This window comes from Syzygium oleosum, unplaced genomic scaffold (genome assembly GCF_021117445.2).
Source record: "Syzygium oleosum isolate NSW1041296 unplaced genomic scaffold, Sole_v2.1 Sole_v2.21, whole genome shotgun sequence".
In the NCBI taxonomy this organism is placed as follows: domain Eukaryota; kingdom Viridiplantae; phylum Streptophyta; class Magnoliopsida; order Myrtales; family Myrtaceae; genus Syzygium; species Syzygium oleosum.
Window position 1 is genome coordinate 52,053 of NW_026607505.1, and position 121,896 is coordinate 173,948.

General features: G+C 39.9%; 7 protein-coding genes and 1 pseudogene across 17 annotated transcripts; 3 read left to right on the plus strand and 5 right to left on the minus strand.

The window, feature by feature from the left end:
- The first annotated feature begins 50,101 nt into the window (after positions 1-50,101).
- Positions 50,102-52,840, plus strand: LOC115677297 (leucine-rich repeat extensin-like protein 4; annotated as a pseudogene).
- A 1,882-nt stretch (positions 52,841-54,722) lies between these two features.
- On the plus strand, positions 54,723-62,920 carry LOC115677260 (zinc finger CCCH domain-containing protein 16-like). 6 transcript variants are annotated; one of them, XM_056320994.1, is made up of 11 exons: positions 54,723-54,885; positions 55,072-55,125; positions 55,222-55,411; positions 55,582-55,679; positions 55,785-55,880; positions 57,099-57,192; positions 59,568-59,782; positions 59,961-60,064; positions 61,912-61,990; positions 62,461-62,536; positions 62,649-62,920. In XM_056320994.1, exons 1-11 carry the CDS (start codon positions 54,842-54,844, stop codon positions 62,682-62,684), a joined length of 1,086 nt encoding a protein of 361 aa, XP_056176969.1. In that variant the 5' UTR covers positions 54,723-54,841; the 3' UTR covers positions 62,685-62,920. The 6 variants fall into 6 exon arrangements, 4 of the variants coding, with proteins under 4 accessions (XP_056176969.1, XP_056176970.1, XP_030456248.2 ...); XM_056320995.1 differs by having other exon boundaries at positions 59,961-60,058; XM_030600388.2 differs by lacking the exon at positions 55,072-55,125 and having other exon boundaries at positions 54,725-54,885; positions 62,649-62,919.
- A 2,232-nt stretch (positions 62,921-65,152) lies between these two features.
- LOC115677258 (serine/threonine-protein kinase STY13-like) lies at positions 65,153-69,039 on the minus strand. Its single transcript, XM_030600385.2, has 3 exons — positions 68,854-69,039; positions 67,425-68,432; positions 65,153-65,755 (listed from the first exon to the last, which is right to left on the minus strand). The coding sequence occupies exons 2-3, from the start codon at positions 68,333-68,335 to the stop codon at positions 65,416-65,418; spliced, it is 1,251 nt and encodes a 416-aa protein (XP_030456245.1). The 5' UTR covers positions 68,336-68,432; positions 68,854-69,039; the 3' UTR covers positions 65,153-65,415.
- A 670-nt stretch (positions 69,040-69,709) lies between these two features.
- Positions 69,710-73,723, minus strand: LOC115677259 (serine/threonine-protein kinase STY13-like). The gene is made up of 3 exons (XM_030600387.2): positions 73,420-73,723; positions 72,004-73,009; positions 69,710-70,323 (listed from the first exon to the last, which is right to left on the minus strand). Exons 2-3 carry the CDS (start codon positions 72,909-72,911, stop codon positions 69,984-69,986), a joined length of 1,248 nt encoding a protein of 415 aa, XP_030456247.2. The 5' UTR covers positions 72,912-73,009; positions 73,420-73,723; the 3' UTR covers positions 69,710-69,983.
- Positions 73,724-81,388: 7,665 nt separating this feature from the next.
- On the minus strand, positions 81,389-83,409 carry LOC115677333 (beta-amyrin 28-monooxygenase-like). The gene is made up of 3 exons (XM_030600478.2): positions 82,257-83,409; positions 81,962-82,149; positions 81,389-81,883 (listed from the first exon to the last, which is right to left on the minus strand). The coding sequence occupies exons 1-3, from the start codon at positions 83,392-83,394 to the stop codon at positions 81,584-81,586; spliced, it is 1,626 nt and encodes a 541-aa protein (XP_030456338.2). The 5' UTR covers positions 83,395-83,409; the 3' UTR covers positions 81,389-81,583.
- An 8,352-nt stretch (positions 83,410-91,761) lies between these two features.
- LOC115677332 (probable serine/threonine-protein kinase PBL17) lies at positions 91,762-98,246 on the plus strand. Of its 2 annotated transcripts, XM_030600476.2 has the most exons (7): positions 91,762-91,864; positions 91,959-92,093; positions 92,401-92,732; positions 93,312-93,447; positions 94,951-95,087; positions 95,384-95,507; positions 97,596-98,246. In XM_030600476.2, the coding sequence occupies exons 2-7, from the start codon at positions 92,030-92,032 to the stop codon at positions 98,129-98,131; spliced, it is 1,329 nt and encodes a 442-aa protein (XP_030456336.2). In that variant the 5' UTR covers positions 91,762-91,864; positions 91,959-92,029; the 3' UTR covers positions 98,132-98,246. The 2 variants fall into 2 exon arrangements, with proteins under 2 accessions (XP_030456336.2, XP_056176971.1); XM_056320996.1 differs by having other exon boundaries at positions 91,798-92,093.
- Positions 98,247-102,079: 3,833 nt separating this feature from the next.
- LOC115677489 (TORTIFOLIA1-like protein 2) lies at positions 102,080-111,177 on the minus strand. Of its 4 annotated transcripts, none has more exons than XM_056320728.1 (8): positions 111,087-111,177; positions 110,010-110,838; positions 109,186-109,380; positions 109,002-109,104; positions 106,810-107,465; positions 105,731-106,420; positions 105,183-105,348; positions 102,080-102,343 (listed from the first exon to the last, which is right to left on the minus strand). In XM_056320728.1, the coding sequence occupies exons 2-8, from the start codon at positions 110,658-110,660 to the stop codon at positions 102,330-102,332; spliced, it is 2,475 nt and encodes an 824-aa protein (XP_056176703.1). In that variant the 5' UTR covers positions 110,661-110,838; positions 111,087-111,177; the 3' UTR covers positions 102,080-102,329. The 4 variants fall into 4 exon arrangements, with proteins under 4 accessions (XP_056176703.1, XP_056176702.1, XP_056176704.1 ...); XM_056320727.1 differs by having other exon boundaries at positions 111,091-111,144; XM_056320729.1 differs by lacking the exon at positions 111,087-111,177 and adding an exon at positions 110,874-110,948 and having other exon boundaries at positions 110,010-110,661.
- A 2,768-nt stretch (positions 111,178-113,945) lies between these two features.
- LOC115677322 (26S proteasome regulatory subunit RPN13) lies at positions 113,946-121,180 on the minus strand. Of its 2 annotated transcripts, none has more exons than XM_030600462.2 (13): positions 121,020-121,180; positions 120,826-120,913; positions 120,612-120,671; positions 118,870-118,908; positions 118,467-118,541; positions 118,309-118,375; positions 116,347-116,428; positions 116,105-116,223; positions 115,983-116,009; positions 115,341-115,435; positions 115,185-115,262; positions 115,043-115,097; positions 113,946-114,335 (listed from the first exon to the last, which is right to left on the minus strand). In XM_030600462.2, the coding sequence occupies exons 2-13, from the start codon at positions 120,910-120,912 to the stop codon at positions 114,193-114,195; spliced, it is 927 nt and encodes a 308-aa protein (XP_030456322.2). In that variant the 5' UTR covers position 120,913; positions 121,020-121,180; the 3' UTR covers positions 113,946-114,192. The 2 variants fall into 2 exon arrangements, with proteins under 2 accessions (XP_030456322.2, XP_030456323.2); XM_030600463.2 differs by having other exon boundaries at positions 120,826-120,916; positions 121,020-121,179.
- Between the last annotated feature and the right edge of the window lie 716 nt (positions 121,181-121,896).

Sequence of the window (121,896 nt, forward strand, 5' to 3'; positions counted from 1 at the left end):
AACTTAGTCGTCTGGCGCCCTTTTGGGGTGATCTTTTTTTCACTTTTCAAATTTTTCCACATGGAATGTCTCCAAAACCTGTAATTTACGAAAAGCGGTGCGAAACGGTCATTGCAACACCTTTTCCGTTTTTTACTCTTTTTCGAAGGTGTTAGATTTGGTTAAATTTCGGGATAGTGTAACTTAGTCGTTTGGCGCCCTTTTGGGGTGATATTTTTTTTCACTCTTCAAATTTTTCCACGGGGAATGTCTCCAAAACCTGTAATTTACGAAAAGCGGTGCGAAACGGTCATTGCAACACCTCTTCCGTTTTTTTACTCTTTTTCGAAGGTGTTAGTTTTGGTTAAATTTCGGGATAGTGTAACTTAGTCGTCTGGCGCCCTTTTGGGGTGATCTTTTTTTGCACTCTTCAAATTTTTCCACTGGGAATGTCTCTAAAATCTGTAATTTACGAAAAGCGGTGCGAAACGGTCATTGCAACACCTCTTCCGTTTTTTACTCTTTTTCGAAGGTGTTAGATTTGGTTAAATTTCGGGATAGTGTAACTTAGTCGTTTGGCGCCCTTTTGGGGTGATCTTTTTTTTCACTCTTCAAATTTTTCCGTGGGGAATGTCTCCAAGACCTGTAATTTACGAAAAGCGGTGCGAAACGGTCATTGCAACACCTCTTCCGTTTTTTACTCTTTTTTCGAAGGTGTTAGATTTGGTTAAATTTCGGGATAGTGTAACTTAGTCGTCCGGCGCCCTTTTGGGGTGATCTTTTTTTCACTCTTCAAATTTTTCCATGGGGAATGTCTCCAAAATCTGTAATTTACGAAAATCGGTGCGAAATGGTTGTTGCAACACCTCTTCCGTTTTTTACTCTTTTTCGAAGGTGTTAGATTTGGTTAAATTTCGGGATAGTGTAACTTAGTCGTTTGGCGCCCTTTTGGGGTGATCTTTTTTTTCACTCTTCAAATTTTTCCATGGGGAATGTCTCCAAAATCTGTAATTTACGAAAAGCGGTGCGAAACGGTCATTGCAACACCTCTTCCGTTTTTTACTCTTTTTCGAAGGTGTTAGATTTGGTTAAATTTCGGGATAGTGTAACTTAGTCGTTTGGCGCCCTTTTGGGGTGATCTTTTTTTCACTCTTCAAATTTTTCCATGGGGAATGTCTCCAAAATATGTAATTTACGAAAAGCGGTGCGAAACGGTCACTGCAACACCTCTTCCTTTTTTTACTCTTTTTCGAAGGTGTTAGATTTTGTGAAATTTCGGGATAGTGTAACTTAGTCGTCCGGCGCCCTTTTGGGGTGATCTTTTTTTTCACTCTTCAAATTTTTCCGTGGGGAATGTCTCCAAAACCTGTAATTTACGAAAAGCGGTGCGAAACGGTCATTGCAACACCTCTTCCGTTTTTTGCTCTTTTTCGAAGGTGTTAGTTTTGGTTAAATTTCGGGATAGTGTAACTTAGTCGTCTGGCGCCCTTTTGGGGTGATCTTTTTTTCACTTTTCAAATTTTTCCACATGGAATGTCTCCAAAACCTGTAATTTACGAAAAGCGGTGCGAAACGGTCATTGCAACACCTCTTCCGTTTTTTACTCTTTTTCGAAGGTGTTAGATTTGGTTAAATTTCGGGATAACGTAACTTATTCGTCCGGCGCCATATTGGGGTGATCTTTTTTTTCACTATTCAAATTTTTCCAAATGGAATGTCTCCAAGACCTGTAATTTATGAAAAGCGGTGCGAAACGGTCATTGCAACACCTCTTCCGTTTTTTACTCTTTTTCGAAGGTGTTAGATTTGGTTAAATTTCGGGATAGTGTAACTTAGTCGTTTGGCGCCCTTTTGGGGTGATCTTTTTTTTCACTCTTCAAATTTTTCCATGGGGAATGTCTCCAAAACCTGTAATTTACGAAAAGCGGTGCGAAACGGTCATTGCAACACCTCTTCCGTTTTTTGCTCTTTTTCGAAGGTGTTAGATTTGGTTAAATTTCGGGATAGTGTAACTTAGTCGTCTGGCGCCCTTTTGGGGTGATCTTTTTTTTCACTCTTCAAATTTTTCCATGGGGAATGTCTCCAAAACCTGTAATTTACGAAAAGCGGTGCGAAACGGTCATTGCAACACCTCTTCCGTTTTTTGCTCTTTTTCGAAGGTGTTAGTTTTGGTTAAATTTCGGGATAGTGTAACTTAGTCGTTTGGCGCCCTTTTGGGGTGATCTTTTTTTTCACTCTTCAAATTTTTCCACGGGGAATGTCTCCAAAATCTGTAATTTACGAAAAGCGGTGCGAAACGGTCATTGCAACACCTCTTCCGTTTTTTACTCTTTTTCGAAGGTGTTAGATTTGGTTAAATTTCGGGATAGTGTAACTTAGTCGTCCGGCGCCCTTTTGGGGTGATTTTTTTTTCACTCTTCAAATTTTTCCATGGGGAATGTCTCCAAAATCTGTAATTTACGAAAAGCGGTGCGAAACGGTCATTGCAACACCTCTTCCGTTTTTTACTCTTTTTCGAAGGTGTTAGATTTGGTTAAATTTCGGGATAGTGTAACTTAGTCGTCTGGCGCCCTTTTGGGGTGATCTTTTTTTTTCACTCTTCAAATTTTTCCACTGGGAATGTCTCCAAAATCTGTAATTTACGAAAAGCGGTGCGAAACGGTCATTGCAACACCTCTTCCGTTTTTTACTCTTTTTCGAAGGTGTTAGATTTGGTTAAATTTCGGGATAGTGTAACTTAGTCGTCCGGCGCCCTTTTGGGGTGATCTTTTTTTTCACTCTTCAAATTTTTCCATGGGGAATGTCTCCAAAACCTGTAATTTATGAAAAGCGGTGCGAAACGGTCATTGCAACACCTCTTCCGTTTTTTGCTCTTTTTCGAAGGTGTTAGTTTTGGTTAAATTTCGGGAAAGTGTAACTTAGTCATCTGGCGCCCTTTTGGGGTGATATTTTCCCGCACTCTTCAAATTTTTCCACTGGGAATGTCTCTAAAATCTGTAATTTACGAAAAGCGGTGCGAAACGGTCATTGCAACACCTCTTCCGTTTTTTACTCTTTTTCGAAGGTGTTAGATTTGGTTAAATTTCGGGATAGTGTAACTTAGTCGTCCGGCGCCCTTTTGGGGTGATCTTTTTCACTCTTCAAATTTTTCCATCGGAAATGTCTCCAAAACTGTAATTTACTGAAAGCGGTGCGAAACGGTCATTGCAACACCTCTTCCGTTTTTCTCTTTTTCGAAGGTGTTAGATTTGGTTAAATTTCGGGATAGTGTAACTTAGTCGTCTGGCGCCCTTTTGGGGTGATCTTTTTTTTCACTCTTCAAATTTTTCCATGGGGAATGTCTCCAAAACCTGTAATTTACGAAAAGCGGTGCGAAACGGTCATTGCAACACCTCTTCCGTTTTTTTGCTCTTTTTCGAAGGTGTTAGTTTTGGTTAAATTTCGGGATAGTGTAACTTAGTCGTCCGGCGCCCTTTTGGGGTGATCTTTTTTTTCACTCTTCAAATTTTTCCATGGGGAATGTCTCCAAAATCTGTAATTTACGAAAAGCGGTGCGAAACGGTCATTGCAACACCTCTTCCGTTTTTTACTCTTTTTCGAAGGTGTTAGATTTGGTTAAATTTCGGGATAGTGTAACTTAGTCGTCCGGCGCCCTTTTGGGGTGATCTTTTTTTCACTCTTCAAATTTTTCCATGGGGAATGTCTCCAAAATCTGTAATTTACGAAAAGCGGTGCGAAACGGTCATTGCAACACCTCTTCCGTTTTTTACTCTTTTTCGAAGGTGTTAGATTTGGTTAAATTTCGGGATAGTGTAACTTAGTCGTCTGGCGCCCTTTTGGGGTGATCTTTTTTTTCACTCTTCAAATTTTTCCATAGGGAAAGTCTCCAGAACCTGTAATTTCTAAAAAGCGGTGCGAAACGGTCATTGCAACACCTCTTCCGTTTTTTGCTCTTTTTCGAAGGTGTTAGTTTTGGTTAAATTTCGGGATAGTGTAACTTAGTCGTCTGGCGCCCTTTTGGGGTGATCTTTTTTTCACTTTTCAAATTTTTCCATGGGGAATGTCTCCAAAACCTGTAATTTACGAAAAGCGGTGCGAAACGGTCATTGCAACACCTCTTCCGTTTTTTACTCTTTTTCGAAGGTGTTAGTTTTGGTTAAATTTCGGGATAGTGTAACTTAGTCGTCTGGCGCCCTTTTGGGGTGATCTTTTTTTTCACTCTTCAAATTTTTCCATGGGGAATGTCTCCAAAACCTGTAATTTACGAAAAGCGGTGCGAAACGGTCATTGCAACACCTCTTCCGTTTTTTGCTCTTTTTCGAAGGTGTTAGTTTTGGTTAAATTTCGGGATAGTGTAACTTAGTCGTCTGGCGCCCTTTTGGGGTGATTTTTTTTTCACTCTTCAAATTTTTCCGTGGGGAATGTCTCCAAAGCCTGTAATTTACGAAAAGCGGTGCGAAACGGTCATTGCAACACCTCTTCCGTTTTTTGCTCTTTTTCGAAGGTGTTAGTTTTGGTTAAATTTCGGGATAGTGTAACTTAGTCGTCTGGCGCCCTTTTGGGGTGATCTTTTTTTGCACTCTTCAAATTTTTCCACTGGGAATGTCTCTAAAATCTGTAATTTACGAAAAGCGGTGCGAAACGGTCATTGCAACACCTCTTCCGTTTTTTTACTCTTTTTCGAAGGTGTTAGATTTGGTTAAATTTCGGGATAGTGTAACTTAGTCGTTTGGCGCCCTTTTGGGGTGATCTTTTTTTTCACTCTTCAAATTTTTCCATGGGGAATGTCTCCAAAATCTGTAATTTACGAAAAGCGGTGCGAAACGGTCATTGCAACACCTCTTCCGTTTTTTACTCTTTTTCGAAGGTGTTAGATTTGGTTAAATTTCGGGATAGTGTAACTTAGTCGTCCGGCGCCCTTTTGGGGTGATCTTTTTTTCACTCTTCAAATTTTTCCATGGGGAATGTCTCCAAAATCTGTAATTTACGAAAAGCGGTGCGAAACGGTCATTGCAACACCTCTTCCGTTTTTTACTCTTTTTCGAAGGTGTTAGATTTGGTTAAATTTCGGGATAGTGTAACTTAGTCGTCTGGCGCCCTTTTGGGGTGATCTTTTTTTTTTCACTCTTCAAATTTTTCCATGGGGAATGTCTCCAAAATCTGTAATTTACGAAAAGCGGTGCGAAACTGTCATTGCAACACCTCTTCCGTTTTTTACTCTTTTTCGAAGGTGTTAGATTTGGTTAAATTTCGGGATAGTGTAACTTAGTCGTCTGGCGCCCTTTTGGGGTGATCTTTTTTTCACTCTTCAAATTTTTCCATGGGGAATGTCTCCAAAACCTGTAATTTACGAAAAGCGGTGCGAAACGGTCATTGCAACACCTCTTCCGTTTTTTGCTCTTTTTCGAAGGTGTTAGTTTTGGTTAAATTTCGGGATAGTGTAACTTAGTCGTTTGGCGCCCTTTTGGGGTGATCTTTTTTTTCACTCTTCAAATTTTTCCATGGGGAATGTCTCCAAAATCTGTAATTTACGAAAAGCGGTGCGAAACGGTCATTGCAACACCTCTTCCGTTTTTTACTCTTTTTCGAAGGTGTTAGATTTGGTTAAATTTCGGGATAGTGTAACTTAGTCGTGGCGCCCTTTTGGGGTGATGTTTTTTTTTCACTCTTCAAATTTTTCCACGGGGAATGTCTCCAAAATCTGTAATTTACGAAAAGCGGTGCGAAATGGTCATTGCAACACCTCTTCCGTTTTTTACTCTTTTTCGAAGGTGTTAGATTTGGTTAAATTTCGGGATAGTGTAACTTAGTCGTCTGGCGCCCTTTTGGGGTGATCTTTTTTTTCACTCTTCAAATTTTTCCATGGGGAATGTCTCCAAAACCTGTAATTTACGAAAAGCGGTGCGAAACGGTCATTGCAACACCTCTTCCGTTTTTTACTCTTTTTCGAAGGTGTTAGATTTGGTTAAATTTCGGGATAGTGTAACTTAGTCGTCCGGCGCCCTTTTGGGGTGATCTTTTTTTTCACTCTTCAAATTTTTCCATGGGGAATGTCTCCAAAATCTGTAATTTACGAAAAGCGGTGCGAAACGGTCATTGCAACACCTCTTCCGTTTTTTACTCTTTTTCGAAGGTGTTAGATTTGGTTAAATTTCGGGATAGTGTAACTTAGTCGTCTGGCGCCCTTTTGGGGTGATCTTTTTTTTTCACTCTTCAAATTTTTCCACTGGGAATGTCTCTAAAATATGTAATTTATGAAAAGCGGTGCGAAACGGTCATTGCAACACCTCTTCCTGTTTTTACTCTTTTTCGAAGGTGTTAGATTTGGTTAAATTTCGGGATAGTGTAACTTAGTCGTCGGGCGCCCTTTTGGGGTGATCTTTTTTTTCACTCTTCAAATTTTTCCCATGGGGAATGTCTCCAAAATCTGTAATTTACGAAAAGCGGTGCGAAACGGTCATTGCAACACCTCTTCCGTTTTTTACTCTTTTTCGAAGGTGTTAGATTTGGTTAAATTTCGGGATAGTGTAACTTAGTCGTCTGACGCCCTTTTGGGGTGATCTCTTTTTTCACTCTTCAAATTTTTCCATGGGGAATGTCTCCAAAATCTGTAATTTACGAAAAGCGGTGCGAAACGGTCATTGCAACACCTCTTCCGTTTTTTACTCTTTTTCGAAGGTGTTAGATTTGGTTAAATTTCGGGATAGTGTAACTTAGTCGTCTGGCGCCCTTTTGGGGTGATCTTTTTTTCACTCTTCAAATTTTTCCACATGGAATGTCTCCAAAACCTGTAATTTACGAAAAGCGGGGCGTAACGGTCATTGCAACACATCTTCCGTTTTTTACTCTTTTTTCGAAGGTGTTAGATTTGGTTAAATTTCAGGATAGTGTAACTTAGTCGTCCGGCGCCCTTTTGGGGTGATTTTTTTTTCAATCTTCAAATTTTTCCATGGGGAATGTCTCCAAAATCTGTAATTTACGAAAAGCGGTGCGAAACGGTCATTGCAACACCTCTTCCGTTTTTTGCTCTTTTTCGAAGGTGTTAGATTTGGTTAAATTTCGGGATAGTGTAACTTAGTCGTCCGGCGCCCTTTTGGGGTGATCTTTTTTTGCACTCTTCAAATTTTTCCATGGGGAATGTCTCCAAAATCTGTAATTTACGAAAAGCGGTGCGAAACGGTCATTGCAACACCTCTTCCGTTTTTTACTCTTTTTCGAAGGTGTTAGATTTGGTTAAATTTCGGGATAGTGTAACTTAGTCGTCCGGCGCCCTTTTGGGGTGATCTTTTTTTTCACTCTTCAAATTTTTCCATGGGGAATGTCTCCAAAATCTGTAATTTACGAAAAGCGGTGCGAAACGGTCATTGCAACACCTCTTCCGTTTTTTACTCTTTTTCGAAGGTGTTAGATTTGGTTAAATTTCGGGATAGTGTAACTTAGTCGTCTGGCGCCCTTTTGGGGTGATCTTTTTTTTCACTCTTCAAATTTTTCCATGGGGAATGTCTCCAAAACCTGTAATTTACTAAAAAGCGGTGCGAAACGGTCATTGCAACACCTCTTCCGTTTTTTTGCTCTTTTTCGAAGGTGTTAGATTTGGTTAAATTTCGGGATAGTGTAACTTAGTCGTCTGGCGCCCTTTTGGGGTGATCTTTTTTTCACTCTTCAAATTTTTCCACATGGAATGTCTCCAAAATCTGTAATTTACGAAAAGCGGTGCGAAACGGTCATTGCAACACCTCTTCCGTTTTTTACTCTTTTTCGAAGGTGTTAGATTTGGTTAAATTTCGGGATAGTGTAACTTAGTCGTCCGGCGCCCTTTTGGGGTGATCTTTTTTTTCACTCTTCAAATTTTTCCACGGGGAATGTCTCTAAAATCTGTAATTTACGAAAAGCGGTGCGAAACGGTCATTGCAACACCTCTTCCGTTTTTACTCTTTTTCGAAGGTGTTAGATTTGGTTAAATTTCGGGATAGTGTAACTTAGTCGTTTGGCGCCCTTTTGGGGTGATCTTTTTTTTCACTCTTCAAATTTTTCCATGGGGAATGTCTCCAAAATCTGTAATTTACGAAAAGCGGTGCGAAACGGTCATTGCAACACCTCTTCCGTTTTTTACTCTTTTTCGAAGGTGTTAGATTTGGTTAAATTTCGGGATAGTGTAACTTAGTCGTCTGGCGCCCTTTTGGGGTGATCTTTTTTTGCACTCTTCAAATTTTTCCACTGGGAATGTCTCCAAAATCTGTAATTTACGAAAAGCGGTGCGAAACGGTCATTGCAACACCTCTTCCGTTTTTTACTCTTTTTCGAAGGTGTTAGATTTGGTTAAATTTCGGGATAGTGTAACTTAGTCGTCCGGCGCCCTTTTGGGGTGATCTTTTTTTCACTCTTCAAATTTTTCCACGGGAATGTCTCCAAAACCTGTAATTTACGAAAAGCGGTGCGAAACGGTCATTGCAACACCTCTTCCGTTTTTTACTCTTTTTCGAAGGTGTTAGATTTGGTTAAATTTCGGGATAGTGTAACTTAGTCGTCTGGCGCCCTTTTGGGGTGATCTTTTTTTCACTCTTCAAATTTTTCCATGGGGAATGTCTCCAAAACCTGTAATTTACGAAAAGCGGTGCGAAACGGTCATTGCAACACCTCTTCCGTTTTTTACTCTTTTTCGAAGGTGTTAGATTTGGTTAAATTTCGGGATAGTGTAACTTAGTCGTCTGGCGCCCTTTTGGGGTGATCTTTTTTTTCACTCTTCAAATTTTTCCATGGGGAATGTCTCCAAAACCTGTAATTTACGAAAAGCGGTGCGAAACGGTCATTGCAACACCTCTTCCGTTTTTTACTCTTTTTCGAAGGTGTTAGATTTGGTTAAATTTCGGGATAGTGTAACTTAGTCGTCCGGCGCCCTTTTGGGGTGATCTTTTTTTTCACTCTTCAAATTTTTCCACGGGGAATGTCTCCAAAATCTGTAATTTACGAAAAGCGGTGCGAAATGGTCATTGCAACACCTCTTCCGTTTTTTTACTCTTTTTCGAAGGTGTTAGATTTGGTTAAATTTCGGGATAGTGTAACTTAGTCGTCCGGCGCCCTTTTGGGGTGATCTTTTTTTTCACTCTTCAAATTTTTCCACGGGGAATGTCTCCAAAATCTGTAATTTACGAAAAGCGGTGCGAAACGGTCATTGCAACACCTCTTCCGTTTTTTACTCTTTTTCGAAGGTGTTAGATTTGGTTAAATTTCGGGATAGTGTAACTTATTCGACCGGCGCCCTTTTGGGGTGATTTTTTTTTCACTCTTCAAATTTTTCCATGGGGAAAGTCTTCAAAATCTGTAATTTACGAAAAGCGGTGCGAAACGGTCATTGCAACACCTCTTCCGTTTTTTACTCTTTTTCGAAGGTGTTAGATTTGGTTAAATTTCGGGATAGTGTAACTTAGTCGTCCGGCGCCCTTTTGGGGTGATCTTTTTTTCACTCTTCAAATTTTTCCATGGGGAATGTCTCCAAAATCTGTAATTTACGAAAAGCGGTGCGAAATGGTCATTGCAACACCTCTTCCGTTTTTTACTCTTTTTCGAAGGTGTTAGATTTGGTTAAATTTCGGGATAGTGTAACTTAGTCGTCCGGCGCCCTTTTGGGGTGATCTTTTTTTCACTCTTCAAATTTTTCCATGGGGAATGTCTCCAAAATCTGTAATTTACGAAAAGCGGTGCGAAACGGTCATTGCAACACCTCTTCCGTTTTTTACTCTTTTTCGAAGGTGTTAGATTTGGTTAAATTTCGGGATAGTGTAACTTAGTCGTTTGGCGCCCTTTTGGGGTGATCTTTTTTTTTCACTCTTCAAATTTTTCCATGGGGAATGTCTCCAAAATCTGTAATTTACGAAAAGCGGTGCGAAACGGTCATTGCAACACCTCTTCCGTTTTTTACTCTTTTTCGAAGGTGTTAGATTTGGTTAAATTTCGGGATAGTGTAACTTAGTCGTCTGGCGCCCTTTTGGGGTGATCTTTTTTTTCACTCTTCAAATTTTTCCATGGGGAATGTCTCCAAAATCTGTAATTTACGAAAAGCGGTGCGAAACGGTCATTGCAACACCTCTTCCGTTTTTTACTCTTTTTTCGAAGGTGTTAGATTTGGTTTTTGGTTAAATTTCGGGATAGTGTAACTTAGTGTCAGCGCCCTTTTGGGGTGATTTTTTCACTCTTCAAATTTTTCCATAGGGGAATGTCTCCAAAATCTGTAATTTACGAAAAGCGGTGGAAGGTCATTGCAACACCTCTTCCGTTTTTTACTCTTTTTCGAAGGTGTTAGAGTTTTGGTTAAATTTCGGGATAGTGTAACTTAGTCGTCGGCGCCCTTTTGGGGTGAATCTTTTTTCACTCTTCAAATTTTTCCATGGGGAATGTCTCCAAAATCTGTAATTTACTAAAAACGGTGCGAAACGGTCATTGCAACACCTCTTCCGTTTTTACTCTTTTTCGAAGGTGTTAGATTTGGTTAAATTTCGGGATAGTGTAACTTAGTCGTCCGGCGCCCTTTTGGGGTGATCTTTTTTTCAATCTTCAAATTTTTCCATGGGGAATGTCTCCAAAATCTGTAATTTACGAAAAGCGGTGCGAAACGGTCATTGCAACACCTCTTCCGTTTTTTACTCTTTTTCGAAGGTGTTAGATTTGGTTAAATTTCGGGATAGTGTAACTTAGTCGTTTGGCGCCCTTTTGGGGTGATCTTTTTTTTCACTCTTCAAATTTTTCCGTGGGGAATGTCTCCAAATCCTGTAATTTACGAAAAGCGGTGCGAAACGGTCATTGCAACACCTCTTCCGTTTTTTACTCTTTTTCGAAGGTGTTAGATTTGGTTAAATTTCGGGATAGTGTAACTTAGTCGTCCGGCGCCCTTTTGGGGTGATCTTTTTTTTCACTCTTCAAATTTTTCCATAGGGAATGTCTCCAAAACCTGTAATTTACAAAAAAGCGGTGCGAAACGGTCATTGCAACACCTCTTCCGTTTTTTACTCTTTTTCGAAGGTGTTAGATTTGGTTAAATTTCGGGATAGTGTAACTTAGTCGTCTGGCGCCCTTTTGGGGTGATCTTTTCTTGCACTCTTCAAATTTTTCCACTGGGAATGTCTCTAAAATCTGTAATTTACGAAAAGCGGTGCGAAACGGTCATTGCAACACCTCTTCCGTTTTTTACTCTTTTTCGAAGGTGTTAGATTTGGTTAAATTTCGGGATAGTGTAACTTAGTCGTCCGGCGCCCTTTTGGGGTGATCTTTTTTTCCACTCTTCAAATTTTTCCATGGGGAATGTCTCCAAAATCTGTAATTTACGAAAAGCGGTGCGAAACGGTCATTGCAACACCTCTTCCGTTTTTTACTCTTTTTCGAAGGTGTTAGATTTGGTTAAATTTCGGGATAGTGTAACTTAGTCGTCTGGCGCCCTTTTGGGGTGATCTTTTTTTTCACTCTTCAAATTTTTCCACGGGGAATGTCTCCAAAACCTGTAATTTACAAAAAAAAGGTGCGAAATGGTCATTGCAACACCTCTTCCGTTTTTTACTCTTTTTCGAAGGTGTTAGATTTGGTTAAATTTCGGGATAGTGTAACTTTGTCGTCCGGTGCCCTTTTGGGGTGATCTTTTTTTTCATTCTTCAAATTTTTCCATGGGGAATGTCTCCAAAATCTGTAATTTACGAAAAGCGGTGCGAAACGGTCATTGCAACACCTCTTCCGTTTTTTACTCTTTTTCGAAGGTGTTAGATTTGGTTAAATTTCGGGATAGTGTAACTTAGTCGTCCGGCGCCCTTTTGGGGTGATCTTTTTTTCACTCTTCAAATTTTTCCATGGGGAATGTCTCTAAAATCTGTAATTTACGAAAAGCGGTGCGAAACGGTCATTGCAACACCTCTTCCGTTTTTTACTCTTTTTCGAAGGTGTTAGATTTGGTTAAATTTCGGGATAGTGTAACTTAGTCGTCTGGCGCCCTTTTGGGGTGATCTTTTTTTTCACTCTTCAAATTTTTCCATGGGGAATGTCTCCAAAACCTGTAATTTACGAAAAGCGGTGCGAAACGGTCATTGCAACACCTCTTCCGTTTTTTACTCTTTTTCGAAGGTGTTAGATTTGGTTAAATTTCGGGATAGTGTAACTTAGTCGTCCGGCGCCCTTTTGGGGTGATCCCTTTTTTCACTCTTCAAATTTTTCCACGGGGAATGTCTCCAAAATCTGTAATTTCTGAAAAGCGGTGCGAAACGGTCATTGCAACACCTCTTCCGTTTTTTACCTTTTTTCGAAGGTGTTAGATTTGGTTAAATTTCGGGATAGTGTAACTTAGTCGTCTGGCGCTCTTTTAGGGTGATCTTTTTTTCACTCTTCAAATTTTTCCATAGGGAAAGTCTCCAGAACCTGTAATTTTTAAAAAGCGGTGCGAAACGGTCATTGCAACACCTCTTCCGTTTTTTTGCTCTTTTTCGAAGGTGTTAGATTTGGTTAAATTTCGGGATAGTGTAACTTAGTCGTCCGGCGCCCTTTTGGGGTGATCATTTTTTTTCACTCTTCAAATTTTTCCGTGGGGAATGTCTCCAAATCCTGTAATTTACGAAAAGCGGTGCGAAATGGTCATTGCAACACCTCTTCCCTTTTTTACTCTTTTTCGAAGGTGTTAGATTTGGTTAAATTTCGGGATAGTGTAACTTAGTCGTCCGGCGCCCTTTTGGGGTGATCTTTTTTTTCACTCTTCAAATTTTTCCGTGGGGAATGTCTCCAAAACCTGTAATTTACGAAAAGCGGTGCGAAATGGTCATTGCAACACCTCTTCCGTTTTTTACTCTTTTTCGAAGGTGTTAGATTTGGTTAAATTTCGGGATAGTGTAACTTAGTCGTCCGGCGCCCTTTTGGGGTGATCTTTTTTTTCACTCTTCAAATTTTTCCACGGGGAATGTCTCCAAAATCTGTAATTTACGAAAAGCGGTGCGAAACGGTCATTGCAACACCTCTTCCGTTTTTTTACTCTTTTTCGAAGGTGTTAGATTTGGTTAAATTTCGGGATAGTGTAACTTAGTCGTCTGGCGCCCTTTTGGGGTGATCTTTTTTTTCACTCTTCAAATTTTTCCATGGGGAATGTCTCCAAAACCTGTAATTTACGAAAAGCGGTGCGAAACGGTCATTGCAACACCTCTTCCGTTTTTTACTCTTTTTCGAAGGTGTTAGATTTGGTTAAATTTCGGGATAGTGTAACTTAGTCGTCCGGCGCCCTTTTGGGGTGATCTTTTTTTTTCACTCTTCAAATTTTTCCATGGGGAATGTCTCCAAAATCTGTAATTTACGAAAAGCGGTGCGAAACGGTCATTGCAACACCTCTTCCGTTTTTTACTCTTTTTCGAAGGTGTTAGATTTGGTTAAATTTCGGGATAGTGTAACTTAGTCGTTTGGCGCCCTTTTGGGGTGATCTTTTTTTTCACTCTTCAAATTTTTCCATGGGGAATGTCTCCAAAATCTGTAATTTACGAAAAGCGGTGCGAAACGGTCATTGCAACACCTCTTCCGTTTTTTACTCTTTTTCGAAGGTGTTAGATTTGGTTAAATTTCGGGATAGTGTAACTTAGTCGTTTGGCGCCCTTTTGGGGTGATCTTTTTTTCACTCTTCAAATTTTTCCATGGGGAATGTCTCCAAAATCTGTAATTTACGAAAAGCGGTGCGAAATGGTCATTGCAACACCTCTTCCGTTTTTTACTCTTTTTCGAAGGTGTTAGATTTGGTTAAATTTCGGGATAGTGTAACTTAGTCGTCTGGCGCCCTTTTGGGGTGATCTTTTTTTTCACTCTTCAAATTTTTCCATGGGGAATGTCTCCAAAACCTGTAATTTACGAAAAGCGGTGCGAAATGGTCATTGCAACACCTCTTCCGTTTTTTACTCTTTTTCGAAGGTGTTAGATTTGGTTAAATTTCGGGATAGTGTAACTTAGTCGTCTGGCGCCCTTTTGGGGTGATTTTTTTTCACTTTTCAAATTTTTCCACATGGAATGTCTCCAAAACCTGTAATTTACGAAAAGCGGGGCGTAACGGTCATTGCAACACATCTTCCGTTTTTTACTCTTTTTTCGAAGGTGTTAGATTTGGTTAAATTTCAGGATAGTGTAACTTAGTCGTCCGGCGCCCTTTTGGGGTGATTTTTTTTTCACTCTTCAAATTTTTCCATGGGGAATGTCTCCAAAATCTGTAATTTACGAAAAGCGGTGCGAAACGGTCATTGCAACACCTCTTCCGTTTTTTACTCTTTTTCGAAGGTGTTAGATTTGGTTAAATTTCGGGATAGTGTAACTTAGTCGTCTGGCGCCCTTTTGGGGTGATCTTTTTTTTTCACTCTTCAAATTTTTCCACGGGGAATGTCTCCAAAACCTGTAATTTACGAAAAGCGGTGCGAAACGGTCATTGCAACACCTCTTCCGTTTTTTACTCTTTTTCGAAGGTGTTAGATTTGGTTAAATTTCGGGATAGTGTAACTTAGTCGTCCGGCGCCCTTTTGGGGTGATCTTTTTTTTCACTCTTCAAATTTTTCCATGGGGAATGTCTCCAAAATCTGTAATTTACGAAAAGCGGTGCGAAACGGTCATTGGAACACCTTTTCCGTTTTTTACTCTTTTTCGAAGGTGTTAGATTTGGTTAAATTTCGGGATAGTGTAACTTAGTCGTGGCGCCCTTTTGGGGTGATCTTTTTTTTCACTCTTCAAATTTTTCCGTGGGGAATGTCTCCAAATCCTGTAATTTACGAAAAGCGGTGCGAAATGGTCATTGCAACACCTCTTCCGTTTTTTACTCTTTTTCGAAGGTGTTAGATTTGGTTAAATTTCGGGATAGTGTAACTTAGTCGTCCGGCGCCCTTTTGGGGTGATCTTTTTTTTCACTCTTCAAATTTTTCCACGGGAATGTCTCCAAAATCTGTAATTTACGAAAAGCGGTGCGAAACGGTCATTGCAACACCTCTTCCGTTTTTTACTCTTTTTCGAAGGTGTTAGATTTGGTTAAATTTCGGGATAGTGTAACTTAGTCGTCCGGCGCCCTTTTGGGGTGATCTTTTTTTCACTCTTCAAATTTTTCCATGGGGAATGTCTCCAAAATCTGTAATTTACGAAAAGCGGTGCGAAACGGTCATTGCAACACCTCTTCCGTTTTTTACTCTTTTTCGAAGGTGTTAGATTTGGTTAAATTTCGGGATAGTGTAACTTAGTCGTCCGGCGCCCTTTTGGGGTGATCTTTTTTTCACTCTTCAAATTTTTCCACGGGGAATGTCTCCAAAATCTGTAATTTGATGAAAAGCGGTGCGAAACGGTTATTGCAACACCTCTTCCGTTTTTACTCTTTTTCGAAGGTGTTAGATTTGGTTAAATTTCAGTATAGTGTAACTTAGTCGTCCGGCGCCCTTTTGGGGTGATCTTTTTTTTCACTCTTCAAATTTTTCCATGGGGAATGTCTCCAAAACCTGTAATTTACGAAAAGCGGTGCGAAACGGTCATTGCAACACCTCTTCCGTTTTTTACTCTTTTTCGAAGGTGTTAGATTTGGTTAAATTTCGGGATAGTGTAACTTAGTCGTCTGGCGCCCTTTTGGGGTGATCTCTTTTTTCACTCTTCAAATTTTTCAGTGGGGAATGTCTCCAAAACCTGTAATTTACGAAAAGCGGTGCGAAACGGTCATTGCAACACCTCTTCCGTTTTTTACTCTTTTTCGAAGGTGTTAGATTTGGTTAAATTTCGGGATAGTGTAACTTAGTCGTCCGGCGCCCTTTTGGGGTGATCTTTTTTTTCACTCTTCAAATTTTTCCATGGGGAATGTCTCCAAAATCTGTAATTTACGAAAAGCGGTGCGAAACGGTCATTGCAACACCTCTTCCGTTTTTTACTCTTTTTCGAAGGTGTTAGATTTGGTTAAATTTCGGGATAGTGTATCTTAGTCGTCTGGCTCCCTTTTGGGGTGATCTTTTTGTTCCCTCTTCAACCTTTTCCATGGGGAATGTCTCCAAAATCTGTAATTTTCGAAAAGCGGTGCGAAATGGTCATTGCAACACCTCTTCCGTTTTTTACTCTTTTTCGAAGGTGTTAGATTTGGTTAAATTTCGGGATAGTGTAACATAGTCGTCCAGCGCCCTTTTGAGGTGATCTTTTTTTTTCACACTTCAAATTTTTCCATGGGGAATGTCTCCAAAATCTGTAATTTACGAAAAGCGGTGCGAAACGGTCATTGCAACACCTCTTCCGTTTTTTACTCTTTTTCGAAGGTGTTAGATTTGGTTAAATTTCGGGATAGTGTAACTTAGTCGTCTGGCGCCCTTTTGGGGTGATCTTTTTTTTCACTCTTCAAATTTTTCCACTGGGGAATGTCTCCAAAATCTGTAATTTACGAAAAGCGGTGCGAAACGGTCATTGCAACACCTCTTCCGTTTTTTACTCTTTTTCGAAGGTGTTAGATTTGGTTAAATTTCGGTATAGTGTAACTTAGTCGTCCGGCGCCCTTTTGGGGTGATCTTTTTTTCACTCTTCAAATTTTTCCATGGGGAATGTCTCCAAACTCTGTAATTTACGAAAAGCGGTGCGAAACGGTCATTGCAACACCTCTTCCGTTTTTTACTCTTTTTCGAAGGTGTTAGATTTGGTTAAATTTCGGGATAGTGTAACTTAGTCGTCCGGCGCCCTTTTGGGGTGATCTTTTTTTTCACTCTTCAAATTTTTCCATGGGGAATGTCTCCAAAATCTGTAATTTACGAAAAGCGGTGCGAAACGGTCATTGCAACACCTCTTCCGTTTTTTACTCTTTTTCGAAGGTGTTAGATTTGGTTAAATTTCGGGATAGTGTAACTTAGTCGTCTGGCGCCCTTTTGGGGTGATCTTTTTTTCACTCTTCAAATTTTTCCGTGGGGAATGTCTCCAAAACCTGTAATTTACGAAAAGCGGTGCGAAATGGTCATTGCAACACCTCTTCCGTTTTTTACTCTTTTTCGAAGGTGTTAGATTTGGTTAAATTTCGGGATAGTGTAACTTAGTCGTCCGGCGCCCTTTTGGGGTGATCTTTTTTTCAATCTTCAAATTTTTCCACGGGAATGTCTCCAAAATCTGTAATTTACGAAAAGCGGTGCGAAACGGTCATTGCAACACCTCTTCCGTTTTTTACTCTTTTTCGAAGGTGTTAGATTTGGTTAAATTTCGGGATAGTGTAACTTAGTCGTCCGGCGCCCTTTTGGGGTGATCTTTTTTTTCAATCTTCAAATTTTTCCACGGGGAATGTCTCCAAAATCTGTAATTTACGAAAAGCGGTGCGAAACGGTCATTGCAACACCTCTTCCGTTTTTTACTCTTTTTCGAAGGTGTTAGATTTGGTTAAATTTCGGGATAGTGTAACTTAGTCGTTTGGCGCCCTTTTGGGGTGATCTTTTTTTTCACTCTTCAAATTTTTCCGTGGGGAATGTCTCCAAATCCTGTAATTTACGAAAAGCGGTGCGAAATGGTCATTGCAACACCTCTTCCGTTTTTTTACTCTTTTTCGAAGGTGTTAGATTTGGTTAAATTTCGGGATAGTGTAACTTAGTCGTCCGGCGCCCTTTTGGGGTGATTTTTTTTTCACTCTTCAAATTTTTCCATGGGGAATGTCTCCAAAACCTGTAATTTACGAAAAGCGGTGCGAAACGGTCATTGCAACACCTCTTCCCGTTTTTGCTCTTTTTCGAAGGTGTTAGTTTTGCTTAAATTTCGGGATAGTGTAACTTAGTCGTTTGGCGCCCTTTTGGGGTGATCTTTTTTTCACTCTTCAAATTTTTCCATGGGGAATGTCTCCAAAATCTGTAATTTACGAAAAGCGGTGCGAAACGGTCATTGCAACACCTCTTCCGTTTTTTACTCTTTTTCGAAGGTGTTAGATTTGGTTAAATTTCGGGATAGTGTAACTTAGTCGTCCGGCGCCCTTTTGGGGTGATCTTTTTTTCCACTCTTCAAATTTTTCCATGGGGAATGTCTCCAAAATCTGTAATTTACGAAAAAGCGGTGCGAAACGGTCATTGCAACACCTCTTCCGTTTTTTACTCTTTTTCGAAGGTGTTAGATTTGGTTAAATTTCGGGATAGTGTAACTTAGTCGTTCGGCGCCCTTTTGGGGTGATCATTTTTTTCATACTTCAAATTTTTCCACGGGGAATGTCTCCAAAATCTGTAATTTACGAAAAGCGGTGCGAAACGGTCATTGCAACACCTCTTCCGTTTTTTACTCTTTTTCGAAGGTGTTAGATTTGGTTAAATTTCGGGATAGTGTAACTTAGTCGTCCGGCGCCCTTTTGGGGTGATCTTTTTTTGCACTCTTCAAATTTTTCCACTGGGAATGTCTCCAAAATCTGTAATTTACGAAAAGCGGTGCGAAACGGTCATTGCAACACCTCTTCCGTTTTTTACTCTTTTTCGAAGGTGTTAGATTTGGTTAAATTTCGGGATAGTGTAACTTAGTCGTCTGGCGCCCTTTTGGGGTGATCTTTTTTTCACTCTTCAAATTTTTCCATGGGGAATGTCTCCAAAATCTGTAATTTACGAAAAGCGGTGCGAAACGGTCATTGCAACACCTCTTCCGTTTTTTACTCTTTTTCGAAGGTGTTAGATTTGGTTAAATTTCGGGATAGTGTAACTTAGTCGTCTGGCGCCCTTTTGGGGTGATCTTTTTTTTCACTCTTCAAATTTTTCCATGGGGAATGTCTCCAAAATCTGTAATTTACGAAAAGCGGTGCGAAACGGTCATTGCAACACCTCTTCCGTTTTTACTCTTTTTCGAAGGTGTTAGATTTGGTTAAATTTCGGGATAGTGTAACTTAGTCGTCTGGCGCCCTTTTAGGGTGATCTTTTTTTCACTCTTCAAATCTTTCCATAGGGAAAGTCTCCAGAACCTGTAATTTTCAAAAAGCGGTGCGAAACGGTCATTGCAACACCTCTTCCGTTTTTTGCTCTTTTTCGAAGGTGTTAGTTTTTGTTAAATTTCGGGATAGTGTAACTTAGTTGTCTGGCGCCCTTTTGGGGTGATCTTTTTTTTCACTCTTCAAATTTTTCCATGGGGAATGTCTCCAAAATCTGTAATTTACGAAAAGCGGTGCGAAACGGTCATTGCAACACCTCTTCCGTTTTTTACTCTTTTTCGAAGGTGTTAGATTTGGTTAAATTTCGGGATAGTGTAACTTAGTCGTCCGGCGCCCTTTTGGGGTGATCTTTTTTTCACTCTTCAAATTTTTCCATGGGGAATGTCTCCAAAATCTGTAATTTACGAAAAGCGGGGCGAAACGGTCATTGCAACACATCTTCCGTTTTTTACTCTTTTTTCGAAGGTGTTAGATTTGGTTAAATTTCAGGATAGTGTAACTTAGTCGTCCGGCGCCCTTTTGGGGTGATCTTTTTTTTCACTCTTCAAATTTTTCCACTGGGAATGTCTCCAAAATCTGTAATTTACGAAAAGCGGTGCGAAATGGTCATTGCAACACCTCTTCCGTTTTTTACTCTTTTTCGAAGGTGTTAGATTTGGTTAAATTTCGGGATAGTGTAACTTAGTCGTCCGGCGCCCTTTTGGGGTGATCTTTTTTTTCACTCTTCAAATTTTTCCATGGGGAATGTCTCCAAAATCTGTAATTTACGAAAAGCGGTGCGAAACGGTCATTGCAACACCTCTTCCGTTTTTTACTCTTTTTCGAAGGTGTTAGATTTGGTTAAATTTCGGGATAGTGTAACTTAGTCGTCCGGCGCCCTTTTGGGGTGATCTTTTTTTTCAATCTTCAAATTTTTCCACGGGGAATGTCTCCAAAATCTGTAATTTACGAAAATCGGTGCGAAATGGTCATTGCAACACCTCTTCCGTTTTTTACTCTTTTTCGAAGGTGTTAGATTTGGTTAAATTTCGGGATAGTGTAACTTAGTCGTCTGGCGCCCTTTTGGGGTGATCTTTTTTTTCACTCTTCAAATTTTTCCGTGGGGAATGTCTCCAAAACCTGTAATTTACGAAAAGCGGTGCGAAATGGTCATTGCAACACCTCTTCCCGTTTTTGCTCTTTTTCGAAGGTGTTAGTTTTGCTTAAATTTCGGGATAGTGTAACTTAGTCGTCCGGCGCCCTTTTGGGGTGATCTTTTTTTTCACTCTTCAAATTTTTCCATGGGGAATGTCTCCAAAATCTGTAATTTACGAAAAGCGGTGCGAAACGGTCATTGCAACACCTCTTCCGTTTTTTACTCTTTTTCGAAGGTGTTAGATTTGGTTAAATTTCGGGATAGTGTAACTTAGTCGTCGTGCGCCCTTTTGGGGTGATCTTTTTTTTCACTCTTCAAATTTTTCCATGGGGAATGTCTCCAAAATCTGTAATTTACGAAAAGCGGTGCGAAATGGTCATTGCAACACCTCTTCCGTTTTTTACTCTTTTTCGAAGGTGTTAGATTTGGTTAAATTTCGGGATAGTGTAACTTAGTCGTCCGGCGCCCTTTTGGGGTGATCTTTTTTTTCAATCTTCAAATTTTTCCACGGGGAATGTCTCCAAAATCTGTAATTTACGAAAATCGGTGCGAAATGGTTGTTGCAACACCTCTTCCGTTTTTTACTCTTTTTCGAAGGTGTTAGATTTGGTTAAATTTCGGGATAGTGTAACTTAGTCGTTTGGCGCCCTTTTGGGGTGATCTTTTTTTTCACTCTTCAAATTTTTCCACGGGGAATGTCTCCAAAATCTGTAATTTACGAAAAGCGGTGCGAAATGGTCATTGCAACACCTCTTCCGTTTTTTACTCTTTTTCGAAGGTGTTAGATTTGGTTAAATTTCGGGATAGTGTAACTTAGTCGTCCGGCGCCCTTTTGGGGTGATCTTTTTTTTCACTCTTCAAATTTTTCCATGGGGAATGTCTCCAAAATCTGTAATTTACGAAAAGCGGTGCGAAACGGTCATTGCAACACCTCTTCCGTTTTTTACTCTTTTTCGAAGGTGTTAGATTTGGTTAAATTTCGGGATAGTGTAACTTAGTCGTCTGGCGCCCTTTTGGGGTGATCTTTTTTTCACTCTTCAAATTTTTCCATGGGGAATGTCTCCAAAATCTGTAATTTACGAAAAGCGGTGCGAAACGGTCATTGCAACACCTCTTCCGTTTTTTACTCTTTTTCGAAGGTGTTAGATTTGGTTAAATTTCGGGATAGTGTAACTTAGTCGTCCGGCGCCCTTTTGGGGTGATCTTTTTTTCACTCTTCAAATTTTTCCACGGGGAATGTCTCCAAAACCTGTAATTTACGAAAAGCGGTGCGAAACGGTCATTGCAACACCTCTTCCGTTTTTTACTCTTTTTCGAAGGTGTTAGATTTGGTTAAATTTCGGGATAGTGTAACTTAGTCGTCCGGCGCCCTTTTGGGGTGATCTTTTTTTCACTCTTCAAATTTTTCCATGGGGAATGTCTCCAAAATCTGTAATTTACGAAAAGCGGTGCGAAACGGTCATTGCAACACCTCTTCCGTTTTTTACTCTTTTTCGAAGGTGTTAGATTTGGTTAAATTTCGGGATAGTGTAACTTAGTCGTCCGGCGCCCTTTTGGGGTGATCTTTTTTTTCAATCTTCAAATTTTTCCACGGGGAATGTCTCCAAAATCTGTAATTTACGAAAAGCGGTGCGAAATGGTCATTGCAACACCTCTTCCGTTTTTTACTCTTTTTCGAAGGTGTTAGATTTGGTTAAATTTCGGGATAGTGTAACTTAGTCGTCTGGCGCCCTTTTGGGGTGATTTTTTTTTCACTCTTCAAATTTTTCCAAGGGGAATGTCTCCAAAATCTGTAATTTACTAAAATCGGTGCGAAATGGTTGTTGCAACACCTCTTCCGTTTTTTACTCTTTTTCGAAGGTGTTAGATTTGGTTAAATTTCGGGATAGTGTAACTTAGTCGTTTGGCGCCCTTTTGGGGTGATCTTTTTTTTCACTCTTCAAATTTTTCCATGGGGAATGTCTCCAAAACCTGTAATTTCTAAAAAGCGGTGCGAAACGGTCATTGCAACACCTCTTCCGTTTTTTGCTCTTTTTCGAAGGTGTTAGTTTTGGTTAAATTTCGGGATAGTGTAACTTAGTCGTCCGGCGCCCTTTTGGGGTGATTTTTTTTTCACTCTTCAAATTTTTCCATAGGGAATGTCTCCAAAATCTGTAATTTACGAAAAGCGGTGCGAAATGGTCATTGCAACACCTCTTCCGTTTTTTACTCTTTTTCGAAGGTGTTAGATTTGGTTAAATTTCGGGATAGTGTAACTTAGTCGTCTGGCGCCCTTTTGGGGTGATCTTTTTTTTCACTCTTCAAATTTTTCCATGGGGAATGTCTCCAAAATCTGTAATTTACGAAAAGCGGTGCGAAACGGTCATTGCAACACCTCTTCCGTTTTTTACTCTTTTTCGAAGGTGTTAGATTTGGTTAAATTTCGGGATAGTGTAACTTAGTCGTCCGGCGCCCTTTTGGGGTGATCTTTTTTTTCACTCTTCAAATTTTTCCATGGGGAATGTCTCCAAAATCTGTAATTTACGAAAAGCGGTGCGAAATGGTCATTGCAACACCTCTTCCGTTTTTTACTCTTTTTCGAAGGTGTTAGATTTGGTTAAATTTCGGGATAGTGTAACTTAGTCGTCCGGCGCCCTTTTGGGGTGATCTTTTTTTCACTCTTCAAATTTTTCCACGGGGAATGTCTCCAAAATCTGTAATTTACGAAAAGCGGTGCGAAATGGTCATTGCAACACCTCTTCCGTTTTTTACTCTTTTTCGAAGGTGTTAGATTTGGTTAAATTTCGGGATAGTGTAACTTAGTCGTCCGGCGCCCTTTTGGGGTGATCTTTTTTTCACTCTTCAAATTTTTCCACGGGGAATGTCTCCAAAACCTGTAATTTACGAAAAGCGGTGCGAAACGGTCATTGCAACACCTCTTCCGTTTTTTACTCTTTTTCGAAGGTGTTAGATTTGGTTAAATTTCGGGATAGTGTAACTTAGTCGTCCGGCGCCCTTTTGGGGTGATCTTTTTTTTCACTCTTCAAATTTTTCCATGGGGAATGTCTCCAAAATCTGTAATTTACGAAAAGCGGTGCGAAACGGTCATTGCAACACCTCTTCCGTTTTTTACTCTTTTTCGAAGGTGTTAGATTTGGTTAAATTTCGGGATAGTGTAACTTAGTCGTCCGGCGCCCTTTTGGGGTGACCTTTTTTTTCACTCTTCAAATTTTTCCACGGGGAATGTCTCCAAAACCTGTAATTTACGAAAAGCGGTGCGAAACGGTCATTGCAACACCTCTTCCGTTTTTTACTCTTTTTCGAAGGTGTTAGATTTGGTTAAATTTCGGGATAGTGTAACTTAGTCGTCCGGCGCCCTTTTCGGGTGATCTTTTTTTTCACTCTTCAAATTTTTCCACGGGGAATGTCTCCAAAATCTGTAATTTACGAAAAGCGGTGCGAAACAGTCATTGCAACACCTCTTCCGTTTTTTACTTTTTTTCGAAGGTGTTAGATTTGGTTAAATTTCGGGATAGTGTAACTTAGTCGTCCGGCGCCCTTTTGGGGTGATCTTTTTTTTCACTCTTCAAATTTTTCCACATGGAATGTCTCCAAAATCTGTAATTTACGAAAAGCGGTGCGAAATGGTCATTGCAACACCTCTTCCGTTTTTTACTCTTTTTCGAAGGTGTTAGATTTGGTTAAATTTCGGGATAGTGTAACTTAGTCGTCGGGCGCCCTTTTGGGGTGATCTTTTTTTTCACTCTTCAAATTTTTCCACGGGGAATGTCTCCAAAACCTGTAATTTACGAAAAGCGGTGCGAAACGGTCATTGCAACACCTCTTCCGTTTTTACTCTTTTTCGAAGGTGTTAGATTTGGTTAAATTTCGGGATAGTGTAACTTAGTCGTCCGGCGCCCTTTTGGGGTGATCTTTTTTTTCACTCTTCAAATTTTTCCATGGGGAATGTCTCCAAAATCTGTAATTTACGAAAAGCGGTGCGAAACGGTCATTGCAACACCTCTTCCGTTTTTTACTCTTTTTCGAAGGTGTTAGATTTGGTTAAATTTCGGGATAGTGTAACTTAGTCGTTTGGCGCCCTTTTGGGGTGATCTTTTTTTCACTCTTCAAATTTTTCCATGGGGAATGTCTCCAAAATCTGTAATTTACGAAAAGCGGTGCGAAATGGCCATTGCAACACCTCTTCCGTTTTTACTCTTTTTCGAAGGTGTTAGATTTGGTTAAATTTCGGGATAGTGTAACTTAGTCGTCCGGCGCCCTTTTGGGGTGATCTTTTTTTTCACTCTTCAAATTTTTCCACGGGGAATGTCTCCAAAATCTGTAATTTACGAAAAGCGGTGCGAAACGGTCATTGCAACACCTCTTCCGTTTTTTACTCTTTTTCGAAGGTGTTAGATTTGGTTAAATTTCGGGATAGTGTAACTTAGTCGTTCGGCGCCCTTTTGGGGTGATCTTTTTTTTCACTCTTCAAATTTTTCCACGGGGAATGTCTCCAAAATCTGTAATTTACGAAAAAGCGGTGCGAAATGGTCATTGCAACACCTCTTCCGTTTTTTACTCTTTTTTCGAAGGTGTTAGATTTGGTTAAATTTCGGGATAGTGTAACTTAGTCGTTTGGCGCCCTTTTGGGGTGATCTTTTTTTTCACTCTTCAAATTTTTCCGTGGGGAATGTCTCCAAAACCTGTAATTTACGAAAAGCGGTGCGAAACGGTCATTGCAACACCTCTTCCGTTTTTTACTCTTTTTCGAAGGTGTTAGATTTGGTTAAATTTCGGGATAGTGTAACTTAGTCGTCTGGCGCCCTTTTGGGGTGATCTTTTTTTTCACTCTTCAAATTTTTCCACGGGGAATGTCTCCAAAATCTGTAATTTACGAAAAGCGGGGCGAAACGGTCATTGCAACACATCTTCCGTTCGTTACTCTTTTTTCGAAGGTGTTAGATTTGGTTAAATTTCAGGATAGTGTAACTTAGTCGTCCGGCGCCCTTTTGGGGTGATCTTTTTTTTCACTCTTCAAATTTTTCCACGGGGAATGTCTCCAAAATCTGTAATTTACGAAAAGCGGGGCGAAACGGTCATTGCAACACATCTTCCGTTTTTTACTCTTTTTTCGAAGGTGTTAGTTTTGGTTAAATTTCGGGATAGTGTAACTTAGTCGTCTGGCGCCCTTTTGGGGTGATCTTTTTTTTCACTCTTCAAATTTTTCCATGGGGAATGTCTCCAAAACCTGTAATTTACAAAAAGCGGTGCGAAACGGTCATTGCAACACCTCTTCCGTTTTTTACTCTTTTTCGAAGGTGTTAGATTTGGTTAAATTTCGGGATAGTGTAACTTAGTCGTTTGGCGCCTTTTTGGGGTGATATTCTTTTTTCACTCTTCAAATTTTTCCGCGAGGAATGTCTCTAAAATCTGTAATTTACGAAAAGCGGTGCGAAACGGTCATTGCAACACCTCTTCCGTTTTTTACTCTTTTTCGAAGGTGTTAGATTTGGTTAAATTTCGGGATAGTGTAACTTAGTCGTCCGGCGCCCTTTTGGGGTGATCTTTTTTTTCAATCTTCAAATTTTTCCACGGGGAATGTCTCCAAAATCTGTAATTTACGAAAATCGGTGCGAAATGGTTGTTGCAACACCTCTTCCGTTTTTTACTCTTTTTCGAAGGTGTTAGATTTGGTTAAATTTCGGGATAGTGTAACTTAGTTTTCTGGCGCCCTTTTGGGGTGATCTTTTTTTTCACTCTTCAAATTTTTCCATGGGGAATGTCTCCAAAACCTGTAATTTACGAAAAGCGGTGCGAAATGGTCATTGCAACACCTCTTCCGTTTTTTACTCTTTTTCGAAGGTGTTAGATTTGGTTAAATTTCGGGATAGTGTAACTTAGTCGTCCTGGCGCCCTTTTGGGGTGATCTTTTTTTTCACTCTTCAAATTTTTCCATGGGGAATGTCTCCAAAACCTGTAATTTACGAAAAGCGGTGCGAAACGGTCATTGCAACACCTCTTCCGTTTTTTACTCTTTTTCGAAGGTGTTAGATTTGGTTAAATTTCGGGATAGTGTAACTTAGTCGTCCGGCGCCCTTTTGGGGTGATCTTTTTTTTCACTCTTCAAATTTTTCCATGGGGAATGTCTCCAAAATCTGTAATTTACGAAAAGCGGTGCGAAACGGTCATTGCAACACCTCTTCCGTTTTTTACTCTTTTTCGAAGGTGTTAGATTTGGTTAAATTTCGGGATAGTGTAACTTAGTCGTCCGGCGCCCTTTTGGGGTGATCTTTTTTTCACTCTTCAAATTTTTCCATGGGGAATGTCTCCAAAATCTGTAATTTACGAAAAGCGGTGCGAAACGGTCATTGCAACACCTCTTCCGTTTTTTACTCTTTTTCGAAGGTGTTAGATTTGGTTAAATTTCGGGATAGTGTAACTTAGTCGTCCGGCGCCCTTTTGGGGTGATCTTTTTTTTCACTCTTCAAATTTTTCCACGGGAATGTCTCCAAAACCTGTAATTTACGAAAAGCGGTGCGAAATGGTCATTGCAACACCTCTTCCGTTTTTTACTCTTTTTCGAAGGTGTTAGATTTGGTTAAATTTCGGGATAGTGTAACTTAGTCGTCCGGCGCCCTTTTGGGGTGATCCTTTTTTTCACTCTTCAAATTTTTCCACGGGGAATGTCTCCAAAACCTGTAATTTACGAAAAGCGGTGCGAAATGGTCATTGCAACACCTCTTCCGTTTTTTACTCTTTTTCGAAGGTGTTAGATTTGGTTAAATTTCGGGATAGTGTAACTTAGTCGTCTGGCGCCCTTTTGGGGTGATCTTTTTTTTCACTCTTCAAATTTTTCCATGGGGAATGTCTCCAAAATCTGTAATTTACGAAAAGCGGTGCGAAACGGTCATTGCAACACCTCTTTCGTTTTTTACTCTTTTTCGAAGGTGTTAGATTTGGTTAAATTTCGGGATAGTGTAACTTAGTCGTCCGGCGCCCTTTTGGGGTGATCTTTTTTTTCACTCTTCAAATTTTTCCATGGGGAATGTCTCCAAAATCTGTAATTTACGAAAAGCGGTGCGAAACGGTCATTGCAACACCTTTTCCGTTTTTTACTCTTTTTCGAAGGTGTTAGATTTGGTTAAATTTCGGGATAGTGTAACTTAGTCGTCCGGCGCCCTTTTGGGGTGATCTTTTTTTTCACTCTTCAAATTTTTCCATGGGGAATGTCTCCAAAACCTGTAATTTACGAAAAGCGGTGGAAAATGGTCATTGCAACACCTCTTCCGTTTTTTACTCTTTTTCGAAGGTGTTAGATTTGGTTAAATTTCGGGATAGTGTAACTTAGTCGTCTGGCGCCCTTTTGGGGTGATCTTTTTTTTCACTCTTCAAATTTTTCCATGGGGAATGTCTCCAAAACCTGTAATTTACGAAAAGCGGTGCGAAACGGTCATTGCAACACCTCTTCCCGTTTTTGCTCTTTTTCGAAGGTGTTAGTTTTGCTTAAATTTCGGGATAGTGTAACTTAGTCGTCTGGCGCCCTTTTGGGGTGATCTTTTTTTTCACTCTTCAAATTTTTCCACGGGGAATGTCTCCAAAACCTGTAATTTACGAAAAGCGGTGCGAAACGGTCATTGCAACACCTCTTCCGTTTTTTACTCTTTTTCGAAGGTGTTAGATTTGGTTAAATTTCGGGATAGTGTAACTTAGTCGTCCGGCGCCCTTTTGGGGTGATCTTTTTTTTCACTCTTCAAATTTTTCCACGGGGAATGTCTCCAAAATCTGTAATTTACGAAAAGCGGTGCGAAATGGTCATTGCAACACCTCTTCCGTTTTTTACTCTTTTTCGAAGGTGTTAGATTTGGTTAAATTTCGGGATAGTGTAACTTAGTCGTCTGGCACCCTTTTGGGGTGATCCTTTTTTTCACTCTTCAAATTTTTCCACGGGGAATGTCTCCAAAACCTGTAATTTTCGAAAAGCGGTGCGTAAAATGGTCATTGCAACACCTCTTCCCTTTTTTACTCTTTTTCGAAGGTGTTAGATTTGGTTAAATTTCGGGATAGTGTAACTTAGTCGTCTGGCGCCCTTTTGGGGTGATCTTTTTTTTCACTCTTCAAATTTTTCCACGGGGAATGTCTCCAAAATCTGTAATTTACGAAAAGCGGTGCGAAATGGTCATTGCAACACCTCTTCCGTTTTTTACTCTTTTTCGAAGGTGTTAGATTTGGTTAAATTTCGGGATAGTGTAACTTAGTCGTCCTGCGCCCTTTTGGGGTGATCTTTTTTTCACTCTTCAAATTTTTCCATGGGAATGTCTCCAAAATCTGTAATTTACGAAAAGCGGTGCGAAACGGTCATTGCAACACCTCTTCCGTTTTTTACTCTTTTTCGAAGGTGTTAGATTTGGTTAAATTTCGGGATAGTGTAACTTAGTCGTCTGGCGCCTTTTTGGGGTGATCTTTTTTTTTCACTCTTCAAATTTTTCCGCGAGGAATGTCTCTAAAATCTGTAATTTACGAAAAGCGGTGCGAAACGGTCATTGCAACACCTCTTCCGTTTTTTACTCTTTTTCGAAGGTGTTAGATTTGGTTAAATTTCGGGATAGTGTAACTTAGTCGTCCGGCGCCCTTTTGGGGTGATTTTTTTTTCACTCTTCAAATTTTTCCATGGGGAATGTCTCCAAAATCTGTAATTTACGAAAAAGCGGTGCGAAACGGTCATTGCAACACCTCTTCCGTTTTTTAATCTTTTTCGAAGGTGTTAGATTTGGTTAAATTTCGGGACTCTTTTTCGAATGTGTTAGATTTGGTTAAATTTCGGGATAGTGTAACTTAGTCGTCTGTCGCCCTTTTGGGGTGATCTTTTTTTTCACTCTTCAAATTTTTCCACGGGGAATGTCTCCAAAATCTGTAATTTACGAAAAGCCGTGCGAAACGGTCATTGCACCACTTCTTCCGTTTTTTACTCTTTTTCGATGGTGTTAGAGTTGGTTAAATTTCAGGATAATGTAACTTTGTCGTCCGGCACCCTTTTGGAGTGATCTTTTTTTTCAATCTTCAAATTTTTTCCACGGGGAATGTCTCTCAAATCTGTAATTCAAGAAAAGCGGTGCGAAATGGCCATTGCAACACCTCTTTCGTTTTTTACTCTTTTTCGAAGGTGTTAGATTCGGTTAAATTTCGGGATAGTGTAACTTAGTCATCTAGACCCTTTTTAGGGTCATCTTTTTTTTCACTCGTCAAATTTTTTCACGGGCAATGTCTCCAAAACATGTAATTTTCGAAAAGCGGTGCGAAATGGTCAACGCAACACCTCTTCCGTTTTTTACTATTTTTCGAAGTTGTTAGATTTGGTTAAATTTCGTGATAGTGTAACTTAGTCGTCGGTCAGCTTTTTGGGGTGATGTTTTTTTTCACTCGTCAAATTTTTTCACGGGGAATGTCTCTAAAACCTGTAATTTACGAAAAGCGGTGCGAAATGGTCATTGCAACACCACTTCTGTTTTTTGCTCTTCTTCGAAGGTGTTTGATTTGGTTAAATTTGGGATAGTGTAACTTTGTCGTCCTGCGCCCTTTTAGGGTGATCTTTTTTTTTCACTCTTCAAATTTTTCAACTGGGAAAGTATCCAAAACCTGTAATTAACGAAAAGCGGTGCGAAACGGTCATTGCAACACCTCTTCCGTGTTTTACTCTTTTTCGAAGGTGTTATATTTGGTTAAATTTCGGAATAGAGTAACTTAGTCGTCTGGCGCTGTTTTGGGGTAATCTTTTTTTTCACTCTTCAAATTTTTCCATGGGGAATGAATCCAAAATCTGTAATTTACGAAAACGGGGCGAAACGGTCAATGCAATACCTTTTCAGTTTTTTACTCTTTTTCGAAGGTGTTAGATTTGGTTAAATTTCGGGACAGTGTAACTTAGTCGCCCGGCGCCCTTTTGGAGTGATCTTTTTTTCACTCTTCAAATTTTTCCACGGGGAATGTCTACAAAATCCGTAATTTAAGAAAAGCGGTGCGAAATGGCCAGTGCAACACCTCTTCCGTTTTTTACTCTTTTTCGAAGTTGTTAGATTTTGTTAAATTTCGGGATAGTGTAACTTATTCGTCCGGCGCCCTTTTGGGGTGATCTTTTCTTTCACTCTTCAAATTTTTCCACAGGGAACGTCTCCAAAATCCGTAATTTCCGAAAAGCGGTGCGAAATGATCATTGCAACACCTCTTCCGTTTTTTAATCTTTTTCGAAGGTGTTAGATTTGGTTAAATTTCGGAATAGTGTAACTTAGTCGTCTAGCACCCTTTTGAGGTGATCTTTTTTTTCACTCGTCAAATTTTTCCACGGGGAATGTCTTCAAAACTTGTAATTTACGAGAAGCGGTGCGAAATGGTCATTGCAACACCTCTACCATTTTTCATTCTTTTTCGAAGGGGTTTGATTTGCTTAAATTTCGGGACAGTGTAACTTTGTCGTCCCGCGCCTTTTTGGGGTGATCTTTTTTTTTCACTCTTCAAATTTTTCCACGGGGAATGTCTCGAAAACCTGTAATTTACGAAAAGCGATGCGAAATGGTTATTGCAACACCTCTTCCGTGTTTTACTCTTTTTCGAAGGTGTTAGATTTGGTTAAATTTCGGAATAATGTAACTTAGTCGGCTGGTGTCCTTTTGGGGTGATCTTTTTTTTCACTCTTCAAATTTTTCCATGGGGAATGAATCCAAAATCTGTAATTTACGAAAAGCGGGGCGAAACGGTCAATGCAATACCTTTTCCGTTTTTTACTCTTTTTCGAAGGTGTTAGATTTGGTTAAATTTCGGGATAGTGTAACTTAGGTGCTGCATGAAAACCATTCAGTTACGTCGGTAAGCTGGTTTTTCTTTCCGGAATCGGTTTTGGACCGAAACCCGTTTGGTAACGATTTCATTTTTCTATTTAGGGACAAGTTTGCTTCCAAAACGATACAAACCGAAATGAGAACCAAAAAAAGTTGGTTTTTTCATTTTGGAACAAAAGTGAGAACCATTTATGAGAATTCATTTTCTTCATCACACATATTCTTATGGAAGTCACGATATTTGAGGTGAGAAAAAAAGCAAAGAATCAAAAATTTCAAAACTTAACAGAATGGTTTAGAATCTGTGACTACCCACTTTCAAGTGAAATTTAAATTTTTTAAGTACCGAAAAAATAAATAAAATAAAAAATTTCAAAATTTCACAAAATGGCTTAGAAAACCTTTGGCCACCCACTTTGAGCAAAATTTAATTTTTTTAGTTGCCAAAAAAAATAAAAAATTCCAAAATTTAAAAACTTCACGAATATCTTAGAATACCCGTGGTCACCCAATTTGAGCGAAATTTTATTTTTTTAGGTGCCAAAAAAATAAAAAAAAGCAAAAATAAAAAATTTCTAAACTTCAGAATGGCTTAGAATACTTGTGGCCATACACTTTGAGTGAAATTTAAATTTTATTAGGTGCCGAAAAAATTAAAAAAATTAAAAAATTTCAAAACTTCACAGAATAGCTTAAAATACCTGTGGCCACCCACTTTGAGTAAAATTTTAATTTTTTTATATGCCAAAAAAAATAAAAATAAGCAAAAAAGTAAAAATTTCAAAACTTTACATAATGGCTTAAAATACCATGGGGCCACCCACTTTGAGCGAAATTTTATTTTTAGGTGCCGAAAAAATAAAAAAAAATAAAAAAAAATAAAAAATTTCAAAACTTCGAAAATGGCTTAGAATACCAAGAGGCGTCCACTTTAAGCGAAATTTAAATTGTTTTAGGTGCCGAAAAAAAAAAAAATAAAATAAAAAACTGCTCACATAATTCTTTAGAATCACTGTGTACATACATGTAGCTTTGAGTGAAATTTAATTTTTTTTAGGTGTCGAAAAAAATAAAATAAGCAAGAAAGAAAAATTTTCAAAACTTTAAAGAGTGGCTTAGAATACATGTGGCCAACAACTTTGAGTGAAATTTAATTTTCTTTAGGAACCAAAAAAAAATCAAAAAAAATCAAAAATACCATTTGGGCATCTAAAAAAAATTAAATTTTATTCAAAGTGGGTGGCTAAAAAGGTATTGTAAGTCATGCTATGAAGTTTTGAAATTTTTGATTTTTATGTTTTTTTCACCTAAAAAAATTTAAATTTCACTCAAAGTGGATGGCCACATGTATTCTAAGTCGTTCGTGTGAAGTTTTGAAATTTTTGATTTTTGTTTTTTTCACCTCCAAAAATTAAAATTTCACTCAAAGTGGGTGGTCATAGGTATTCTAAGCCATTCTGTAAAGTTTTGAAATTTTTGAGTTTTTGAATTGTTTTGGGCACCTTAAAAAATTAAAATTTCACTCAAAGTGGGTGGCCACATGAATTCTAAACTATTATGTGAAGTTTTGAAATTTTTGATTTTTTGATTTTTTTTTGTCACCTAAAAAAGTTTAAATTTCACTAAAAGTGGGTGGCCACAGGTATTCTAAGCAATTCTGTGAAGTTTTGAAATTTTTGATTTCTTGATTTTTTTTGAAAAAATTCAACAAATTTCCTATTTTCCCGAATTCTAAATTTTTTTTATTTTCTCGACATTTTGATGATTTTTTTTGGAATTTTTCAATTTTTTGGGATTTTCTGAATTTTTTTAAAGATTTTTATGAATTTTTCGGATTTTTTATTATTTTTATTCCATTTCTAAAAAAAATGGATTTTTATTCATGGAAATAGAATTTTCTGTTGTTTATCAAACGGGTTTTTATTTCGGAAATAGAAATTTTGTCTTGTCATCAAACGGGTTTACGTTCTAGAAATAGAAATTTTTTGTCATTATCAAACGGGTTTTTTTTTCGGAAACTCATCCGAGGAACAGAAATAGAAAAATCTATTTACGGTTTAGAACTCATTCCGGAACAGAATGGTTATCATTCGCTACCTTAGTCGCCCGACGCCCTTTTGGGGTGATCTTTTTTTTCATTCTTCAAATTTTTGCACGGGGAATGTCTACAAAATCCGTAATTTACGAAAAGCGGTGCGTAATGGCCATTGCAACACCTCTTCCGTTTTTTACTCTTTTTCGAAGCTGTTGGATTTTGTAAAATTTCGGGATAGTGTAACTTAGTCGTCCGGCGCCCTTTTATGGTGATCTTTTTTTTCACTCTTCAAATTTTTCCACGGGGAATGTCTCCAAAATCTATAATTTACGAAAAACGGTGCGAATCGGTCATTCCAACACCTCTTCCGTTTTTTACTCTTTTGTCGAAAATGTTAGATTTGGTTAAATTTCGGGATAGTGTAACTTAGTCGTCCGGCGCCTTTTTGGGGTAATCTTTTTTTTCACTCTTCAAATTTTTCAACGGAGAATGTCTCCAAAATCTGTAATTCCTGAAAAACGGTGCGAAACGGTCATTGCAACACCTCTTCCGTTTTTTACTCATTTTCGAAGGTGTTAGAGAGGGTTAAATTTCGGGATAGTGTAACTTATTCGTTCGGCGCCCTTTTGGGGTGATCTTTTCTTTCACTCTTCAAATTTTTCCACGGGGAACGTCTCCAAAATCCGTAATTTCCGAAAAACGGTGCGAAACGATTATTGCAACACCTCTTCCCTTTTTTACTCTTTTTCGAATGTGTTAGATTTGGTTAAATTTCGGGATAGTGTAACTTAGTCGTCTGGCGCCCTTTTGGGGTGATCTTTTTTTTCACTCGTCAAATTTTTCCACGGGGAATGTCTTCAAAACCTGTAATTTACAAAAAGCAGTGCGAAATGGTCATTGCAACACCTCTCCCATTTTTTACTCTTTGTCGAAGGTGCTAGATTTGGTTAAATTTCGGGATAGTGTAACTTAATCGTCCGGCGCCCTTTTGGGGTAATCTTTCTTTTCACACTTCAAATTTTTCAACGGAGAATGTCTCCAAAATTTGTAATTTCCGAAAAACGGGGCGAAACGGTTATTGCAACACCTCTTCTGTTTTTTACTCATTTTCGAAGGTGTAAAAGAGGGTTAAATTTCGAGATAGTGTAACTTAGTCGCACGGCGTCCTTTTAGGGTGATCTTTTTTTTCACTCTTCAAATTTTTCCACGGGAAATTTCTACATAATCGGTAATTTACGAAAAGCGGTGCGAAATGGCCATTGCAACATCTCTTCCGTTTTTTACTCTTTTTCGAAGTTGTTAGATTTTGTAAAATTTCGGGATAATGTAACTTAGTCGTCCGGAGCCTTTTTGTGGTGATCTTTTTTTTCACTCCTCAAATTTTTCCATGGGGAATGTCTCTAAAATCTATAATTTACGAAAAACGGTGTGAAACGGTCATTCCTACACCTGTTACTTTTTTTACTCTTTTTCGAAGATGTTAGATTTTGTTAAATTTCGGGATAGTGTAACTTAGTCGTCTGGCGCCTTTTTGGGGTGATCTTTTTTTCACTCGTAAAATTTTTCCACGGGGAATGTCTCCAAAGGCTGTAATTTGCAAAAAGTGGTGCGAAATGGTCATTGTAACACCTCTTCCGTTTTTTACTCTTTTTTGAAGGTGTTAGATTTGGTTAAACATCGGGATAATGTAACTTTTTCGTCTGGCGCCCTTTTGGGTGATATTTTTTTTCACTCTCCAAATTTTTTCACGGAAAACGTCTCCAAAATCTGTAATTTACGAAACGGTCATTGCAACACATCTTCCGTTTCTTACTATTTTTCGAAGGTCTTAGAGTTTGTTCAATTTTGGGATGGTGTAAGTTAGTCGTCGAGCGCCGTTTTGGGGTGATGTTTTTTTTCACTCTTCAAATTTTTCCACTGGGAATGTCTCTCAAATGTATAATTTACGAAAAGCGGTGAGAAATGGCCATTGCCACACCACTTTCGTTTTTTACTCTTCTTCGAAGGTGTTAGATTTGGTTAAATTTCGGGATAGTGGAACTTAATCGTCTGGCGCCCTTTTGGGGTGATCTTTTTTTTCACTCTTCAAATTTTTCCACGGGGAATGTCTCCAAAATCTGTAATTTTTGAAAAACGGTGCAAAACGGTCATTACAACACCTCTTCCGTTTTTTACCCTTTTTCGAAGGTGTTAGATTTGGTTAAATATCGGGATAGTGTAACTTTGTCGGCTGGCGCCCTTTTGGGATGATCTTTTTTTTCACTCTTCAAATTTTTCCACGGGGAATGTCTCCAAGATCTGTGATTTATGAAAAGCCGTGCGAAACGGTCATTGCACCACTTCTTCCGTTTTTTACTCTTTTTCGAAGGTGTTAGAGTTGGTTAAATTTCAGGATAATGTAACTTAGTCGTCCGGCACCCTTTTGGAGTGATCTTTTTTTTCAATCATTAAATTTTTTCCGCGGGGAATATCTCTAAAATCTGTAATTCACGAAACGCGGTGCGAAATGGCCATTGCAACACCTCTTTCGTTTTTTACTCTTTTTCGAAGGTGTTAGATTTGGTTAAATTTCGGGATAGTGGAACTTAGTCGTCTGGCGCCCTTTTGGGGTGATCTTTTTTTTACTCTTCAAATTTTTCAACGGGTAATGTCTCCAAAATCTGTAATTTCTGAAAAACGGTGTGAAACGGTCATTGTAACACCTCTTCCGTTTTTTGCTCTTTTTCGAAGGTGTTAGATTTGGTTAAATTTCGGGATAGTGTAACTTAGTCATCTGGCGCCTTTTTGGGGTGATCATTTTTTTCACTCGTCAAATTTTTCCAAGGGGAATGTCTCCAAAACCTGTAATTTGCTAAAAGCGGTGCGAAATGGTCATTGCAGCACCTCTTCCGTTTTTTACTCTTTTTCGAAGGTGTTAGATTTGTTTAAATTTCGGGATAGTGGTACTTAGTCGTCTGGCGCCCTTTTGGAGTGATCTTTTTTTTCACTCTTCAAATTTTTCAACAAGTAATGTCTCCAAAATCTGTAATTTCTGAAAAACGGTGCGAAACGGTCATTGCAACACCTCTTCCGTTTTTTGCTCTTTTTCGAAGGTGTTAGATTTGGTTAAATTTCGGGATAGTGTAACTTAGTCATCTGGCGCCTTTTTGGGGTGATCATTTTTTTAACTCGTCAAATTTTTCCAAAGGGAATGTCTCCAAAACCTGTAATTTGCGAAAAGCGGTGCGAAATGGTCATTGCAACACCTCTTCCATTTTTTACTCTTTTTCGAAGGTGTTAAATTTGGTTAAATATCGGGATAGTGTAACTTTGTCGTCCGACTCCCTTTTGGGGTGATCTTTTTTTTTCATTATTGAAATTTTTCCACGAAGAATGTCTCGACAACTTGTAATTTACGAAAAGAGGTGTGAAATGGCCATTGCAACACCTCTTCCGTTTTTTACTCTTTTTCGAAAGTGTTGGATTTGGTTAAATTTCGAGACAGTGTAACTTTATCGTCCGGCGCCCTTTTGGGGTGATCCTTTTTTTCACTCTTCAAATTTTTCCACGGGAAATGTCTCCAAAATCTGTAATTTACGAAAAGTGGTGCGAAATGGCCATTGCAACACCTCTTCCGTATTTTACACTTTTTCGAAGGTGTTAGATTTGGTTAAATTTCGGGATAGTGTAACTTAGTCGTCTGGACCCTTTTTGGGGTCTTCTTTTTTTTCACTCGTCAAATTTTTGCACGGGCAATGTCTCCAAAATCTGTAATTTACGAAAAGTGGTGCGAAATGGCCATTGCAATACCTCTTCCGTGTTTTACTCTTTTTCGAAGGTGTTAGATTTGGTTAAATTTCGGGGTAGTGTGACTTAGTCGTCTAGCCACTTTTTCGGGTGATCTTTTTTTTCACTCGTCAAATTTTTTCACGGGGAATGTCTCCAAAACCTGTAATTTACGAAAAGCGGTGCGAAATGGTCATTGGAACACCTCTTCCATTTTTTACTCTTTTTCGAAAGTGTTAGATTTGGTTAAATTTCGTGATAGTGTAACTTAGTCGTCGGGCGCCTTTTTGGAGTGATATTTTTTTTCAGTTGTCAGATTTTTTCACGGGAAATGTCTCCAAAACCTGTAATTTAAGAAAAGCGGTGCGAAATAGTCTTTGCAATACCTCTTCCGTTTTTTACTCTTTTTCGAAGGTGTTAGATTTGGTTAAATTTCGGGATAGTGTAACTTTGTCATCCCGCGTCCTTTTAGGGAGATCTTTTTTGTTCACTCTTCAAATTTTTCCACAGGGAATTTCGCGAAAACCTGTAATTTACGAAAAGCGATGCGAAACGGTCATTGCAACACCTCTTCCGTATTTAAATCTTTTTCGAAGGTGTTTGATTTGGTTAAATTTCGGGATAGTGTAACTTAGTCGTCCGGTGCCGTTTTTGGGTGATCTTTTTTTTCACTCTTCAAATTTTTTCCACGGTGAATGTCTCCAAAATCTGTAATTTACGAAAAGCGGGGCGAAACAGTCATTGCAATATCTTTTCCGTTTTTTTACTCTTTTTCGAAGGTGTTAGATTTGGTTAAATTTCGGGATAGTGTAACTTAGTCGCCCGGCGCCCTTTTGAAGTGATCTTTTTTTTCACTCTTCAAATTTTTCCGCGGGGAATGTCTCCATAATCCGTAATTTACGAAAAGCGGTGGGAAATGGTCATTGCAACGCGTCTTCTATTTTTTACTCTTTTTCGAAGATGTTAGAATTGGTTAAATTTCGGGATAGTGTAACTTAGTCGTCTGGCGCCTTTTTGGGGTGATCCTTTTTTTCACTCGTCAAATTTTTCCACGGGGAATGTCTCCAAAAGCTGTAATTTGCGAAAAGCGGTGCGAAATGGTCATTGTAACACCTCTTCCGTTTTTTACTCTTTTTTGAAGGTGTTAGATTTGGTTAAATATCGGGATAATGTAACTTTGTCATCTGGCGCCCTTTTGGGGTGATCTTTTTTTTTCACTGTTCAAATTTTTTCACAGGAAATGTCTGCAAAATCTGTAATTTACGAAACGGTCATTGCAACACCTCTTCCGTTTGTTACTCTTTTTCGAAGGTGTTAGAGTTGGTTAAATTTCGGGATGGTGTAAGTTAGTCGTCGAGCGCCCTTTTGGGGTGATCTTTTTTTTCACTCTTCAAATTTTTCCTCCGGGAATGTCTCTCAAATGTGTAATTTACGAAAAGCGGTGAGAAATGGCCATTGCCACACCTCTTTCGTTTTTTACTCTTCTTCGAAGGTGTTAGATTTGGTTAAATTTCGGGATAGTGGAACTTAATCGTCTGGCGCCCTTTTGGGGTGATCTTTTTTTTTCACTCTTTAAATTTTTCCACGGGGAATGTCTCCAAAATCTGTAATTTCTGAAAAACGGTGCAAAACGGTCATTGGAACACGTCTTCCGTTTTTTACTCTTTTTTGAAGGTATTAGATTTGGTTAAATATTGGGATAGTATAACTTTGTCGTCTGGCGCCCTTTTGGGGTGATCTTTTTTTTCACTCTTCAAATTTTTCCACGGGGAATGTCTCCAAAATCTGTAATTTACGAAAAGTCGTGCGAAACGGTCATTGCACCACTTCTTCCGTTTTTTACTTTTTTTCGAAGGTGTTAGAGTTGGTTAAATTTCAGGATAATGTAACTTAGTCGGCCGGCACCCTTTTGGAGTGATCTTTTTTTTCAATCTTCAATTTTTTTCCACAAGGAATGTCTCTCAAATCTGTAATTCAAGAAAATCGGTGCGAAATGGCCATTGCAACACCTCTTTCGTTTTTTACTCTTTTTCGAATGTGTTAGATTTGGTTAAATTTCGGGATAGTGGAACTTAGTCGTCTGGCGCCCTTTTGGGGTGATGTTTTTTTTCACTCTTCAAATTTTTCAACGAGTAATGTCTCCAAAATCTGTATTTTTTGAAAAACAGTGCGAAACGGTCATTGTAACAAGTCTTCCGTTTTTTACTTTTTTTTCGAAGGTGTTAGATTTGGTTAAATTTCGGGATAGTGTAACTTAGTCGTCTAGCGCCTTTTTGGGGTGATCATTTTTTTCACTCGTCAAATTTTTCCAAGGGAATGTCTCCGAAATCTGTAATTTACAGTCTGGCTATCATTGCAACACCTCTTCCGTTTTTTACTCTTTTTCGAAGGTGTTAGATTTGGTTAAATATCGGGATAGTGTTACTTTGTCGTCCGGCGCCCTTTTGCGGTGATCTTTTTTTTTCATTCTTGAAATTTTTCCACGAGGAATGTCTCGACAACTTGTAATTTACGAAAAGCGGTGCGAAACGGTCATTGGAACACCTCTTCCGTGTTTTACTCTTTTTCGAAGGTGTTAGAGTTGATTAAATTTCCTTCCTTTTATTTTCGTTTGGACCCAGCCCATACCCCTACCACAGTTTTCAAAGCCCACAAACTCATGACTCTGGACTTTCATTTTAGACATTTCAATTTAAAGGCCCATGAAACAGCTTGAGGACTCAACAAGCCCAGCCCGGCCTTTCACTCTTTCCTCTCCCTCACGCTCACTTCTCTCTCGCGTCGTTTGTGAAGAGGACAGAGCACGCAAGCCCGAATGCAGAAAAAACAAGGGGAAGAAAGGACAAAATACCAAAACGGCCGAGGACAGGAAGGACAGATTCGAACGTCGAGGGGAATTGTGCGGAGAGGTACAGTCCATTGGGAGAGAGTGAGCCGAGAAAGACAAAAAAGAGGGACCGAGAGAGCTCGAGGAAAAATCCGAAAAAAGGGAGGGACCGAGAGAGCTCGAGGGTAAATCCGAAAGTGGAGAGCTTTGCTCTTTCGCCGGTGGCCCGTCTGTGTCGCCGTTGGTCCTGTCCAGCCCCCAGCCGCCGCGCTTCGTCCCAGTCAGTCACGAACCAGGTGAGTCATTGTCGTATCTTACTCTGTTTTTGGCTCGCCTGCCTCTCGGGTGCCAGGCACACCGAGCCCATTCGGTGATCGCCTGGCGTCGTCAATGGAGCATAACACTCGTTTGACGATCAAAGAAGCTTTTTTAAATGTTGCATATCGAAAATAGGCCACGAGCCGTGTCAAAATCGGACCTGTGACTCTACTTCTTGGTCGCACCTTACATGTTTGATAAAATGCCTCAATGAAACAGTTTAAGCTTAGAGCGTCCAAACCTGGCCGTGTCAATTTTTGGAGTTCTATTGTAAACCGAAGCAGCTTAATGGTATAAGTCGGCCATGTGTGCACCTCCCACCGGCCAGAAAGCTTTTCGTCAACGGCATGCCTGTAGTTAGAGGCCACCGTGGTCAGTTTCCCATCCTTGTTTCGTGTGGTTTTTGTGTGTATAGATTCAGAGTCTTAGATTTGGTTGAGAATTGGAGATATAAAAAACGGAAGTCGATATCGGTGTTTGGCCGCCGGTGTCGTTTTTCGTGGCCGGAGTTAGCCGACGGTCCGGTGGTTGTGATTGGCCGGCAGTGAGAGTGTAAAGCCGGCGGTGGTCGTTGGCGGTGGTGACACGCGCCGACGGTCGGAGGCGAAGAGAGGTCGGGGGCGTGGGCTCGTCCAAAGACGCTTACGGTGAAGAAGCAAGGAAGAAGACGATCCAGAAAAGAAAAAAAGAAAAGCCAAAGAAAAAATTAGAAAAGAAAATAAATAAAGAAAATAAATAAAGAAGAAAAGGAAAATAGAAAAAGAAATAAAAAAATTTAGAAAAGAAATAGAGAAAGGGGGGCTTACCAGGCGGGTCGGAGCGCTGAATCGTACCGGGTCTCCTGACCCGGTCTGGAGTCTTTTATTATTATTATCAATTCAAAAATATTAAATAATAAAAAATTTATTTTAAAAAATTAAAAAATTTAGAAAAATTCAGAAAAATTATGAAAGGTTTAGAGATTAGTTCTTGTGTTAATTTCATTAGATCTTAGTGCTAATTTTATTCTAGACTTAGTATAAAAATAGAAAAAATGTGAAAACCTTTGAAAATTGCTCCAAAAAATTGAACAAGCCATTAGGGCTTTACTATAGGGCTTTTGATTGCCTTTTCTTTTTTTTAGAGACGATGATAAGTCGATAGTTGCTTATTTTCTTAATGATTATTTGATTGCGCATTTTTAATATATGGTTATTATTATCCACTTTTAGTATGGTTAGGATGAACTTTAATGCCTTTGATAGGTTGCCCTGACGCGTTGGTTAACAAATGGTCAAGTGTAGGTACGAAAGGGCACTAGTTAGATGACTAGTGTAATCAAGTTTCCGATCCTTAGAATCTTTGATTACACACATATCGAGACGATACTCCCGTGTCTCGATTAGATTTGTAGCCAACCCTTGATTATGGCTAGTGGCTACTCCAATTGAATACATAGATTAGAAAAACCATGTCGCGCGATGTATGAAGCTTGGGAGCACCTCCATCCTTGGATAGATGAGCCTTTTGGTTTGTCTTTCGAACGAACCAACCGATGTTCACATCTATTAACAAATACCTGTCGACCTATGTTATATATTATTTTCTCCCTCAATCGGGACAGGTAGGTCGCAACAGATACCTTTAGGTATGTGTACAACCAAGACACAGCAGTCTGCAATTTTGTTTTGTGAAGTTCTATAGTAGCATTAATCTTAGCAAGCGATTAACGTGTGAACAATTGAGTATGTATAAATTCTTTCTCATGCTTGTAGTGGACACATTACCAATTGGCCAATCGGAATTCCATCTTTTTGATACCAAAGAAACACTTCAGGTATGTCACTATGTTTTACAAAAAATCAGTATAATTTTACAAGACTTTGTCGATGTAGATCTTAGTAGTGACTTGGACAATACGATAAGCACCTGGGGTTATATTTTTACCTTAGGTGACACTATAATCAATTAAATGCCTCGACTTCAAACTTGTATGTCTCTCTCAATCACTAATGCGGAGTATGTTGTTATATCTGAAATTGGCAATGAGATGATTTAGTTAGAGAATTTTCTAAAGGAAATAGGTGAGGAGCAGGATAGCAGTGTCCATTTCAGTAATAGTTAGAGTGTTATTTGTGTTGCAAAGAATCTAGTATTTCATTCAAGGACAAAGCACATTGAGTTCAAGTATCAACATATTCGTTAGCTGCTAAATGATGGGACATTGTCATTCAAAAAGATTCTTGATGCAAAAAATCCAACAAATATGCTAACCAAAATAGTCACCATTGAGAAACTGAGGGTGTGCATTCCCTCAGTTGGCCTTCATGTTTAGGCTGCGCATGACAATTTGCCAAACAGTGTTTGATTCTGTTCTTTTGTTCTCAAAATCAGTTTGGGAACAGAAATGCATTTGTTTAATTTTTTTATTCTGGGCACAATTTTGTCAAAAATTGTTCCCTGAATCGATTTTAAGAATAAAAAAGTAGCTTCTTGATTCTGGGAACAATTTTGAGAATCAATTTTTTTTACTCTTCCTTTTCTTGATTTTTAATGTAGCTTCTAATATCCGGCCCGAGGACTGCCCTCGCCGGATCTAAAGAGAATAAAATATTTTAATAAAAAATATTATTAAAATAAAAAATATTTTACCGGCCATGGCCAAAAAAAAGACAAAATATATTATTAATAAAAAAATTATTAATAAAAAAATATTTTACCTGCCATGGCAAAAAAATAAAAAGGTATATTTTTAATAAAAATATTATTAATAAAAAAATATTTTACAGGCCATGGCGCGATCGGCCATGGCCAAAAAAAAGAAATATATATTTTTAATAAAAATATTTTAATAAAAAATTATTTTACTAGCCATGACCGGTGACCAGGCCATGGTAAAAAAAATAAAAATATATTTTTTTAATAAAATATTTTAATAAAAAATATTATTAATAAAAAAATATTTTACCGGCCATGGCCAAAAAAAATAAAAATATATATTTTTAATAAAAATATTTTAATAAAAAAATTATTAATAAAAAAAAATATTTTACCGGTCACGGCGCCAAGAGGCCATGGCCAAAAAAAGAAAAATACTTTTAATAAAAATATTATTAATAAAAAAATATTTTACCGGTCATGGCCGCGAGCAAGCCATGACCAAGAAGGAGGAAAAGAAAAAAAGAAAGAAATATTTAAATATTTAAAAATATTATTAATAAAAAGAAATTTTGTGGCGTTAACAAACGCATTTCTATTCTTTTTCTATTCCAGGGATGGAATTTTGGGCCATTAACAAACGCCTTAAAATGCTCAGAATTAATTCCGGGCACAGAATCAAAAGGAATCATTTTTTGCGGGCCGGAATCGTTGTCATGCGCAGCCTTAGTGATGAGGAGGTTGCCGTACAAGGATAATTTGGGCTACAAAGACGAGTGAAGACTTTGAAAGACTATTGCCATTTGAAAGATCAGCTTCCAAGTGGAAGATTGATGGAGTTGTGGATTTTGAAAGAGCAAAGTAATATTAAAGCTGAGAGCTTTTACTGCTAATAGCGTACATGTAATGTTCACGTTAAAGTAGAGAATAGAGCTTTTTAATGCTGCTAATGGCATAGATGTAACTTCCATCTTAATTGTGTATGTCCTAGACTATTATTGTATATTGGGGCAATATCTTTTGTAGTTGTAATCCTAAAGCTTGTAACTCTATTAGTGCAATTCATAATGAAGAGAATGTCTAGTGCGGCACCATGGTTTTTTCCTTTTTGATTTGGAAAGGTTTTCCAAGTAAAACTTCGTGTGTCTTCTTCTCTTCAACGATTTGCATTACTAAGAGTTTTGTCATCACAAACTTCTTGAGATAGGACAAGTATGAGGAGACGTGCTCTTATAGCTTGATTCCACCTATTTTCTAGTAAATTCAAGATTTACATTAGATTCCTCTCAAAAAGTTACGCAAAACGAAACAAAAGATCGTTCAAAAAAGTTGCCTAAATGATGAGATATGTACTCCTGAAGTTCTATTCTCGCAAATTTCTTGCGATTGGACATGTATGAGCAGACATACTCTAATAGCTTGATTCCTCTTATCAGGAGTACCAATCTAAAAACTGAGGCAATTTTTCTTGCGATAGGAGACGTAAGAGGAGACATGCCCCAATAGCTTAATTCTTCCTATTTTCTAGTAAGTTCATGTTTTTCATGAAATTCCTCTCAAAAAGTTATGCGTAATAGAAAAAATTGTCCAAAAAAATTGCCTCAACGATGAGGTGGGTACTCTTGAAATTTTGCGGTTGCAAACTTCTTGCGATAGGAGAATTATAAGGATACGTGCTCTAATAGTTTGATTCCTCCTATGTTCTAATAACATCATGTTTTCTAATAATTTCATGTTTTCCATGAGATTTCTCTCGAAAAGTTATACGTAATAAAAAATTGACTTGGCAACGAGATAGATATGCCAAAGATTTGCCCTTACAAACTTATTGTAATATGACAAGTAGTAGAAGACGTGCTCTAAAATCTTGATTCCTCCTATTTTCTAGTAACTTTAAGTTTTCCTTTAGATTTCTCTCGAAAAGTTATGTGAAATCAAAACATTTATCATCCAAAAAAGATGCCATAGCGATAAGATAGGTACGGCTGAAGTTTTTCCTTCACAAACTTCTTGTGATAGGACAAGTATGAGAAGACGTGCTCTAATAGCTTGATTATCTCGAAAAGTTATGCGTAATCAAAAAACAGATCGTCCAAAGAAGTTGCGTCAGCGATGCCATAGGTACTCCCGAAGTTTTGCCCTCAAAAACTTCCTGCGATAGAGTAAGTATGAAGAGACGTGCTCTAATAGTTTGATCCTATCTTCTAGCATCTTTTATTTTCCATTAGATTCCTCTTGAAAATTTATGGGTAATCAAGAAAAAGATCGTCCAAAAAAGTTGCCTCAGCGATGAGATATGTATTCCCAAAGTTTTGCTCTTTCAAACTTCTTGCAATAGGAGAAGTAAGAGAAGACGTGCTCTAATAGCTTGATTCCTCCTATTTTCTAGTAACTTCAAGTTTTCCATGAGATTCATCTCAAAATTTTATGTGTAATAAAAAAAAGTTCATCCAAAAAAGTTGCCTAAGCAATAAGATTGGTACTCCTTTCTTTTTCACCAAACAAACTTCTTACAATAGGAGAAGCAAGCAGAGACGTGCTCCAATAGCTTGTTTCCTCCTATTTTCTAGTGACTTCATTTTAATGAGATTCCTTCACAAAAGTCATGCGTAATTAAAAAAAAAAGATTGTCCACAAAAGTTTTCTCAATGATGAGATAGGTACTACCGAAGTTTTTACCCTAACAAACTTCTTGCAATAGGAGAACTATGAGGAGACATACTTTAGTAGCTTGATTCTTCCTATTTTCTTGTAATTCATGTCTTCCATTTTATTCCTTTAAAAAAATTATGCGTAATTAAATAGACATCGACCAAAAAAGCTGTCTCACTGATGAGATAGGTACTCCTGAAATTTTACCCTCACAAACTTCTTGCGATAGGATAAGTATGAGGTGACATGCTCTAATAGCTTGATTCCTCATATTTTTGAGTAACTTCATGTTTTCCATGAAATACTCTTGAAAATTCTGCATAATAAAACAGAAGACTGTCTAAAAAAGTTTCCTCAACGATGAGATAGGTATTCTAAAAGTTTTTCCCTTTCAAACTTCTTGCTAGAGCTCAAGGTGGCGTCGGGACAGCGGCGAGCCGCGTCATCAATGTCAGTGAGGTAGTCTAGTGTGGCAAAGGTGGTGGCCAGTGGGTAGTGCTTGGATGTGCGGGTGGTTTAGAGATAGGGTTTTGTTTATTTTTCAATTTTTTTATGTTGTTGAATTGGTAAATATTAAAACCACATAAAAATTACGAGCAAATCATAACACGACATGGGTATCCGACATCTAGCTCAACAATTTGATTGTCCATGTTGGAAAAATATCTATCAGCAAAAGAAAAAAAATGACAGATCGACTAACATGGAACATTTTAAAACGCTTTTGAACTAAAAAAAAAGTAGAAAGACGACTTTATTCTTTTGAAAGAAACAGAGTGTTCACTTCTAACATTATTTCAAAAGAAAATGTGACATTCTGAATTTCAACCTTTTTCGGGATTTACGAAATGAATATTTCATCGATGCACTTTTAGTTAAATCTCGCTCAGAATTAATCACTCATGAGAGGACTAACCTTTAGGAAAAGGCTACTTAGAAATTAAGTACGCACGACCTAAGGACTCATCATGGTTTGACACTTCGACCATAAGAATTGACGAGGGATAATTTTGGGCCATTATAGACCGATCAAGAGATGGTTATGGAACGATTTGCCAATGTTATACAATTGGATCGCGGGTGATTCCGTTTGACCATTGAATAGATTGCAAATGACCCTAGGCCAATTCCTACTGATCGTGTCTTTCGGAACTAGTGATTTACCCTCTCAATTACATGACAACCGAAGTCACCATGACTTGAGTAAACTTAAACGTGGCTTGATATCGAATCAATCACGGGTTGAATACACGTAACTCCTAAAAGCTGCCCAGTAGTTTGCAATACATTAAAGTCGCAATTGATCGATTTTGGCCATGAATTAGAATCCGAACTTGGGTATCGAACTTTCAAGGATATCAAGACTAATCTATTAGACGTCGCCTCATTAAGCCCACCTAGTTATCGGTTCACTTGGAAATTATTAGAAAAGTGAAAATCGGACCGGAAATTGAAAAATGTCCTTTTACCCTTAAGTGTTATAGGATCTCTTTGTTGTGTGGAAGGGCATTTTGGTCTTTGTACCTCTCCCTTGTGTGGCTGACCAGCATAGACAGAATTGCCCCTCCTTACTTTTCTTTTTACTTGTTTGCCCTTGATTGTCTTGCTTTTGAAGATTGAATTGTGGCCTTTGAATCTTGACTTGAGGACCAAGGGATGGTCTTAACCCTTTATTTTGGATAAAGCTATCAGCCCATTCTCTTTCTCTCTCTCCTCCATTATTGTTCAGACTAGCCATCACTCTCACTCTCTCTCTCTCTCTCACTCTCTTGGCCGAACACCACCAGCCCTAACCACCACCGACCAGACCCCCTGAACCATCATGAACCTCTACCTCCAATCGCCGTGAACCGCCATCGTCGCCACCATTCACCACCAACCATCACCGACCGTTCACCACCAGCCGTCACCACCCTCACCGCCACCACTACACCGACCAGCCACCACCACCAACATCATCTCGCCACCACCAACACCACCACACGTGAGCCACCATCATCGCCGCCGTTGCACGCCACTTCACCGTTCGCCGTTCGCCGGAGCTAATACATGCCGGGACTGACTAGCTGCTGATTTAGTTGGCTTTTGGCTTAGGTTATTTGGTAAGTAACTTCCTAAACCTTGATTAGGTTGATAGGTGACTAATGGATATGGTTTAAGGGTTGTTTAGTGGCTGATCTTGGTGGTAAATGGCTGATCATGTTAGATTAGTGGCTGATTAGGTAGATAAATGGTTGATCTTGTTGGTTTAGTGGCTAAGCATGTTAATCAAGGGCTGATCGTGTGGTAGTGGCTGACCTTGATTGATTGATTGTTGATCATGTGGCTTGAATTGGCTAATAGTGTGCTTAATGTTAATCATGTGGTATGATTATTGATCATGTGGTGTGATTGTCAATCATGTGGCTGATTAGTTAGATCAATGGTTGATCATGTGGCTTGATTGTTGATCATGTGGCTGATCTTGATTGATCATAGTTGATCTTGTTGACTTGTGGCTGATCTTGATTGATCATGGTTGATCTTGTTGACTTAGTGGTTGATCATGTGGTTAAATGGCTAATCTTGTTAATCAATGTTGATCAAGTGGCTCAAATGTTGATCAGGTGGTTTATTATTGGCTAATTGTGATTAGCCTTGGTGTTTGATCCAAAAATGAATGTGTTTCATGACATATTTGTTCGTAGAGAATTGCACGTCATAAACACTCGATATTAGCTAAATCGCAAAGATAAGAATTGGCATTGAGTGAATGATGTGTATGCATGGTCATGATAATTCCGTCTAGGCGGGAGTTCTAGACAATGTCGTGTCGCTATGGAGGCCGGACCGATGCTCCTAAGTGGAATGTTGTCTGGCACCCAGCTTGCCGGTGGTGTTCGATCCCAAACGTTGTCGTGCCCGAAGTAGCGGGCCGACGCCCGACTAGATTGGAAGACCGGTGGGGGTTCGGTGTAGCCCGAAGGGTCGTTAATAATCTGGACAACTACGCGTGTATTATGCATTGGGGAATGCTATGTGCCCGAGCTCGATGTTGAATATGTCTGGCTTATTAATTGTGTCACACATATTTATACCATGGATTGTATTGTATGTGCTCAAGGAGCAATTGCCATATTGTGGCGGCTTCTAATGTGCAGGGCTTGCGTATGTGCTAAGGCTAGGTAAGGGTGCTTGTGGTTGTCCATGGTCTGTTGGATGTTAGAATTGCATGTTTAGGATTGTCCGGAGGTACGCGTTAATCTAAGCGAGGCTTAGGGAGTTTACTTATTGAGTTTTATCTCATTGTTGTTGTTATTAACCATTTCAAACCCCCGAACATGACTAACCCTCCAAGACGTTTTGGGATACCGATGGATATGGATCATACGTTAACCAAGTACGCAGTAGGAGAGGATAAGGTTTATATAAAGCATGCGTCAACAATTTTGGTGGACGAGGGCTTTACGTTGTGGAAGTCACATACCTTTTTGGCTTGGTTCTATCGAGAGGGGGGCCTTTTGTTCGGTCCTCTTCGAGGATTCGATGGCCCCCATGCTAGCGGAGAAGGAGTTGAGGAGTGGGATCCTATGGAGATAGATCCTCCTGACAGGGCCGTTACTGATCCTGATACCGGTCCCGAGAGTTCAGATTTCAAGCCGGATTATTTAGAGTTTGATCCGGGGACGCCTCAGGGGTACCACGGGAACTAATGATAGGCTTAGTTCCCCTGTCTTTTGAGCACTCTCTTGTGTGTAGAGAAGCTAAGATAACCGACCACCCGATCCTTTTTGCTTGTGAGTAGTCTGATGAAGTGGCCTCTAGTAAGGCTTGTATATTGTATCTTGTGTGATTAACTATATATTTATAAAAGTGGCTTTGTTGGTTTGTGTATATAGTGTTTCCTTTATTATCCCTTGGTATGACTGTTGTTTGGGTGTTTCAAGTTCGCTTCCACATGTGTTCTCTCGATAGAAAATGGTTCGGGTCGGCGACGAGTCTTGGGACGTCGCATTCGAAAGACCGAGGTGGGATGTTGCGTGTTCGTAGGGTTCGGGGGCGTGATAGAAAATAAGTTATTCAAATTTATCAGTGACTCACTCAATTTCAATAAAAAAATTTCTTGTATTAGGTCCCGTTTGTTTCGCGGAAATGAATGATCTAAAAAATATTTTCCTAAAAATGATCGTTTATATCATTTACAAAAATGAATGAAAAAAAAAATCCATTGCTCACGAAAATATTATGAGATAAATTGTTGTTGATAATAAAAATATTTTTCATTGCCTAATTATTTTAAGTGATACAAGCGTTTATTTTTTAGAAATTTTTTTCCAAATCATTCATTTCCTGTGAAAGAAATGGAACCTTAGTGATCAATAACTAAGTGAGTTTCAAAGATTAAAAGTAACTTAGAGAATAGTGAATTTTTTAAGAAAATGACTCCACAAGTGTCATAATTTTGGTACAATATCCATTTCGGTGCCTTAACTTTTTAATCGATTACTAAAGTGACATAATTTTATACGGCGTTTGTTTGAATGACATAACTTTTCAATTAATTACTTGAGTGTCATATTTTTTAAAAACGTGCGGTACAAGTATCGAAAATCCGATGTGACGTGTCATTTGTGGTGAATATTTTTGAAAATTTTCCATTTAGGTGATCGATGAGAGTTTTAGTACTCGAATGAAAAAATTTCATAACTCGTGACACTCATTATATTGGTCAATGCCAATAGCAACTCTTTAACTATCAGGGATTCGCAATTTTTTCATGCGAAATGGTAAAGGGGGATCAGCTAAAAAAAGACACCAGATTTGAGGATGTGAGAGAGAGAGAGAGAGAGAGGGAGAGGAGGGAAGAAAGAAAGAGGGAGACACGTCGTCAGTACGAAGCTGCACGTCTTGCATAGCGTCGTGAATTAGAGAAGCATAGCAGAGAGGTGACGTGCTAACATGTCAGAATTGAGAGAGCAAAAGCGATGATCACTGGCCAACCAAATTCAATCCAACGGTGCAATTTAGTTTGACCAGAGGACAGATACCGCCCAGGGTGAGTGGCCTGCCATGTTTGTAATTTGGTTATTTTATTGAATCCAATGCACGGATTAAATAGAGAGCTTAGAGAACCGCTTCCAGGATCCAGCGCAGTCTATGCCCAATGCCACGCTCCACATTTCCTTTTTCTTGAAATTTGACTCTCACATTCATGCTCCTAGCTTTCCGATCCTCCTGTCCAATGTCTCTCCCTCGTTCCCTCCTCTTGATTGTATGGCTTCTTCTTGCTTTCAGCAGTACTTCCCGAGCTCAAGTTGAACGTGGCGATGATTTGGCCGGCATCAAATTGGATCCAAGCCTCAAGTTCGAGAACGGGAGGCTCAGGAAAGCCTACATTGCCCTGCAAGCATGGAAACTGGCCATCTTGTCCGACCCATTCAACTTCACCGCCAACTGGCACGGCCCCGATGTCTGCTCCTACAAGGGTATCTTCTGCGCTCCCTCTCCATCTAATTCTTCCCTCCGAGTGGTAGCCGGCATCGATCTTAACCATGCCGACATCGCTGGATACTTGCCTCCGGAGCTTGGCCAGTTGAAATATCTTGCTCTATTCCACCTCAACTCCAACCGCTTCTGCGGTAGCGTGCCCTCCACCTTCCGCCACATGAAGCTGCTGCGAGAGCTTGACCTCAGCAACAACCGCTTCGTCGGCAAGTTCCCAGAGGTGGTTCTGAGGTTGCCGTCCCTCAAGTACTTGGATCTCCGATACAATGAGTTTGAGGGCGCCGTGCCCTCCAAGCTCTTTGACAAAGATCTGGACGCCATCTTCCTCAATGACAACAGGTTCAGATTCGGCATCCCACAGAACCTGGGCAAGTCGCCAGTGTCGGTGCTTGTGTTGGCGAACAACGACCTTGGGGGATGCATTCCCAGTAGCATTGGGGAGATGGGCAAGACCCTGAACGAGATCATCCTGCTAAATGACAACCTCACGGGGTGCCTTCCTCCACGGGTGGGATTGCTCAAGCAACTCACCGTCTTCGACGTGAGCTTCAACCGCCTCCAAGGACCACTCCCCTCTGGCACTGGGGCTATGAAGAAGCTGGAGCAGCTCAATGTCGCCCACAATGGCTTCACTGGGATCATTCCAAGCAGCGTGTGCCGGCTGCCCATGCTGCAAAACTTCACCTACTCTTTCAACTATTTCACTGGGGAAGCCCCAACTTGTTCTAATGCTCAAATTAGAACACTAGATGGACGTCAAAATTGCATTCCTAGAAAGCCAGACCAGAGATCTTCAAGAGAGTGCTCCTCTGCAGCTGCAAGCCCAGTGAAGTGCAGCCAGCTGAAATGCTCTGATCGATCCGCTTCATCTCCAGAGTCGAGAATTAGAAGTCCTCCCCTACCGCCACCTGCTCGATCCCGCTCGCCTCGCTCTTTCATTGGCCCTTCACCCCCACCACCATCCTCAAAGTCTTCTCCTTCCACGAGATCCCACCAGCCTCCACCACCCCCCACAGAGAAAGTTTCAGCTGTTACCCGTCTTCCCCCACCACCACCGTTGCCACTCATTGTTCCTTCAAGTCCACCTCATGCTCAGGCTCAGGTTCCACCATCCTTCACACCACTGCCTCCACCTCCAGCAGAAAAGGTGTCACCGAACGAACATCTTGTGCCGCCCCCACCCACATCAGAGTATGCACCTCCTGAAGAGTACTCTCCTCCTCCTCCTCCTCCTCCTCCTCCCCCTCCTCCCTACAAGCACTTAACAACTCCCCCGCCTAGCACACCTCTCCTTGCCCCCTCGCCAATTCGTGTTCCTTATCCCCCACCCCCACCCCCCACAAAACAATACTCCACCACCCCCCACACAACACCAGTACGCAACGCCACTGCCGCCACCGCCGCCGCAGCACGAGTATTCAACAGCACCCCTGCCTCCACCTTCACCAAGACAACATGAGCATTTGACACCGCCACCACTTGCTGCAGCAGCTCCTCCGCCCAAACCGTCAGAGCAAGATACTCCATCTCCTTCATCTGGTTGCATCGATATTCCAGGATCAATGCCCCCTGCACAATCACCTAGCCCTGCGGCTGTTGCACCATCAGCAACCTTCACACCATCGCCTCCACCTCCAGCAGAAAAGGTTTCACCCAGCAAACATCCTGTGCCGCCTCCACCAACATCAGAGTATGCACCTCCTGAAGAGTTCTCTCCTCCTCCTCCTCCTCCACCCTACAAGGACTTAACGACTCCCCCTCCTAACACACCTCTCCTTGCCCCCTCGCCAATTATTGTTGCTTATCCCCCACCACCACCCCCCACAAAACACCAATACTCAACACCGCCACCACCGCCGCCGCCACCACCACCCACACAACACCAGTACTCAACGCTGCTGCCGCCGCCGCTTCCGCAGCACGAGTATTCAACAGCACCCGTGCCTCCACCCTCACCAAGAAAACATGAGCATTCGGCACCACCACCACTTGCTGCATCAGTTCCTCCGTCCAAACTGTCAGAGCAAGATGCTCCATCTCCTTCCTCTAGTTGCATCGATATTCCAGGATTAATGCCCCCTGTACAATCACGTAGCCCCATGGCTGCTGCACCGTCAGCAACCCCTACAGATCATTACTATGCACCTCCAAGTCAGACTCAGCAAGGCCAAGCTCCTCCACCCCCCACGCCCTCATTTGACCTCAGTGCACCTCTTGCACCAATCCGAGGAGTTTCATATGCATCTCCCCCACCGCCTATGATCCCTTACTACTGATCCCAAAGAGTCATTGTCCTCTTGCTATTATAGACAGTAGTCAGTGAGGGAACCATCCGGGCTGAAGGACTTCTTGTATTTAATTAATTGATTTACTTTTTATATCTCTTATTATTCTATCCAAGACATTTCTATGTGTGTTGTTTTGGCTGCTGACTGTTGCCCTATTTTCCCTGTATTTCTTCTCTGCTTAGTTCTCACGGCTCAAGGTACACTTGCGTTCGGCAAATTGGCAGTGGATGAGTTATGCAGCTTGGCTAGAAATTGTTTCAGATTCAATAGAGTATAGGGTTTATTGAGCACGGGAACTGGACCGAACCGGACCAAATCGGCCGGTTCTGGACGGTTCCCGGTTCCTAAAATTTGAAACCAGTGATAATCAGTCTAGTTGCCAGTTTCAAGTATGGAAATAGTTCTTTTTTTCTTTTTATTGCCAAAAGACTGGAGAGAGAACAAAAACAAAGTTCGTAGACACACTTGCACTCTTCAAAAGTGTTCCATTCCCCGCAAGAGTTTAAAAGTAACGTTCTCTTCAATCTCTTGTCCAGCTCCAATGTTTTAGTCCCTGCCAAGGAATTGGAAAAAAAAAAAAATGACGCCGGCTCCTGAACCCATCCGGGGTCTGGTCCGGTTCTGAGTCTAGGTGGCCCTGTTCCCAGTTCCACAACTGGAAACCGACCCTTCTAGTCCACTTCTTGATTTTAAGGTGAGAACCAGCCCAGCTTGAAACACATCACGCCTAATAGAGTATGGAATATGTCGAGTTAACCAGTGTTTCACAAATCTTTTAATTTGTTGTCGGGCTAAAGTAATATAATATGTTGACTTAACCAGTCTTTCACAAATCACAGTAAAAGTTCATGAAATCAATTTAATTTCTGTCATAAGAAATTTAGAGAAAGAAATGTGGGTGATTTAAAATACTGGGGAAAATAAAATATGAGATGACTACTGTACTATAAAAAAAAAAGAGGAAAAAGGCATAAAAAATTTCAAAATATGCCCACTATGATATATTTTCTTAATTTTTTTTGTGACACTAAAAATCCCAAACTTATATATATGTGACATATTTATCTTCCGTCAAAGTTTCGCAAATACACGCCATTAAAAATCTGCTTATATGGACAATGGAAATTAAATAGTGTTAATGTGACGCCCACGTGCTTTAAGTGAAATAAAAACACTATCGTTTTAGTTGGAAAATCATATGACGGAATCCTGACAAAGGCTAAATATGTCGGACGACTACAAGTTTGGGATTTTTATGTCACAAGAAAATATTTAGGATAAATGTGTCACAGTTGATATAATTTGAGATTTAAAAAATTCAAGGTAAAGAAGACATAATTTAGGGATTTTTGACAGCTTTTTCCAAAAGAAATCCATACCACGATACCCCTTATCTTGAAATAACCTCTAAATCTGAAGGAGTACCTAAATAAACTCAAGATGAATCCAAATAACGCCATTATAACCCCAAAACCATCAATAACAGCTCAACACCCAAACAATCCAAAAAATCAATTCCGAAATCATCTATTTCAACCGTTAAAGGGAATCAAGTCGCTGAGTCATCTTACCAAGAGTTTAACCCCCACAAGACATCCCACGAGAAATCTTAATACATATCACCACTAATCAACCACAATCTTGGCATACCACAAAACAGCTCTCTTGATTATAAAAAGTGCAATCGAATCCTAAAATTTATCAAATCAATTCATTCGAGCCTTTTCGTTAATTCCGTCCAATTTAACTAACAGAAAATACTGACGTAACCTTTTTTATTATTTTTTCTGTCGTCAGTGGGGATGACGTGATTTTTTTAATTTTTTCATATAAATTTTATTTAAATTAAATTTTAAAAATAAGCTTAAAACTTCTCCTCCTTTAATTTTTTTGGTAATATTTAGCCTTTTTTTTTTAAATACTTCGCTTGCTTCCCCTCAGGTGGAATATGAGGGCAGCGGGGCGGACAAAGCCAGACCTGCATAAATCCCCACGGTTTGACCAGAGCGAATATCAGGAAATTGCTGATTGATTCGGGGGAAAAGATGCCTCTGAAGAAAGAACTGTGCAGGAATTTTCAGCGCGGAAGGTTTGTTACTTTACCGATCGATCCATCGATTGATTCATTGATGATTTTTGTCACTCGGTTGTGTTGACTGTTCGGTTGAGTTGAGTTGAGTTGAGCACCATGTCTCTCTCTCTCTCTCTCTCTCTCTCTCTCTCTCTCTCTCTCTCGGGTTCTATCTCCTTGACAACGGAATGTCAATGTACGCAGTAGCATCAAAAACTTTATCGCTTCTCCGTACTTCGATTTAAGATGGTTTTCCAGGCAAGTGTCGTAGCATGAAGAACTAATCGATTTATGATTTAGATTGAGTTGGACGTACCTTCTCTTCATCTCTGATGTCAATTTGGATTCTTGCAGCTGTCAGTATGGTGAAAGGTGTAAATTTCTCCATCCAACTCAGCAGCAGTCCCGGCCTAATGCCTTTGGATTTGGCATGCATAGTGGCTCAAACCAACAGCAGAAGGCCAATCCTTTTGGATTTGGTGTTCAGAGTAGCTCTCAGCCAAGACCAGCTGCTGATTTTGCGTCGCAGCATAACCAGTTCAAGGTCCTTTCCCTTTGTATGATTGAAAATTGAGTTGGTTGTGATATCTCTGGCCAGTTAACGATGAAGATTTCATTTATATTACAAGTGGTGATAATTTCACCCCGCTATGCTGACAAATTTGGTTTCGTGATTCTGGTATCATTCTGACATCTATCTCGTATCTGGATCAGCCTTTCGAAAATAAGTGGACTCGCTTCTCTCCTATTTCTAATGCTTCGGCCACTTCATCTCATCACCCTGATAATCAAATTCAATCGGGAAATCACAAGTAAGTGCTTTGCTAATCATACTCCCTCCAAGTAGCTTGACAACTACGTCCAACTTTTTCCTGATTTGAGAAGTCGTGCCTAATTATGTATTCCTTGTTGAAAAGATGCACAGATCCGGAGTCCTGCAAACAATTAATTGTTGAAGATTTTGAGCATGAAAGACCGTCATGGACGCTCACATGTTATGGTCATTGCAAATAGTATGTTTATCTGTAACACCCTCAGATAAATTCTAATATACGCTTATTTTATCTACAAATATATGTGTGTGCTGCGTGAGCTTGCGCTTAATGCAGAATAGCGGTGTCTTGGCTGATTTAGTTTTGGTGTCATCGAGTCCTAATTTTCACAATTTCAATCATGGTTGGCAATTTTGCTGTCAAGAAGTGGCTTCAAGTGTCAATACTATGTGCTTTAAGCTGGCGAGAGCAAGGTGAAGTTTCTGTCTATACGGGATCACATCTTTGTCAAAGAGTTTCATTCTAGCACAACAGGGTAGTGTGCTAGGGAGTGGTAAAGCTAGATTAATGGGATCTATGCAATTTTGTGAAGAAAGAGTCTGAATGATGCAGTGTTAAGTATGCCTGGAAGTACTAAGCAGCGAGTGATTGCAGGCTTCCAGCATCATAGATCCATTTCGTAAAGAGATGGAAATATTAATTGATTATGTCCCCCCCATGGTACAAGCGGGAGGGATGTTAATGAAGCCTATGACTAGCACAACTTAGGACAGTTCCAAAGCTCAAGGGTCGTTCTTTTGAACTGTCATGGTATGATTTATACCTAGTATTGCTTGTGTTAAGTACCACAGAGTGCAGGCAGTCGAGGTTATCAACATGCATGTACTCAGGAAAAGAAAAAGAGAAAAAGCTTCGCTGGAATAATATATGTTTGAGAAAACTTTTTTATGGCTAATTGAGAATAAGATAAGAGAAAAGTTGTTTAAGGTGGTTTAGGTATCCAATAAGAAGATGCATTGTCTAGAGATGCAGTGTCCGGTTCTATCATCTGATGATATCACATTAGCGACAGGTCAATATCCACGTATGCATTAAATGTCTAGGTTGACAAACGGGTAACGGTAGGGTAGGATTCTACACACATTTATAAGATAAAAGTAGGATTCCACACACTTTTAAGCATTAAAAGTATATTGCATGTATGTATTTTTGTTGGAAGGAAAATTGGAAAAAGCATCTAGAGTCAAGGTTATCCGGTTAATGGCCAAATTAAAGATGTAATCTTGAGATCAAAAGCTATTTATTTTCATTTACTTTGATTTCTGCATATTGCAAGCAATGTGGCTGCTCTTATGGACTTGCTTTGTGGAATGTAATCTGGTGAACAGACGTGTTAATGCATAAAATTCAAAAGGACAGTTGCTTTAATTCACAGTTCTGGATAATTGTTACCTGCAGTGCTCCATGCGATATTAGTGGCGACATTAGCTATGAAGAATTGCAGTCTGCAGCATATGATGATGCTAAGCGCGGGTTGAGCTTGCAGTCAATTGTAAGAAGTTAACTGCCTCGTTTTATCATTGTACTACAGAATTTTAGTGTTTCATAGCCTAAATCACAGGCTGAATGTTTGTGATTAGGTAAATATGTGTTAGTAATTTTTGAAACTGCATTAGTGGAAATGAGGTGACCAACATGCTGTTTGGCCTATTACTTGTTAGTAAGGTACCAATAGACTTATGAAGTAACCAGTGTCAAGTTCATGAGTAGGTTATCAACTATTAAATTTTCTTAGTGACCAATCAATATTTCACTAGTCAAATTCAGTGACTTATTTGTATAAACAGATAACCTTCAAAAGAGACGAAAAGTGTTGGTAAATAGATTTCTTTTGTCAGAATAGTGGAAAGAGTGGCCCATCGTCTGCTGTTAGATTATAGATGAGTCAGACAGATTTGGACTACAGTTTGCACACTTTTAGGAGTGAAGTGGTTGCAGTGAGAACAGTACAAGAGGAACTTATTGATGGTCAAGGAAGAAGAAAATTGTCAAGATGATTACTGTCCTCGTTGTTAGGCTCATTTCAGCAGAAAACAACATGAGAGCTTTTCAAGAAGAAGTATTGTCTTGGGATTCTTTCAGCTTTAAGTCAGTTATGTGGCAATTATAAAATTAGTCTTTTGTTCTTAAGTTTTGGCTTCCCATCTGACTTTATTTTGTATAGTGCCGGTACCCACTTAATACCTTTATTAATCAAATTTTGCTTTACCTTCAAAATAAGATCATTTATTTATTATGAATGGCAACCACTGAACGCTACACAGCACAACTATTTATCTTTCTGATACTGTCTTTGCATCAGTAATAGTGTTACGAGGACCAGAAAAGCTACTTTTCCAAATTTAATAATACAATGTTGTGGTATTTAAATTTTAACAATATATGCAACCTTTTACTATGTTGCAGATATTGAAGTAAGTATCTAATTAGGTTGCTTAAAATGTATCCTTGTTGTGAACTCATTTCTTTCTTGCTTTCTGTTCTTGTGTATTCTTGATGTCCTGAAGCAGTTCTCTTTCTCATAAACTTCGCTTTTACTTATGCAAATAAAGAGATATAATTATGATCAATTTGAGGTCATTAGTCTTTAACATTGAAGAATTGAAAATTTGGTTGCTGGCATGGGCGAAAGGCAAAATTAAACATTTGAAGGCATCTCTTTGTGAAGGAAATGCTGTGATAGCTATGTATGATAGCTTCGTGGTTGGCCAATTGATATGACTGCTCTCCGCGTTTACTGAAATTCGGTGGTTATAACTTTAATAGTACATATATGTATTCTTGTGTGTGTGTATTGTAATGTATTTCTACTTTCTATGGTATTTGTTAGAGCATGACCTTTTTCCAATTCCAACAAGGATGAATTTGCCTTTCGAAGTGCTGAATTTTTGTTTAAATTTTCTCAGTAGATGTTTGATGGATGAACCTAACTTTTGACTTTTCAATTTCAAAAGGTGGCCGCTTTCTGCTTTTCCCCCCCTTCATTGCCATCCAAAGAAATGAAGCTTGCTTTCTTTGAGTGAATCATTTTGTTGGAAGGATACACAATGTTCTATTAAAAATTATGAACAAAAGACTGTTTTTTTTATCATTTCCGGAAGCTATAAGAATGAGATTAAAATTTCCCCCTACATTTATAGTGCAGAGTGTATGAAATTGAATCTCAGTAGGTAATCATGAAATTGCTAAAGCAGTAGATTCAATTGACAAGCTAAGCTAGCACTGATGCTAGAAGCTGTTACAGTTTCTTGTAGATGGGTGAGATGGTGTTGCCGTGGTGGGAAGCAAGTATTGCTATTTTACCTTAAAATTTAAGATGTGCTATTTTCATTTACATATATCTTTATGCCTGGGATAGAACGGCGATTATGGGAAGTTGCAGACATTACTTGCGAGCGTGTCCATCTGCTGGACACAGTTAACCTGTTGGGACTTTGAGGGTTCGATTTTAATTTATTAATTTATTTTTTAGTGGCAAGAGAAATAAGTAAACAGAAGTATCTATTCTGTTCAATACTTCTGAAGCCTACGTATAAATAAATTTAAACTTCACAGAGGCTCTGGAAGACTTGCCAAACTACTCAACTTTGATGACTTGCTGTGTGGACTGACTTGACAAAAGCAGCTACTTGGCATCCATGACCTTTTTCAAGCTACAACCTCTGACTTAACTAACTTGCACATGCTTTAAGAAATGGATTATGACATTCACGAGAGGGCTGAAACTGGAGTGCTGCTGTGGCTTTGTTCAATTTGTCAATTTTGAGGGTGTAAAAGAAAACCATCATAAGAAATTTACTGATTTGTTCTAGAAATAGGCTATTTCCATTCCATTGCAGCCATGACTGAGCAAATCTCTCTCTACAGGTTGAGAGGGAGAGGAATGCACTTAACTTCAAATTGACTGAGTTTGAGAATTTGCTCCGCGGCCCATACGTGGCTCCACTGTCCTCGACTGCTAGCCAAAGTGCACGCCTTGGTTTTGGGGCAAATACATCCTCATTATCAGCTCAAAATACTGGCCAATCTGTGGCCTCAAGTTTTGGTGTGCTCCATGCATCATCTAATGCTGGGGGATCAAGGCAAGAATCTTCCTGCTCCACTTTGTTAGGTAGTCATGGGAGGCAATATCTGAATTCCTCTTTAAAGTATTGAATTAATATTAGTTGCAAAAAGATGAGTGGATTATACTAGTTCTTTTAAATCCTGTGTCAATGCTCGTCTTGAGTTCTTGTACTGACCTTGTTGCTCCCCTTCCAGTCCCTATGTGCCTTCAAACACTGCTTCGGGGAGTCTAAGTTCTTCAACTTTGCAGCAGACTGCAAGTGCATTTGGACCAAGTTATTTGCCCTCTGGAGGTGCAGGTTCGTTTATGAGAAATTATTCTTCTATGTTCCTAACGCAGATAGAGAATTGGTTTTTTCTTCTGTGATTTGTTGTGTCAAACAATGGCAACTCATTTCAAATCAAAGCCTGAGTAATCTGGGGTCGAGTCAGTTCTTGATTGTAGTTGGTCCCGGAGATAATAAGATGTATGTTGTCCTCAGATCTTGAGCATCGAGGGGCATTTGGTGATACTTCACTTTAAAGGTTTTCTAGATTTTTAAGAATCTTAGATGACACTTTGAGGACTTGAAGGTGACGCAATATTCGATTATTTAGTAATTTCATTGGAATTTGTAATTCCATCTAGAAAAATATGACTTGGCAAAATTGAACCCTTGAAAGGAATTCTGTGGGCTTGCTAAGCTTATTCTATCTGCAAATCCAGGGCCATCTATCTCTCTCTCTCTCTCTCTTCCATCGATAAAAATATGACTTAGCAAAATTGATCCCTTGAAAGGAATTCTGTGAGCATGCTATGCTTATTCTATCTGCAAATCTAGGCCGTGTCTTCTCTCTCTCTCTCTCTCTCTTCCATTGAGAAAAATACGACTTGGCAAAATTGATCCCTTGAAAGGAATTCTGTGGGCATGCTAAGCTTATTCTATCTGCAAATCTAGGCTGTCTTCTCTCTCTCTCTCTCTCTTCCATCGAGAAAAATATGACTTGGCAAAATTGATGCCTTGAAAGGAATTCTGTGGGCATGCTAAGCTTATTCTATCTGCAAATCTAAGCCATGTCTTCTCTCTCTCTCTCTCTCTCTCTCTCTCTCTCTCTCTCTCTCTCTCTCTCTCTCTCTCTCTCTCTCTCTCTCTCTCTCATCGAGAAAAATATGACTTGGCAAAATTGATCCCTTGAAAGGAATTCTGTGAGCATGCTAAGCTTATTCTATCTGCAAATCTAGGCCGTGTCTTCTCTCTCTCTCTTCCATCGGGGAAAAATATGACTTGGCAAAATTGATTCCTTGAAAGGAATTCTGTGGGCATGCTAAGCTTATTCTATCTGCAAATCTAGGCTGTGTCTTCTCTCTCTCTCTCTCTCCGAGACTGTGCATTGTAGATCTGTTGACATTCTCAGATTTGGGGAATTTTGTCAAGGTTGTGCTGTTTATCTAGCCAGTGAAGCATAGAACCTACCATTGTTAGCTTGTCACTCTTCTTAAGGCATAATCACCAGCCTAAAGAGACACTACCGATCAAATTTGCTTTCCAGCTCTCTAGCAATTCTTTGCGTAAGATAAAATCTGTAAAGCAAGGTCAATAAAGATGTCCTTCAGCACGATCAATTAGTTCCATCATCCTGAGATATCAGAGATTCAGAAGCAATTCCTCTGGTGATCAACCTAGTCATGATCAGTCTAGTCGGGCCCTCCCAATTTGGTCTGTGCAAGAAAATTGGATTCTGATCAAGGTCCTTTCTTTGAATTATTCAATATTTGATGTGTAGAAGCTTGTTTTAGTCAAAACTATCTTATCATCACTCTGCTGCAGAATCAGCTCTTATAGTTCACAGAATCACTTGAATTCTTAGCCACTTTCTTCCCAACCCACACACCCTTCCAGCCGAGAAAAAAAGATAGTTGGATCTCTGATACCTCCTCGTGAACATCTTCCAAATAGCCTTTGTAATAAAGAACTGGCTAATCTAACTCGCATGTGATCTAGTTATTCGTATAATGAACTTGCATGAATTAGTAGCATTGCATAGGTTTGAATTTTTGCCATAGTCCAGCCAACTTGAACATTTTATGGAAGTTATTATCAGAATATGTAGCTTTAACTATAGTGGCTGTTTATTGCTGGAACTAACTCCTTGTGTGCATTAACAGTCTCACAACAAATGCTGAATCCAACAAACAACAACTTTAACATTGTTGTTGGACAAAAAGCCTTTGATGATCAACAAAAGTAAGTATCCCAAGAATCTTGTTTCATATGTTTTGTACTAACTCCATCTAATGTATCAGTACTATACCATAATCTTTTTACACTCCGATTATAGCCTCTGCTGGAATCGATCTCACTAGTAAACAAGTTCAGTTGACTTTGGCCAAACGAGAAAAAGTTAAGTTGATAAGCTGTAAAAGTTGTATAATATTCCTGGTGTGCGACAGTTTTGACTCAGTCAGGATATGTTGATCTCTTTATTCATTTAGCTCGCAGGTGGTGTTAAATGATGCATAAGCTCTGCTTAATTGTTTGTAAATTCGACATATAATTTACATATATAAGATCTTTGACACGATTCACATTGGTAATCTACATTTGTTTTGTTCACTAAAAAAGACTACTTAAAAGAAAGTGACTTCTGATGATTGCCTACTTTACATTGCGGATTTGTGAAATTTTCTTATAAGTCTCTGGTCCTTCTCCTTCAGAAATAATGTGTGTCAGAGCGGGCATGAATCAAGAGATGCCAGTGTTTGGCTGAAAGAGAAATGGAGCCCTGGAGAGGTAAAAGATTAGCGTCACATGGTGGCCACATAAAACGGCTAAATACTTTCATCATGTGTAGATGGTTGGTTATAGTCTTATTTTAATCCTTTTCTCTTTCTCTATCAAACAGATTCCTGAAGAGGCGCCTCCCGACACATTCATTTGAAGGCCATATTGAGATGATAGGCGTGACTGTCAAGTGTTTTATTATTATTTTTTCTTTTAAGTACATAATCTGCAGATAGAGTCCAACCAACCTTTTTATTATCTTTTGCTTCATTATTTCAAGCGGCTTAGTAGGTTAATTAAAATGATCAAAGATCAGATTTGTTTGTGTTGTTAGGATGAGGCATCCGTGGGATTCTGCAATGTTTTGAGGGGAGTTCGGCCCCGTTTGGTTCAGCATTTGGAATGCTCATTTGGACTCTAAAGTTCCTTGGCCAAATGTAAATGATGTTTGGCAACTTTTTTTACTCACTTTGGGGAGATGCAATTGCATTTACAATGCTCTCCAAGGGACTTTTGATCAATGCAAGGGCGGAGGTGCTTTGGGACGTTGCATTTTCGGAATGCAACTTGCACTGTTCATTGCCACTGTTCATCTTCCCTAGACCGAGGTCCAGCGGCCGGCGACCACCGCCTGAGGGCTAGCACGGCCCCGGCGACCACTGCCTGGGGGTCACGCGACTCCGGCGACCGCCGCCTGGGGTCGCCGGACCTCGGGCGTCGCTGGGGTCACGCGACCCAGGCCAAGTGTCGCTGAACCGGTGGCGGTCGCCGGGGTCGCACGACCCTAGGCGGCAGTGGCCAACGACCAGATCTGGCCAGCGGCGGTGGCCGGTGGTTTAGCTCCACCGGAGCCTTTTTTTTTTTTTTAAATATTAGCAAAAATTCTTTAGCCCAAGTTGATTTTAAAAAATACTTATCAAATACTATTTGCATTTCGGAAAACCCCTTTAGCCCAAAGGTATTTGCATTCCCCCAAAGTCAAACTAATCGGGCCCTTTGTCTGTAATGTTCAGTATTATTTTTGGTGGAAATCATAGATTTGTGTTTTCTGTTTTAATTTTGTGCATCCGATCATTAGGTTATTGGGAAAAGGAAACAGGACATATGACTGAATGGATGATATCATGTCAAGCGTGATACAACTGGGTTTTGTGAGATATTCTTCCTCCTACGGGAGACCGGTGATTTTTAATCTTGACCAACCCCCCGATTAAAGAAGGAAATGGAGTAATATAAGTGTGTTTTAATAATTAACTTGAATTCCCTTTTGTCAAACAAATTGTTTTGTAAAGTGCCACTAAGCAACGATTGAATCTTCATGTAAGGTCTTACTGGTGGGTGAAATATCTTCGACCGAAAAAATCTTCATGTAAGGTCTTACTGGTGGATGAAGTGTATCAAAATGGAGAGCAGAGAAGAACCGGTTGAGTTCATATGTGCGAGGCGGCAACTAGAAAGCAAAACGGCGACACCACCCACCGCCCATCCAAAAGAAGCAATTCAGAAGGAGCAGATCGAGGTATTGCTATCGTACCAAATGTAGATCACCCATCGGATGGGCACTCGAAAGGTCCTTAACCAGATCTACTGCCATGACTTCGGCAGCACAACCCATCCCACCCAGGTTAAAGCCGTGAATGTCATACCTAGGCTTGAAATGGTTGATGAGCATGGCTGAAACTGAAAGTGAAGGAGTCGGAGTTTTACTTCGAACCCCACGGTTGACGGCAAGGACACCAGTATCCTCAGTTACCACTATGGTCACAGCATAAAAAATCACCATTGAAGCCTCTTCTCACCCACCCCAATGTTATTTTATACTCGAGATGAAAAACTGATATTGGTAAGTGTTTCTCGTTTCCAATGTCTGATATCTTCCGAACCTTCTCCTGCCAGATGAATGCTTCATCACTTAAGTTATCTAATGTTCTAGCAAGCTCGATTAATTGTTCGTTCGGTATATGCATAGTTGAGTACCAAAATGATACCAAATCAACTTAAATGGAGAATTAGATTGATGAATAATAGGCATAGATGTGTACCATGAATTCATATGATTGATGAAAACAAGAGTAAACAACCAGGTAGGGTGAACTAGAAGTACGACCAAGGTAGACATATGAAAGTAGTACTAGCAATCCCACTATGGAAACCATGTCAGAAAGTACTTTCAGGACTCAAATCCTTCCATGCTTACCATTCTAATCTCCGCATAGACGATTGCCACACATATCTGGACAAGACTCCAAATATCTGCACAAGAATATACAGACTGACGTGCTCCATAGGTGACGGGTCATTCTGGATAAGAGCCACAACAGATAGTAGGCCTCTTGGGCATGAATGCAACTCCTCCCCCTTTTTTCCAGGAAAATCTGAAGCACCGCTTGCGATTCCCACACCGCTCTCTTATATGCAGCTGTTCTTGTGATTCCTCGTGAAAATTCTATTTAGCAAATATTAAGTTGCTTTACTATCTTTCATGGTCCTGGTTGTGTCAGTCATGCCTAAAACTAAGAGGACGCAACTGGTGGTGACATGAATATCATGCCATTGAATTTGGATTGGGCACTGGTAAACTGGGACGCTCGAGTAAAATTCAAATAGACTCCTCAATCAAGTGTGTACACAGCATAATTAACAGTCACGGTGACGTATAAGCAAAGAACACGAGTATACACACATTTAACACCTTCGACTACAATTAAAAAACAAGTATTACCCGACACTCACGTTTTTCCACTGACATAGTCAATAGATTTTCCCTTATCATAAGAAACCCATTAGGCGGACGATTAAATAGAACTTTCTCGTCAGAACCCTTCTCTTCTTCTTCAAGACCTTGTATCATGTATGTCGCCATGGCCTTATTTCCTGAGAACTCAGAATCAATCCAAAGTCATTGGTTGGGTTATGCAACACCTGAAGCGAGCCTTACGAACAGTTGTCAGGATTTCAGTCTCTGCATTCTCAAGCATTCTCACAACTTCAGTGAAAGGAGGCCTGACATCTGGGTTGGCATCCCAGCATCTAGTCATAATGTCGCTGAGAATCGGTAGACAATCTGCGGGGATGATTGGACGGACACCTTTGTTGACAACTGCAAAAGCCGCCTGCACAGCTGTCATATTTTGGAAGGGAAGCATTCCTGTGATTAGCTCCCACAGGACGATGCCAAAACTGTATACATCCACTTTCTGTGTGTAGGGCCTGTGCTGGATCATCTCCCTGCACGAATATAATAAGTAAAGAAATGCTAGACAGACAGAATTGGAGAATATGAAGACTAGAACATATACAAAGGATTTTTCACAACCCAGAAAGCTAGTTTGATGGTGCTTTCTGTTAGCTCTCCCGAGATGACAAATTTGACTAAGATACAGAGCAGCTCTTGCAATTGCAACAATTGAATGATAACATCTGGGTCTATGACCAAAAATAGCCAGCTTGTGTTATTTACAGAATTCGGTGCAACAACATGTTGGATGCAACAATAGCCATATCAAGCCCAATAGGGCCTTTTGAGTCCCTTTCCTACAATTCTATAATGTCATTATGTCCTCTCCAGCAAGAGGAGTTTTACTTGGTCACCTAGGTTTGCCTTGAAAGTCGCAGACGACCATGAACAAACAGTAACGAATAAGATAAAAAAATACATTGATTATCCCACGATTAATATGATGGGGGAGCAAATTCCGCTTTGTCATCTTCATCCTTACTTCCAAACTTCAACTGATATCATGCTAACACTATACAAAATGACCGTCGCCACTAAAGAAAAAAAGGGTACCATGCCCACCACTAAAGAAAACATGACATCGCCGAATAAAGATGCGGCCAGGTAAATAGCACATCTCGCAAGCCACATGGTAGAGGCGAAAGGGTCCACAGCATACTTGGTCGCCTACTTACAGACACATATTGAACTGAGATGCAACAAAAATGGATTCAAATTAAGTAACAAGAATTAAAAAAGGCCCAGTGGTCCAAATCACACAGAATTAACATAAGGAATTGAAATACAAATCCAACTCCAATTAAACACCCGCAGTCACACTGCGAAAGTTTCAGACGTTAGCCTCACCACATCCATCGCACAATAGAAGAATAAGCCACGGGGGGGGGAAACCAGGTCAGGTTGCACCATCTTAGGGAAGTCTAGTCTGGTATTTGGTGGCCAACTCAGTATAACCTGATCATTCACAATCTTCTCACAGAAGGGATCAACTTTGCAAGCAAACCCATCCAGCAAGTGATTGTTAATCATGAACATAACATTTTAGCTAACGATCAAGAATTAGAGCTACTCTTAAAACTCCTATATAGGAATTGGCCTAACTAAGGCATTTGTTCCTTTAAATGCCACTTCATATATAAGGGACTAGTTGATTTCTGTTGAAAAAAGTAGTGCGAGGCAAGGAGAAGGAATGAAAGGTTCCACAGAAGACTCATTAGATAAAAGGATAAAACAGTCTTTCAATTTTTGCTAGAGCATAAATCGATTTAGTTAACGCCCCTTCTTTGACTTTCAGCCTTCCAGCGGCAGTGGGTAGGGATACATCAAATTGGCATCTGAAATGCTATTTTAATAGTGTATATTCCTAATAAAAGCTAATTTATAACGTTTGCTGGTAGGCATTTTTCTGTGGGAGTTTCATCTAAAAAAGAGTAACCAACCAAACACAAGGTAAATTCAGAAATTGAAGAATAAGTCTGCTATGCAAATGCCAATGCCTCAAGAACGCAAAAGCATACTGGAGTACCAATTTCGTCAAGACAACCAAACAGAAAGTTTGAATGAGCAACAGATAGGAACAAACAAGTTAAGATTCTCCCACATGACATGCTGAGTTTAAATATGATCAACCCTGAAGAGAAGAGTAGTGAATAATCTTACGGGGCCATCCAACGGTAAGTCCCTGTCTCGGGTGTCATTCCTTCGGTCTGGACCTCAATTCGAGCAACCCCAAAATCAGCAATCTTGATTGATTTATCGGAGAAAATTAGGAGATTGTCAGATTTTAAATCTCTGTGGATCAAACCAAGCCCGTGAACATACTCCATTCCCCTGGCAACATCCAAGGCCTGTCTGACAGCCAACTTCAACGGAACGGACCGATTGTGCCGTTTCATCAAAAACTGCCGAACTGAACCTCCTTTTGCATATTCTGTAACGATGCACCAGACCATTGGCTTGCGGCATCCACCAATGAAACGGACAATGTTAGGATGTTTCAATGTGGCCAACATCATGACTTCTTGCTGAAACTGTTGCTCCATCAGCTGCGCCCTTTCTGGATCATTCTCTGGCCTCTCCAAGATCTTGATGGCAACTTCCTCGCCATTGTAAGTACCTCTATAGAGCTTTCCAAAAGCCCCTTGCGCAAAAGGTGCACCCATATTGAGTTTCCTCAGATCAATAGTCCACTCATCAAATTTTTCAAGTCCCAAAGTTGGAGAACTGTTATCCATAAGAGCCTGGGCCAATGCATCATCACTCAAAGCATGCGTGACTCTTCCTCTGTGATTCACACTCTGCGCAACAGAATCGTTGTCATTGGCACGCCGTCGCAGGCCTTGGTGATTCAGGATGCGAGTATGGGAATCGCTAGAGTCGACACTGCTGTTATCTATGGACATCGCAACAGACCCTCCACCATTGCTCGTTTGCAGGCTTCCAAAACTCTCTATCGACATGTTGGAACCCTCGCTGAGCTTGTGATAAAACGCTTGGGACGAATCGTAGAAATTGTTATCATGGTTCTTCAGACCGATGATTCCAGGAAACTTCTGACCTCCGTCCAACATTTCCGAGTCCCAAAAAAAAGGCACAGGGCTCTTAGCCTCTGTTCAGTTCATAAGCAATTTATAACTGAAGATGTCAGTCCACAGTACCAAGGACACCCTGCAAGAGTAGCAAAAACCCTTTTTATAGCATCATCTTGCCGCGAGGCTCACCCATCAAAAGAACTCATCGAGGGAAGACGGGGGCAATACCCTTTGCTGCAACAAGGGCTAGCGCAGCCACTGGGTGCATAAACAAACGACGAAACTAATCGGTCCTACAAACAGCTAAATCTAGACCTAAAAAACCCACGCGAACATCTTAAGGAAGCACCGAAAGAGGCAGCAAGCCCTAGAAAATTCGACCCTCTAACTTCACTTGGGGCCCGAACATACACGAACATATCCAGAAATGAAAGGAAGCGGACAAAATAGGAGAGCGGGGGAAGCCATAATCGGGCAAATAACGGTAGATAAGAAGGAAACACGAGAGAGGGAGCAGCAACCGACCCCTCGAGCAAGGGGATTGAAAGAGAGCATACCTGGGGTGGGGTGGGCGGAGAGCACCTTTGACTTTGGGAATTGGACCAAGGACACAAGTGGGGAGAACCCAAGACTGCCCCCCTCGCACTCTGGAATCGGATCGAATCTGATCTATTCCAAACCCACCGCGAATCTCGACGGAAAAGGAAAAGAGATGATGATCAAGAGAGGTGGAAGAAAAGAAGAAGAAGAAGAAGAAGAAGAAAGACCAAGAAGGGGGGCGAGAAGAAGAAGAAGAAGCTGCTGCTGCTGCTGCTGCTGCAATGCCAAAATACACACTAGTCTTCGGGTCTTCGCTTTTTGGCTCATCTCCGCTTCTTCGTTATTTTACTCTTTCTTTCTTTCTTTCTTTCTTTAGCTCCGAGTCCCGGGTCCGGGTCCGAGCAGACCTACCGTGTGAGTACTCACACATTCACCTTTCCCTCCCCACACGTCACAAAAGCTGGGCCTCCTTTTCGGCTTATAGGGCCCAAAGCCCAGTTCGCTCCTCCCTCTCTCTCCCGTGGTTCATCTTCGATTTTCATTCTCGGATCACAAAAAACATGATCCAATTAATTACCCTCTGATTAGAAAAAATAATAAAAATAAAAAGCGCTTCGTTTCATTTTCCACATTTTCCCCAAACCGATTTTCCTAATCAGATCTGTTTAGCTTTTGATGGTGAAATGTTTCGGCTTTTGTTTTCCACCCCAAATTCTTTCTCGATTATTTGTTTTTTTATTCGAATGCTACTCACAGTTCTATTACTCGAAATTTTTTTCTAAATTGTTCGTCCTTCGCATTTGTCCGGATCAAAAGTTCTATCATCTGATTTTTATTTTTATTTTATTTTTAAGAAATAAGTGTACAAAGAAGTCGTAAAAAACCGAGAAACTGGCATACTTAGGTAAAAATCAAAATAGAGTTCTCAATCAAGTGTACACAGCATAATCATAGCAGTTAAGCTGACGTATAAGCAAAGAACACAAGTATACACACATTTAATACCTTCTTCAACTACAATTAATTCTACTTAGACCTGGAATTTGAACTCCCGTCACAACCCCTTTCTTCTTCTTCTTCTTCTTCTTCTTCTTCGAGCCCTTGTATCATGTATGTCGCCATGGCCTTATTTCCCGATGACTCAGAATCAATCCAAAGTCATTGGTTGGGTCAAGCAACACCTGAAGCGAGCCTTGCGAACAGTAGTCATGATTTCAGTCTCTGCATTCTCAAGCATTCTCACCACTTCAGTGAAAGGAGGCCTGACATCTGGGTTGGCATCCCAGCATCTAGTCATGATGTCGCCGAGAATGGGTAGACAATCTCCGGGGATGATTGGGCGGACACCTTTGTTGACAACAGCAAATGCCGCCTGCACAGCGGTCATGTTTTGGAAGGGAAGCATTCCTGTGATTAGTTCCCACAGGACGATTCCAAAACTATATACATCCACTTTCTGAGTGTAGGGCCTGTGCTGGATCATCTCCCTGCATGATTATAGGAAGTACAGAAATGCAACTGAGGATAGAAAGAAATAGGAGAATTTCAAGACAGGAGCATACACAAAAAGATTTTCACAACCCAGAAAGCTACTTGGTGATTTTTATTAGCACTCCTGACATGACAAATTTGACTAGATATGCAGAAGCTCTTGTTGTTGCAACATTAAAAGATGATATCTGGGTCTACGACCCAAAAGTTCCAGCTTGTGTAATCTACAAAATTCAGTACGAGACCTGTTGGATGTGAGAATAAGCATATCAAGCCCGATAGGGCCTCTGAGTCCCTTTCCTTCAATTTCAATAATATCAACACATCAATTTCAGCAAGAGGTGCTTTAATTGGTCGCCTGGGTTGGCCTCAAAGATCACAGATGGCCAGGAACAGACAGTAACTAGTAAGATAACAAATACATTGATTATATCCCGATCAATATAAAGGGGAGAGCGTTCCACTTTTTGTTGTCTTCACCCCTATTTCAAAACTTCAATTGATATCACGCTAACACTACACAGAAAATAGGGTGCCATGCCCTACCCACTAAAGAAAAGATCACATCTTATGAGGCCAAATAGACAATGCGGTCAACTACATTGCACGTGTCAAAAGCCACATGGTAGAGGCGAGAGGGTTCACGACATATTTGATCTTCTTGCAGACACACATATTGAACAGAGACGGAAAAACAACAGAATTAAGTTACAAGAATCGAAAAGAGAACCAACGGTCCTAATCATACAGGATTAACATTAGGAATTGAAGATACAAATCTAACTCCAATAAAACAACCCCATTGTCAGACCTTGAAAATTTTAATTAAGATGTTAGCGTCGACAAATACATTGCAAAATAGAAGAATAAGCCACAGGGGGAAAAAAACCAGGTCAGGTTGCAATATCTTAGGGAAGCCTAGGGCTTCGGTGCGGGCGTCAACTCAGCATAACCTGACAAATCACAATCTTCTCACAGAAATAATGCAAGCAAACCCATCCGGCAACTGATTATTAATCTTGTACGTGACATTCTAGCTGAAGATCAAGAATTAAAGCTACTCATAAAACTCCTATCATAGGAATTGGCCTAAGGCATTTGTTTCTTTAAATGTCGCTTCATGCATAAACGACTACTTGATGTCTGTTAAAACAAATAGTGGGAGACAGGGAGCAGGAAAGGTGAAAGGCTCCAAAGGAGACTCATCAGAAAAAGGGACAAAACAGTTTTCAACTTTTTGCTAGAGCATAAAGCAATTTAGTTCATGTCCCTTCTTTGATTTTTCGGCCTTCCAGCAGCAGTGGGTACTTATACTTCAAACTGGCATTGACATGTTCATTAAATTGCTTCTATTGTTATCAAATCAGACTAATTTACAGTGTTTGTGGCAAGGCTTTTCTCTTTGGAATTTCATCTAAAAGAGGGTAAACAACCAAACACAATGTAAAATCCGAAATTGAAGAATAAGCCTATGCAAGTGGTAACCAATTTCTAAATGCAAAAGCATACTCGGGAACAAGTGGTAACCAATTTCTTCGAGACAATTAAACAGAAATTTCTAAATGAGCAAAAAATCAGGCACAAACAAGTTAAGCTTCTCCCACATAGCATGCTGAGTTTAAATATATCAGACATTAGTAATTGAAGCTCCATATTAGAGCAATGAAGAATCTTACGGGGCCATCCAACGGTAAGTCCCTGTCTCCGGTGTCATTCCTTCGGTCTGGACCTCAATTCGAGCAACCCCAAAATCAGCAATTTTGATTGATTTATCGGAGAAAATTAGTAGATTGTCAGATTTTAAGTCTCTGTGGATCAAACCAAGCCCGTGAACATACTCCATTCCCCTAGCAACATCCAAAGCCTGTCTGACAGCCAATTTCAACGGAACAGCCCGATTGCGCCGTTTCATCAAAAACTGCCGAACTGAACCTCCTTTTGCATATTCTGTAACGATGCACCAGACCATTGGCTTATGACATCCACCAATGAATCGGACAATGTTAGGATGTTTCAATGTGGCCAACATCATGACTTCTTGCTGAAACTGCTGCTCCATCAGCTGTGCCCTCTCTAGGTCATTCTCTGGCCTCTCCAAGATCTTGATGGCAACTTCCTCGCCATTGTAAGTACCTCTGTACAGCTTTCCAAAAGCCCCTTGCGCAAAAGGAGCACCCATATTGAGTTTTCTCAAATCGATAGTCCACTCATCAAAATTTCCAAGTCCCAAGGTTGGGGAACTATTATCCATAAGAGCTTGGGCCAATGCATCATCACTCAAGGCCTGTGTGACTCTTCCTCTATTCACACTCCGTTGAACAGAATAGTTGTCATTGGCACGCCGTCGCAGGCCTTGGTGATTCAGGATGCGAGTATGGGAATCGCTAGAATCGACACTGCTGTTATCTACGGACATCGCAACAGACCCTCCGCCATTGCTTGTTTGCAGGCTACCAAAGCTCTCTATCGACATGTTGGAACCCTCGCTGAGTTTATGATAGAACCCTTGGGACAAATCATAATAATTGTTATCATGGTTCTTCAGACCAATGATTCCAGGAAATTTCTGGCCTCCGTCCAACATTTTCCGAGTCCCAGAAAAGCACAGGCGCTAAGCCTCTGCTCAGTTCATAAGCTATATATAACTGCAGATGTCAGTCCACAGCGGCGGTAACTAAGACCCTGCAAGAGTAGCAAAACCCTTCTTTTAAGCATCATCTTGCCGCGAAGCGCATCAAACAAATAACAAACGCTCGAGCGGCTACTGGGGCATAAACACACAATGAAATTCATTATCGTAAAAAATTGGTCCTCCGAGCAGCTAAACCTAGACCAAAAATCCGCGGGAAGATACCAAGGAAGCACCAAAACAAGCAGTAGGCCCCCACAAGAAGTAGAAAAGACAGATACCTAGAAGTGAAACGAAGCGGAAATCGAAAAGACAAGTGGGAACCCATTTCCGGAGAGTGGGAGAGCCACGTTCGGGCAAGCGACGGGAGCAAATGAACAAGCAAATCAGGGGAAGCTGCAATCGACCCATGGAGCAAGCTGATGAGAAGAGAGAGAGAGAGACAGAGAGAGAGAGAGCATACCTCGACGGAGAGCACTTTGACCCGGGGAATTCGAGGGAGGACAAGTCGACAACAAGGTCCTTCCCCCTCGCCCCGTCGGATCGAATCGAATCTAATCCAATCCAAAACCCACAGCAGCGAATCTCGAAGGAGTGGGGGAGGTGATCGAGAGGAGGAGGAGAAGAACGAGAAGGAGAAGGAGAAGGAGAAGATGAAGAGGAAGAAGGTGAAGAAGAAGAGGGGAGCTGGAATGGGAGGAGGAACAGTGGTGGCGGTGGTGGTGGTGGTGGTCTTCTTCGGGGTCTTCGCTTTTTGGCTCTATCTTCTTCTTCTTCTCCTCCTTTTTTTTTTTTTTTGTTTTGTTTTGTTATTATCAGTCCGGTCCGAGAGCAGGCCTAGTGGCACATCGCTGTTAAAAAAAAAAACAAAACTCTTCGATTTGTATAAAAGGAATAATGACACAAATAATTCATGAACTTTGAATGAATGTGTAATTTGATTTTTGAACTTTTAATTTATTCAATGTAATTCATAAATTTTTGGTACATGTTCAATTTAGTCCTGAACTATATGAAAATGTACAATATAATCCCTGAACTTGAATTAATTGAAGGACTACATTGAATATTTTTATAAAGTTCAAGGACTATATTGAACATGTACCAAAATTTCAAAGACTACATTGAACAAATTAAAAATTTAGGGACCACATTGAACATTGGGTTAAATTTTATGGACTACATTGAACAAATTAAAAGTTCAGAGATCAAATTGCATATTGAGTCAAAGTTTAGGAACCGTTTCATTTTCCCTTTATAGAACACGATTCGGTAAAAATATCTAAATAGGGTTGACATTTCAGGTTAAGATCCGTAAAAAATGAGATTATAAAAAAAAAGAATACAACAATAATTAGTAAAATTTATGATCCTTGAATATAGATATTTTTAGGTTTCGAGTACAAGCAAGGCAATGAGTTTTATGCATTACACAAATATAATTTCTCATTGCTTTGTTGACGCATGGATTGCGTGATTCTGAATCTCTACTTGTCATCGTATTTGTTATTTTTACATGTTAAAATTGCAAATTTCACTCTTAATTATTTTAAATTATCAATACACAACGTACGTCGTAAAATACGGTGAAATACATTATTTGATAGGTAAATACATTTTCAATAATAAAAAAAATGTGATTGCAATTTATGGAGATCGACGATTCTTTTAATAACTACAGCATTGATTGCAGCTCCGAACGACGTGGAGGAGGTGATCTTGGGTCATGGCAGCGGTCCCAGCTTTTAGGCGACATCGACTAATAAGTGATCCGAAGTCGCGACTTCGGTTGCCACACGCAATCTCTCAAATGTGGTTGCTCATGACGAGAGTTTTTTGTTTTAGTCATCGCAGTGGCTTTGAGCGACCACCTCGAAAGGCGACCATTAGTGCCCGGCGACTATTGACCTTCACCCAAGTGAAGGTTTGTCCGGCAAAGGCCGCCCAAGTTTAATTTATTTATTTTTTTAACTCGATTGGCTCTCGAATCCTTCTTTTTATTTTTTAAATTCTTAAGCTATTTATCTAATGAAATAAATTTTTTTCATTCAACTTCATGATTGGCAATTCTCCAAATATATACGACGACGGAAGATGAAGATATTCGAGGAATTTTGAATCCCAGCTTATCCCATCCTGTCCTAATCCGAGTCTTGCTATTCGGGGGCCCTAAAAGCCAATAAGCCATAACGGTATGATGACAAGATTGGTGATCGTGCACAATTCAATGTGCAAATATGCTGCTTGCCTTCCTTTGGGTTTTTTCTTTGTGAAGAAGGCTCCCTTCTCCATGTTTCAATTCCTGTGGGCGGGGACTTCCACAACTAATGTCTTTGGCATGAATTTTGATGATGATGTTGATGTTGTTGTTGTTGTTGTTGATGTTGTTGTTGTTGTCACTTTGCTTGGACGGATTTGTAATTATTCCTTGAGAATAAGCGCACCTCTTACCAGAAAATCAGAAGCCACCACCCCTCCTCGCATGGACTGAATCTCTCGGTCCCCGCACACTTTTATTATAAGTGTTAAACTAAATGAGCGACGTCTATTTAATGTAGAAGAGAATCGTGAAAAGTACAACCATTATTTTCTTATATTCCATATACAATGGCACATTGACTTTTTTGATTTGATATGAAATAAGAAGCAGCACTCGTTAGGAAAACAAACGGTGATAACAAAGATCGTAGACAAAAGAGAAATGAAGATTGAGAAATGAACATGAAATGGTGCCTCTAATGTAACTTGATTTGATTTAGTTGTGAACGGGTTCTTAAATTATATGAACGAAATATCACGCGAGGAATTCTTTTAACATAAAATTTTATAGTCCTTTTGTAATTTTGGTATTGTAAACAAAAATAAATGAATAGGTAGATAGATAAATCAAATACTTATTTGAACGTGAAAGAATTTCTCGTAACTATTTGAACAAAACTAGATTAAGAGGCACATAATGGGAATGAATATAGTCATGATTTATGGAAAAAAAAAAAAAACACAGCTCTAGATTGGGCATACCATCCTGATGTGTGTAAGATCTATGATAGCCCCCCCTAGACCTCTACTTCTGCCTTTTTTAAGTTTACGAGAAGTTGCATCAGATTCTGGACGTCACTCTTTACTCCCATTTTCCAAGGTTCTTTTTTTTATGATTTGGTTTTCCACGTTGCATTTCTATTCTTTCGGCCATTAAATTTGAAGGAGAAGAGATGAGACTTATCAGGTGTGCTGTGACAAGTTTTGAATTAAATCAAGAAATAGTGTATCAAGTTTCCATTAATTTAGAAATGGGCACATATCTCCACTTGCAAGAAAAAAAATATGAAGAATTCGTTTCGTTCTTTTCCTTCAATGTAAACACAATTCAGGGCTTTGATGGTGCCGTCTTGGATTGAGCAACACCAACTTCGAATCTCTTTCTTGTGTATGCGATTCGAGAATCCTAAAAATGGACTCATATTAAATTGCACAATCTTTGGTTCTTAACACTAACATTAATGCATGCTCTTAATGACTTAATCTCACATAGTTCCAATGGGTCAGTTGCTTGATCTCTAATTATATAGCAACAACTGTTATTCAGGAGGTTGTTGAAGTCCTAATGACTTAATTTAAGAACTCAAATCTTGAATTTGAAAGAATTGAACTTGACGTGAGGGTCATCCACACTTGTTGGGCTAGGTTTGGGTCATGGGCTAGCTCATCATCAGTTAAAAAAAATAAAACCAAGGAAAAGAGGAGAAGCTGAACGGGCAAGGGGGGACCACAGAAAAGAAAAAAAAAAAGAAAAAAGAGGGATAGAGACCGACGGTTTTGAGAGGAGAAGAGGAAGCCAACTTCTAGGAAAATTCGACGGTGAAAACTTGTTGGAATAAGCTTTATTGTTCACGAGACAAAGAGCTACAAACGGAAACGGAAGGTTCCAAAGGTCGAAATGCTTCTCAAAATTGTCTCTCAATTTTTTCTGGCAATGGTTAGATTTTTCTTGCTCCTCTGTGTTAATCAACATTTGTGGTGATGATGATATATTGCTATATTGCTGATATGTGGAGCCTCTAGGTGTGTGAATATAGATGAACTATTGCGTATTCTAATAATTCTTGGTGAACAGTAGAAGTTTTTAACAGTCCATGGTTTTTCCTCGCATTGAGTTTTTCACGTAAAATTAATAGATGTTGTTGCTACTTGTTTCTAATTTTCCAGCACTATATTTACTGTCTTTGGGTGAATAGTAGCCGGTAGCTGTTGACGTTGAATTGTTAGCTTTCTCCTCAACAAAGTGGTATTAAAGCCAAGTTGAAGGTTCTAACTATAAATGGAAAAAATAAGCAGCACTATTTTTAAGTTAAATGCCTCTAATTATTCAATCGGGGAAGCCTTGGATGGCAAAAATATTGTATTGTAAAGATCTATATGATCCTTGCGATAGGGATGCAATTAAAGGAGTCAAGAAAGATCAACAAAAAAAATAGGAGCGAATCAATTGAAAAACAGTTGGCTTTGTTTAACAATGGATTGAAAATAATGTTTTTCATCATGTTGCGGAAGAATCAAATGCTGCAAAATTGTGGAAAGAAATTACAAGATCTTTAAGAGATGAAGACCCCACAAAATAAAGCATGTTTAGTTGAGAGACTTGTAAATTTGAGATACAATGAAGGGAGCAACATGGTCATGGCTTTAAGCATTTTTACAAGAACCGACAATTGGGATACATTGGTCATGGCAGTAAGCAACTTTACTCCTAACGGTGTGCTTTCTATGAGCACGAAGCTTGTTCAACAAAGAAACTAAGAAAAATGCATGGATCATACTTCTCAATTGGAGGCTCTTGTTATGGAAAACTGGAGGGGGGTTAGAAATCAGTAAAGAAATTTCCAGAATTGCGATAAAAGATATAAGTCAAGAGGAAGTTTGAAATCAAGGCTGAGGAGAAATGTGAAATGCTACAATTGCGGCAAGATGGAACATTATACCAAAGAATGGAGGTTAGCAAAGAGAGATGAACCCCAAGGTAGAAATGGAGATAGGAAGGGAGAAGAGAAACAAAATACAACGGCAGTTGCATCCGATGGTAATGTTGTGTTCATCCATGACAATGCTTGTGTGAATCTTACATACCAAAACTCTTGTTGGGTTGTTAATACCGTAGCCTCATTTCATGTCACCTCTCAGTGCAACTACTTCACATCCTATCGCAACCGTGATTTTGGTTGGTTTAGAATGAGAAACGGTGGTAGTTCTAAGATTATCGGCATATGAGATGTTCAAACCGACGTTGGATATGATTTGCTTATGAAAAATGCAAGACATGCTCTTGACATTTGTCTTCATTTGATCTCCACATATGCCTTAGATGATGGTGGTTACTATAAATCTTTTTGTGATAACAAATGAAAATTGACTAAGGGTTCAATGGTAGTGGTGAAGGGTAAAAAAAATTGCACTCTCTAGATTATGCAAGCTGAGTTGATTAAGGAGGAGGTAAATACAGTTGGGGACTCCTCAATTAACCTAAGTAACATATCTTCTTAGGTTATGGACATGAAGAGTTTGGCTACAATTTATGGAATCCGGCTGCAGAGAAAGTCATTAGAAGTCGAGATGTGGTTTTCTTTTAGGATCAAATCATTGAAGACATTGACAAGATAGTATGGAGGTTAAAGAATGTAACTCAGCACTCTATTAGTTTCAGCCAAACCCTCATATCATATTGGGTGGAAATCATGGGGGAAAGTGCAAGAAAATCATTGCAACCATGAAGTTGTTGACTATATACAAATGTTGATTCTTTAAATGAAACAAGTGTGTTAATTGAGCCAAAATGATTAGTTGAGCAAGAACAACCCATTGAGCAAAAACAACCTGTCATGCCTCAAATAAGAAGTTATTGAAGAGAGTGTAGACCTTCATATAGATTTTAGCTGCATGAGTATGTGTTACTCACTGATACAAGAGAGTCAAAAATTTATTAATAAACTATGTCATGTGATCAAAAAACTAAGCGGCTTGAAGCCATATAAGATGAGCTCAAATCCTAACATAAGAACCACATATTGAATAAGTGAAGCTACTTAAGGGCAAGAGAACACTTAAAAGTAAGTAGGTTTACAAGTTAAAGACGGAAGAAAATAGTTTCCTACCTCGATACAAGTCTAGGTCTGTTGTGAAGCACTTTCGTCAAAAGATATGAATTTATTTTTAAACAGATTTTTTTCACTAGTGGTGACAATACCTTATATTCGAGTTATTCTTGATTTGGCAACTAGGTTCGATTTAGAAATTGAGTAGTTTGATGTAAAGACAGTCTTTCTAATGGAGACTTATAAAAAGAAATATATGTGGAGCAGCTCAAGGGTTTTAAAGCAAAAGGCAAGAAGCATCTTTTATGATGGCTGAAGCAAAGATTATATGGTCCCAAGTAAGTACCAAGACAATGGTACATGAAGTTTGAATAATTTATGGAAAATCATGGTAGAGTAAGACTAATTTTGATTCTTGTGAATAATAATGATTTTATTATCCTCTTACTCTATGTGGATGACATGTTTATAGTTGATCATGATGCTAAGAAAATAAAAAGCTTGATAAATGAGTTAAGTAAAGTTTTTGCAATGAAAGATTTAGGACCGACTAAGCAAATCATTGGCATGAGAAAATTACTCGTGAAGGAAAGAATAGAAAACTATGGTTATCTCGTGAGATATATATTAAAAAGGGGCGAGAGAGATTCAACATGAGCAAAAGCAAACCAGTAGATACTCCACTTGCTAGTCACTTCACGTTGAACAGTAAAGAGTGTCCTAAAAAGGGAAAAGAGAAGAAAGAGATGATGAAAATTCCTAATTTCATGATTTGTAAAAGACTAAATATTGCTCATGTAGTTGGGGTTGTGAGCAAGTTTCTCTCAAATCCATGTTAAGAGCATTGGGCAGATACAGATTATGCCGGTGACATAATTTGGATCTTGAGGTATCTCAAAGAAACTTCTAGAGTCTGCTTGTGTCATGGGAATGAGAAGCCCAAAATGGTTGGCTACTTAGATGCAGATTATGCCGGTGACATTGACTCTCGAAAGTTCACATCAGTTAACATGATAACTTTTGGCGGGGGAGTAGTTTCTTGGCAATCAATCGCAAGAATGTGTAGTATTGTTTACAATTGAAGCTGAGAACATGGCTAATACCAAATGAGGAAAAGAACTATTGTAGATGAAGAACCTCCAACAAGAGTTGGTTTTGAAGCAAGAGAAATTAGTTTTGTATTGTGATACTATGAATGATATTTACCTTAGTAAAACTCCAGCGTTACATTCAAGATCAAAGTACATTAATGTGAAATATCATTATATTCAAGAGAAATTAGGAAAGAAACTCTTTCTATTTGAGAAAGTCCATACTAATGACAATGGAACTAATATGATGACAAAAAATTTGCCCATTATAAAACTTGATTCTTGACGAAATAAAACGGGAACGATCGAGCTTTCCTCATGCAACGGATGGGGACAATTGTTGGGTTGGGTCCATCTCATGGGGTTCAGCTCATCATCATTAAAAAAAGAAAGAAGAGACAGCTGAACGGGCAAGGTGGGACCATAGGAAAAAGAAAGAAGGAGAGAGACTGACGGTGTTGAGACGAGAAGAGGCAGCCAACTCCCGAAAAGATTTCCAAGGTTTTGAAAACTTGTCAAGAATCAGCAATGTCATCGTGAGATCAAGAGGTACAAAGTGAATGTTCTAATCAGTGAAGGCCTTCTCCAAATTGTCTCTCAATTTCTCCGGTAATGGTCAGACTTTTCTTGCTCCTTTATGTTAATTCACCTTTGCGGTGATGATATATTACTATATTGTTGGTGTATTGAGCCTCTAGTTGTGAAACTAGAAATAAACTACCGTGTATCCTACTATTCTTGGTGATTAGTTAAAGTTGCTGTTGCTTCCTTGTTCCTAATTTCCCAGCACTACATTTACCGTCTTTGGGTTTGATATCGCTTGAATATAGTGGCCGGTTGCTGCTGCTGATCAATTGTTAGCTTTCTACCTAACAACACTTGTATCCAACAATTCTTGCTTCATTTATTGGTATTTTGGGGCTTGGATGTCTTGATCCAGCTTCAACCTAAACTGATGAAGATCATCGAGGCTTATAGCTTGATTCATTAGAGTTTTGTCGATCAAGAATATTCTCTCTAGAAAGGATCGCAAAAGCGTTGATTATTTCAAATGACAATGAGAGGTTGATACCAACGTTGTGATATGTCCAAAAAGTAGTGCGACTGTTTTGATACCTGAGTGAAAGTTACGTAATGAGAATGCCATGATAACAATTGAAGATAGGCAACCGCTGCATCTTTGACATGGAACCGACCACACTTAACAAGCAAATATTGATCGAGTTGAAGCAAGTATATATCATGGGACAAAACATGAGTGAACAACATGTTTATTCATCAACCTTGTTTGTTTTTTTACATTGTAGGTCTCTAGATCGGATCACAAAAACAAAAATGGAAAACAGGAGGCACAAAACCCCAGTAACAAAGCCGCTCCCCTTCTTCTTGGTTTTTATAGAGAGTTTGAACATATTCATGCAAGTGAAAGGAAATGCAGAGGCAATCGGGATCAAGCTTTGTGGGGGAAGAGGCGAACAGGGAGACCCTTGGCAGGCATGGGCATGGGATCAACCACAATCTTCTCGTCGGGGATGAGATTCTCCCACTTGAACCTTTTCACCAGGTTGTGCATGAACACGAGTATCTCCAAGCGTGCATACTCTTTCCCCGGGCACATCCTCGGCCCTCCGCCGAACGGCACGAACGTGTAAGGCGCTGGTCCATTGCCGTCGTATCGCGACGGGTCGAATTTCTCGGGTTCCGGGAAGTACTCTGCACTCCTGTGAGTCGAGTGGGTACTCCAGTAGAGCTGTTGTCCAATATTCATTAAAATCAATAGGTTGTGGTATTTGGCAAGGTCAATAATCGATTAATGGTGGTTAATTACCTTCCAGCCTTTGGGGATGGAGAAACCGTTGAAGATGAAGTCATTGAGGGCTTCTCTGAATGCTCCCTGGAGCGGAGGCGCCAATCGCAGCACCTCGCACGCCACGTTCCATGAGTATCTCATCTTCTGGAGGTCATCCCAGTTCAACAACTCCCCTGGGGCTTTGGACTTGGCGATCTCCATTTGCTCTGTTCACCATATACATATATCCAGATCAGATTCTACCCTAGATGGGACAAAGGGCTCGTAATCCTAGTATCCTACCAAATCGTTCTAATCAAAAGAAGAAGAATACCCTTGTAGACTCCCTCGTAGACGTCGGGAAGCTCGGAGAGGTACTTGACGATGAAGGTACAGGCAGCACTGGCAGTGTCGTGGCCCCCAATCAACAAGCCCAAGATCTTATCAGCAATGTCCATCTCGTTCATGTGCTTCCCGTCTTCGTCCGTGGCCAACAGCATGTGCGACAATATGTCCTGAGTCGCCGACGCCCTGCCTTCCGCCAAGTCCAGCTTCCTCTGCTTGATGATGGCCCTCAGCTCCTTCCTTATGAAGTTGGACGCGAGCTTCGCTTTGTTCAGGGGCGTCCCTGGCAAGTCGATGGGGACCGAGAAGATCCCGGATGCAATGTCGTTGAAAGGGTCGGCGAACTTGGCGACGTGGTCGGGGTCCTGGACGCTGACGAAGACGCGGCAGGCCAGCCAGAAGGTGAAGCGCTTGGCGAGAGGGAAGACGACCACCTCGTCGTTGTTCTCCCAGGACATGGCGAAGTGGCGTTGGGCGATCTCGTCCATCATGCCGATGTAGCGCTGCAGGGCCTCAGGCTTGAGGAAGTTGGGGAGCATCTTGCGCATCTTCTTGGCCTCCTCTTTGGAGGAGGTCTGGAGGGAGGAGGGGAAGACCTTGTTGACGGAGTCGGGCCACCAGGCGGTGACGAGCTTGTTCTCGTTGGAGAAGAGGAACTTGTTCCCCGGAGCGCCACAGAAGACGGCGGTGGGCTCGGCCAGGATGGAGGTCTTGAAGACCTGGGAGGAGTAGGCGGAGATGCGGTCAAAGATGAACTTCTCGGGGTGGCCGTTCCATCCGGATCTCAGGAAGTGGAGGGTCTCTCCGATGAAGGGGAGGCCGAATCTACCGGGGGGTAGGTTGTTGCCCCGGAAGTGGGACAGGTGCTTGTACACCATCCCGAACAGGGAGATGGTGACGAAGGAGACGAAGGACAAGAGAAGAGCCACATACATGTTCACCTCCATCATCCTGCCTTCACTTTCTTCTTCAACTCCAAACTCTAAACTCAAAACTGTGTCTCGGGTATTGGTGTGGTTGGCAATGCAATGTGGAGCGCGTGCCTTTTTATAGGCCGATGACAGATCTCTCTTACTCTTTGAAGTGGGTTTGGTTAAACGGTAAAAGCTTAAATTAAGATTGGTCATCACTGGGGGGCTTGAGTTTTGGGAGTCGCCAGTTCATTAAAAGTCAGAGAAGGGGAGCTCCCTTTGATTCCACTCAGGTAAGGTGTGCTTGACTCGCAAAGCTTTAACCCATATTTAATTATAACGTTGAAAATGCTCGTTTGCTTTGGACATTAGCCCCCTTTTGTCAATATGATGTATAACCTCACTCGGTCCCACCTCGTGCGACTCTCGATCCCATTGTTGAGTGTGGAGACCGAAGCGTACACGTACCAATTAGAAAGTTTGGTAACATCGATCGTATAACATCGAAATCAACATTAGCAACGATAATATATTCGCCGGTCGTCGACATCACGTGGGAATCAATGTTAGTCTGTGACCTCATATGTACGTATGCCTTTAGTATTTATCTGTACCCCCAGTCCGGCAAGAGGCATCAAACGAGACATGCCAAAAACTAAGCATTTACTTACATGATGCTATGTTCGGGGGATCATGTCAATAGCAATCTATTCCTTTCATCCGAACTTACCCCCCGGGGGACAAAACGAAGCATTGCCTGGCTTTCCTCTTTCTCCATACGGGACAACAAATAGCGAGAGAGAGAGAGTCGTGAATTTGTGCCGAAATTTGGAGGTTTTTCAATAGATGCCGAGGCGTGTTCTTACCGGGTCAAACAAGGACAATCTCCATTGCCTTTGACTTTGGGGGCTCCACTGTTTTGAATCGTACCTAGCTTTGGTCCTTCAAACAAATCTTATTTGTTCGACATAAAGAAATAATCAGAATATTTTAATAGGATACCGCTTCATCGTAACTTTAGAAAGTTGCAGATGCTGCCGAACTACAAAAAGATGATGCACCTAATTCATGTCTCTAATCACATTGATTTTGCGCAAGTATGTATAAATGTCCACTGCAAATCTATCTAGAGATATCGAAGGAGAGATGACAAAGGTGGCCCTCAGAATGAGAGAGATTAGCCTAGCGAGAGCGGTTTGCTGACAAAGGCGACGGTACCGAGAGAGATTATTTCAACTTATCCTATAGAGCCAAAATCGCCCTTACGTGTCTTTATGTTCTGAAAAATGAAAACAAAAGGTTTGTTTCTTGATAAATTTTATTATTCTCTTACTGCACATGAACTAGCGAACATTATCGAAAAGTTTTGACAATTTAATTTGTAAGATTTGTAAATTTGCATCGAATACGTCATCATTTAATCAACAAAGCAAGCTCGTCCTTACTTATAGCATCAAGTGATCTCTTTGTGAAAGTAGTCGACTTTGTTGTGGTTGGAGCTTATCGAATGCACTCGATGGTAAGATTTTGCAATTGAGTGGGACCGAAAAAGTATACTTAATTTGACCACCAAACACACTTGACAGTGAAACCTAGAATTGGATAGGGCCGAGCGAGAAACTGTACATGTTCTCCGTACTGCGATTGATTCCATAATATGGAAATCGATACGAAATGTGCTTATTTGGGGGGTGATAGCCTTGAAGAATAAATGCTATTCATGAGGCGGGGGGAGGAAGGAAATAGGGAGGGTGTTTCGAGGGTTGAGATGGAGAAGGAGACTCAAAGTCGAGTACGCACTTGAGGGTGGTGTGGTGGAGCCAGTTCTACCTGATATGATATTTGAGTTGTACCGACAACAACGACTCAAAAGTATTTTTAGTTGGGTCCAAATTGGCTGGTGGGGAGTTTTTCTAACTTGACGGCTACCCGTCCAATATTTATTATTTAAGTGATTTTGTCATGATGGCAATTGGGATAGGATGGCTTTATATATAGCAAAAACCTCAATAATGTCCCAAATGCCCCCCCTCCTCGGTCAACCAAGTCAGAAACACACGTTTGGATTGGATCATGAGAGAGTACGTGATGGATTTCGCAATTTGGGGGGAGTTCACATGCACCTAGCTTGATTGCATGTGCTGTTTCCAAGGGATGTGACTCCTCTGTCTCCACAAACCAGGAGGAGGTCCTTCTTGGTGTTAGTCAAAACCACAATCGCTTGCCATTAATGATTCATTTAAAGCAAACTAATTCCAGCACTAATCACTGACCTGTCAAATGGGTGAGTTGAATCGGATAAGGATCGGATCGAAAATGATCATACCCAAATTGATTCATTTTCATTAGGGGTATGTAAAGGAACCGGGGACCGCCCAGAACCAGACAGACGGGAACCGGCGGTTCCCGTGAGGATCGGTCTGATTCCCGATTCTAATTTACTAGAACCGATGAATACCGGTCCGGTTCCCGATTCTAGACGTGGAACCACCCATCCAGACCGGACCGGTAATATATATACATTTTTAAGAAAAATTTCAACAAAAAAAAAAAGAAAATATTTTTAGAAAAATGAAAACCATAAAATCCATAAACTCACGGCCGCGCCTCAAACCATTCATCGCCTCCCTCTCTCACTCTAGGTCACCTCCACTTGTGTGAAACTTGGTGGGACCGGTTCCATAGACCCACCCGAGAACCGGACCGTCGGTCCATGGAACCGGTCCGATCCGATCCGATCCGATCCAGTTCCCGGGTCGATCCATAGAACCAACAAGCGGTTCCCGATTCCAATTTCTCGGAACGGGTCTTTAGTGGGCGGTTCCCGGTTCCATGTTGGGAACCGCCCGCCCGGACCATGCTCATCCTTAATTTTCATGCAATATAAATTTAGTGACCTATACCTGATCCAACACATGAATGACCCACCACATATTACTAAAACATCCTATATTTAACTTAACTTAGAAAAACTCGTACCCAAACTGAATTGAGAGTACGGAGTAAGCTGGCGCGAGATCAAGTGAGAGCAAGATAAAGTAAAGAAACAGTTATAAAGGTAAGTTGGATGTAAGTAAATTGTAAATCCATTTAATGCCCATATTATAAATACGTTTATGACTAATTTATTGAATATAACTAACGCGTATAATAATTCACCTATCAAATATAAGTTAAGAAATGGGCATTTTGATAGGTCTACTAATCACGCTTTTCTTTTGACCGGAAAAACCATTTTTATTTCCGACATTAGGATTAACAAGTCTTAAATTGTAGGAGTGGTATTCTCTACCTTCAAATTCAGGTTTGGGCAGACCTAAGCGGTTGTATGGCTGCTTTTAGTGCTACTCTCTCTCTCTCTCTCTCTCTCTCTATGCAGTTTGTCCATTGACGACTTAAGACCAGGATACATACTCGTAATTTGCAAATAATAAGCATACGTACATACCCCCCCGCCAGTGATTCTCTGCGAATTTCACGGGTGAGACTTTTGAGTCCAGCTTTACCTCCGCCATCCCCACTATCTGGAAAGTGGAAAGCATTTCGATCCGCAACGTCCTTCGAATTGCATCGTCTAAGTTTTGTTCATCTTACATCTGGACGTGTCTCTCGACATCCTCCCCTTCAGCCTTTGCAAGAGGCACCATCCATTGGACGGTGAAGTTAACTAAATGTGAGGCTATGGTGCAATTCTCATGGCTCCCCGAGCAACGCTCCGTCATCACATCGTTCCTCTTAATATCGTCACTTCTGCTTCTTACCCAACCTTTTCATTCTCCCTTTCAAATTACATTCCTGTTTCTATAGACCTTTCAAACGCATCAAGTGTGATTAAGCAAGTGCGATGTGGTGAGATACGAACGGTACATCGACCATTAATAGCCGGATACACCTATAAGGGCGGTGGATAAAACCAAGCGAAGGACTAGAGAGACTTGGTCAATGCTCACTACTCTACCTGGCCCACAGCTATCCCTGCCTACCGATGCTGGTGGCTCCACGATTGCTTTTAAGTTTAATGTCAGTGCAGCATGACAATTGCTTTTAAGTTTAATGTCAGTGCAGCATGACAAGAGTCCGATTGATTTCAGTACTGGGTTTAGGGTCTCCCTCGACACACCACCGCCGGGAGCCACACGGACACCACCTCGCCACCGCTGCGCATCACGAGCCGTGCCGCTGCCCGCCGTCGTCTCGGTATTTGCTCCATCTCCCCCCACCCCCCATCCAAGCCGAGCCTGACCTCCTTGCCTCTGTTTTTTTTTACCTTTTCTTTGAGCTCACAGCCGTCGCTTGTCTCGACGGCTAGTCCATGAGCCTCAGAATCTCAGCCTCGTCATCAAAGCTTGCGGCCATGGACAAACCACCATCGCTAGATGTAGCGCCTCCAAATCCAGAGCCTTGGCGCCCTCCATAGCTATTGGTACTAAAGTGGTTGGAGATTTAAAAGGTAATACAAGTGTGATAAAATAAATGCCCACTACCTAAGAATCCACCTTAGAATACAAGGTATCTAGTAAAGTAAAGTACCCACCACCAAAGGAATCCACCTTAGGATATAGGGCATTAAACTCACCATTCAATTGAATCCCCAAAAGAGATAAAAGAGTTAAGATAAAGCACTAGTACAAGAGTTCAATCATGAACTTTATTAATTGAGACACTCTAACCCTCAAGGAAACCTTAGAGGAGTTTAAATAGAGTCAACTTGGAACAAACCTCAAAACATAAGCAAATTCTAGTACACCTTATCTTTTGTTCCAAGACAAGACCAATAATCCTAGACAAAAAAAATAAATAGGAAGATTGACTCTTGATTCAAGATGATCCTAGGAATAAAATACTTTGCATAGGACCCAACAAACCTATAGAAAGACTCAAAAGACCGATTCTCGTGTAAACTTAACGGAACTTAGTTAGTTGAGCATAACTTCCTTTAGAAGATTCCAAATAGTATGAAACTTGATGCATTAGGAAATAGATACATAGAGCTTTCCAATCATGTATAATGAGACCAAATTGGAGCGCGAGATTCTTATCAAAATGTAGAAAAAAACTGACTCTTGAAATTCTGCCAATAGAGTTGAACTTATCCCACTAAAACAATTGTACATTAAGTGATGGATAAGGCTGAGTCCTCTTGAGATAATTCTTTATCATTCTCTCCTGATTGGAAAGGACTTGTCCTCAAGTCGGGCTCATTCTCATCATCGACATAAGGAGAAAGATTGGAGACATGTCGTCGAAACACCATAATAACTGGGGAATTTGATCTTATAAGCATTTTCACTAATTCTCTTTTAAGGTTCGAAATGGACCATTTGCTCTCGGTTTGATTTTCCTGATACGCTCAAGAAGAGAACATCTCCTTAGAACTCATTGGATAGGCTGTCTTGTTTGGAATAGAAGCATCGGGCTGAAAATCTATGCAACGTTGAATCTCCTTCACAGGAGGTAGGCCGAATGAATTTTCATTGGGCATGACATCACAGAACTCGTCAAGTAGAAACCACATAATTGTTTGGATCTCCTCTTTTGCTTTATTTTTCTTCCACTGTAATAAGAGCATAAGCCTCACAAGAATCCTTCAATGCTTTTAAAAAAATGAGACTTGGGAAAGAAGATTTCTTCCTTCTCCTTTGAGTAGGTTTTAGAAACTCTCCATCTTGCAAGGGCCCAACATGATATTGACGCCATCTTTGACGAATGAATAGGTGCTTCTGAAGCCATCGTCGATCCCCTTCCGACCATGCACCACGGTCGTCCAAGAAGTAGATGACACGCATCCTAAGGAACAACATCACACATAACATCTTCTGTGTAATATTCGCCAATAGAGAATGAAACTAAGCATCGCTTATTTAATTTGCCTCATTCCCTTTCTTAAGCCATGAAAGCTTTGTAATGATGTGGATGGTCCTCCATCTTCCCTTGCAAGTTGCAACTTGTCTCTATGGTGGTGATCACACCTTTCTCACATCACTGTCGATGATGACATTGCATACCTTTTCGTGAGAAGTGCACTAGGTGTGACATACGTTGTTACAAAGCCATATGTCGTCCTCGAGATGAACGGCGTTTGAGCTCCTTTCCTCTCCTTGAACTCCGAAAGTGAATTCTTCTTCATTGAGTCTTCTTGGAGCGGAGAGTCATATTGTGACTTGCCTTCACGTTCATCCTCCACGAGAGTAACGATCTTCCTATTAGGACACTCCGAAGTGATATGACCAAATCCATGACACTTTCTTGAGTTACTTTTAAAAGTGTCAGGATGGTTAGCTTGAGATGCTTCTTTATACCATGGTTTTGAGGAGGTCACCTTCGATGTCGAGAAAGATTCCTGGCTCGAACTTCCCTGGTTAGATTATCCTCGACGGTTTACATCTTCTCTTGCTTTTTCCCTTAAGTTGCTCCCCCGTCTTCATGGCTAATCTGCAAACATCATTCAAATTCCAATAGGGTTACGATTGGACAACATCTGCCGCCAAGGTAACGAGCCATAGTTTTCTCCTCGGCCTCAACCACCTCATATCGAAGCATGAGATGCTCAAATTTGGCGGATAGCTCAAGGACAACTCCTCTTTTATAAAATAGTGGAATTTGAAGAAAACATCCAGCTATAAGTTTCAGGAAGAAACTTCTTCTTGAGCTTCTTCTTCATTTGAACCCACGTTTCAATTTGCCACTTATCTTCGCGAGCTCTTCAAGGCTTATAATTTTCCCGCCAAATCGAGGCATGGTTTTCGGGTTTGATGGCCACAAATTCCACTTTTCAATTCTCTGCAATATTCTTATAGTTGAAAACTCGCTCGATTATGTTGACCGTTGAGCTAATCGATGAAGTTTTTCTGGATGCATAGTGCCTTCAAAGTTTGAAATGTCGCTTGGACATCGAAATCGCGAAAATCACGATTCCAACGACAATAATGCAGAAGAGCCTCATCACTAGATGTGTTGGAATGGTCTTCATGGAAGGGTTTAATCTCCTCTCCGTCTTCTTCCTCTTCATGATCATGACGGGGATCATCGCGACTCAACAATTGAGATTGCTCCAATTTTTTATGGAGTTGTTGCACTTGTCTTCTCAAATCGGCCAATTCAAGATCACAGTATAGCGGGTGCATTGACATTAGTTTCATAACCACAACCTACCATAGCCTAGGCTCTGATATTAATCGATACCAGGATTCAAAATAAATGCTCACCACCTAAGGAATCCACCACAGGATATAAGGCACATAATACGTAGGGGCTTATCACCTAAGGAATCTACCTTACAGGCCTGTAATAACTCACGTTTTCCAAATTAAACAAATTACAAGGATTATTATATCATGATTTGAGTTAAATACCTTACATAGATATTTCACGTGTAGCATTTTTTTTTTGTCTACCATTTAAATATGCAGGATTGGAAGTCAAATTAGCAAATTGCGTTAACTTGAATTAATGGAATGATAACATTGAACATGTATCAAAAGTTCATGGACCACATTAAACAAATTAAAAGTTCAAGAATGACATTACACATTGATCCAGTATCATTTTCCCTAATTTGAATTACCGTGTTGGAATTAATGTGAGGTTTTTGAAGTTTAGTGAGATTAATCAAGAACTTTATTTCGAAAAGTCGCCAAAGAAAGAAAAGTGAAAAAAAAAAAAGGAATGAGAGAGATGTTACACCATGTTTCTTGATTTAGTTATTGTCATGCCGTAAACAATCCTCGATTTTAGGAAATTTCCCGTTAATGAAAACACGGTAACAATTTCTATTTTTAAAGGTACTTTTCATATCCTAGGCAGGGCAGAGTCCTATTTTAAATTGAAGATGAAAGATGCTAACCGTTTAGTGCAAAAATACAACCAAGTCATAATTGTTGTCAAATCTATTCATCAAGTCCTGACATTTATAGAGTATGATCACTCGAATTTTCGTCGAATGAAGTATGATTTTGACCAAACTCATTTAGAAAAACATAGAGCTTTTAGCATTAATAGTTGCATGACTAATTCGTGACAACCGATTAGAGTGGACAGAACTGGAAGTTGAGATAAAATTGCAAGAAAAAAGAAAACCGAGATTAATGTGAAACCCTATCTTCATTTGTTAAATCTCAAACTGCGCCTGCCATATTGAAGCACAAACAATTCAAATTCCAAAACTTCCTCATACAAACCTCTTGAAGAGAATAATATAAGTCATTCCAATCAGGTTCATATAAAATCAACTGATATTACTTCCTAGGCTCTTCGTTATTTAGTTAGATGATTATTTGGATTCTTGCTTTTGACCAAATACTACTACTAACAGCAGCAACAACAAAAACAACAACAGTAATGTGTTCTTTTTTTCCGTTCGTTTTTTTCTTTTTTCTTTTCTAAGACCTTGTTCGCAAAAAACGGTCCCTGGAGATGGTGGCGAGTCGTGTGCATCTCTGACAATTTTCAAAGACAACCAAAAAAAGACAAAAACAACTTTCGAATCTCTCTCTCTCTCTCTCTCTCTCTCTGTGTTCGTTCCTTCCTTCCCTACCTTTTTCCTCCCTCCTCGACATCGCTCGAACCACCCCTCCATCCCTCCCTCCCTCCCGTCTCCCAAACTCGAACCCACCCACCACCATTTCCCGGGTCTCGTAGTTCTGCGCAAATGTAAAAGATGCCCCGCATGGTTTTGGTTCTCTGCCAGGTGCCATTCCCTCCGCCTCTCCTTCTCCTTCTTTCTTTTGCGATTCCTCCCCGTGTTCCCTGGATCTGATTCGGTTCCCTCGCTCAAATTCTAGGCTTGACTCCCAGAATGGGCCGAAGATGAAAGGGAAAATCCCCGCCTGCCTTCGGGTTTCGATTCAAATTCATGGGGGGTTGTTTCAGTTCCGACGAGCACGTTCAGGGTCGGCGGTACATGGAAGGGATCCCAGGTACCTACCTGTCTGCTCGTTTCGTTGTTTTGGTTTGTTCGCCGTTCATTGCTGGCGAGCCAAAAATGCGAATGCTTGCCTTGGATTGGATTGGATCCATGTCTGCGGTTGTCCGTGTCGGAGTAAATGCGATCGGCTGTAATGTGGTGGATGACTGGGAAGTCTTGATTTTGCGCTGAGAAGATATTAAATGTGGGGGATAACAATAATGGTGCCTTGAGTTTCGAATTTAGTAAGAATCCCTTTGATTAAGCAATTGCTAATCACCCGTTTCTCTTCTGAAACAAACAAACAAACAAAAAATCAGTCGATGCAGGGCATGATTTCTCGACATCTCCGACTAAGTCGAATAAAGTGGAGGTTAGCAGCGTGAAAAGCATCCCCGGTATGCCATTGGCATCCAAGAATGTTAAAGACCTGCGCCGAAGCCCGGGGTACTCCAATGTTGATATCTTTACATACGAGGAAACGAGGCTGGCGACGAAGCAATTTCGGCCGGACTTGATTCTCGGCGAAGGTGGGTTTGGAATTGTCTATAAAGGAAGCATAGACGAGAGTGTCAGGCCAGGTTACCAAACTGTTCAAGTTGCCATTAAGGAGCTAAATCGGGAGGGTTTTCAAGGCGACAGAGAATGGCTGGTATGCGCATCTTATCTTGAATTTTCTTTAATATCTACTTTTGTTCTTGTTAAAACTTTGGGAGATCCGCTGGATGTAAAGGGGAACAGTTTCACAAGATTCTCTTACCTACATATCAGAAGTGTAAGATTTAGACCTTGCCAAACGTAAAATCTCATTGCATTAGTTGCCCTCGGTGAGAAGAGCATTCAGAATGGAACCCACAAGAATGCTTCAAGCCTTAGATAAACTAATAACCAGTTTAGTGAATTGCTCATCAACTTAAGCATATGGAATTAGTTCTACAACTTTTTATTCTACATGAGTTTAGTCTCAGACTTTCCTATATGCTTTTAAGTACTTCAGAATCTCCAATTATTATCCTGTCTGTATGCATTTTTATCAGGGAAAGAGGTGCTTGGAGAAGGGACCCCCTTTTGTATATAATGGATATTGACCTTTGAAAATACTAAAACTTACACCGGCCAAGCCTTTTCCATTGGCAGAGAACTTGTGCTTTGTAACTCCCCGTCATGGGCATTGTAGCTGTAGTGATGATATCTATGGTATTAGTTTGCTATATAGATCTTGGTTTTGCAGGCTGAAGTCAACTACTTGGGGCAGCTTCGTCACCCAAATCTTGTGAAGCTTATTGGATACTGCTGCGAAGATGAGCATAGGCTTTTAGTCTATGAATACATGGCTGGGGGGAGTCTTGAGAAACATCTTTTTCGAAGTAAGTTGTTCGTATAGTGCGAGCTTATGCAACTTAAAGGTTTTAACTGAAAGTTATAAATTAGTTAACAAAGAAATGACGAATAGTTTAAATTCTATCAAGTGAAATAGCATGACCTGAAATGCTTGTGCTTGCCCCTTGATGGTTGTTCACATCAAGCTCATGTTTGGATAATGCTCGGCCCTGTTTAGTTGGCTTGAATCAAATAGTTACAACGAGGTGTGGCTATAAATGCTATGGATGGTTTAACGAGGAGTACTTGTAGTGGCGGATACATGTTTTATAATTCTCATGTGAAGTTTGTGTGCTAGAAAATGCTAGAAAATAATGTTGCTTCTGATATGTGGTCATGCCACCGGCGGATTCTTATCGACAGACTAGAACTTTCTCTTTGCAAGAATTTAGAGATAAGCAATGAATAAAGATGTTTGGAGCTTAAACTAAATTTGACACTTCGTAGGTGTTAGATGGTATTGTGTCTATTGCAAAATAGTCCATTCCAGATCTTGTTTTGAGTCAACAGCGCAATGATCTGACATGATATGTGGCTGATCTTGCAAAAGAAAAGGTTTAAGTTAACTTCAGTCTACAACTTTATGTAATCCTGAGATCTGAAATTGTTGCTCCTCATTGCATTTGTTTTATCAGTGGTTTTACTCTGGCGCTTGTTGTAGCTGATCAATTCATGTAAATGAGAAGTTATTATAGTTGCTGATAAACAAGGAGGATAGGATTTCCTTTAAAGATGCATGCACAGCCAGTTAGTCATCTGAAAGTGAATAACACAATATATATACGAGCAGTCCGTCAGTTTTTCCTTCCTTTTGGTTCTTGAGTGCACTCTCGTAATCGTTTTTAACCTGGCTTTGTTACTACTCACAAATTAATGAAGACTAAAATATATCGAGATATTGACAGGAGATGTCAAAACTATACTGCGCTATGCTATAGAAACTCCCCTCGTGTTTATATCATCCATCCAAGAGTGCTCCTCCTTTTGTAGTGCACATTCACGCTATGGAGTTCAGACTACCTTTTGTAGAATGACTTGTCTCTTGATAATTGCACTTTTCACTACCTATTATATGTCCTTTCCTTTTCTGCCGTGACATCACATTGTATGTCCTCACTTTATAGCGTACAATATCTAGATTATTAGTGATGTGGCACATAGAGAATGGCGCATTTTAAGTATGTCTTTTTCTTGAATAATGGTGATTTGATGGTAATGTTGTCGCAAGTCTCAAATAAATTTCTCAGAGAACCAAGTAGTGACTCAGTGAGTATCGTAAAAAGAAACTTTGTAAGACTTTTCTCTTCGTTGTTTATATATTGCTGCATGTACCAAGCTCCTAATGAGTATTTCAAGGTCAGGAAGTGCTTCAATGGATGATTAGTGCATAGAAAAATTTTTCATGAGCTGATGCCTCCTGCTTTAGTAGACTATACAATGATGAAATTGTTGAAAACACCTTCTAAGTATGACCAGTGTTTGGATGCTAGGAGTTGGTTGCTCTCTGACATGGTCAAAACGCATGAAGATAGCTTTAGATGCTGCAAAAGGGCTTGCTTTTCTCCATGGTGCAGAAAGATCAATTATATACCGCGATTTCAAGACATCAAATATCTTGCTGGATGCAGTAAGTCTTTGATAAGCTTCCCACAGCTTTTTGCAGTCATATTGTGGATGATCTGCACTATAAAACAACAGATATAGATCTATTGCGGATAAAGGCTTGATCTTATTGGTCATGTTTAGAGACTGGAAGAGATTACTAGCACCTATATGAAATAGGAGCTATTTCTTACTGACATCATCAATTCATGGTAGCATATTCTCATGCATAACTTGGGAACAGATGTATATACTTACAATTCTCATGGGTGACTTCCTGTTCTCAAATTTACCCTTGACAATCCATGGTTATTATTGTAGGATTTTAATGCAAAGCTTTCAGACTTTGGGCTTGCAAAGGATGGACCTGTGGGCGACCAAACACATGTCTCAACACGTGTAATGGGCACATATGGCTATGCTGCGCCAGAGTACGTAATGACTGGTACGTGTTCAATGGTACTAACTCATCATTAATTAATCAGGTGGTATAGGAGCATATGCGGCCATTGTAGTTAAAGCAAGATTGTCTGCTTTTATCTACTAGAACTGTTTGTGCCCCCACAAAAAGGGTAAATAGAATGCCGAAATAACTGGAAATATACAGGAAATAATATTCTTCAGCCTCTATAGTGCCCAAGCTTTTAGATGGTCCTCAAGGTTTGAACCATAAGCTTACCGCCTCAATACTAGAGAGTCCCACAGCACTCTTTCTCAGCTTTAACTTTAGACAGCCTGATTGTTCGTTTTCTCTGCATCAGATGTAGCTTATGGAATGTATGATGTGGCTGCTTGCTTGGCTCCAAGTATGGTTGTTTGGTCTTTCTTTCTCTACAATGACATTGATGTAGAACGGCGAGTCCTGACATGGTTAGCCCGAGTCGTTAGATTTTAGAACTTGAATAGAATCCCAATGAAAAATGACTTAAGAAGCAGCTTTCTTTAGGCATCATAGCGAATGGTTCCTAAGCATCACAACCAGGGTTTTCTAGGCATCACACTTAAAAGGAATTATGTCACACATTTCTAGCCAAATTTATAACCCATCAACTTTATTGAAAAGAAATAATTGCCAAATTTTTTAATAGGGTCTTTTAAAAATACTAATCATGATTGAAATAGGACATATCTAACTAGAATCATAACTAAAGTGGGTGTTACAATGTTCAACCCAAAACCTTAAGTCGATAAGTGGAGTGAGATGCATGAATATAAGGCCCATTTAATCCACTTAGACAAGCGATGCGTAATATACTTTAACGCCTTCTGTCACAAGCAAATTGGACAGAGAGCAGCAGATGGAATTGATGAATGGGGAGCCTTACGTGTCAAATAAATCTGGGATGGAACCTGGCTCTGATCTATCTTAGAATGTCCAATTCAAAAGTTTAAGCCGATAAATGGAGGGAGACTACATGAATAGAGGGCCCCATTTAAACCCCATAGAAAAGCAAATGTGGATATACTTTTACGATGGGAAACCTCTAAAGAGGAACACAAAATCTTAACAAAGCGAAAAGAACGGGTGTAAGATAGGACTACTATCTGGATTGTGGACCCATGCAATGTCCATCTTCACTTCCATGCTTGATTTATTAGCATTCTCGATCTTCAACATGCAATCAACCATTTCTTGTGATTCAACTTTTTCATCTTCAATCGTGGATTGGCCTGACACTTGAAGATCATTCACGCCTTCACTATTTTAATATTGGGAAGGGACTTGATTAAAATTTGTTTCAGTGGGTGGCCCATTTAGTTGCTAAAAAATCTCATTAATTTTGCTATGCTTGCTTTGGATGTTTTTGATTCGCATAAAAAACTTTAAAGACAGTAGACAAAGGAGAGTCGGCTGTCAAGTTCCTGAGGCACACCTCTCTTGCTTTATCTGGGCTTGGGACCGCCAGTGTTAGCTAAATCTTACATAGGCATAGTTGAAAGCCTCTAAAAGGGTAATTTACCGAAATAGGAAATTACTAAGCAGGAAACTTGTACCTTCTAACAAAAGAAGGAAACTTAATAAAGTTCTAATGGTGCTCGGATTATAAATGTACTAATTGAACTTGAAGGAGAATCCTCATCGTTTTAGGACTCTTTTTTTTTGTTGTGGATCGATGCAACGTCCATTCTCACCAAAATATGATGAATATGAAAACTTAAGCACAAACATCAATATGTTCAATCTTGTGGACTGCATCGACATGCAATGATAATCAAGATCAAGTATGAGGCTCGTCTTATTAAATGAGCAAAGTAGTTGGATTACCATAAAAAATTTATATAGAAACCAAAGTGGTAAATTGAAGTTGGGACGCAAATATCACTTTGTAAACCAATTGTGATACTCATCTCTTTGGCGTTATTCTGTGTTGAATACGAGGGTGCTAAAAGGGTAAATATTTGCTAAAGAAACTTGTTCACATCCTGGAGTGTTGAAGCAGAATTGCTTGAATTGACATTGGTACGGCCTGTCAAGTATCTTTTATGTATGGCTTGGGTCTCATTTAATGGATTATTCTTTGTGTTTGGCCAGGTCATTTAACCGCTCGAAGTGATGTTTACGGGTTTGGGGTGGTTCTACTTGAAATGCTTATTGGAAGGAGAGCAATGGACAAGTCAAAACCTAGTCGAGAGCATAACCTGGTAGAGTGGGCCCGACCTCTGCTGAATAATAATAAGAAGCTTCTTAGGATCTTGGACCCCAGAGTGGAAGGACAGTACTCAGTTAAAACTGCTATGAAGGTGGCCAATTTGGCATATCAATGCCTTAGCCAAAATCCAAAGGGAAGACCATTAATGAACCATGTTGTTGAAGTACTAGAAAGTTTTCAGTCAAAGGAAGAATGCCAGGAACAAATGATGAGTGGAGGTGGGAGTGTTACTCTTTTTGACGTTTCAAAGGAGACTGAGAAGCATAGAACCCTGAGATCAGAAAGTGAAAGGAAGGAGGTGGAGAGTAGACGACCAGCCCTTCGAGAGACCAAGAGTCAACCTCCTAATGAGTTTGACCTTTATAATCATTCTCCGGATTTGGAGTGTTATGCGAAATCAGCTTCTAGCAGAAGTTGAAGTTTTGCCTCGTGTGGATGGAAGTTGAAATATTGTAATCTATCAACTTTCTTGTCCCGTTGGAGTTTTGGAATGCTTATTTGATTCTCGATTGCCATAGAATTTGGAGGTCCAACGTATATGAGTATCAGGTGCAGATGTCGCTTGGGGTCATTGCTTGCCATTTGTTCATCTTGTCCTCAAATATATGATGGTAGGTTTTGCTTTTACTTTCAGATTTAGACTGCTGCAGTTGCATTAGTTGCTCATGCACGGTTGTCCGCTAAAACAGCAAAGCTCCTGCTACGATGATTGTACTGATGATTTAACTAATTCTCATCATTCTTAGGTACCAGCTTAATGCAATAAACTATTTGAAGTAATTTTTACCGTGGGCTTTCTCCTCAGTCTGGAATTCTCACAAGATTGATCTACCAAACAGGAAGCTTACGCTAAATTCTTCCTGTTGGCCGCATGGGAAGGATGCTGGACACGTCCCAATGAGGAATGATAATGAACTTGTTTGAGACGATAAAGATATTTCTCATTATGTTTTAATGAGGGATTACAATATATATATACTTAACATAACGTAAACCCCTCTAAACACAATATTACAATTCTACCCTTATTATCATAATTCTAACACTCCCCTCAAGTTGGGACGTAGATATCAAGTAGTCCCAACTTGTTACATAAAAATCCACTCTATTCCTCGTAAGGATTTTGTAAAAATATCTGCCAGTTGATCCTCTGTCCTTGCATGTTGAAGAATGATTTCCCTTCTGGACCTTCTCTCGTATAAAGTGACAATCAACCTCAATATGTTTGGTTCGCTCATGGAAGACAGGATTGTTCGCAATATGGATGGCTGATTGATTATCACAATATAATGTTGATGGATCCGATGTTGACACACCAATTTCTGATAATAACATCCTCAACCAGATCAATTCACTCCGCCACATGTGCCATAGCTCTATATTCTGTCAAAGACTGACCGTAGGGAAACCACATGTTGTTTCTTACTTTTCCAGAAACTAAATTACCTCCAAGAAATACGCAATACCCCGATGTAGATCTCCTATCGCAGGGACATCCACCCCACTGGCCGGGAGAATCCCGTAGTTTTCGGATGACCATAATTCTTGAAAAGTAGTCCTTTACCTGTGTTCCTTTCAAGTACTTAACAATTCGCAAGACAAAGATTCCAAATGAGTAGTACGAGGGGAACTCATAAACCGACTCACTACACTCACAAAGAAAGGATATATCGGCCTTGTAAAAGAAGGTAATTCAACTTACCCACGAATCTTCGATATTTACTGGATCATGTAACAGCTTCTCCATTTTCTCGCATCAAGTTTCACATTAGGCTCCATAGGTGTATCAACCGGTTTTGCTCCAAGAAATCCAACCTCATTAAGAATATCAATCACATATTTTCGTTGTGATAAATTGATGCCTGCCCGTGAGTAGGCAACTTCAATTCCAAGAAAATATCGTAGACGTCCCGTATCTTTAGTATTAAATTCGTATGCAAACCGCTTAAGCCGTTGAATACCAACAGAATCACTACCGGTGATAATAATATCATCCACATATACCACCGTAAGAACACAAACCATTGAGGAAACAGAACTAAACACCGAATGATCTACTTGACATTGTTTTAACCCAAACTTGATAATCGCATCGTTGAATTTACCAAACCAAGCACGAGGAGACTGTTTGAGTCCATATAAGGCCTTACGTAAACGACATACCGATTCTCCCCCGAGCAACAAACCCGTGTGGTTGCTCCATATAGACTTCTTCAGCCAAATCACCATGTAAGAAGGCATTTTTGACATCCAATTGATGAAGATGCCAACCAAAGTGTGCGGCTAGGGAAATAAGAACACGAAGATGGAATTTTGGCGACAGTGAGAAAGTATCATCATAATCAATACCATATGTCCGAGTATATCCTTTGGCAACTAACCGAGCTTTCAATCGATCGAGAGAACCATCGGGATGAACCTTAACAAGTGAAAACCCAACGACAACCAACGGGTTGTTTGCCTAGAGGTAATGATGTGAGCGCCAAGTACGATTCTCAAGAAGAGCCTTCATTTCATCTTCCATGGCTTGTCGCCATCCGGGATGAGCAAGAGCTTCAAGAACATTATCAAGTACGTAAATAGTGGACAAGGACGAGACAAAGGTAGAAAAGGTAGGAGACAAACGAGCATATGATAAAAAATTGGATATGGGATGATGAGTACGAAGACAAGAAGAAAGGTCGAAAAGTGAGCATAGCGATCTACGGGACGACCAACTACCGTGGGAGGAGCTGTAGCACGTCTATGATATGTGCGCTCGGCAAATTGAAATCCAGTTGATGGTGCTGGAGGTACAGAGAGGGGAGGAAGTGCTGGGAGGACACACTCGCCACCCTCGTAGTCACCGGAGGATCGATTGAGTTTCATAATAGGCTTGATCCTCAAAGAAAGTCACATCACCGACACAAACAGACGATTTACGAGTAGGACTATAGCATTTATAGCCCTTTTGAGTTCGAGAATACCCTACAAAGACACATTTCTCGCACGAGAATCTAATTTATCAAGACCCGGAGAAAGACGATGAACAAAGCAAATGCAACCGAAGACACGTAAAGGTAAAGCAAAGGGAGGAAGGTTGGGATGTAAAACAGAAAATGGTGTCCGCCCTGAAGAACAGAGGTTGGAAGTCGATTAATCAAGTAACATGTGTAAGGACAAAGATGGCCCCAAAAAGTTTAGGAAGATGCATATGAAACATAAGACAACGACCAACATCAAGAAGATGACGATTTTTGCGTTCGGCTACACCATTTTTCGTGGGGTGTACGAACACGATGTTTGATGAAGAATACCATGAGATTCAAGAAAAGATCGAAAACCGAGAGGAGGCAAGATATTCTTTAGCATTATCTCGATCGCAAAGTTTGAACGGATGCATTATACCGATTCAATACTTCAAAGTAAAATAGGCGAAAGCAATGAAAAATCTCAGACGATCTTTTATTAAGAACAACCATGTCATTCGAGAGAAAATCATCCACGAATGTAACAAAGTATCTAAAACCGTAAGTATCGAAACACGACACGGACCCCAAACATCCGAGTGAACTAACTCAAATGGACTAGACACACGACTCGAAAACGAGAAGGAAAAGAAGTCCTATGATGTTTACCAAACCGACAAGCTTCACATTGAAAAGTACTCACATGCACTCGACTTAGGAAATAAACGTCGAAGAATGTTCGGTGGTGGATGACCAAAGACGACAATGCATTCGATACACATCGAGAATGCGCTTATTAACAGCAAACAGCCATTATTTCCTTGTCAAGATAGTACAGCCATTTGATTCATGTCCCCCACCAATCATCCGCCCACCCTCGATCCCGAAAAACACAACGAGACGAAGAAAAGGTGATCGAACAGTTCGTTCCTTAGTCAATGAACTAACGTAAATCAAATTATAGGGAGATTTGAGGTAACTTACATGCATGCTTCTAGCACTAAATGAAAGCATGTCATTACAGCCTTGAAGATGATAAATTCGCCACTTGTAACATTAGTTATCTGTCAATGTAGACACTTGAAAGTGAATAAGACAACAAAGAGAGTTGACGATGCTTGATTGTTACATTGCTTAATTTCCTATTGCCCAATTTAAACATGAGAGAAAATAGATCCCTCATTCTTGCAATCTGCTATCCTAGACATACCTCTCGAAGCTATAACTTTATTGGCTCATTTCCTTCTAAAATACAGAATAAGGAAACATGAATTACATTCTAAAATAAGATCCATCTGTGCAGTTTCGTTTCCTGTTAGGGAGCATCAGCTTTTCAACCGATTCAAATCAAAAGTCTAATGCTAAATTGCTATTCACATTTTTCACTTTGCGGGGATTGCTGGCGCGCATTAGGATGATTGAACATTCCTTGAAATAAACTTGACAAAACTGGAAATCAGATACAATTGCTAGTTTCAAAAAGGCCCGTAATCAATTTGAAGCAAACAAGCAGCATGAATTAAAATCACTTTTTGATAGGTGATTCAAAATAGCTGTAATGCGCACGATACATGCCGTTGACTTGGACATGTGAATCTCTATGCTATAACGGCCTCAAGTGAGTACCAGGACGGATTGGCAGCTTAACTTTTTCTTCCACCTAAATAATCAGCTGCCTTTTCCTGGAGAAAGAAAAGAACCGTTAATAAGTTACACAACCAGTCAAGTGACTCTTCAAAATAATATTTAAGCCCATAAAACTCAACGAACTTATATACAAAGTTCTTGTGAAATGACCAGATCATTGCAAACACTAACTAGGAGAAGGAATTTAATTAAGGAAAAATCATAAGAAAAATGATAGATGGAAAGAGGATCGATGCATCCAAACCCCTTTTCTGGATAAAAACAAAATGCCAAGTATACAGAAACCACCCAGCCCATGGTAGTTGCATCATGACATAATGGTCAATGCAACATCAGATGTACCTAAGAACCTGAATTGTTGCCAAATCTCTCCAAGATGAATAACTTTTACATTATTTGCCAGTTGCCACTGGGGAATAATGGCACACGAAGATTCTAACTGCTATAGCCAAGATATGTAAGTTAGAACTTTTCTTCCAGTTTCTAGCTTTGTTGATTCCATAGAAAAGGTTCAAAGCCCAAATTTTGAAAACTCCACTACTCCAAGTATCACGCAGCAAATTCAATATTTGACCTCCTTTCTCTGCTTTATGTACTCATCCACCTGATAATAAGTCAGGGTTCACTAGTCTAAGAAAACAAATGCACAACTTAAAAAAGTAGGGATAAGTGTATTGAAAGTCCCAAAACTTGTCATGAAAGTATAATTGAGTCCTAAAACTTTCAAAAAGTGCAATCAAGTCCTAAAACTTGTCATAAAAGTGCAATTGAGTCCTAAATATTTCAAAAAGTGCAATCAAGTCCTAAAACTTTTCAAGTTGGAGCAATCAAGTCATTCCAATAACTCCGTCCAACTTAACAAACGGAAAATGTTAACGAGTTTCAGGACTTAATTGCACCAACTTGACAAGTTTTAGGACTTGATTGCACCAACTTGATAAGTTTCAAAATTTAATTGCACTTTTGTGACAAGTTTTGAGACTTGATTACACTTATTGAAAGTTTTAAGACTCAATTGTACTTTCGTGACAAGTTTTAGGACTTTCCAATGCACTTATTTTTAACAAGTAAAACAATTACCACTAGCCATGGGGTACACTTAAAGTGAAACTGACATGAAGCAATTAAGGATGTAAATAAACTACAATGGCAAGTTATTTTGTCCCTGGAAATATTTATCACTTGAAATTATTGCAGGTTACGAAAATGTCCAATCCAATTTCTAATTTATTAGGTGAGATGTGTTAAACAAGTGATGTGAGATACCTTAAACATAATGTTTACAAGGCCCATATAAACCTTGTAGACAAGTAATGTGAGATATTTCAACACCCAATCTCACATGGAAAAGCGTACTAAGAACACCAAGTGGAATTGACGACCTAGGGGACATGCAAAATAAAATTGGGGCAAAACTTAGACTCTAATGACATGTTAGAACGTCTAATTTAAAAGCTTAAATTATAAATGGAGGGACATCATAAACCACATAGACAAGCAATGTGGAATAATTTAATAGAGGCAATACAGCCTTGAAATATCTATTAGAACTATGATGTTTTTTGGCTTTAAAAGAAATAGACAGTTCCATTTTCTCGAGTTTAGAGAAGTATATGATTAATTCTTATACTGCAGAACACGCATAATACAGTATTTCATAACAATTCATTGAGCAATACCAGTATTCCATAGCAAATATAACAAAACCGTACCCCCTGGTTGAAGCAAGTACAGTAGTTTTATTTCTCTTTGTTGGCATACACACAACACTCACCATACTGACATTGTTTAAATATGAGTAGGCTAAGAGAATGTGCCAAAATTACAATTTCATTCACATCAGATTGCTTCAAAACAGAAATGTTTTATGTAAGAAACCCCACTTCAGAAGCTAATCTGGGTAGGATTCCAAGAGTAAGCTCTGATTCTTACCTGTTACATACGTCGGCCTTCTTTAGATGTATAGATTTAAAGCTGTAAGTAGTATAAGATAATGTAAAAAAAGAAATTGTCGACTGAAGAGCAATCAATGTGCTTGCCTATGGGCTGACATGGAAGATGATCCGTTATATCGCTTAGAAAAAAAAGAGATCAAAAGCCTTCGGCACGAGATAGCTTTGATTCTTTTTCAAAAAAGAAAAAAAGGATAGGGGAGGGTGTTACTTGGACTTCTGCAGCGATTTGGCATTAAAAGATAACCGAGGGAGGGTGAGGGTGGTATTCAGCTGCAGAGAACTACGTAGACAACAGAATGTCGAATATAAACGGCACTCCACTCAACACTAGCAAGACATCAAGTGTTGTAAATGGGACTAAGCACTGAAAAATTGTTTTGTGCTTTCCATGCGCGTAGAGTTAAATCTATCAGTCTTACATGCTAATGCTAATTGGTTTACTATAAAAAAAAAAAGCTTCTGCCAATAATGAATTGAATGTATCACTAGAGCCACACCACAGCCTTAGATTAAATAAAACACTGTAAGTCGTTTATTAAGCCTGTCCATGATCATAAAAAACTCAATTCTTTATGTCAGTGGAGATTACCATGGTACTTGAGCAGTAATGGTTACCCTACAGTACTCATCCACTTTCTACATTACCACCCATTGCACTTCTCTCTTTCTTTGGACCGTGCCCCCATGTATTTCTCAAGTACCATGTATTGCTCAATATAGTTTTTAGCTGTCTTTTCCATGTATTTGACTATTGGGCTACATGAAATTATCCTTCAGCCTTGAAAGATGTTTTGCCATTTGAAAAAGTAACATAAAAGGGTCTCCAATTGGATAAGTGCTAACTAGAATCTTGCACACAACAAAACAACTTCAACAGAATAAGTGCATGTTTCAAAGCCAATAAAGTTGAGCACAATACCCAATAAGTGGTGCAATTTCACAGCCATTTGATTAGCGGATCTTCTTTCTGCACTACTAGAAAACTCCATTTTAACAACTTCATGAGTAGCAGACATGACTTCTTCCTTTGCTTTCATAGAGAGAATGAAGTAATTGGGCCCATGGATGGTGCTCAAGTCCACTACCTGAAGTAAGAAAACAAAACAGAGTTTATGTAGTTCACATATCAACCGAGAAATTATTATTTCTAAGGTGGACAAAACTTAATATGAGAAACTGACAAGATCTATGGAATGAACATTTAAGGAGGGCATAATTCATTCAGAAAAATCATGTAAAGGAAAGGGAAATAGAAAGAGCTTAAGGGTACTAACATTGACTTCCCAGATTTGATTTACCAAAAAAAATCTTAATATTTAAAAGGCAAAACTCATAGGCAAGGCCCATGATAAGTGCATCAATTGAGCACCTCTTTTTCTACGATACATCAGGATGAATCAACAACGCACCGCCATCTAGCAACTTCCTTACAAGACAGCTTCATTCTATAAAACTAAAGTGACTTACCTGCTGCAACCATGGAACCATGTAACCCAAAGACCTTTGCTCCATGAAGAATGAAGCCAGAGTACAAAGAAGGTCACTAGCAGTTTTCTGCGATAAACTATCCAGAACAGGACCAGTTGCGTTGACAAGCTCATTCAGAACATGCTCATCACCTAATATTAGAGCTTCAGCATATGCAGATTCGAGGTCACCTACACGGAGAAAATCCCTGATATGCTTACACACACTATTCTTAGTGGGACCAATTTGTCTAGCATTTGCACCTGTATCTCCTTTTCTCCGAACATTAACAATGCTTTGTGCTCCCTGCTCTGAGAATTTATGACAATCCTTACCCAAATGACTCCTGGACAACCTCGTACTGGAAGCCATCCACATATCCGCATCTTGCTTTAAATTTGCTGATTCGCTCCGGTTCCTATCAAGTGGGTTGTTATCACCAAATTCGCTCTTCTTCCGAGACATAATTGAAGGTTGTCTTTGCTGCATATCCACTGATGGCCGGGGGGTACATATAGAGAGTCTTGGGGAATCAATACTTTCATCTTTTCTCAAACATTTGGAGCCTCCCATAAAAGCATATCCATCGTCATGAATAAAGTCCTGGGAAATTCTACCGACAGCAAGCTCTAAAGCAATCACTTTTGACTTTATGAGAGACAAGCTTTCACTCGTGCTGGTGGTGAACACCTGAATTTTATTTTCACATGAGCAAGAATATAGGAGGTCTTTTACTTCTTTTGGGCTTCAATACATGCACAAGCATGCTGACACCAATGATAATCAGTGCATTCAACCAACGAAAAAGCAATATTCAAGAAGAAAATTGAACTTCTAAATAGGTTATGACAAAGCGTGACAATTTTAGACTAAGTGGCTAACTAGCAAGGTGGCACATCATGGCAAGTAAATCAGGATAATCAGTTATTCGGAGCATGGTTTCTTATCTAAAAGAGGAGAAAATAAGTTAAACTGGTGGTTAGCCTATGATATATAGATGATGTTCACTGCATGTACACACACCATGGTAGACACACATTATAGTTGTTAAAACCTCAAAATATTATTGATATTGTTACCTGCAACAGGTCCAACAAATTTGACTGTTTTTTCTCTATCGCTGAAAGCTGTTGGCGAATGGAAATCATTTCATTTGCTGCTTTCTGACAACATCCAAACATGGCTGGATAGCTGGATTCTGTCACAGTAGAATCAAGACTTCTGCGATCCTGCAGTGTATATGGATACATGGGTCCTTCGCTGCTAACTTCTTCAGTGACACGCCGGTGACTGGTTCCACGGAAATCATGAGAACTCTCATCAATACAGCCTTTAGAAACAGTCATGAGCTTGGTCTTGAAACTACCAGCACCAAGATTGGAAACAGAAGAGCACTCTTGTTGGTCATCTACCATACCATAATCATAAACATCATCTTGCATGCTTGTGATGTCAGCACTCATTCTCTCTGCTCCATTAGTAACAAAACTACCATCAGGTTCTTGTTCCTCACAATGTTCGACAGACATCTTTGTGTTTCTAGGAACCGCAATTTCTACATTCCAGTCCTCTGGTTTTGGATGTTCTTGCTTCTCTATGAAATTTTGACATGCTTTTCTAGCACTCAACCCGATCCTCTTCTTCACTGAATCTCGACCCACATTTTTTGATATGGCCGCCCGCCCGGATTCACTTGCACTAGTCAAATCACTGAAGTCGCCGCCATAATTGTTTTCTGAAGTAAATGCATGATTAGACCAATGAAAGAAGTGAACACAAAAAGGGAATATGAAAACATCTTAGATAGAACACTACTTAAAAGTTGTTTCTCCTCACATGACCAAAGGTTAAGTTTTCAAATTAACAGATGTCAAAAGTAAAAGCTATGAGATGTTATCCTGCTTGTGTCTACAGCCAACAGAACTTTTTATATAGGTAAACATGTAAGCCCAAGCTAAGACATCCAAACCCTCCATGAAAAACATTTGAACGTTCCAACCAACCTAAAATGCATGGTAACTCCATTTGTACAGCAAGGACCAGCATCTCGAATTGATAGGTACATTGTATGTAATACTATCCGTGGCTTTCAGGAAAACCATTCAGACTGTCATGCACGTAACTAGACATAAAAGATCCACTCGCTTAAAACAAAAAGTTGAAAGCCGAAGTAACTCTCAATATTATCTTACAAGAAACTGCTACATTAAATATAAAAACATTCCGTATAGATAAAATATCTGTTAAAATTTCTATGATCTTCATTGCAATCTTGGACCTCCACATAACACGGTTGTCATTCTTTTGTATCGAGTCCAAGCAAACCATTCTCTTGTCTTGAGTTTGCATTAGAAGGCCAAAAGAATTATGTTCAAAGAGATGCAAAGCAAGAACAAGTGGCAAAAGATAAATGGACTTTTGGAAAGAAAACGTCAAAATTAAAAAATCTTATGAAAAAATCCCAATTTCTGGTGCCTTTGATGCAGAGACATAGGAAGCAGTTGAAAGGACGCAGGATATAACTGTGCATGTTTAACTTCAGCATCTTTAGTTATCCTCTCACTCTCCCTTCTTGAATATTGACACAGAAAAATGTTAAGGCTAGTCAAAAATGAAGTTCGGCAAAAATGTAACTTGAAGTGATAGGCATCGGCATGGTCTTGCTCGTGCATTTTCCAAAATTGAAAGTGCAGGAAAACAGAAGAAGTTCAATACGACAATGCTGACCAGGTATGGTTGTCCAAACATAAGTAAATAGTAAAGCGTGTGGCTACCTTACCTTTCAGGGCAGCTTAAGAAAAAATTGGGAGACAAAAGGGGATACACATCTATCTAGTGTACATTATCTCCATGGCATGACATAAAACCCAGGCTACTTGTGAACCTAAGTGAAACCAACTAAGAAGACAAATCAAAACTTGATTAGTAAGGACAAAGAAACAATTGAACCTCGAAATCCACTATCATCGAGGCTATATGCATGTCCTAGAATGATGGTGCAATCTCTTGCAGATAATTTGTAAAAGAACAATCAATTCATTTCTTTTGAGTTACATATGTACCCGCATACGCCTTAACAAAGAAACAACATTAGTTGAATAAGAAACATAAGCAGAACAGTGCAAAGTCTGACAACACAGTTCACATCAGTTCATACTTTCTCGTTTCTAGAGGTAGAGCAAACCTATGGATATTTAATCACATGAGTATATAGCCAACATCTATCCACAAAATTATTAGTACCGAAAAGCGAAAGAAGAATAGTCTGAACCTTTGACAGAAGATCCACACTCTGATGGCTCAGGATGATCCTGACCAGGAACATTCCTCCAGCAATGTAATGCTTGCAAAACTGTGTCCCTTACTGGCTTAACCTAATTAAAATAATAACTACTCAGATATGATCAGGATATACTTGTTAAAGGAACAGAAGAAGAGTTATCTAAATGAAAAACCTTATCAAAACGACATGCTTCGAGGGACCGTACACAGGACACCTTAAAAGTTCCCAAGAAACCTCCACCACTCGAAGCTATTTCTGCTAATGCTAAGGAAGCAGCTTTACGAGTAGCCCAATCACCGCTTTTTAATGCTTCTTGAATACTAGTTAGTGCAGCAGACAAACCATTCACTGTTGCAGCACCACCTGCCTGGAAGAGAGATAGCTTCTCTCAAGAGACTTCCTTTGCATACAATAAAAATGCGTAAACAAAAAGTAGATTTAACCTATCTATAGAATGTTATTTAAGCCAACTCTAGGTCACACGGAAATGCACAGGTATCATCTCCCTCTGTCAGTTGCACTCAGAAACAAACAATTCGTCCACAAGTTGTGCAGTGTAGGAGTGTAGGATGAAGGAAATGCTGGTCTTTCCCCCTTCTGTAAATATCGATGTGCTAATGAGAAAGAATAGCATATGTCAAAAGAACAATCCCCAAAAAACAGCAGAATACAAGAAAGAAGCACAGAAAATTCAAATATCATGTACTAAGACCTGACTAAGGCAATTTACTCCAAGAACGTCCCAAACTGACAGGCTTTCCTCTTCATAGCTAGCCATATGACATTCAAAAGCAAATAGAGCCACACGAACACACACTAATGCACACCCTTTTTTTTGGGGGGTCAGAAGGCGTGTGCAATTGTAACCTTTATGGTGATTGAATCTTTTGTCTAACACAATTAACTGCATGATGCGAGATCCCGGAAAACCTCAAAATCATACCATTAAGAAAACGTGGCAAGTTTCACCTTGTCAAAATAATAAGTAAAAATTACCTGAATGATACTTCTATTTAGCTCAATGACTGCCGCTTTGGCCATGAAATGTGGGTTCTTGAGTAACTTTGTTGTTCGAGTCAAGATGCGCTGTAGAATTGATACCGGAGGGTCACTGGTACTGTCAATGATCCTTGCTAAACACAATGCCGAACCCGACTGCACCTGCTTATTCTGTTCGCCCAAGGATTCAAAAAGCGGCCGCACCAATGTGACAAAAATCTGACCTCTCTCGCCTGGGTGGTTAGTTAATGATGAAGCCAAAACGCCCATCGTCTGCACACAAGCATCCCTCACGCCCGAATCTGGGTCCTTGAGCCGTTTAACAATGCTAGAGACCATCTTAACAAGATACGGCCCAATGAGACCCTCATGGGATTTTACCAACGTCCCCATCAACCGAATACATTCCCTTCTAACGGCACATTTCTGTTCAGAATCAGTGTCCAGTATGCAAGACAGGAATGGGGCTATAGTGTCCGAATTCAAGCACTCAGCTGCCTTTTCCAACTCATCGACTCCAATTTGCTGCGTATCTCTATCCGCGAGCTTGTTCAGGGCAAGAACCACCTTCTGCTTCAGCTCAAAGATAATCTGTTGAGCAGTCGCCCTACCAGACCCTCTCCCTCTTGTCGACGCCTGGTTCTTCATCCTAACAAGCAACTGAGAGTAAGCAACTACTCTGCAGAAGTTAGAATCACGCCTTACTTACACGGTCGATTGGCTAGGAGCGATTTGCACAGCATTCCGACAGGGACTCGGCGCACTTAATGGTACCGCTAACGATTGCTGTGAAGACACCATATCGATCCTATCATGCAAAAAGAAACTGGAAAGGAGTCAGTTGAAGAATAACGAACTAACCGCTATATCTCAAAGCTGTCCGCTGACCATATCGGGAGAAGTGCGAGCTTTCAAGTAAACCAACTCCAGCAAAGTCAAGGGGAAGCTCATCCTAATAATAATGATAATGATAACAATCCAGACGATGCAAATTATTATGAGGAGGGCATCTCCAACGGCAATTATTGCTTGTCTATCGGATGGGGTATACAAACAACTCAGGAACAGACAAACTTACATCACCAAAGGGGAAGCCCTATGGAAACGCAATCGAACTTATAAGGAGCTTTTCTTTTCCATGCAAATTGGGAGACCGGGACAAGAGAAACCCCCCCAAACCCCCAAAAGAAAGGAAAAAGGGCAGAGAAAGAGCACCAAGAAATGGATCCAAAACGGGGAATGGAGCCGATTTCTCAAGAAGTGAGTGGTTTGTATATGCATGCGGGAAGAAGAAAAAGAAAAAGAGAAAGAGGAAGAAGAATCGAGACTGACGATCACATACCGACATTGTCATATGAAACAGCACCAGTTCAACGGCGAGCGAGCCGAGGAGGAAGAGGAAGAGGAAGAGGGAGTGGGAATGGAGTCGAGTCGAAAAGGAAGAAGAGCATTTCAATCATCACATTCAAAAATTTCACGAGAGAGAAGTTGCGAAAGAGGGGAAGGGGGAGGCCGAATCTCAAATGCGTACTTCGAGACAGCTTCCTTTCTCTCTTTGCCTTTTCTTTTTTTCTTTCTTTTTTTTTGTTTAAAGGGATTTGATTTTTGCTTCAAACTTCGCGCTCTCCCCCCCCCCCCCCCCCTTGGCGATTTGAACGACGGGAGCGGAGCGGAGCGGAGCATCTTCTTTTGTGGGCCGGACCTTGCCCCTGGGCCTTTTGGGCTCCCGCTCCCCTCTTGCTCCTGTTTGCTCTCTCCCTCGAGCTTTTTCTTTTTTATCTATGATTGATCGGTTCCCGGTCCGGTCCGGTCCTATCTCAGAACCGGTCGACTTCGAGTCGCTCTCTACACATCCATCGCCTTTCGAGGAAAAAGAGAGAATCGAATTGCTTGAGTAGTAAGTACAGGAAAAGACTAAAAAAACGCCGAAATCAGATTAAACTAATACAACGTGTTCACCTTTTTCCTTGGAGAGAAACCAATCAAACGGCCAAAGAAACGAACAAAGCAACCCGTCTCGATTATATTGCGGATATATCCCTGGGAAAACATGATGAGTCTACCAATCTTTAACAGCGATATTTGAAAATTAAAAGCTACACAGCAAATCTCTTAGAAACTGCAATTCACACGGACAATCGAATTTGGATGTACTTGATACTAATCAAAAGAAAGATTCACAGCTGCGATGATGAGGTAAACTCTTTGCGGAAAGAAACAAAGTGTTTCCTTCAATGTCGGCGAAGAGGGAAAGACCGGAGGCATGGGCATTGTGGGGTGAAAGGGAAAGGCCGAAAGAGGAGAGGAGGCCTGCGTGAGACATTTCAAAAAAATAATAATAAATAAATAAATAAATAAAATCAGTCTGGACAGTTCAGTTCCCCCGTTGGAATCGGGAATTGGATTGCTCGAATACTGGATCCACTTTTAAGGACCGGGAATCAGATCGGCACTCCCAATAACCAAACTGTACCGGCCGGTTCGATCAGTTCTTGTTGCTCACCCCTAGCTTTATCCATCGACCTCTCCTCTCTGTATGTGTGTGTGTGTCTTATCTTGTACATGTTTACCATTTGTTTTGTTAGTTTATCAATATTTTGAAAAAAAAGTTTAACACTCTCATATTAAAAATTACCCGAATTGCCGTTGATTTGTGAGAGTCCACAGTTCGACTAAGTTTCCCCCTCGTGTTAGATTTATTGACATTCTCAGCTAATGACCAATAATCTCATTAGTGGCAAAGGCATAATTCCCTATGATCGAGTACAATACGAACCAACTTCTTTGGAATTTCACAAATGTTGCTTCCGTATAGCACATACTCATGCCATTGCAAAGTTACCAACTCGATGAAATAAGTTTCTATTTCCTATTCTAAACAATTATAATTGCTATCAAAATATTACCTTCGATTAATTTCTCTCTCCCCGGTTTTCATAACAAGAAAGGATAATAGAACATACGACTAGGTGAATGTCCGCGAACTCATTGAATATCACACGAGGGTACCATCTTTTGCTTGTTAGTATATTTCATAATCATTAAGCAATACATATATCAAATCATAGATAACTATGTAGAATCTTAAATGGGAACACATAATGACATCCCGCAGTTGGTAGGTTTCACGATAAGAGCAAGCATCGGTCCCACTTCGATCCACGAACCTGCTTGTACCGATCGGTTCAAGGCCAATTCTCATGTGAACCGCATAGGCGCATGGGTGAGAACCCCAAAAACCAGTGAAAGCCGAGGTCAACCTCTAGACCGCCGATCTTCTTAAGCTCATAACGAGTGCTAACACGTAGGCCTCTTACGAAAGATTGTACGGAAAGCTAATCGAAGCAGTACTTGGGACAAAAGTTTCAATTTGTAATTTTTTTGTGAGATAAAAATCAATTAGAAGTAAATGTATAATTTGGGTACTAGTTTGGGAATATTAACCCTATCACTAAAGAAATAGCTAGAATTTTCAGCAAAAGGAGATTCAACCCTGGATGGCTCAAAGAGCCTTGAAGAGCTTCAACCATTTTGCTAAGGGGAGCTAATGCTCCAATTATGCCAAAACGAAATTCAATATTATCTTAAAAATGAGAGAAAGACTTGCTACCCAACCACTGGATCTACCCGGAAGCAGCCGATTTAGTTCCAAATGTCCTGGTTTAATTCCCTATTCAGAACCAACCATTTTCGAGCAGGTTCCAAGTTTCAATTGGCAATCGACTCACCCTGAAACCGAGAACCCCTACTTCACTAATACACTGTGCCGAGATTTAAGGGTAATCAGAATGTAGTTCCCAAAACTTGGGCCAATCTCGTATATACACATTCAATTTGTACTTTCAATATGCATCACAAGAAAATAAAAAACACTAGAGGAAAAAGACAGCACTTTCGTGCTTGTCGTAACTTCAAATGGTACTCATTGGAGTAAAACAAGGTGTCCCTCAAAATTTCCTTTATTGAAATAGTATAAGGTTCCGACCAAAAAAAAAAAAGTATAAGGTACCCCGAACCAACACAGTAACTTCAATGCTATCTTTTCTACATCAGTCAATGCATGAAATTTTAATCGGAATGATTCGGCTATTTCTTTCTAGCTAAATATGGGAGTTCTATCCACCCATTAAAATGGAGCAGACAAGTAAATCAAGAAGGAATGCATGAAGAAGGTACAGCACTATTGGGCTTCATCCATGGGATCGTTATGATTACAAGAATGGGATTTTAAGTTCTCGTCATCACACCTTGCTTCATCCGAGTCACTTGATTCAGACACAGAATCTTCGAGAGCCTCGAGAAAAGAAAGAACGGTATACTTGTCTGCAAGAAGAGAGGACACATTATCTAGTGCCTGTACAACTGAAAGGCGAGGCAGATATCAAATCAAGTCACTACTAAATTTCATGCAAATCCATTAGTAACAAATTCACGTGTCCTTCATATGGGCAAAAGTTTTTGCCTTAGCACTCCTTCAAAAGTCTGATCAACAGACAAATAAATAGAAAGAACGAAACTGCTCCAATACATATAGATCAGACCTGGAGTATCAGAATGACCCATATCTAATCATGCACGTAAAAGTAGAGGAGGATATGGCTTTCAAAACTTGATATGACCGTCTCTTATACTGTAATGAGTCATGTTAACAAGTGCCAGCACGGCACCAGTCAACTAAAAGTGGAAATAACATTTTCCAAAACACTTTGAAAATGGAAGAATTACAGATTTTATAAAAAGTCAAAGCACATTTAAGAAGGCTTTACAAATTGCCTCATTAAGGCACTCTTTAACAGTTTCGTAATGTAGTTTTCACGCAGATATTGGCGTCCATAAGTAGAAAATTCACTTCCTCTTAACACGGCAAAAACATTTTGCCTAACTATTCTACCGTCATATATCCCTCAAAACTCGAAGAACCCAAACAAATTCTAGATGAGTTGCGCTGAAAACGTGAAATGAAACAACCAGCACTTTGTGTTAACTTCAACATGGAGTTAGACCAAATGTTTCACTGCAGGAGTACTTACATTTGGTTGAGTCAATCCCAAACTGAGCCAGATCTATCTGTCCCGTACGAAGCACCTGTAATCAAGAAACCAAGAATCAACTACATTTGGATAATCTCTGGGAAAGCATCTGAACTGAGGAAAAAATAATCCAAATTCTCACATGAGAAAAGGAATCCACTTGTTGGCGAAAAGGAGGACTCTGAAGCAGCTCCAAAATTTCCTCAGCAGACCACTGCCCCTGCAAACTCATGACAGTTCAAGAAGTGTCTAAACAGAATAAGAGAGTAAGGACACAAAATGTAAGGATCACGAGTACCTCAGGTAAGTATGAAGCTAAGCGCTGTTCCACAGGCAATGTGCTTATCAATGGCATGATCAAGTCTGGCTTCAAAATGTCCCCAAGCCCGAACCCTATCATGATAAAGCAAGAAATATCAAAGGTTTTAAATTATCAAGACAAGACGATATAAAGATTTGTGTCAGGCCTTTGTATGCTGTTGCACAAATGAACACACTCAAAATTCTGGACAAGGTACAGACATAGACAGTCTGGCAGAGCAAACAACATAAAGCTGTCAAAGGGCAGAACTCATTGACTGATCCACTAGTTACAAGACAAAGTGGATAAGAACCATAAGTTAAGTCGCCAGACTGCTTTCCTCCACCTTAACTTTTTGATACAATATCAAAAAAGAAGAGGCTTGACTTAAGAAAAATATAGGATTAACTTTTGCAAAGATTAGCTTATTGTTCACTCTCTTTCCACAAAGAAACACAGCTAACACAATTTAAAAACATTAAATATTAGCGTAAACTTCTGAAATGCTGGATACAATGGCCGAAAACAAAAACTAACATATCAAAAACTATAGCTGACTTTCTACTCTCAAGGACCATTAGAGCTGTTGGCACAAAGAAGTACTTTCACTGACAAGTCATAAAAAGGAAAAACAGTCACCTCCATCTGCATCTCCAGCATCATTATCTGCAGATTATGAATGTATGTAAGAGCTCATAGCAACAAAAAGAATACGGAGAACAAAAACAACAGTAAAACTTGTTTAAGGACAGATCCTATACCTCCAGGTTCGATGCTACTGAGAATTCTTCTTAAGTCTTCCAATTTTACTGGTCCAGCAGAGGAGCTAACATCACTAATTGCTTCAGCAGCTAAACCGGGACTGACCAAGTTTCCAGCTCTGTATCAGATAAATGTAAGCCACATAAACCAATCAGAAACAAAAATCCAACAAGAGAAGCTTGATCAGCCTTACCGAACTCCTTTTAGTATAGCAGGAAGATACAAAGCACGGACAGCTTACCTTGATGAGATGTCATCTTCAACCATATCGTCCGAGTCTTGAAGAGGAACAGATACCTCGAGCTCATCTTCAGCAGGGAGCTCTATTATACAATAAAGGCAGTTAATTTACTTTCTTAATAATCACTGAGCATTCTATACGAATCGGACAAATTGATTTCTTCTGAAAAAAATTGATCAAATGGTCTAACAATTTGAGAAATGTGTAGTACTTGCATAAAAAGCAAACAAATCCAAGCAGTTAGGGATTGCATGCCGAAATTACTCCAACCGCAGGATGTAAATACTACATATATACTTTGCACATATACACTTTGCATGAGAACATAGTTACCCGAACATGTCTAAGATAAGGAGTTAGGTGGAGAGAAATGCGACATTAAGCAAACCAAGGGCCCGACTATATGGCATGATTTTAACATCTAAAATGCAACCACATGACTTTGACAATGCTCTTAGGATAGCGGCTATAAGATGATGTCTATAATAAGTATATCAAGGATTCAGAACATATTCATACCATTTTATAGCTGGCTACACACATTTAGAACCTAAAAACAATTAAAGATGGAAAGAAGAGAGGAAGGAGGAGAAGGGGATGTTGGTTTGAATGAAAACCAAGGCTACAGCGTACAGAAACGAGATAAAATGCGAAGGACTTCTCTGACCATGGTTACAGCCACTGTCCAGTTCCATCAATTGATCATAGATGTACCCCATTACTTACAGTGGTCACCAGAACTATGTGATTAATCACTAAATATAGATACCTATTCTGAATCATACTCTGGGATATGAAATTAAGGACAAATTAACCTATAAAGAGTAACTAACTAAGAGCCGTGAAGCCCACAGTTAACCATGGCCTTACATTAATAAGTATTGCCAACTCAACCGGCCCATTAAATTTCATTTCGAAATGCAGAGAAATCTCTATTTCAAGGGAAATGAACAATTCAATATCCAGATAAAGACCAATCCCCAGTGTAGTGAAAGGCAAAAGGTGCAGTTCAGGTGCCAGGCACAAAACGCCTCAGGCCGGAAGTGCAAAAGAAGTGCTCGCCTGAGTGAAGCAAGGCGCATTAATTAAAAGATATAAGTAATAACAGTCTTTAACAAAGATGAACATTTGAACTATATCAAATTGCTTTACAGTTCCCTCATAAACTTTCATTATCCCTCCTAATCCTTTCAATCCTTCTACTTCCCTCTTTCTCCTTCCGTCCAAACAAGATTGTCTTTTCAGAATCCTTCCTCTTCCCTCCTAATCCCTCCTACCAAATTTGGGTCTGTTTGCCTGAACTTAAAAAAAAGTTTTTCCCTACTTTTTACTGTCTCTTAAAAACTAGCATAGAGACCCATGCAATGCTCAAGAATTATATCTTTTTTCTTCCTTTCTAATAGATTATTTGAAAATTTTCAAGAAATAACAATCCCATTTTCACACATTAAAATATGTGCATACATTGAAAATCCAAGCTCTATCACGTCAAATAAATTCAGAGTGTGAGAGCAGCAAAATCTGAAAGAATAAAAAAAGTTAAAGCATAGATAGAAGTCACTCCAAATAAGACCGACCCTTAGATATGGCCACCATTAGACCAAACCCTTGTTCCTTTTCTTTCTATCTCCAACTGCAATAACACCTAATTACACACAGTCTGACAATGCACCAACTCACATATTTTTAAGTTACAAAATGTCAATTCTAATATGCGTAGCACTATATTATGGATGTTGTCATCCATGGGCTGAGACAATTGTTTCACTGAGATGAAATTGTGGAAGGTTTACAATCAGAAAGTCGAGAACTGTTAATATAAGACCAAGGGCTTGCCCATCCGACCACATTTAGAGAGGTCCAAATGTACCCACATATATATTGTCCTTGATGCTAGCAATAACTGTAAAATAAAGCTAGATAGATACTAGTATAGAAAATCTGGACTAGCAAAGCACATACCAATTGGTTGGTTGATGAAAAAGTTGACAGAGTTACATAATTGTGCATCACCTTCAGCATTAGGCTCCTGAAAGCAAAAACAACCCATGATAATCTAAAGACGTCGTGAATTTTCATGATCGGATTATTTGAGAAGGAAAAAAATGAGATTAAGGAACCTGCATCCAAAAGAAGAACTTCCTGTCATCACTATTGAACTTCAAGATGTAAACCCTCCCCGAAGCTTGATTTACCTAAGATGTCATGCCAGAAAGAGAATAAGATTACTGTATAACAAAATCATCAAACATTCTATATTACAAATGATATGAGAAAAGCACGCCTCCACACACAAGAATCCTGCATTGCAATGTCTGGGGAAGGTCAACTGCACCCATACAAACTGCCGCATTCTAAAGAAGCTGCCTCTTTTAAATAGTGGGAGCGACCTTAACCATTGCACAGAGGTGCAGCCTTCAACCAAATCACAAATTTTAAAAAGAGGGGGAAAGTGGGGAGGAGGGAGGCGGAGGAGGACGGGGAGGACAAAATACTTGAAAAAGGTTAAGAGAACTATAATACCTTCTCAAACACTGCTTCCTCTGGAAAGACAATCTGATCCTAAGAGATACTTTGTCAAGAAACTTCAAAAAAAGAATAGACAGACCATGGACGAGTAGCAACCATGTAATGACAATACTGAAAACTAAAGTGATGAAGACAAACCAAGGAAAAAAATGAATGAAAAGGAATCAGCACACCTGAAACTATGAGCTAATTATCACTTAATGACACGATTTCCTGGTTTGGTTGTTATAGGCATAAAGTCACACAGAACATGGGTGTAACCTTTAAAACTCTCATTCCAGATAAATTTCCATAGACAATATCCTCACAGCCAAAAGCATGTGCAAACTGAAATTACCATTCACAGATATTTCACCCAAGACGCACTAAGAGCTGACTCTTTGTTATTCTCCTCAACTGTCTAGTGCATTATGCCTGTTCTGCTGGTTTTACTGAACCCCTCCCCAAAACTTCAGAGTACTGCCAATAGCCTCTGAAATTTGTCGATACTGTGGAAACAGCATTATGAAAATCTAACCAATTCAATAAAGTCATAAATGAGATGATTTTTTCACAGACAGGACTGTCTCACTATACAATAAACGATTTAATTCTTCAGTTCACTTTTCCATTTACGTCCCTTTTCCTTGACTCAATAAATCGCTAAACTCAATAACATGACGCTGCCAAACATTACCATTAGCAATAAAAACTGCCAACTGTAGTAATAGTCTTTGCTAACTTCAAATTTTCACTTCCTCGGTCCTTCCTTACATGGTAGAGAAACATTGCTTACGCAAACCGTTACAATGAAACGGTTTTGCATAATAAGCACTTCAAATTTATTATTAATGACCAGGAATTCTTTCTAATCTTTCCAGCAGTGATGCAGATAGAGCATTCACTCTGGCAACAACAACATGATATTGGCACTTCCAACAAGATCTGGGATCTGGATATACCGAAAGAATGATACACTTGCTCAAGAAGAATGAACCAAATCTGCATAAAACGTTTCTTCATGATGTGTATTTTTCATGACAAAATGGCCAAAGTAATGCTATTCCACACTCCTTACTGCAGTCAGCAGCCATCAACATTTAAAAGTCTCTCCTCACCTTAATATTTCTCTACCCATCCCAGATCAGGAGAGAAAATTCCCTTGGCACTAAAATGAATACTGCGGAGCAAACAACGCACCGCCGACATGTTTGTCCAAAAGATCAAGAGGTGAGTAAAAACACCTCTGCCTACTAGTTTCTGAGATGATCTCGGTGTTCGAGGCCAGCAGGCAATGGATTCGTCACTATTAATATGCTTTAGGAAGTGGAAAGATCATAAGTAACCAACTCCAACATTGCCCAGCGTGCGGGTTCTGTGCAATCATGTGAACAGCATGCACGTAAGTATGAATCAATAACTTAGGCAGGTACCTTCTGAAAATCGACGAAAGCCACAAACGGAGAACTAGACAAGCACATTGAGATTAGAATTGCCATGACAAATGGAGCTAAACGGGTCACGAACACACAAGCTAAACGATGCAGCTGCATGAAGATATATGTGGGGGGCCATATGGGCATTCCAGGCGATTCGAATGCAACCATCAGACAAGGGGAACATAATCAAAACTGGATCAGACACAGGACATACCAAGTTCCTACAGACCCGCTAAACGATTTCTGCACGGCGGTGCATGAGAACACCGATTTAGGTATAGTTCACCACATGATAAATCAAAAAACAGGACAGGATACGTCTTCGAGGACGTTCTGAGCGCGATCAAGCCACTGAAAGTGCATCAGCCCCTCCTCACCCTGATACAAAACCCAAGAAAAGATCATGAAAAAGAAAAAAAGAAAAAAAAAAGCCAACTTGAACAACAACAACAACAAGCGAACGATCTGGTGGAAGAAAGAAAAAAAGGCGGTACACAGCAGAGAGTCTTTGTCTATACGTGCACACACATACCCTGGTTATGCGAACGAGGCCTTTGCGAGCATCGGGGACAACCGTCTTCCCCTCGAGAATCATCTTACCAGCGCGAAACTCCAGCATCCTGCTGCGTTACGTGAAAACAAGAGTTCGTCAGACAAAGTTCACGGCACAGACACCGCCCAAATCAACACTGATCAAGGCCAAACGGGAGAGCAAAAAGAACGAACTTTGATGGAGAGGAGAGGGATATCAGGGCCGAAAGGAATGCCGAGATTAGGGCTCAGATGGATTCGAGAGCGGATGTTCTTGTTTTCCCGGTGGTGGAGTGGAGCGAGATGGTAAAAGGGGCCTGCTGGGTTACCGTTTGCATCTTATATAGGAGTGTGGCGAGGCCACTTTCTCTTCATTATTCTTTTTGGGATTTTTGTTTTTGTCACTTTTGAATTCCCTAATATGATAAAGGGAACTCCATATAAGTTATCTCCCTCTTACTTCTCTCTCGAAAAGATAAAAAATGAGAGAGAACTTGGGAGACCTTGAGTGAAGAAGGTAGATTTCACGTCAGCTCCGACTGGCTACCGTCGCGTAAGTAGGTATAACAGTCTCCCGCGCCTAAGGTGACAAGATGAGAGCTTGCTCCTTGCTTTCCTGTGCTTCACACAATGCTATATAACAGAGGGTACACTCAGTTACATCTCACTGTGCGAAGCGACTTTATTTTCATTATTCTTTTTGAAATTTTTATTATATGATTAAGTGAAACATCTTTTGGACCTGAGCAGGACCTTAAAAAGTTCAAAGAAAGACAAAGGGAATGAACTCTCTGCTATGGCGGATGGATCTCTCTATAAGTTTTCCCCGTATTCCTTCTCCCCCGAAAGACAAAGAATGGGAGGGAACTTGGAGGACCTTGAGTGGAGAAGGTATACTCCACGTCAGCTCCGACTAGCTATTGCCGGGTAAGCAGGTATAGTAGCTTCCCGCGCCTAGAATAACAAGGTGGGAACTTGCTCCTTGCGCTGCTAGCCTGTGCCCTCGATCATGTAGGGGACTACGAGTGCTTTGGTTTTTTTCCTTTCATAAGCATTAACCGCTATTTAATAC

Bases quoted from the DNA above. Each gene is read 5' to 3' on its own strand.
- LOC115677260 (XM_056320994.1), top strand. From the start codon at position 54,842: ATGCCTCTGAAGAAAGAACTGTGCAGGAATTTTCAGCGCGGAAG. The intron at 55,881-57,098 runs GTATGTTTATCT...TGTTACCTGCAG, and splicing joins TGTTATGGTCATTGCAAATA to TGCTCCATGCGATATTAGTG. The intron at 60,065-61,911 runs GTTCGTTTATGA...GTGCATTAACAG, and splicing joins TTTGCCCTCTGGAGGTGCAG to TCTCACAACAAATGCTGAAT.
- LOC115677258 (XM_030600385.2), bottom strand. From the start codon at position 68,335: ATGTTGGACGGAGGTCAGAAGTTTCCTGGAATCATCGGTCTGAAGAAC. The intron at 65,756-67,424 runs GTAAGATTATTC...ATATTCGTGCAG, and splicing joins ACTTACCGTTGGATGGCCCC to GGAGATGATCCAGCACAGGC.
- LOC115677259 (XM_030600387.2), bottom strand. From the start codon at position 72,911: ATGTTGGACGGAGGCCAGAAATTTCCTGGAATCATTGGTCTGAAGAAC. The intron at 70,324-72,003 runs GTAAGATTCTTC...ATAATCATGCAG, and splicing joins ACTTACCGTTGGATGGCCCC to GGAGATGATCCAGCACAGGC.
- LOC115677333 (XM_030600478.2), bottom strand. From the start codon at position 83,394: ATGACCAATCTTAATTTAAGCTTTTACCGTTTAACCAAACCCACTTCA. The intron at 82,150-82,256 runs GTATTCTTCTTC...TATGGTGAACAG, and splicing joins CTACGAGGGAGTCTACAAGG to AGCAAATGGAGATCGCCAAG. The intron at 81,884-81,961 runs GTAATTAACCAC...ATTGGACAACAG, and splicing joins CCATCCCCAAAGGCTGGAAG to CTCTACTGGAGTACCCACTC.
- LOC115677332 (XM_030600476.2), top strand. From the start codon at position 92,030: ATGGGGGGTTGTTTCAGTTCCGACGAGCACGTTCAGGGTCGGCGGTAC. The intron at 93,448-94,950 runs GTAAGTTGTTCG...TTTGGATGCTAG, and splicing joins TGAGAAACATCTTTTTCGAA to GAGTTGGTTGCTCTCTGACA. The intron at 95,508-97,595 runs GTACGTGTTCAA...GTGTTTGGCCAG, and splicing joins GCCAGAGTACGTAATGACTG to GTCATTTAACCGCTCGAAGT.
- LOC115677489 (XM_056320728.1), bottom strand. From the start codon at position 110,660: ATGAAGAACCAGGCGTCGACAAGAGGGAGAGGGTCTGGTAGGGCGACT. The intron at 109,381-110,009 runs GTAATTTTTACT...TCTCTCTTCCAG, and splicing joins TAAATAGAAGTATCATTCAG to GCAGGTGGTGCTGCAACAGT. The intron at 109,105-109,185 runs GTTTTTCATTTA...TATTTTAATTAG, and splicing joins AAGCATGTCGTTTTGATAAG to GTTAAGCCAGTAAGGGACAC.
- LOC115677322 (XM_030600462.2), bottom strand. From the start codon at position 120,912: ATGCTGGAGTTTCGCGCTGGTAAGATGATTCTCGAGGGGAAGACGGTT. The intron at 118,542-118,869 runs GTATTATAGTTC...ATGACATCTTAG, and splicing joins AGGAAGCAGTGTTTGAGAAG to GTAAATCAAGCTTCGGGGAG. The intron at 116,429-118,308 runs GTATGTGCTTTG...ATTGTATAATAG, and splicing joins TTTCATCAACCAACCAATTG to AGCTCCCTGCTGAAGATGAG.